Below are 144,179 nucleotides of genomic sequence, written 5' to 3'. Positions count from 1 at the left end.
TCACTGGCGAATGAGCTTTGACTGGCATCTTTACTCCAGGGGAAAAAAGGACTTTGTTATGCAGAGTACATGGTTTGTAATCTCCTGTTTCTCCCGTGACGCTTCTCTTCAGCATCTCTCCTATGAAAAAGAAATCCAATTGCCACTGCTTGATTTTTCTCCTGCTTCTCAGATGTTATTTTTCTAAGAATTCCTAGCTATGAGTCTGTCAACAAAGTCTGTAGCTGATGGCATTTTGCCCCATCTGTCACAACTCTGTATGCTTTGATAAATTAGCTGTATTGGATTGCAGACTTAAATTGGAAAGTAGTATAGAATCATAAGTTATTTTATTGGTTTCTTCCTTTTGATCCTGGATTGCTGGTCTATAATCTAGTCTGCACCTAGTGATCTGAGTGTTTGTTTTTGCTAAAGGTAGCTGTCTATTTCAAAGTTTTGGGTTTCATCCAATGTCGAATATCAGACCACACGGTGGGCAGGAGAGGAAACAAATTAATTCCCTGTTTTATTTTGAGGCAATATTCTATAAATCTTCTCCAGTTTGAGAAGTGAAGTCACTTCTGCACACTCTACAAACAGAACAGATGAATACATGCATTACTCGATCCTCTAGATGTGGTGATGGTTCATCAGTTGTCCCTTGGCATCCCTTTGGGTAGTCATGCACAGCACACAGGACAATTAGAAACATGATGTGCAAGACTAAAGACTAATTCAATTAAATTCTTATGCAAGACCCTCCTACCTCTTGCAGTAAGTTCTTATACATATATAAAATATTATGTTGGGGCTTTTCTTCATTCTGAGGAAAAAGGAAAAGGTTGGTCCCCCATGAAATAGGAGGTTAGTAAAACATCTAAAAGCACTAGATATTTTGAAAAGCATCTGTAGACATATGTCTATAAACAGGCTCTGAGAACTGTTGAGAACAAATCGTCCTGCTGTGCTTCTGTGCCTGGTGCCTACAGGAGGAGTTCAATAGAAGTAATCCATGTTAATCTTTTGTGCTAGGAAATCTGAACTCTGATGTTCAGCTCCTCAAAACATACGTGAAACAAGGCGTATTAGTGATTCTACTGAGCAGACAAAAATCAAAGCCTGAACAACAGAGAAAAATGTTCTCTCTTTTAAACCACTCTTCAGCTTTTCTGGAGAACATCACTACAGGACTGGCCTAGAAAGAAAAAAGCAATTGGGGATTTTAGAGTGTTCAATGTCCTTGCAGGGTGTATGAACATACATTACTGCCATTAAAGGCATGCTGAAAATAAACTCCTTTGAAAAAGAAACATTGTTAGCAATCAATAGGATTTCATGAGTACTATATTTTATAGATCAGAAATTGAGATAAGAACAGGTAAAGGTTATAGTTCTCATGTGCTCATCAGGCTTGATAGAGTTCAGTTTTCTTCCAGGTTGAATAAACTTAATTTGAGAATGTTTTATTTTAATCAAAATTAAAAGACTTGGTGAGCAAGCCAGAAGAAAAAGTCTGCTGTAATTTATGCTTCAAAATAATTTCTAAGAAATTTATTCAGACCTAGAACTAGCTCTCACTCCATTTATGAGATAAAGAATGCACTGGAGGATATAAGATGTGAAACTTAAAATATAACTCTAAAATAGGAGACATCGAGTGCAGTACATGTCCCTGTATATTGACCCCATTCTATTTGTTTTTCTTGTGTATGTTTTTATCATTGTATCTATAGCTGTTAATTTGTGAGGTGTTTCCTGTGCAAATGTGAAGGGAAAAACACAAGAATGAGAACACCTCATTCAGTGTGAGATGATTTTAATCTATTTCTCTTCATCTCATTGTTCATTAGTGAGACAAATTGAACCCAATCTCCAGCTATGAAGTAAATTTGCATATTTAAGTTGGCCAGAATTTCATCCCAGAGAGCCTTGAATTATATAGCTGATTCCAGCAGACCAATCTAACCTCACAAATATGGCCAGCTTTGTGCAGGAGTGTGTGTGTGATTCTGTACATAATTTTAAATCTTTGGATTATAAATAACTTAGTGGAGCATTGTAATAGTTTGTCTTATGTAATTCTAATACTGCAGGTCTTTTATGTTGTGGTGCTTGGCCTCCATCCTACTGGGTGGACAACACAAATAAGCAAGCACCTTTGGATACTTCAGTTACTCTGAAGGGAGGGATTTCTTCCCCAGCTCTTAGGTTCCCTGTCATTTAAAAAAATCTTACAGGGTTATAACTGAGACCTATATTGCTTTGAAATGAGCCCTCACTTTTAAATGAGATGCCTATTCTTTTGATATTTCAGTTTTAAAGTCTTTTCTCCTGACCACCCTGATTCTAGACAGACATCCTCTTTCACCTTTGCTCAGGGAATAAACAAACATTATCTTTTCATTTCTTCTGAGGACGAGGGACACAATGGTAGAAACAGTGCTGTGGCTTCTCACAGGTAAAAGAGAATGGCTGTGTGATGTTAGGGTAGAGAACCAGGGCATGGCAGGCAGAGAGGAATTAAGCCCCAAAGGCCTTTAAAAAGTGTTTAAATAGAACAATCCTCGTTTCAATGGGTTTGCAGTGTGAATTAGTATGTGAAAAGTGAGCTACTAGTGGTGACAGAGGAATTCTGGTTGAACTTTGCCTTTTTGTGTGGCAGAACAAAAAGGGATTATAAAAACCAGCTTTGTGGGGTGGAATATAAAAGTAATAATTCATGCAGGTGAATGGACACATCCTATTAATTTTGAGGCATTATTTTAATTTTCTTGTCTTCTATATGTGACTGTTATTTTAAGTGGTGCAGAGAGAAAACATCAGATGAGATGGGTAGATGGTGACAGCGAAGGGATATTTGCAATGGGATTAGGAAGAGCAAATGGTGCCCTTTGGCATGATAGAAGGGATTTAACATTCTGGGCATGAAGAAGTGTAGAGAGCCATTAGGACAAATGGCCCAGAGATTGTAGGTTCACAGAGAAGGACAAACATGAAAAAATATCCTGAAGTACAGGATTTTTTCTGAGTGCACAGAAGTGCATTAAATGGAAAGAAATTTTAAAGGATGGTATAGGGAAATCCATGATACAGGCAGGCAAAGCAACCTTAAACTGGCAGAAAATTATAAAATTTGAACTAGTTGTAGAATGGGACTCTCCAAGGAGCTTGCAAGGGGTGGTAAGCACAACTGGAGAGCAAAGCAGAGAATTTAATTCCAAGAAAAAGCTTGGTAAATGCCAAAGGAGTTTGTAGAAAGCATAGCTATGTTGAAGATGTGAAATATTCAATGATTGTGATCAGTTCATTTTTTCTACCAAGCATGTAACACCAAATCTTCTGACTTAAACCTATTTCAATTTGTATATAGCTATGACAGATCTAATGAAAAGTGTACAAATTGGTGTCTTTTAGGTTTACCATCATTAATCCTTTGGGGTCAGGCAATTCTTTTCTTCTGTTGGATATTGGGTTACCACTTGTACCAAAATCTGGTTTGCCCATACATTATTGCTCTACTTTCTTGAATAAACACAAATTTATAAAATGCCAGAGTTCTATGTCCTAAAAAAGGCCTGTGATGAGCTGGATAAGTAACAGCTGAAGCAACTTTTCTGATGGCAAATTGTGATTTTATATGTCAGCTATTTCCAGTGAGAGGGCCGTTCAGATGAAACAAACAGCATTAGCTTACATGTTGCAGCTTTCCATTAAGGATGCTTTCATTGGTAGGCATACTCAGTGCATCATCTACCATTGATGTAATTAACAAAGTATCTTTGCATGTTAATGACTCTCAAAGCTCATTTCATGGCACAACTGATTTGACAGCTGTCTAAATTACAACAATGTGTGTTAATATTATATTTTCTTATAGCTGGAATTAAAGTTTGTCTTTGAGACCAAAATTACTTTCTCAATCTGTACTTCACAACACTAACTTTGACATCGATAGTCTGATAAATTGCTCAAAACAATTTTCAACCAGTCAGAACAGATATGATTTTCTTCACTTTGGATGAATATCAAAAGTGTTTAGATCCCATCCAACTGTTTCATCTTGCCAGATATTACTTGATAACACAATGTCATTTTGTAGTGACAGACCATAATTTTGTTCATATTCCAAACATTTCCCTTTATAGGATATAGAAGCAATGCTTGAACGCTGAAGTTCATTTCACCACTTACAATCTAAAATAGTATCATAAACACTCATCACATAGAATATCCTAGTGGAGGGTTATTTTAGGAATAGTTTCAGAAAATATGGTGTAATATCACACTTTTTAGATCCAATTTGTAGGTCATATAAATTCTGACAAAAGAGTCAAATACAAACAAAGGTTGAAAATCCACTGAAGCAATGGAACAAAACTCTTGGGATACAGGTTTCAGTATAAGCTAGTGATAATTCCCAAGGAAAAAGATTTTCTGCAAGTGCAGTTTTCTAGGATTCTGAAATGAATCAGCAGAACAACAGACCGTTAAAATATAAATACAAAAGGTCAATTGTTGATAATATATCCTGTACTTGACAAACATAAAACCCCTGACATCGTGTCAGGTGTATTTTAATTTCAGCCTTTTGTGTTAACCAAAACACTTTTTTTTTTTTTTTTTTTTTGTGAATCAAAGTAAAAATGCTCATGAGAGTCGTGCAAAATTTTGATAAGATTAAATCATACAATATTTTACATAGTTCTAAAAAGATATGTTTTTTTTTTTTTTACTTCACCTTTCTTTTTTCTCTTTAATTTTTTTTCTGACATTGCAGCTACATCCCAGAGCAGATGTTTGTTCTGATAACAACAGAAGTCTATACAGGAAATTTTTGGAGTACTCTAAATATAGATGACAGAATTTTAAACTACTTGACCACCTGACTTTTCAGAGATTTGAAGGGGATTGGCCTTACACAGGGGGGAAAAAAAGTAAAGGCAGTTGAGTCAGAATCATGCTGATGTATTTTAAGAATCCTTTTTCCTTTACTTCCCATATTTTGTCTAAGACACTTGGTCACATTTATCTCATTTTCTAGATAGAGAAGACAGCAATAGGTCAGTTTCTTGAACAATTTTCACTGCTCTTTTGTGTTGACTGTCAAGAGTATATTTTGTAGTAGTTATCCTTCAGAATAACATTTTCTTAAACTTTGTTTAGGATCTAAAAAAATACCCCAGAAAGCATTTTTTGACTATACTTTGGAAAAAGGAAATACTATAGGGCAAGAACAATAATTTAAACAGTGGGTAAATTTTAGGACCTGCTTTCTATTTTTAATGCATAAAAATAATTTAAAAGCCACCATGTAACTGTGGTATCTTCACACATCCAGCCTTCGTACTGCAATCACCAGTCTAAGAGAGTCTTTCTCTACAGCTGCTACATCTTGTATCTAAGCCACTACAGTTCTTATTCTGGGTAATTTTCAGGATAACTTAATTAAATAGGTGGTATTTGATAGCAAAAGTTGACTGTTAATCAAGGCTAATGTGGTGCTTAAATGAACTGGAATATCTTGCCAAGATGTGCTTCAGTCATATACACTGTGAATGTTACTCAATACTCATATTACCTCAGTAAATCTTCCTTTGTGCACAGTTCTACCCTGCCTCTACTGGTGACTACATAGTGATCCTGCAGATCCAGCAGTTTGCTTTCAAAGAACAGGGGAATACCTGGAGGAAATAATATGTACAATTACTCCTATTACAGGAGCACAAACGATCGGAGTTTTGCAATAGGTGCTTTATATATATGAGGGTGGAAAGGGTCTCTTCCTGAAATGGCTTGCTAAATAAACACAAGTAGGAAAAATTAGTTATTATTGTCTTCACTGACAAGAACTGAATAAAAGAGTAATTTACTGACTGGCCCTAGGTCATGCAAGAAGCTGATGGCAGTGCTGCTGATTAAATGTAAGCATTCTCAGTTCCAGTGTGGGGCTTCATCCAAAAATAAATCCTCATTTGTTAGACGTCTGAGTAAGAACATCCTGATAGATATCCTGACTATTCTTTCCCTAGAAAACATTCTCATAGTGCTAGGTTTAATTTTAACTTTTTAAACATTTCTTTTAAGATCCACAAATCTTTAAACTTATATTAAATTACTGGAAGAAGGACTGAAAAGTGGTTAAAGGTGGTATATACACAATAACTAAAATACTCTTGGGATTCAGTTCACTTTTATTGCATTTAGTCTGCTCAGCCAAGTAATATATATCTAGTTCCAGGTATTTGCTTCTTGTCTCAGTTTGTATAGTGTTGGTAGGAAATTGGTACCATAGATATTATTTACAAGAAGGAATGATGTATGTCCCTCCATAAAACAATTTTGAACAGCTCACAAAAACTGAGAAATGCTGGTTAATTTTCCCTTTGATTTTCTCCAGTGTTGAGGAGTATCTAGGGTACTCAGGGATACCCTGAGTTCCCAGGGTATTTGTTGGCTGACCTTGCTACCTGGAACATCACAGTCTGGTGTTCCATCTTGCAGACCAATTGACAACCTCAGTTTGGAGTGTTATAAATGTGTGAACACCATCTGTATGTGTATTTTAGTGCAGCTCTTTTGTCTTTTCCCTCCAGCACAAAGCCTTAAGGCCTTTGATTACTCCTTCTGTGGCTTGCTGAGGGCTTGATAACTAAAGGATGGTGTTAAAGTTTCAATCTGAAGAGATCTGTCAACACACAACTCAGTAGTTTGCTGTGAGGAAGGGATGCAGGGAAGAGAAGCTGCATTATGATTCAGTGTGTTACCTCACACATCTTTTGCTTATGAAATGAAATACTCCATTCAACCTAATAACACTTTTACAACATTCAAAGTGGAAGATGTAGTCTGCTGCTGCCAGGCTTGATAGAGCAGATATAACAACTTCCATCAGGTTGTCATGAGGAATGTCACAGCCAGAGCACCTCAGCGTGGAGCATTACCTGCTCTGCCATTTGCCAGGAGCTGCTGCAGAGCCCAGGCTAGAACAGTCCTGTAACATTTGTTTCTGTTATGCAAATGCAAATACCTGAAAGAACTAAAATGAGAAATAAAACTTTTTTTTTTTTTTTTTTTTTTTTTAAAAAAAAAAAAAAAAAAAAAAAAATTTTTTTTTTTTTTTTTTCTTTTTTTTTTTTCCACCTGTTGGGTGCAGAGCTTTGCAAGGGAAATTTACTCATGGACCTTATAGTCTTTGATCAGTTTGACTGACTTTGCTTGACAGGAGAAGCAGTTGTTCCATGCCAGTCCCACATTGGACCTCAGCACCGGCTGGGTGAAGAACAAGTTGAGTTATTACTGTCTTCTGCCTGATTTTATGGTTCTTCTAATGTGCTGATCATTGTTTTATCTCATCACTTAATAATTTGAAAAAATTAGTAGCAACTACAATATGGATCTTAGCAGAAGGACTGGGATTCTTGCCTTATGAAAAAACCAGGAAGTTATGCAGGTCAGTCTCTGTTAGGTATTGGATTGGAGTGATTTGTTGTTTCTCTTGGATATATATGAAAATAAGATTGCCCTAAGGACAGCAAGGATATTTAAGAATATTGTCTAAATCTATTTACAGATACTGAATTCTAAGTTCTGATGCTTTATCTCTATATTTTGATATGATGAAAGCAGGCTGTCTTCACAATTTTAAGGAAATGCTATTATACCACTGTATAAATCCGCATTAGGCTTGGATCTTGAATGCTTTAAACAATTCTGGTTCCCCCGTCTCAAATAAAATGTAAAATAGCTTAAAAAGTTAGTGAGATGAATAACAAAGATAATCTTGGGTATTGAAAAATTTCCATAATATAAAGTTAGGTATGCTAACACTGTTTAGTCTGGAGAAAAGCTGGCTAGGGGACAACAAGCTAAAAGTCCCTGAAGCTTGACATAAAGAAGGTGAGTAGAGTTCATTATCCTTTCCAGTGCAAAACACAGAGACCTGAAATGAAATTAGAAGGTGTTCATTTCACAGCAAAAAGAAGCATTTCTGAATATAATGGATAATTCAGCCAAGAAAGCTATCAACACAAGATGCTGAAAAATGTTAAGGTTTTATAGAGTAGTTGACAGATGCATGAAAGAAAATTTAAGCAAGGCTGCCTAAAGAAAATTCTTACATCTGCTTCAATAAACTGCAGGAAGATGGGGCAGTATTGTGGGTAAGTGTTTATTTTCTTACACTCAGCTCTAGGGAGAGTGGTACTGACCAGTGGCAGAGCTGATGATGTGGCAGAGATCCAGCATGGTGCAGCTGTTCTTTCCTTTCCTGAGTCCTGGAATTAATATATTAATATCGCTGCTAGAAATGAGAAATTTACTCTGTTTCTGAGATGAAAATTTCTATTGAAATAAAAAAAATCCATATTCTAAAAAAAAAAATAAATTCATGAGCACAGATGCATTTTTTATCGCAAATTGGATAGCTGTTGAATGATTGTAGAAGAAATAAAGGCCAAACTTTAAAGGGCTATTTATTTTTTTTCAAATATTTTGTTGCAATGTACAACTGAAACATCAAATTGAGGGTTGCCTCGGTCTGGGTCTGCCAAGGCACCTGGATGAGTTAGGCATCCCCTTCTTGCTGAGGTCCTGCAGAAGCTGGCATCTTTTTGTTTGACCTTCTAGAAATCCTTGACTGAATGCCTGTGCACAGTGCTGCATCCACAAATTAGAGTCGTATTATTTGGGTCACATGTAAGAAAACCTGGCCAGGTATCTTAACAAGGCAGATTAACATTCATCTGAAACACACATCCTGGAATAGTGAGTGCCTCTTCCTCACAGAGATGCAGATCTGAATAGCAAACACTTCCTCCTTTTGTTTGGATTTGCTGTTCACCTGTGCTTTGATTTTATGTTCTGTAAAAATATTCCAGAAGCATTTTTCTTTCTAATGACTAGCTAAATATAAAGAAGGACTAAATCTTTAATCATTCCTCTAAACCCCAAGCTCTATCTCTCATTATATTTCTGGATTAAATAGCTTTTTTTTTCCCCCTTAGAATTTATTTTTGTTTCCCAGTCTTACTAAGTCTTTTGTAGTAATTCTAAAAGTAAAACAGCATGATACTCCTACCCATTACTAATCTTCTACATGGCCAAGAAATGTTGAGGATTTAATGCTGGCAGTATCTTTGGATTTCAGATATAAAATAAAAAGAATACTGGTTTACAATTGATTTTACTCAAGTAACTATTTCCTAAGCACCATTGTTGTATACAGTAGGAAATAGGTATAGCTATTTCCTTAGAATAAAGCAATTTGTGAGGTCTGTCATAAAAGGCTAAGAGAATGCTGCCTTTGCTTCACATCCTTTTTAACTGCCTCTATAAAATTTAAGGAATTGCAATAAAACGTGGGAAAGTGCTTTGACTGGTGAGCATTATTTGACAGCACTTATGAGATTACTATGTGTACAAGGCCACTTGGAATGTTTGCACATAAGAAATTATTTAAAATTATATTTATTTTCCAATTTTTTTTTCTTACTTTTACCTTTAAATATCTCTCAATCCGCCTTTCTTTTTCTTTCCTTGAACAGAAAGATCTTTAAACAGTTCGCTGCCTCCTTGGCATTTCTTCATTCCGCTTTTCATTTCATGTGAAGTCTCCTGGGCTCTGACCAGTTCAAAACGCAACTTTGTAGTTTTCTGTGGTAAATGACTGACAGTGTTGGAAATTATGCTCCTTTTCTGACAGACAGTTGTATTCACACTGCTAAGCAGTGTTTGCACTGAACTTTTAATTTAACCCTGCTGGCTTCTTTTTCTCTTCTTTCAGCATTGTCTGTATTGTGATTCCTACCATGGCAATGTATCTTCTGCTTCTGAAGCAGCTGCAGTTTTTTCTGTGATTCCAAATGCATCTTTGGTGAACAGGTCTAATGAAAAAAAAGTGCTTTGTGTATTTGCTGTTGCACAGAATAGCCTGACATGTTCGTATTAAAGCCAGTGAAAGGGTGGCTCCTGCCAGTCTCTAGGAATAGAGACTGTAATGTTTTGGTGTCTGGTAGTGACTGATATGGTGTCAGTCAAATTACTAACAAAAATGAAATGCTAATAAGACTATGAGTTTTGAGAAAACTATAAACAAAGCAACTGAAAGTTGAATATAGCTGGAATTTTAATAACTCTCTTATGTTAGTGTCTCTATGCCAAAGTTTCAGCATGTTCATGAGAATATTTGGGAATTTTTGATACACTCTAAGTATCTCTCTAATATTTCACCCAGAAGAGAATTATACATGTTCACATGCTTAAAATTCCTCATGTATTTTGATGCTTCCAGTCCAAAACCTGCAGTACAGTGCTGCTGAGTTTGTGGGGTGTTGGATTTGTGGAGGTTGTGAGATATTTCCATGAGGCTAGCCAATTCTTCCTTGGAAGAGGTGTGCAATAGCTGTTGGGGCAGCGTGTTTTACTCTGCTGGTCAAACATCTGGACCAGCTCAGGGCTAGAATCTATACTGCACCAACTACCTTCATAGGAAAAGAGAGGACAAAGTATTTGTGGCCCCCATCTCTACTTCAGACTCAGACTTATTGCCAGGATGCACCACAGAGACATCCCAGCTTGTGAAGAAGTTCTCTAACTCAGATCTGGCCCCAGTCGTTGCTATTTTTAGGCCATCCAGGCCCCCATAAAAATGGCTGATGCTTAAGAAAATAAAGAACACAGTCCTAGGTCCTGTGTGAACAGACTTGGCAATGGATAACAATTCATAAGTAATTGATTTACTTTAATAACTGGGAAACTTGAAAAGGTAGAAACCTTTTAAATTAGCAAAGTTATGAAATATTTGTGTATATAAAAAATAGAATTAATTTAGTATCTATCATAGATAGCATGCCATGTTTTCATTCCAATATAAGAATTTATGTCATTTGAAAGAAATTATGCTCTTACCCATATGTCTCCTTTCTACAGAACACAATTTTGAGATGTGTGTATTAGAATCTTAAAAATGGTATTATATTTATATCAGTTTTATCTGTGCATGTTGCAAGTGGGTGTATAAATGTCTTCTGAATGTTATTTGTTATGGGTCATCCCTTGCTTTGAGATGAGAAGTGCACTAATAAAGCCTTGGAAGTTCAAGTTCAAATACACAGTTCACAGAATGGAGTTCCAAGATGCCACAAACACCATTAAAATCCCAACTTTTCTTCTCTATCTACTCACCTAAATGCAGTCTGATCTCATTTACTCACGTTATATCAACGCTTTGCTAGTGCAAGCTACTGAATAACTACACAGTGTCCTGCAGGATGTGTTTCTCCGGTGTGTCAAAAAATGCCTTACTTTGTTTCCATCCATCTAAAAAAGAACTAGAGACTTGACCATCCTCCATTATATAATTTTTTTTCTGTAGTTAAGAGATGACAATGTATTCCACTATACTTGTCTGTACTTGCATGGTGTGCAGAATTATTCCATACTGCACTATAATTAAGCAGAAAGTCCAGTTTATCTTGAGGTGCCTTTTAACTGTAAGTGGTAAATCTTAGAGTATGGAATCCTGTGGTCTGCTTGAGATTCAAGGGTCTCTGAGGAGTCCAAAGAGCAAGAGGCAAAAACTTGAGACTGTAGTTTAAAGCAGCCTCAGGAACATCTTTTCCAAGCAAACATGAGCAGCTCAAAAGCAAACACTGATGTCTGGAACTGGGTGATATTCTATTTATAAGCATAGTTGCAATATAATATATGCTTATCATACAATTATATAAATAATGTAATTTTATAGTAGCATTAAATCAAATAAGTTTAGCATGTATTAATAATCATACTAGCTATATTCTGCTATATTAGCATGATATAACTGTCTTTTTATGTATAATCCTGATAAGGACTTGCACAAACAGAACAGTTTTTTGCCTATGTGGATAATTATAGTAATAACCAGTAACTGCATTTATTAATCACACAGAGCAGGTGAAGGCTAGCTCCTTTTGTGTGCAGCTGCTCTCATGAGCCTTCTGGACACAGAACAAGAGTGGAGGCTGTTAAAGAGCTCGTGGACCGCTTAAAAGGATATTATTACCCTTTTTCTGTGTATTGGCTATTGTAGAGTTCACACACCTCAGAATGTGCTATTACTAAATAACTTATTGACTCTGAATAAGGCACATTGATGCACACGTGAGTCTAAGTCTGATTTTTTTTTTATGGGGTGGTTCTGAAAGAGCAGTGTGATTTATGTATCTATGTATCCAAGTCAGCAGAGAAAATCTACAGTCCCACATCCCTTCCTGTAATGATTTAAATGAAAAGTCAGTGTTTAAAATTTTTTTTTTTTTGCATTTCTGCATGTACATTTCTTAGCTTCAGCTAACTAAGTATTAATGTGAAGAATGTCCTTATTCACCCTATCTTTCAGACCTCCCAAGCAACACGATGTAGCACATTTGTTTTCTAAGTGGCGTCCTACAAATAATGCAGAAGCTACTGTAGATTTAAGAGGGTTCATGGGAGTGATGACAATATTTTTTAGAGTAATCTTTTAGTTTATCATGTGGACAGAGCAGACATAAAAGGCAATCTGAATTAAAGAGGATGTTGGAAAAGTGCATGAATTTTTAAGAGTGGGATAAGCTCACCCACCTTTTGCTTTCCTGGCCAGAATTTTTCCCATTATTTAAATTATTCCATCTCTGGTTTCTCACTTGTTCTTTCATCTTTAAGATGCATATATTTAATTTCTTAGGTTAGAGCTGCGGACTTTAAAGGATTGAAGCATTTTTAAGAGAATGATGAAGGACAATGACTGGAGGGAGAGGGTATTTCAAATAAGCAAAACTGTGAGGGAAGTAGAGATGATGGAGATGATAGAGAAAAGAAGAGAAATTTTATAAATCTCTTTCCCTGCTGCCCATGTTCACACTTTTTCATTACAAAATTTTGCCACTTCTTTCCAGCTTAGTCTTCCTGTTCTGGTTGATATTCAGTCCTCTTGAATAGGCCTTCAGGCCTCTTGGATAGTCATTGACATGTTTCCAGCAGCAGAAGAAATGTCTCACCAGCCTTCAGTTCTCTCCATTCAGCTTGTGGCTGCAGTTGGGCCTCACACAGGTGTGAGCCCATAGTTTGTCTGACTTTAAGATAATTGCACCGACTCTTTGTCTTTGCTAATAAACTGGCTTATACAACCTCACTGTTTTCCCCAAATCCCACAGCTGCCTGCAGTTCCAAGGACTGTTTTGAATGGCAGGTTGCAGCATCCCCTTGCTGCATAGGATGCAGAGCATGAAGCTTCTGCTCTGTGTTAACTGGTGAGCACCTCCTTGTACAAATAGCACGAGCATTTCTGAGTCATGTTCAGCTTGCTCCTTGCTGTGTTAGTGGCAGAGTTTATAGGTGGAAATAGAATCTAGAGCCACATTTATTTCTCTCAGTTGGCTTCAACAGTTGTTGGTTGTGGATTTCTTTTTGTGAGATAACAAAGCTTTTGATTGACATTATTATGCTAGAAAGACTAGGACTGTGTTTACAGTGAAAATGCAAAGCAATAGACAAAGTGTAGAGCATTTGGACTGTTTTTCATGATCTTTACACTCCCCCATCCTTGAAGAAAAGTAAGTAAAAAACAATAGACTGCCTTTGGAAGTTGTAAGGTGCTCAAATTCTACAGTGCTAAGGACTTACAGCTACGCAGGAAACATAAAAATGTATACCTACAATCATGTCAAGAACGTTTTCTAAAGTAATATTAATGACACTTTTTAATATTAATGAACTGCTGAAGATAATTCTTTTGTCATATAAACTTATATATTACTACCATTATGCTGATCTTAATTGATTCTCTCATAAGAATTACAGTTGCTAATTCTGTATTCATAGGAAGTGAATTTCTTCATTAACAATTATTTTATGGCTCATTTTAGCTGTGAAAGGAAAGTGTCACTACACTTTCTTTACCTTCCTATTTCTATCTTTTCAGTACCACCAATATGGAAATTCAGCATGTCAAACTTCTGGAGAGCTCTGATTTTTGTCTCCCTCTTAGCCCTCAGTCTGTTAGCCAACCAAATGGGACTCAGAGGTCATATTTTTAATCTGCTATTGCAAAGCTAGACTGAAAGGTGCTGCTAAGCTACACATGTCTAAGCAGGGAGGTCTGCAATGTATTGAAATGATGTCAGAATTTTTGTTAGCACTCATTTCTGCATTTTCCACAGGAGAAGTTAGTGACAGAAGGAGCAACTGAGAGGCAGTCCATGAAAAGCATTTAATTATACTGAAGTGTCTCTTATGGTAAAAATGAGGTCCTTCTCAAGTAAACAGGGAGATGTACAGCATCTAAAACACCTAAAAGCAAGCACACTGACTTGCTCACTGAGAGCTTAGTGCATGCCTCTATTGAGGGTCATTTTTTCACCACTCTGTGGTGGTGGCAATAGAGGAACAGTAATTTTGTGCAGCTGATATAAACAAGTTTGTTTTGAGGGGATGGTGTCTGCGGGACATAATCCAGAGGACAAGCATTCATCTTTTTTTCAGGATGGCAGGTGAAAGCATGCTTTCCCTTGCTCGATCTAAGTGGATTTCTTGCCCTTGCCGTGTGTGCAGTACTAAATGAAAACAGTGTTCCCTGAATAATAATGATGCTTTAAGCTAGTAAATTTTGGCTATTTAAAAATTTTTTTCCCTACCTAAACCTGTCTCTTTTGTCTCCTGAAAGGAAGAGCAAAATTCTGAAACATTTAGCTGATAGTGATTTTTAAAAATGCTATCTAGAAAACAGGTTCACTGACACATATGTGCAATATATACTTCTGGTAAACAGAACCAGATCATCCACATTTCAGCTCATTTTTACCAGCAAGGAGATATTTGAAGGCTTAGTGAGTTGAAAAGAGCAGAGCAGGCAAAGCAAGGGATTGTATTATCCATCCCTTTCACACTCAGCTTGTGATGTTTTTCTGAGAAGCAAGAAATTTGTTTTCCAAAGACATTGTCAAGTTCACTGAGATTCACTGACTCCTGGTACCAGTGGAAGCTTGAGACAGCAGTGACAGGCTTTATTTCAGGACACTGCATGTCGTACAAAATAAGCTTCCTTCAACTGGAATGATGTCTGAGTTACAGCACCACCACCATGAAAATTAACAGACACATAGATCAGCCAAGCAGTAAGTGTGCAGGATTTCTGATCATGCACAGACAGCTCCTCTCAGCTTTGCTGGTGATACTTTCCATGTTTGAGGGGTTACCCTGTGGCTGAGCACCCCGTGTTCCCTCTCCAACCTGTCCTTCTAGGAACTGCAGAGAGAGCAGAATGCTGCGGCAATATTCGGGCACTAATTATTTTTGCCAGCAGGAGCTCGTTTTGGCCTTTGATTTTGAGCTGACAGTTAATAGATAGGGCAGTTTCAGAAGTGGGTGTGTTTTACAGCGCTTGGCAAATGACTGCCTAAATCACAGGTACAGCTTGCAATTGCAGTGATATAAAACATCTCTCTGTTTGCTCTCTTTATTGAAGATATGTATTCACAAAGAAGATATATTTTTTCAATACAATGAATGGTATATTGGCATTGATAAGGTGAACTTTATGGAGAGAAATTGAGTAAATGTTATTATCATTGCATTACAGGCAGAAACTGAGCTTGCATTTGGCTGCACAAGACGTATGCCTACAGGGAGGGGCAGCCTGAGGCAGCCCTGGACAGGGTAGAGCCTACAGAATAGAACAGGGCAGCTGGAGTGTGTAGGGATCCAGGGATGTGTCTCTACTGCAGGAGAGACTGGGGACAGGGAATGAACCCTTGGGGCTGCTAATGCTTGTTTTGCAGTCTGGCACTGTTTTGTGTTGTCAGGACCAGTTTTGTTTTCCCCTCTCCCTAATGATATCCTAAGATGTTTTGCACCTTCAAGGCTTCTGTTAAACCACAGATAATGCAACCTATAGCCTGCATTTTGTACTGATAAAGTGTTGTTTTGATGAGTTGTGACACTGCCATAGCATTATTTAAAATGCTCTGAACTGATAATAATACACAATTAAATAGTGTTTATGAAATCAGACTATGGGGCAACCACAGGGGACCAAAGGGGAACTCTTGGCCAAACATTATGCAGAGCGATGAGGCAATGCCACACAGCTTGAACTTTATTTAGCAGTGCTGGTAAGGTCCCAAACCTTAGCTTGGTCTTGCTGAGCTGATGGAACGTGCTGTCTGCTACTAAGTGTGATATTTGTGGTTCTTTTCTAGCAGTCATCTGATGATACTGTGTGGGAGCAAGAACTGAAATCAAAGACCTCTGGATTTTTAATTTCTGTGCTCCTCCTCTGCAGAAAATGCTGCACTGAAATACAGTGAAGGAGTAAAAAAACACCTAAAGAATGTAAAATGACGGTGCCTGGTGACATACAGTTTTTGTTGCCTCATCAGTTCAATGGAGAATTGCAGTAGAGCAGGAGTAATTCTTCTCTCTGCAACCCCTGGGAGCTCTGACTTTATTTGCAGTAGAAGTTGGACTGAATTCTGAAATAATAAGAACTTTAAGTCAAATGCATTACTAAAATTATGTGCTATGGATGCATGAGGGATTAAAGAGTTTAAAAATAATGATTTACTCAAGTCAGCCTTGAGGATCAAAGCTTTGGCTTCAATGCTGTCTCAAGGTGGACTTTAGTATCTCATGGGATAGTTTCATGGCTCAGTGCGACACAGATAATTTGGCATTCCAAGCTGTCAACACCATGGATTAATAAAGCGTTTAGAGTATATTTTAAGTTATTATTGCAAGCCAAGTCTCTTCCTGACTGCTGCTGTGTTTATTTCTGAAATGCATGATTTTTGTTTGTTTGGTTTTGTTGTTTCTTTTTTTAGGAAAATATCCTTGAAATTGAGAGTAGGCGATTAAAACCAGCAGGAAATGTATAAGAGAATTCTTGGTGGTCTAATAAGGGATTTAGAGACTCCAGCAGAGGAGAAGTATTTTATAAATTTAATATGAGGGTAAATAGTACTATCTCTGTTTTGCAAATGCAAGAACTTATTCAAGATCATTATTCATAGTCCTTAGGCTTTTGTGTTTCTTTTCTTAGCTAACTACATCATGCCCCTGACTGTAGCAGAAGGGCAAGGAAGATGCATAGAAACTGAACTTTTTAGCTGGGTTTATCTCATAAGGCAACCTTAAATTTTGGCAGCAAGTCAAAGGTTTACAGCACATCAAGAAATGAAGCATGAGCACAGTTCGTGGTGCTGCTATCAACTCTTTATCAATGTCCAACAAGCAGAGGTCAGAGTAATTATCTCCTAGTCACTTTTGGGGTCTTTGTAGCAAACGAGGCACTCAGATTGTGCTATGGAAGAGCACTGTAATGCTTGGGTAGTTTTGGCACAAGGCAGTTGCTCTGCAAGGCTCCAGGTCTCTCTCACAGCAAGCTCCTGGCCTGCTCTCAGTTTAGGAGGAAAGGATCTGGTGCTTAGTGTGCTTGATTCCTCCCACTGAGCCTTTTCCAAAGTGGGAAATGTCTTATTTGCTTCCTTGGCATGTGCTTGTTGGAGCAGAGTTCCAGTCCTCTCAAATGGACCTCTTAGGAAATTGATGCAGCGAATGTTGAATGCTTGTACTTTGTACAGGTTTGGTGCCTTAAGCTGAAGGTTCTATTGACAGACCAATGGAGTAATTGGGAAGGGTTGTATAGATAAAATTAACTGCTAACTTCTAATGTAAATATGAACATTTAGACAAATTGAGAAAAAGGGCAAAGTGACTACCTAATTATTATGAAAAATGGTATTCATGTTTTGTACAATTATGGCTATATTAAGCCTATTTCAAGCAACTAATATGCTGATCGGATTCAGAAGAGATTAATTGGTGATATGAACACTTAAGCTGTATAATTTACTCTGATTGAAGAGGCAATACTAAAATGTGGCATTAGCAGATGTTGGATGAATTTTTGCTCTGAATCCATTCACTGAAAATGCTAGGTAAATCTCCCTTTATTCTAAACAATACTCTAATTTCTGTATTTGACTTACATCTCTGTTTTGTTTCTTTGAATTATCAGTCAAGAGTCGTTGCTGTGGCAATAGCCAGTTCTGTGATGAAATGAAGCACATTCCAGATTCAGCTGTTAAGGTCTGTATGGGGGCCCTTTGGCAGGATCCAGCAGGGTGCTTATTAGAAAACACCTGCCCTTTTCTGTTTAATATTCAACACCATATTTTTGTTCTCCACAACCTCACTGGTTATCACAGGGCAAGTCTCTGGGCACTCCACTAGTTGCTGTGAATAATTCACTGCCACTCTTCTCACCCTAGAACAGAGAAACTGTGTTTTGTGTATCATGCTGGCACCAGAAATTCCCTAAATCCATATTTTTCTGAAACGAAAGGGAAGCTGCAAGTCATCTCCTAAATTCCATTGACAATGAAATAGTTAAATACATCTAATTCACTCGAGCTCATCGGTTCTGATCCAGAACCAGAATTTCATCTGCGCTGTGTGGATTCCCCTGAAAATTGAAGTAAAAGAAGAGGTGGACAAATTACAAAGCTGCACTATCTCAAATACAGGTCATAAAGATTATGATTAGAGTTCAATTGGAGGCCAGCTATATATATAGTAGGGTATAGCTCAGTTTCATTTGCCATAAGCACAGAAGTCGCACCTGGATGCCAGTACACATGCTATGCAAATTTGCCTAAATGCTGTAAAGTCCTGAAGTATTAGCAGAGCAGGATCCTATAACAACTGTGTCCAAAAAGCCTAACTATGTGCAGCTAACACAGATATTAAATTGAATGCTTCCCTTACTATTATAAATGGCTGCTTTGCTGTCTTTGTCAGCAGAGTTGTGGCATTCATCTCATTGCTAAGAATAAGAATAAGATGACCATCTGCATTTCTGCAGAGTGATGGCTACCCAGAGCGAGTTCAATAAAAGAAAATTATGGCTTTGTGCTTTGCTACAGCCGATAAATCACGAGCAGGTCTTACACTGAGGCAAAAAATGAAAAATAGCATTATGTGGCAAGACTCTTTATAGGGTACCAGCTGAGCAGCCACTTGAATTGTAATACCCCCAAAATGAATGTCATGCAAGTGGTAAGTAATGACCTGTTCATGAGGAGCTGACCATGCTGGGTTATTAGGGACACTGGTGGATACATGTCAGGGGCCCCAGTGATTGTGGGAAACAGTGACAGCACATACATGCCAGCTATGAGGGTATTTTCCACTTTCTTCCTTCAGAATAAATCTCTTCAGTGCTGGTTCAGCATATCATTCCTCTCCCTTTCTGTGACCTGGGATCTTCTGCAACAGCCTGTTCCTTTAGCCTAAAAGACTGTGTCCTGGAAATCAAAGCTGGTTAAAAGACAGCCTCAGGGACCCCTTGGAGGTGGTATAGACCTTCTTTTTAGGGTGTGAATATGATTGGGGTTCTCTCACCACATCCATCACTGTAAAACCTCCAGCTGTCTTATTTCTCAAGTAATAAAAGCCTTTCTCATTGGTGGGGACTCTAAAATCAACTGAAACCTAAGCAGGAGTTTTTGGTATCCCAAATCAGCTCTTCCTAAAGGCAGTTGATTTTCTGGTCATGTTTCTTCTTTCAGTTTACTTTGAAATCAGCAGTTAAGGTTCTAGTAGTTTCTCCTTAGTTTAGTTATCCTGAGTGAGGAGTGCATTGCATGCATGGTTTTGCAAATGAACAGAAATATGTGCTAAATAAAGATGGAGTAAATACTATGGAAACTGGGTTTCTAAGTAGAGTTTTGACTGTTATCTCATAAATATTCATTGATGTCTACAATACAGTAAGGTGTTTTCAAGATAGTAGTAAACTAAATGATAATTTAAAGGCTATTTGTAACCATTTACTTACAATAATGGTAAACAACTGCTTAAAGACAAATTTTGATCTGAATTTAGTAGGAATAGCTTAAGGAGCCTCTGATCAAATCAGGTGGAATACAGATCCTACTGTGGCTCCAGACATGCAGAACTGCACTCCCATCTATTTCTTTTTCAATTTTAAAGTCTCTGCTAAACACACGGTGATTGTCAGTCAAGAAATGCCTTCAGGTGGATTTTCCCAAAGGACACAGCATGGTGTCAATGGAAACAGTGCTTTAGAAAACATCAGCTTGAACAAATATCAAAAAACATAATAATCACTAAAATTCAGTTATCTAGAACACTATTCCATGCGCTGTGGAGGGGGGGGGGGAGGAAGAAAAATGAGAAAATACATTTTTGAATCTGAGATTATTATTCATTATTGCTAATTAATAAGTGTTTGGGCTGTATTTATTCTGTAAAGGCCCACTAGATGTCAGCACATATCTAGGCTACCACAACTGGAGCAACAACCATCTGGTAGTAAAAAACCCCTCTGCCTTGGAATGATGTAATTTAGACAGCATATACTCTCCGGCTCAAAGTGTTTTGTTTGACTTCATGAAGATTTCAGGTACCCCCACTGTAACAGTGACTGTTTTGGCCATCAGAACAAGGGGGTTTTAAGCACGTTACTTTTTGTTCTTGTTTTGCAAAACACTTTCATTGCCATCTCCATTTGGTCCATTGGCTTTCAGGAAGCACTTCTCATATGCAAGTCTACCAGGTGCAGCTTTATAGTGAGGATAGCTAATGTTTTGCTTTTATTTGAAGATTTAACTGCCAAACTTATTTTAAACATGAATATGACAATTCTGTTTAAAGTGGCAAAAACTCTGAATAAAACTTCAGCCATATTATTCATAGCATAATATGACATGAAGCAAAACCCCCCACACCATACGTATTACATGTGTGTTCCATGTAAGAAATAATGGAAGAAAATTCACTCTTTTATGCATTCAGACTATTTAAAATGCATAGACACAGTTCACTGCTTGCACTTTTTTAAAGCTAGATCAAAATCTCCTTGATGAATTTTGCCACACAGCAGCAAAAATTACTATTCAACCATATATATGTTCATATGCTGTGTATTAATTACTTAATATTTGTCTAGTTCCACTGTCAAAATAAAGAAGTATTTGGGTGATTTTGGCAGGTAATCCATTTTTCTTAACCATCCATATCTTCAGGATAAATGTGTTTTGGAAAATATGACATATAAACTGGAAACTGTTTAGGTTTTTTTTTTTTTTTTTTTCCTAATACAGTGCAGGACATGGTTCTTAGCTGTCCAACAATTCAGACCTACAACTGTTGCTAGTCGAGTCAGGGGACATCATGTCACCACTGAATGAGGCTGTAGTGAGTTGTTACTGCAACCCTTGCAGCTGATCAGTTATCATGAAAGGGATCCATGCTCCTTGTTCACCCCATTTCATCAGAGACTCTCAGCTGAAGCATGTGGGCTGAAACACCTAACTTGCCTGCAGACACCATCTGAGCTGCTCCCTGAAGGCAGGTACAGAGGAAACTTAGGGATGGGATGCCTCAGTGGAGGACCTGAAGTTAGCTGTGGTGAATCTGGGCCCATAACATGAAGTCCTTTGACCCTTACCCTTTGCGCCTCTAGCACTGAAGCCTTAATTTCTCTGTTGCCAATGTGTCTCTGCCGTGGCAGTGGCACTGCACGTATTCCTTGCACTGAGTTATGGATTCCTGCAGACTCGGAGGTTGTGGGGAGCTGGAGGAAAAGCAGAGAGGCTTTTTGTTGGCTTGGAGTGGCTCCAGCCTGTGCTCAGATGTGACCTGGCGTGAGAGGTGTAATCTCATAGCAGTTGCAGCCATTCTATTTGCACGTAGCATATTTTACTAATTCCCTGTCCCAGCATCTACCCAGGGTCTGCAAGGTGTGTTTTCAGCATGGCACAACGTTCAGCAGTTTTCCAGGCTAAAGTGCATTGCAAGAACCGGCCTCCCCCAAGATGCCTGTGTTAGTCAGAGCACCAGTCTGTGTGAGGAGGTGCCTCATCCTTGCTGTATTTCAAAGCTGATAAAGAGCTGACAAAATACAAGACAGGGAGGGATGCAGAGTAAGGGATAACTTGGATTCAAGAGTGAGATCAAGTCTGCCACCAAATTCTGCTCACAGAAAATACATCCTGCTGACCTAGAAACTTGACTGACCTTATTCACACTGTGCTTAAGGCAGGTTGCCTAGCAGCAGAGATCTTAGCAGAATTTAGCCACAAACAATGTCTTGCTGTCTCATGTGTTAATAAAATTTAGGATGCATTGGAATTTCCATGCCAAAGGTGGAAGACAGCCCCTCTGGATCTCACACAAGTAAAACAATGCAAACCTAGGTAGCTTGACTTTATTCTTCCTGGAAAATGAAGACTATTTTGATTGTGCTTGACAACTTGTTTTTTTCTAATGTGAAATAAAGGAATTAATCTTGTTTTAAAAACAGATTGCTCTGAATTCTGAGTATCTTAGCAGGTTAAAAATGCTGATAAGTGGGAAGGAGCTGAGGAGGAATAATACTTGGTTTAAAAGTAGATTTCATTGTGACTACTTGCTGATTTCCTATCACGTGAATCTTTGAGAAGTCCATGAGGAAACTGGATGAATAAATGTGAGTGTTGGAGTTTATTAATACTATGTCTGCCTGGGATAAAATCAGTGATTTTTATGAATTTCTTGATTTGGAAACCTGATCTAAATGGCTTTTTCCCCCTTAGCACAACCCTGTGCCTTTTTCGTCCAAAGCAGAGGCTGATTGTCAGCAGTGTTAATGAAGGAATGACAATATCCCTTTAGTTGGCCATTGAGTGAGAAGATGTTCAGCAAAGGGGAAGTGAACCTTGCAGTTTTCCAACACATTCAATATTCCCTATTACTATAGTATCAGCCAAGGATGAACAGGGAAATTTTTGGCTCCCCATTGAGCATTCTCTTTCCCAGATTTGATCCTTCTCCATGGATGGCTTTTACTTCTAAGGAAAGTTCTTTTGTTTTTTTTCAGGTTTTAAAACCAGAAACACAAATAATGATCAAGAATTTTAAGACTGGTGAAAGGTAGGATGGTAATTTTCAGTGTTAATGCAGTACCTGAAAACATTTTCATTTCTGTTTGTTTCTAGAAGATAGGCTATGGCATCAATTGGTGGAAGCTTGCATATCTTTGCTGCAGTCTAAACTGGGGATTAAAATTGGCAGATAATTTGGTTGAATAGCTCTGCAAACTGTTGCAATGTGATGTAATATACACATGTACATTGTTTCTTAGTGTTGTGTTTTGGCTGATAAGAGCATTCCTCGAAAGCAGCATACTCAAAATCCACTCCCATCTGTCCCCATCACTTGAATCAGGCCTTCTCCTTGTGATGGATCTGGACATTTTTACTTGTTAGCCCTTCCTTGGTACTCAAGTGTTGTGCTCAGCTTTGTCCCTTTTTGTGAGTAATTGCTGGTAAAAAATAAAATCAGACCTGAGTTTTTCAGTCACTATGTTTTGCTCCTTAGAGCAGAAAAATACTTTCCTTCCTGAAAGAAAAAGATCGTAGCAGCTGATTTCCTATCTCCAGTTTAGACATTAGGTATAAGTTAGGCAAGTTATCAGCTGTGTGGAGATCTCTTTGTCCATACCAGATATCAATTGTTTTTCTAGCTTTATTTTTGGTCCTGGAATGATCCAAAAAAAGATAATTTTGTAGTACTTATTCATGATTGTGGATACTGGGATTCAGAGAAATAAGGTATGCCTTTCTAATGAGGAGGATAATTAATCACTGGAAATCATTTACGTAGAATAGTGTTGGGTTCTTGAAAATTTCTGATGTAGAAAATCAGAATTCAACATTTTCTTTTGAAAGATTTGTTCAATTTTGACTGCACACAATTGTTGGTCTTGCTGCAATAACTAGTAAATGGAAATCTTATGGCTTTTAATATTTTTAAGTTCATTAATCATCAATCCAAAATAATTGGTTTATTGCTAAGAGGAAATAGTCTAATATGTGTCAGAATATGGTCAACAGTGTCAGAGTACGGTCCTTGCCTCTCAATATCAAAACCTTACTATAAGTGGATAACAGGATCAGAGATATATTAATTAATTCTATACTGTTTTTTTTTAATGAGGACCTTTCTCTATGTAGATTATGTTCTCTTTCTATTTATAGCATTCCACTGCTCTATGACTATGACTCTTTGACAAAGAGTCTTATTTTCTCGAAGTAAGACTACCTTTGTCAGTTATCCATCATGACCACATCTTTCTGGACAGGACTTTTGGGGATGCAGTGCTGCCCTGTGGAAGTATAAACCCTGAATCTTGGTGTGTCATGGCAGTCACGGGTTTAGAGTACTTTCACGTCCTGAACCAGCAGAGGAACTCTGCAAGCTGAGTGACTGCACTAGTAAACCCCTAGTTATGCATTCTGCAGGGGTACATGTAGCTTTACATGATGAGTCAGAGAGAATGAAGCTGGCCATTAGAGTGCACTTGATGTTAATTGAAGCCGTGACTCATTCATTTGCATTTTTCCTTCCCACAAAGAATATTTAAGTAAGACTCTTTGCTCCTTATAAGGTCTTTAAATCTGTGTCTAGCTACATATCTGAGAAGCTACTGATCCTCATGGTTGATCAGAAGGTCTGCTATCATGGGCATGTACAGCATTGAAATTGAAAGAGCACTTTGAAATCCAGCTTGAAAGCTGACCAGGATTTTTGGACAGCCTGCCTTTCTGTAGCACACTTGTGGATTCTATGGCCACTGGTTACTCTGCATCTCTTTGCCCATCTCTTTTCCCCTACTTTGTCAATTTACTCATCATGAACCCACACTGCCGAAGTAAAAGTCAAAGAAAGATGGTTTTTCACATCTCTTTTTTTTTTTTTATCTCTGCTGAAAATTAACTAAAGAACAAGTTGCAATGAACACACCACTTGCCTTGTTACTGTAAATGCATGCAGTAAGTGACAGTCCTGGGCTCATTTTCAATTTGAATTGACCAGGTATCTGAAGGATAGAAAGGAAAACACTGCAGACAGTGACAGAATTAGTTGTATGTTACCATCAGGCAAGGTCCAAATAAAGATCCTATCTCCACAAGCCAGGAATGGGTTGGCTAGAAATCCCTAGATATGAAAGCCTTGCAACAACAGAATGGCATTATAAAGTGTATCCCTTTTTTATACCCTAAGAATAAAAATTCCTGTGGTGTTGTGTAGCAAGGTTATAATTTTCAACCAAGTTCTGTAGCTTGCTTAAAGAAAGGTTCTTCATAAGATTTTTTCCACTTTTCTATTAGATTCTAATGGACTATAAAAACTGAGGATTAATTTTGCGCATTAATTGCTAAAAGATTAACACTTTTGTAATTTTTCTAACAATTTAGAGGTGAATTATATAGTTGCACTGCAATCATTCCGCTTAATTTTACTTCTCATGTCATTTTTCTCCCAGCATTAATTTTGTCCCTGTTGCAGCATTCAGCTCAGGACATACCTCACTGCAGTCCATTATCTGACCAGTCAAGCCTGGAGAAACAGGGAATCTTACTTAATTAGGAAAATGCACTGATGCAGAAAAAGTATGTGTAACTTCTTGCACCAGCTATACCTTTTAAAAATGCATCATTGCAAAGATGACAAACTGCCATTGGTTCTTTGATCTGAAAGATTTTCAGGAGCTGCTGGAGTCAGAAAGTAGAAGGACTGAAGTTGGAAATTCCTTTCATGTCATATTATGGAATAGATGTAAAGAGAATTACTGTATTGGGAAGCACCAGGAGAGAATTTTTAGAACCTCTTCAAAGCCATCAGTGAAATCTGATTTAAGAGTCCCACTTCATTCTCTACTTAGTAGTGTTCCCCAGGTAAACTGTATTCCAATGTGCTTCACAGAATTAAATTATATAGCTACCTGGATAAATAACAGTAGAAGGAGTAGTCAGCCACAGCAAATTGTAGACTTGGGGAACAGCTGGTTTTCAGCTGAGATTTAAAATGAAATGGCAAAATTACATTTTTGTGCATTATCCTACTCCACAGTGGCCAGAGGATTTCAGCAAACTTCACCACACCTGAAAGCTATCAAATAATAAGCAAAATTAATCAGACAACAGGAGTGGCTGGAAGAGTTCAATAACCTGAGCCCTCCTGACACAACCTCTATTGAAAATGAACCTTGCTGACACCTGATCAAATGTAATGAGACATTAACTTCCTTTTTTCTGACCTTGCTTGACTGAACGTGCTGGAGAACTTTATGCTCACATCAGAGGGAGCTAATGGGAGAGTCAGTCCAGTGGTAGCCAAGCCTTCAGTGGCCTGTCCAGTAGAGCAATGTGTGAGCTTGGGCAGTTCATTCCTGGAGTAGGGTCCAAAGTTTGACAGTCCTTGGTGTTTGGCAATTGTGAACTGTTTTCCTTGATCCTGATACCAGGGCAGGCTTCCAAGTCACCAGCTGCAAAGTCAGCGTTCTTGTGGAGGTGAAAAGAGCAAACCTCAACCTGAGAAATACAGTGGAAACATCTCAGTTTGCACCTACTGAGAAGTATGATAAAGCAGCTGTAGCTGATCAGGGTCTGTATTCTTAGCTCAGACACAAATCATAATCAGAGACAGTTTTAACATTTTGAATAGTATGGTGAGAAAAAGATGGAGATACATGCCATAATAAATCATCTGAAAAGGTCTTGTAGGCATAGTCATCAACTGTTTAAAGATTTCACCATTCATATATCTTTTTAAACAGTCTGTTTCTTTCAGAACCTGTACACTTAAGATTTGACACACTTCAGCCAGAGAGGTGATACCACTTTAATACCATATCCCAAGCCTAAAAAACACAAATAAAGCTATAAAAGTTGCACACATTCTACCACTGGCTCATTTTTTTTTACTGCAGAAATGTTGATTTAGTTAGATCCTTAACTGTCTTTTCCCAGTGGTACCCTCAGCATCCCAGTAACAAAAAGCCATCTGCTTTTTCCAGCCTCCATTTAACACTTGAGCAGGGGGAGTCATGCTGTGCCCAGCATTATTTGCACTCATGAGAAAGAAATGGGAATATGTTCAATGCACTTTTTAGGGTTTGTCTAACAGCTTTGGAAATCAGTGGCAAGATTCACCCTGATGCTAGGAGCTTGTGCACATATATATTGCTCATCTAAAATACAATATTTAAGGTGCTCCCCATTGATTTCTCCATCTACCACAATAAAACCCACAAGATGCACTCCACAGAAATTTGGAGGGGTAAATGTCTCACTCTAGGTATGTTCTGTGCTCATTTTAGAGCCTGATAAATGCTGAACAATGCAAACTAATCTGTAATTATTTTGAGGGAATAGTTATTGTGTTAATACTAAAGACTCGTATGGGTGAAGGATATAAATGTTGCATTTGATGAGAATTTTACAACAACATCTATCTTTGTTAAACTTAGTGAGTTGATGTTGTTAATGACATTCTGGGAATCAGAATGTGTGGAAAAGATCTGTATCTGTACCCTCTGCATCTGTAAATGTTCACTTGTAAGAAACATATTCAACATTTGAGATGCTCTGCTTTGTCATTCCTGCAGTACAGCTTTACTTACTTAGGCCTAATTAATTTTTGGTTTAATCTTTCTGTGCTTGAAGATACATGGACTGAATTTTGCTCATCATCACACCCACTTATGCCATTTGTGTCAGGTTTGAATATGAAAAAGAAATCAGTGTTGTACAAAAGGGATACAGCATAATGACAAAAATACTGTGCAGCAGAGGATTTTTTTAATATTAGGGCTAAAAGAACAACTGTTTTGCAGAAACACATTTAAAATTATTACAAGAAAAATGCTCTGCTCAGGAAAATGATAGAAAGCAATTGGAATCAAGCAGATAATTTCAAGGGAATAAAAATCACAGCAATGATTAATGGAAATGCCTGATGAATTTACAAGGAGACTAATTAGGCATTTACTGTCTGACATTGCTTCTCACTGCCCAGTATCTCAGAGTCTAACACCAGAAAGGTATAAAGAAATGGAAAATATTTGTAACCCATACATGGTGAGGATCCAGTGGGTCTGTCACAGGAGAAAGAACAAACTGATGTATTGTAAGTAAGTGTTTCACAGAACTGGTAGCTGAAAATAAGTTTTTAATCACCATCTGCCAGCAAGCACAATGTTGAAATACATATTATGGTAAACATTTTGGAATCCATAAGTCTTTCTGGGCTGCCTTCCTAAAAAATAAGGAAAACAATTTTGATATGTGTTTAGCTGGTGAGCATTTGGTCACCCACAAAGTCATCTGCTTGAAATGTTGTCTTTGCCATTGCTAAGTGCCTATGTGAAGTGAATCTAGCATGGAAGCGTGTAGAGGAAAAGAGGTATAGATGCAGGGCCAAACTTGAACAACATTTATGAGTAAAGCATGCATAAAGCCTAAATTCTCCCTGACATTGCCCTGCACTTTCAAATTCTTTGAGGTGAGTAATGAAATATGGGTGAGATTGGCCTTTTCCAACTGTGAAGCTTTCAGGAGAGTGACTGTGAGGAGAATAAGACCCCTTTTTTGTGTCAGTGTTGGTGGTAACAGTGGGAGGATGTAACTGCAGAGTGCTGTGATACTGTAGGTAATGGAGCTGAACACAGTGCTCACTGAAGCTTATCCAAAAGCCCTGTTTTGTCAAAAACAGCCTGTATGTAAATATTAAATGCATATTGAAAGTATGGTTGTGAAAATCTTTATTTTTAGCAAAAGGAAAGCAGAATAGAGAACTGTGTCACCAAGACATGATATATGTACTACATACTTCTGGAACGGATTATTATTTTCTGAAACTACTGCAGAAATCCTATGTTCCCATGACTGAAAAGAGAGCACTTTTTAGAATGTTTACACTGAGAGGTAAAAGTTCTAGACCCAGCTTTTGCATGAAATTAAGATAATTGTAGTTCCAGTCGTTCTTAGCCTCCCCATCAACACTGATTTGGCTTTTAGACTGCTTTTCCCTCTTTTAAATTTGATAGTCTAAAAAGATTAAAGTGTTCTGCATGAGTTCAGGAAATAGACACACACCTTTATTTTTACTTCTATGAAAACTGAGTGAGATGAGTATGATAGTCTGATTTTCTAAGGACTCCACTCCATAAGACGGATGTCAGCACATGATGAAAACAAAAACCAAAAGTAGTTTATAACACCAATAAGCTTAGTTTCTGGGTTTGCAGTAGAATATCAAAATTGCTTTCACCTAATATTTTATTCTCCTCTGTATATTCCCCTCAGCAAGAAGATGGCTTGTATCCTGTGGCATATACAGAAACAACTAAACCAATGATGTACTGTGAATTGTTAAAAAGTTCCCAGCTCTGATTTCATAATTACCAGGTGTGGGTAATTTTGTGGCCCTTTGAAGGCTGAGTATGGAATGTGCAGTCTGGATATATGTGTGCCGAGGTAACACACACATTAATTGGTGAATGTGTTGGCAATGCAAGCTTGAGTTTTCATAAGGGTGCTAAAACCCAGGCTCAGAGAGGGGCAACACTCAAACTGACAGTGTGTAAGAAACCCCACACCATCAAGAAAAGCCGCTGTAGCAGAGCAAGCAGGCCAACACGACTCCAGCTACTGGAGATGCTCACTGCTGTCCGCTGGAATGTGTCAAACAACTGAATATGAATGGGCTCCAGTGGGAGGGATGGCCTTTTCCTTGCAAATATTTCTTCAGCTCTTAAGTTGCCCCGCAGCAATAATGCTTGGCTTTTTATAGAACACTGTCTGATTCATCGTCAACCTTTAGCTATTTTATTGATTTAGCATTTCTTCAGAGATGCAGTGAAATATATGACCTGTGGACAATGTGATTTTTTTGAAAGCCTATGCTGATGTCAGGGATATGTTTTCTGGTTCAAGCTCTGCTGCCTCTGGAGTTCATTAGAAGTTGTTTTAAATATGCTTTCTACTCTGTTTATGAACTATATTTCTTTTTTCACACTTGGTAAGGGTGCTGTTTTACACTGCCTTTAGTGTGTATTTCAAATCTTCTTGGCTGAATTGAGTCATTTCACGGTGAAGTAAGTGGAATGTAAGAGAAATATGCCACGGCTGAGACACTGTGGCTTAGGAATATCAAAACCAATAAAGAATGAGGAAGAGGCTGGGAGGACTTTTAGATTCCATTTTATTTATTCGTTAGAAGTAATGAAGCAAAATGTTTATTGTTTGTGTCCTCTGAATGTTAATCTGCTCAGCAGTTGAAATCACAGTGAGAGGAGATAGGCTCTGATAGAATTGTGAACACAAGGCTAGTTGGCAGGTTACTGAATCAAGCTAATGAGCAGGCAGGTCTGGGATTTGGGGTATGGTGAAAGTGGATTCACCACACAAGGATTTTAGGAATAGAAACACCGACCTGAGCAGCTAAGTTTATGTTGAGACATGGGTGGGTTAACTGTGAAAAGTTCTGAGCCTGCAAGAGCTGCGACTCACCATTTGATGCCAGTGTCTAAATGTAGCTCTAACTTTGGGTTTCTATTTCTGAAAACTGGCCTAAGTCTTTGGGAGTTTATAATTGACCTGCTAAGGTCAAAACCTAGCACAGCAGAGGTAATGGTATTCACTGTCCTTTGGCAGATACCTTGTAATACCAACATGTCAGGCTGAGCATCATTCAGCTCCTGTGCATCTGTGTGTATCAAAAGATGATTCCATTGAAGGAGCTCCTACTTTCTCCCTCCCCTTATATTTGTTTTATCTCTCCAGGCATCCTCACAGATATTATGATTGCAGCTGCTACTTCTCAGCTGCTATTGCTGCACTGTTCCTATTCTTCTTTTCCAGTGTAGAGATGGAGCAAGCTTAAAATTGCTTCTGAAAGCTTGTGCCAAGAAGCTCAGAGAAAACATAGTATGACAGCACCACTCCACACCATGCAGGGCATAGCTCAGTGACAATGCTGAACAAGCAGGAGAGAAGCCTGGAGTTGGTGCATCTGGATTTGGTGGCAGAGGCAGTAGCTGTTGCTGCTACACATGATTAGCAAGATGTGAAAATAGCCTCATCTAGAAACAGAGGGATTTCCAAAACTGGTGGTCAGGTTTACGCTAGAGCCAGCGATAGTGTAATACAGAGTGAAAGCAGCTGGCCTTTCCAAATTCTGTCATGAGCTGTAAATCACAATGTCCCTCTTCTCATGTAAACAGACCTACTGTAACAGCTCATCTCTGTGAAACTTTAAATAGCCAGGTCTGGAATAACTCCTGTGTCACTCCAGGTTTGTGCTGATGCATAAAATTACAGTGGGATGGAAATACCATGGTGAGCCAGACAGGAACACAAATGGTTGTGACTTTTTCATGTTTGCCTAAAGCCAGGTGATTGCTGGTGAACCAGAAAAGCAGAGTGTAAGTGCCATGTTCTTCACCTGGCTTCCTTCAGTGGCCAGCTTTTATGGCTGTGAGGACTGCTACATTGAATGGTTGATGTTGGTGGGTGGATTAGATTTCCCAAAAGAAGGTCCGAGGAAACCAAAACTGCGGTCCCTCCCTGTCCCTCCCACAAGCACAGGCCACAGAACTCAGGGTTTTGTGATTGTGATAGGCAGCTGGTGTTACAGGCCCTCAGGAGTGGCTCAGAATTTGTCTGAGGACCTCTGCTGACACAGTCATCTTCTTTCCCTTCCCCAAAAAATGGTATCTTAATATTGATTCTGATGTTTTAATCTTTAAAGCAGGAAGCAGTGAGAGCAATAAAATTTAATCAACAGAGCACTTGTTTTATCAAGTAAATGGATAATTGTGACATTTGACATTCTTATGAGGAACTGTATCTTGAACATTTGCCTAATTATCTCCCCCCTTTAAAGATTCTCTTCAGATTCCTGTTTAGCAGTTCACTGCATAATCAGATTCAGCTTTTCTGAAACACTTTATTGTTGTTTTTGTTATTGTTATGTAGTGCATTCTCTTGGAAAGGTCAAGTATGTTGTCAAATATTGTACTAATTTCAGTTTTCATTGTGTGAGAGCCAAGGACTTTATTAAGAAAACACATACTGTGAGTAGGTCATTCAAGTAACTAGCTCCATCCTAAAGAGCAATGACATCACTCAGTTGAGATGTTGAGAGAGTTTTTGAATGGTTAAAGGGACCCGTTCAAGATTCCTTTAAACTCCATTTTCTGAGTTCCTTAGATCACCCATTTAGAGCAAAGGTGTCTTTGCATTCCAGAAGCATGCTTTGGGCAATGCATCTGTGTCACCTAACTATAGCTGTCAGAAGTGAGGCTTTCATCAGGCTCCCTTCTAAGTTAATGGAGGAAAAAACATCTCCATGCAGTAGCTGATCCCCAGCATCTGCAATAACTAATCTAATGATGAGTGGAATTTCCCTCTGAAAACCCTGCTTCTCCCAACTGATAGAGAAACTGTAGAAAATGGCCCCAGACCAGACATTCAATATCTATACAACAAAAGTTAGGTAAAAATTAGGTCTGCCCAGGCAAAGTGTCATTCTGTACCTGACAAGTCTGCAGGTTTCAGAAGTGACAGGACAAATGCATGGACTAAAAAATAAAAATATGTGATCAATAGTTCAGGAAGCTGTATAATGCTCCTGGTTTCCATCCACTTTTGGATGGTTTCTCTACATGTTATCTTTGTTCTTTTCTTCCTTAAACATCCAGTTCTGGCCCCTGTCAGAGAGAGGATTCCAGCAGGAAGGACAGTGGAACACACCTGCCATCAGCTGCTACTGCATTCCTGAGCTCCACCTGCATGGAACATTTCTTAGTGTTCTCTAAAGTGTAGTTACAAGGGATTGATGTTGTTTGTGTTTGGAGAAATATTACAAGGACTCTGTATGATTCTGAGCTCCCTTCCTTCTTCAAATAGTCCACAGACCGTGTGCCAGCCCTCGGCGTGAAGTTGGCATTGAGTCCACAAAGTGAGCTGGTTTCCTGAATAGATGAGAAGGCAGGTGGCAAGCCAAAAAAAGCTAGTTTAAAGCCTGTGAATGGAGAATGAAAGGCGCAGATGTGTAAAGGAATACTCATATTATAGCTCTAGACAGACATTAATGAATGTGTGTCCTGACTATCATGCCAAGGTTATAAGCCCCTGCTTACGTGCAAGACAGATCTAGTTTGTCTGGCTCAAACACTGGCAGTTCAAACTCTGTCTTAATTATAAGATTTATGCCTTTGCTTTTATCCAAAGAAATGAAAGAGTAGTTCATTCTCTCAAGTTCCATTGCTTTTGTTCTCATTACCATAAAGGTAAAGGTGTCAGTTAGATTTGGTAAGACATTTTTATAATTAAAGCTTTAAAATTTAATAGCAAGGTGAATGTTTTACACTTTGGCACTTCTGGTTGTTCCATCAAATATTTTGTGTGATCTTCATTAGAGTATGAATTAGAGTGGGGTGCTGAAATACTTCAAATAATTTGTCCTCGGGGTCTCCTTCTTTTGATCTCTGTTTTTGTTTTAAAAAATTGTTGTCCTGAGGTGGAATGGTTTATGAAGTTTCAGCAGTGTCACCCAGTAGTGCAGAGATTAGTCCCGAGTCCCCCACAGGGTAAGGAGTCACTGGTGTATGTTTTGTGTGGCTGGCACTCCTCTGAATCTGCCAGCATGTCTGTCATTTGTCCCAGGGCCAGTGGAGAATAAGGATGGCTCATTTAGCATATTGATGGCAGGGCAACTGCAGCTTTTCACTCATTCAGAACATGATTTTCCTTCTTGTACAGCTCACTAGTCCATCAGAGCAATTTCATGTTGAGGTTTCTCACACAGCTTCCAATTTGTTACACCAGGAAACATTTTGGTCCTGCTCGTTTTGGTGGAGAGAATCACAAAAGTATTCCAAGTGAAGCTACTACAAACACCTCTCCTTTTGCACCTCTGACCTGATAGATGATCTTGTCCTTTCTCCTCTTCCTCCTTCTTCCTCCTTTTCATATGCACTCATGTTCTCTTGCCGGTGTTTCCTCTGCCCAGCAGTCCCAGGGATGCCTCCCATGCAGTACGTGCCCACCTGGTGGTGTTTGCGTCGGAGGCGTTTGCTCTCTGCCTGGTGTGTCCTGGCAGGTGGAGCTCCTTCATCGAGGAGGAGGCACTGCTGCCCCTGCACACAGAGATCAGTAATTTCCTTACCACAGGAACAGTGGCTTTAGTGCTCCTTCACTGCCTGCCTGCTGAGACCAAGAGTTCAGATTATTGTGTTCTTTCAGGGAGACATGGGAAGAGCATTCCCTGTGCTTTGGAAGTTACTCCTTTTGCAGCTCTGATTCTTCCAGATAGGCCTGACAGTTTCTATGAAGAGGATAAATAAATATGTGTTTGTTTTGAGAAACATGTTTGTTTTGAGAATACAGTATCATAGAATAGATTTAATTTCACTGCAACATTATCAACATTGATAGCAAATATCTTTAAGACAGAACAGAAGGGTAATGTATTTCTTCTTCTCTTCTTATCATCTTTGTATTGCTTTTCCTTCAATTTGATCCTTCTGCTGCAGTCTGAGAACCTTTATGCAAAGCATGGAGACAACTTAGGCTCTCATCAAATTACTCATTGCCTTGCAAAACTGGATTTTAATGGGCACTCGATGTCATGTTGGGAAAATATTCTTTTGGGCTGCTCCATGACACCATTATTTTGATATTCAAATCCTTGGAAAAAATGTACTTGCATGCTGATTGGATCAAAAACTGGATCTCGCTTTTAGAGGATCTATGAATCTTTTTAGAAAGCCTCACTGAAAGCATTGATTATGTTTATATGTCCAGCAAAATTAGCATAACTTTTTAACCAAATCAGGAATCTCTCTTTAACTGCCCTTTTTTTGAAATAACACCAGTACTTTTGGTGAGTGTGTTTCCATTCTGTGCCACCTAAGCAGTGAAATGGAATAGAAAGGAAAATCCTCATGAGTAAACACTAAAAAATCCACATGGCTTTTATGGCTGTGCCTACCAAGCAGTGAAGTGGCACAGCATGAGCACACTTACCAGGAAGCATCATGTACACTAAGGGCACTTCTGGAAGAGTGCAGGAATTCACAACACCTCTCTGTTTCACTAAAAGCCTTCATGAAAACAAACTTTTTGTGCTTACCTGTGGCATTTCTGCAGTTTTTCAGAAGAGTATTCATATTTATCCTAAACTCTTGGGAGGAAATTCAGCTCCATTCATGAGCCAGGAAAAGGTATATACGACCATTATCTTTCACTTATAGCCTTGTTTTGATGGCTTAAGTGCAATTTTCTACACAGAGATGAATTTCATTCTCCAGTAGTTCTAAGGATGCTGTTAAAATTTGCTATATGTCACACTAAAAGGACAGCTCATCTTATGGTCCCCGTCCTTAACCTTTTTTTACACATACACAACCTATAAAATATCTTTACCCAGAGCAAAATTGCACACTGCCTGCTTCCTACTTTCCTTTCTTCAATGATAAATAGGTCGTATTTTGTTGGTCAGAACAATATTTTAATTTGAGATTAATTCAGCAAATTCTGTTGGCTGCAACAACAACAACGAAAAAGCCTAAAAAGATGAGATGGAAATGTTGACAAGAATAGTTCTAATATTTTCTAAACATGAGTATTTTCAGGATTATAATCTCAGAATCAGAGAATCATTAAGATTGGGGAAAAGCCTCCAAGATCACCAAGCCCTACCATTAATAAGAGATTTCATTCAGAAGGGAGCTTACAACAATAAAGAAAGGGAAGGTATCATCCCATTCTCCATTAATAGCCCAAAATCCAGTGAGTCTTGCTTGGACTTTGTATGAGGAAGTGTTAAATCTAGGTTCAACCCAAATTACAACTGGTTCTCACATCTTGAAACAGCACTTGTTAGCCACCTCTAAGATGGTGCTGACCCTTTCTGACATAATATTTTTAGTGTGCATAATACAGAAACATTTATTGCAGCAGATGATACAAGCCAGATAGCTTCCTTTACAAAAGGGCCTGAAGCCATACAGACCAATTTTCACTGTCCCTCTCTGGTTAAGCAAATATTTGGATATGGTCTATGCTAAAGATGATATTCAAACTGAAAACAAATACATTAGTGTTAAAATATTTTTCCCATTCCTTGGTTTGGAATATGAACCAGAAAAATTGGATTTTCTTTCTGTTTTATTCATAATTGAGCAAAGCTTCAGAAGAATATGCTTTTAGTAATGTACATATTAATTATTATGTGCACTGTTAAGCATTAGAGCAGGAAGTTCTAAGCAGGTGAAACAGTATAGACTGTATTATGCAAACATGGCTGTTGCAGTTGCAAACTCCCACCAAAGGAGTGGGAGTAAAATCTTGATGTTTTTATTACCAAGATATAACTGGATCACCTTAATGAATTGCAGGGGTAACCTGGCCTGTAAAAATTTTCTGTGAATCCTTTCCCAGTTTCCAGGGACCTGAATGCTGGAAACAAACCAATAAGTAGGGCTGTTAAAATGCTTAAGCTGGCTAAGTATGAACAGCCCTCAGCTCAAGAGTCAGTGAAAATTGTGTTGCTGAAACAACAGGCTGGAAGAATGACCATTAATGTATAAATAACTGGTCATTCTCTGTTGAGCTGTAGCCCCTTTTCTGGTTTGTCAAGGATAAGATTTCATTCAGTGGCCAAGTAATGGAACTGGTGATGATAATTATTGAAAAACAGCTCTTTCCTTTGTAACAATCCTGCTATGTGGTAATGTTTTTCAGGTTCCCAAGAAGTATTCGTTTTCATGTACAATTTATTTTTGGTGCAGAATCAATATTTTTCATCTTGTGGCTATGGAGGTCTGCTGAAGTAGGACAAGTTACATGGCTTTTGCATTTTTTTTTTGCCAGAGGAATGTATCCTGAAAGATCCTTGAAAGTGTGTTCCTTAATATAGGCTAAATTTCCCTCTACCTCTGGCACTTAGAACACTATATCCATCCAATTTATTATATTTAAAATTAAACTTATTCTATCATTTTGGTAGCATGACTCAGTTGTCTTTTAAGATTTCCCCACACACAAAGTTTCCTCTTATTAACAGACGTATCAACTATCTTATACCAGCTCCTCCTTCCCTGTCTGTCACCCTCAGGAAGCAACACTAAGGGCTTCTGCTTGAATTGTTCCCATTTCCATTGGGTTGCTAAGCACATTTTAATGTAGGCTGTCATTTTTTCCTTTGCTTGCTTTTTCCCTCCTCTCTTTCCCCCCTCTTTGTCTCCAAGTCCATTTGTAATATATTTGTGGAGTTGCCCTTCAACTTCATTAATGCATTGATTTTTTGTTTTTTGGTTAATTTATCTAATTCCCAGTCAAATGAGGACATGGTACTTGTAAATCATTTAGTTCCTCATTAATCTCTTCCAGTGCTGGTTCCATTTTTCAGCTGTCTTCCAATTTACTATCTCTAGCGAAAAATATCCACTGTTCCCATCACTTGTCATAAGTAATGTCACGGTTGCTGTGGATCCATTGGCCCGAATAATCAACATGATTTTTTTTTATTAGAAATCAAAATATTTGCTGCTGCTGTAGAAAGCCAAATCTTTAATCCCATGCAAGGAAGTTCACTAAATGAAATGCAATAAACAGAAGATCTAAAGCTTGCTCTGTTACTTTGTGCCAAGTCCTATTCGTTAGTTTTTCTCTAACAATAGCCGTAGAATATTAAGATGCAGCTGAGAACAGCAGAAACCCCGAGAACTGCATCCCTATGCCTTGATACCTCACTGGCAGAAATCCTATTGAGATGAGAGGAATAAGGACTTCAGCATTCACTTCAGAGAAGCAAGTATCAGCTTAGTCAGAACCCACAGATAAAGAATTCTCTGCTCCTATCCTCGACTATAAACATTGGTGTCACACCAGGCTTACAAGCTGCTTATAGGTAGATTGGCAGGACAGGCAGGGTGCCTGCTCATACAGCAAGCTGGGAAGAAAATAATTTTCCTCTGAAATGGAACAGTGCTTTTAAGGGCAGTAGGTGATACTCCTGCTTCCTGGTCAGCACCAAACACTGCCCTAGCAGAGTGAGAAAGAGAATTAGACTGAATTCCCTACTGAAGGGAAGGGAAGGGCTGTCGTTGCCTGTAACTGTTAGATACCTCACTGGCAGAAATCCTATTGAGATGAGAGGAATAAGGACTTCAGCATTCACTTCAGAGAAGCAAGTATCAGCTTAGTCAGAACCCACAGATAAAGAATTCTCTGCTCCTATCCTCGACTATAAACATTGGTATCACACCAGGCTTACAAGCTGCTTATAGGTAGATTGGCAGGACAGGCAGGGTGCCTGCTCATACAGCAAGCTGGGAAGAAAATAATTTTCCTCTGAAATGGAACAGTGCTTTTAAGGGCAGTAGGTGATACTCCTGCTTCCTGGTCAGCACCAAACACTGCCCTAGCAGAGTGAGAAAGAGAATTAGACTGAATTCCCTACTGAAGGGAAGGGATGTCGTTGCCTGTAACTGTTGCATCATTTTTAATGTTGAGGCAGAATAGGCCTCACCTTTAATGCTCCCTGGCCAAATCTATCCTTCAGCTGTATAAGACTTGACTCATGTCCCCTAACACTGCTCTGGACTCTCTGACAGCTTTGCAAAGTGGCTTTCCTTGTATTTCAGATATTTGCAGTGTACTTCAGTGTGAGCATATATATACTTTGTGATCTTTAAGACATTAATCTCAACCACTTTTATCTCATTTTGAAAAGAGGCAGATTTTACCAGTAGACTCTTGATGTCACTCATCCTGACTTTTTCCATACCCTTTGTGCAACAGACACTGAAAACAACTTGAATGCCATGGTTATTTTAGTTGCCATCCAGTGACTCATCTTCCTCTGGCTGTAATGGGATTTAAGGAGCATTTAATGTTCTCTGCTGTGTATGGGTAATTGCTTGGACAATAGAATGATAGGCGTCTTCAACTTAATATAGATAGAGATGCTAGACTGTTGGGAAGAATTAAAATACGTGGGCCTTTTTTTATTTGAGACATCAAATAAAAAGCACTGCCTTTTCAAGAACAGAAGTCCTGCATGGGGAAAATCAGGCCACAGTGTTTCTCCATGTGGCAAAAAAATATCAGAGGAGGTGGAAGAAATTGGTGCAGCTTTGTTTGTAAAGTATGTACTGGTTAAATTGCTGCCCCTTGCTGATGTGTCTAATCCTCTTAATGAGGCTAGGTAAGCAAAAAGGAGGCAGTAATGATGCTGATGACTCAGAGATTTCTCCGTGTGGAAGAAAACAAGCAGAAGATGATTGTCTAAACAGAACAACACAGTGACTCTCCAGGTGTCCTTTACACCTGTAAAATGGTTACTGGGTGGCAAACTAACCAAGCTCAGAGGCTCCCAGTGTCCCTGGATACAAGTGCTAGAATACAAATTTGTACATTGTGAGAGTGTGAGATTTGCTGTGTTTCAGCCACCCTTCAGCTTGCAGGATGCATTTTTTCTTAAGCCTAGATTTGTGTTGATCCTTTATGTTTGAAGAATGAGACAGCAGCAAAACAGCTCAGAGGCAATAACCAGCACACAGAGACACTGGGGCACTTTGTTCTGCTCTGATGAGTGGAATGTAACCCATCTTTCTCACTGAAACTGCCCTTATCTGAGGAAAAGGGATGGTACTTGTTTGACACTCCCTATTTTGTTTTGTTTTGGGGTTTTTTTTTTTGTTGTGTTTTTGAGGGGTTTTGTTTTGTTTTGTTTTTTAATAATGAAAGATGTTAGGGGTATGCTTTGTATTTAATGATTCCCCCATGTGAAGTTCTGGGACATCATCCCTTCACCAGTGTTGTCTGTTTATTGTAACTTTTGATTGCAAAATTTGTAATTTCTCCTGTTGACCTGGGGCTGCAAACTCCATGGAGAGAATCCTGACCACTAGGTGACAGAGTTAACTTAATTTCCTTCACTCAACGACCTTTTAATTTTTCATGCAAATTGAAGATAACGCAGCCAGAGATTGTAAGGACTTCTACCCCATAAAACAGCCAAGCACTTGTGGTAAGAGAAGTTTTTCGAGGGGCCAGTTGAATCCCATCCGGCAGAGGATGGCTGTAAATGTGTATTTTCACTTGCTGAATCTATAACTCGGTTGATGTAGAGAAGGGGGAGCAGTGGTTTGTCTGCTAGCTGTGCCTCCAAAGGCAGCAATAACCCTTCTCCTTTAGACATGCTGATAGTCCACCAGCTGGATCGCCCCTCAGATGGAACAACAACTGGTGGAGCCCAGCAGGGCTTGGCACTCGACTGCCAAGTGATGTTAAGTGTCTGTGTGCATGGCCAGAAGTTTTCCAGAGACTCAGGGAACACTCACATTTACGCTTGAGTCCCCTGAGGGAATTCAGGGTTTATATGCCAAGAGGGGAAGGAGACAGGCAGCAGTTTTACATATCCAGGCTTCAGGGTCGGGAGGTAAATACAGAGAGAAGTGAAATGTATATGCCCCAGCCCTCCTGTGCATCTGGTACTTAGTATCTGTTTCACTTGAACAACATGGCCTTCTGCCATTGCAGCCTCGTGCCAAGAAAACCACAGTAATATATGTTTGGTGCCAGCTCTACAAGTTACACAAAGAAAAGTAGTTAGAAGAAAGTTTAGAAGATCTGAATGATTTCTGCAGGGGATTATTTTTTTCACCTGCAAGGCTTAATTAGTAGGATTCCAGATTGTAACAGTGCAGTGCTTGAAAACATGTTGGATTGCATTGAGACAGGTGTTTTTTTTAATGGGATGCAAGTTTTGGTGTTCTAGTGAAGTTGTTGAAATATCCAGCAGCACTTCCTCAGACAGCTCCAGCTCATGCTCGGTGCTTTGGATATTGGAACCCACTTTGTTGCAGGCCAGAAAGTTTCACATTTGACTTCTTTCTCTTCACATGGTTCTTACATCAGATTTATTTTTGAATTTGTCACTATAAAAGTCTACACGACCTTTACCGTAATCTTGAATAGCTGTAGCAGGGTCAGTACAACGCACACTCAAACGTACAAGGTGGGTGAGAATGTCAGAGGCAGCACTGAACATCCCCCGTGCTCTGCCTGGGGAGCTGTTACCCTGCTATGCACAAGAAAACAGAACAGACCACAGTGAATTTCACAGTGCAGAAGGCTAACTGAGCACTGCCTAGCATTTTTCACTTTCCATCCATACAATGTAAAGCAAAACATATTTCTAGCAACTGTGAGTTTTTGCACATTGGTAAATACCATAATTCTCTTCTGCTTGTCAAGATGTGCTATTTTCTAGTATGGGGCTTCAAAGGAGGCCATTTAGAAACATGATTTTCCAATCTAGATTGGCACTTATGTGCCCCCCTAAAAGCAAGCCACTGAGACTGCAATTTTGAAATCCTGCTAAAAAAAAGAATTATCTCTCTCTTGACATGTCTGTGCACTAACTGCTGGAAAACAGTTAAATCAAGTGAATATTTATAGCACCAGTGGGAGAATAAAGTTGGTCCCTTAACTGTGACAGAGCCCATTTCAGCCCTGTCAGCTGTCTCTGTTCTTAGCTGAACATCAGAAAGCAAGTTCCATTCAGTGGTGGCTTCGTGCGGCTCTCTGCTGCGACCTGAAGCTTCAGTCAATGTTAGTGTGAGTCTCTTATTAGACCCTTCTGTCTGTACTGGCTGCAGCTTCCTGCTTTTGATCCCTGGTCTCTTGAATCTGACATCCACTTGTCCTCTTGATTGTGTAATGCTTCATGGAAGTTTTCCAGTCCATCTGTGTGTAGGAGATTTTAAGTATATGCTAATTTAATTGTAAATTATTGACAAGATGAATACGGAAAGATCTGTTTGTATGCTTTTGATACTGGAGAAATCTGATCAGATATTTTCCATCAAGGAAGCCTCTTGTCCTGGTTTCTCCTCTTTGTATGCTTCATTGAGACTATCTCCTGCTTGGCAAGTGGTCTGAGAAACTGAGAACCAGCCCCCACAATATCCATAGCTGCACATACACGAGGGATACAGTCAAGTTTAGGCAGCTCAGGCAGACTCATTATGTTGGTGTTTGCATCTTTAGCTCTTCAGTGACAATCATAAGTTCCTCTCCTGCAGTCTAGGATAGGAAGGCTCAATGAATGTGTTGTGAGACATGCTGAAAAGAGCCCAAAGAACAGTTTTTAAGCCAGTTGCATATGATTAATTAAAACGACAAGTGAATTTCCTTAGCTAAACCTAGCAGCAATCCTTCTTTGACCTTTCAGTTATTGTGGGTTGTTATTAGGATTATTTTTAGGATGTTATTAGGATGATTGTCACTGTGATTAAGGGCCCCAAGCTTTTTTCCTCCTAAAAGGATAACATGCTCTTTTTATTTTACATTAAGAAAATCACAGACCTGTCACATCTCAGAACTGCTCAAAGGCTCCTGCCTGCTCCTGCCATGGCACTGCATCTCATTTTTCTCACCTGACTGTCCTTTGCCTTAGCCATCCACTAGAAACTGTCCTTTTTCCTGCCTTGTGGAGGCTGCTGATGGAGGATGTGCATGACCAGTGTGACCTGCAGTGTGCCTGTTGTGGCACCTGAGGGTTGGTAGAGAGGCAAGGCCACACCACAACGTGGAACACAGCTACGCCCTCTCATGAGATCCAGTATTCAGGAGCCTTTTGCCAGGGTCTTTCCTTAATCTCCTTTGTACAGATCCCTGCTAATTATCTCTGTTGTAGAGAATATAGTTTATATTTCCATCCTGAAAACTGTTCATGTACAGACTTCTCTGATGTATGAGAGTTCAAAAAATATTTTTTTTTCAGGTCCAGATTGTAGCACAGAGGCCCTGAGTTCCTCCAGTTATCTGCTGGAAATTAAATCCAGGCTCTTTGATTCATGATCATGTCTCTTTCCTATTATACCTGAGCACTGATACCCTAAACACTGAATTCTGGAAATTTGATTCTGAACTTCATGATCTTGGCCTCTCCATCTGTGTGTACATACCCAGTCCTTATATGCTCTAAACTGGTATCTCTGTTTAGGGATTGCTGTATAATATTTCTGGGACTTGGAATTTGCTCTTTTAGATTCTTGGCAGAGACATTCGAAACTGTCCCTCTGCTTTATTATTTTGGCCTTTAGCCTTTGTAGGGTATGTTCTTCTTTCCTTAGACTTGCTTTAGCTCAGCAACCTGTGAGAACTCTGTGATTTTTCTCATCTTTTGTCCTCTAGTTTTGCAGAGACTCTGACCTAGTTGTGATCTGCACAGATCACTGATACTGCAGAGAATGAGATCTCTGAGAAATTTTGGTCTCAATGTTCTTTTTCCATTTCCTTTTCAAAGTACTCAGCATCCTCCTTTTTTCTTGTTCTTAATTTAATATCTCATGTAACTTTACACTTTGCCAACTTCAACAGCATTTTATCTACTTGATGATGCTGAAACAATTCAAAATGTCTTGCAGGCCCTTGATTCAGCTGTAGCATTATGAAAACATCCATATGGAGAACATTTCCTGAAGATGAATCGAAACAAGACAGTGAGATACTGTTGTCTTATTATATGTTATGTTATATGTTATTATATAATGTCTTATTATTATTTTTAAAACCACTATATATTCACATCCACTGCACTTGTGCATAGACTGCTGAAGCTGAAATTGTCCTTGTTGGAGTAAACATTGTGGAAAAAATTTCCATGAGATCATTAATGATTCCAAAATACAACATCTATTTTTATTTCTCTTCCTCCTAAAAAAAAAAATAAAAAAAAAATAATAAAAAAAAAAAATCGGTGACTAAACTTTGATGATCTGAACACTTTCAGTGAAAGTTTTACAGATTCTGTGAGCAGTGTCAAATGATTTCTATTGTTGGAAAAATGTTCTAGTTTTATCACACCTAAATATATACCTATTCTATTTCAGAGAACTTTTTTTTTTTTAAATAGCCCCTCTTGGCCATATGTCAATGATTAAAATTGCTTCAGTCTCACTGAGGAGACTCAGTGAGCTCAGAGTGAGATCAGAGCCCTTCGTCTGGTAGATAAGGGCTGTAAGAGTAGTGCAAAGCCTAAGATGCATCTGAGGTCAGCTCCCCTCTCTGACTGTCATTGGATTCAACACCAACAAATGCAGAGGGCTTTCCAGGTGGCAATTAGTTCAGCAATTTGGCCTTAAGATGGGCCTCTGCTGCACAGTACTGTAAATATTGTGTTGGGGCAGTGCCTCTAAAGCACAAGGGGGCCAGGTAGTGTAGCTTAGATCATTTTCACATGGCTAGAAACCACTACACTGAGTTGGAAAGGACCTCAGGGATCATCTTGTTCCAACCCCTTGCCATTGTCAGGGACACTGCCCACTAGATCAGTTCGGTCAATGTCCCATCCGACCTGGCCTGGAACATTTCCAGGCGTGGGGCACCCACACCGTCTCTGGGCAATGTGTCCAGCACCAGGCCAGCTTCAACAGTAAAGTATTTATTCTGTCTATATATTACAGTATTTAGTTATTATGATTGAACTTCTTGAATGTTTTATGTTCCACTGCAACACATTGAAATGATAATCACTGTGATGGTAGTGCCATAATGAGGCCAATTAGCATCAAGGCTGACCAACAAGGAAAATAACCTTTGCTATCAAAGCCTAACGATTTCCAGCAATAGTAAGGAAACTTTGTGAAAGTGTGAATACTTAGTCCACTTACAAAGTCCATTGTCTTTGAAATGGTTACATATTCTGTGACTATGCATGTGGAAGTGGAGTAAGGTTGGAAAACATTTGTTCCTTCAAGGGAGAAAAAACTGTGGTGCTTTTGCCTTAGAAGGGTTGCCCCACTTTGAATTCCAAGTAGCTTCTTTTTGGGCCAAAATAGTTTATTCCCATAGAAACTCTGCATTTGCACATTGCTGCTCTGAGCCAAGTCCTTTCAGGCTTTTGTCTCGAGGTACTCTGTCCTGTACAATCCTGATCATGTGGTCATAATCCTGTACTTTGGTACATGCTTTCCCTTTCATCCCTAAAAATGCATGGATCTCATCTCAGTTATAAGGTGACCCAACAAATACATCTCCGGTCACCTCATTTATTTGTTTAATGGTCAGCACAGCCCAGCAACAAATGTTTCCACTCTTCCATCCTCCACTCTTTGAATTTCAGTAGCAGAGGGAAGAAGCAGAAGTTCAACATGTAGCATGTCAGGGATGCACAGAGAAGCATAGGTCTAATTAGAATTCTGTAGGTGATTTTCATCCAGTTCATTTTTTTAAAATCTTGACAGTACAGTACTGTTTTCATAGGTCTCTGATCTGCAAGTCATAAGTGTCAAAATATATCAGTGTTTTCTTCCTCTGTGCTGTGACTGTTAATTTATTTTTCTGCTTTTAGAAGAATAATGGTCATCCATTCAGTTGGATTAAAATATAAAGTCATCTGGGAATCCCAGGTCATATTTTTTTTTTCTGGAAAACTCCAGTTAAAAGGCTTTCTGATAAAGAATGAAATTGATAATATATTTGAAATATACAGGATTTTTGTTTGTTTTATGTAAAAATTTTTAAAAATATTTTATCATTTGGAGGTTAAGTTTTATTTATCCAGGAAGAGATATGAGAAAAGAGCTTTTTATGGCATTGTGTAGTATGCGATTGTCTCTGGCCCCTGCAACTTGATCTTGGCAGAGGGATTTATCTGAGTACTGTACAGAGGCACTTGAGGTCATGGGGGATGTTTGTGTATTAAGTAATGAAACTCAACACTTGGACCTCTGGGGTATGACTGGTCGGCTCTCACATGCAGATGATGCAGAGATGCTCACCCAGTGTTCTACAGAGCCCTCTACCAAGACACTACGCCAAAGAGCTCCTGGCTGTGACTGGTGGCAAAAGGGGTCACTAGAGTGAGGCTTGGACTACAAAGGTTGGTGGTCAGTAGTCTGCAATGTGTCACACTGAAGAGTTTTGTAACACAGTATTCCCAGCTGAGTTGCTCACAGGAATAGCTGGTGTTGTCATATGCATGGGGATAGTCCTGCACAGAGGTTTGGCAGGACTCATTTAGTAATAAATAGCAATAATTCCTTCTGACAGTGGGGAGGCTCCTGACAGGCTTGTTCAGAGACTGATGAATTGGCTTATTCAGCCTGTCCTCAGGAGAGAAGAGGACAGGAAGGTGTCCCACTGGGAAACCACACAGCACAGTCCTGGTGGTGAGGCTGAGCTGGATGCAGCCTTTTGTCACAGATACCTCTACTGAGACCATGGCCAAGCAAGGAAATGTGACGGGGATAACAGTTTATCACCCATTTGTTGAGGCTGATAGAACTGTGTGCTTACAGTTAAGGCTAAGTTGGCTACTAAGAAAACAGCTGCAGAGGTTTAAGATCTTATAATTTCCTTACTGACTGCTACTCTGCCAGCAGTTAGTACTGCAGTGGCAAACCTGGCAAAAAGAAACGTGTACCCATGCCTCTGCCATTTCCATCCACAGTCTTTCATCTTAGTGGAAACACGTGTCCTGTGGTATTGCCAACTATCAGGTGTGTTGGGACGTGATGGGATTTTGTTTTAAACTTTTTGAGCAGGGTTGAAACTAACACACCTCATGCTGAAATTAATTTTAAATTAGTTGAAAATCATGTAAAATAATGCTCTTTCATTGTCAAATTAAATCCTTAGATTCATATCTAAATACTAAGAATTGTGAGCAGTTAAGGAGACTTTTTTTTCTTTATCATAGAATTATGAATTTGTTGCAGACTGAAATAATGGACTTCGGTACTTCGCCATCATAGATGCATGCTACTTGAATCTTTATTTCAGCAGATAAAATTCTCCTATGCAAATGGCAAAAATGAAATCCAAGAAAACTGCCTTCATTAAGGTATAAATGAAACTATTTGCCATACTTTCAAAGACATTCCCAACCTGCTTTTGGCATAAAATGTGTCTTTTACAGCTTATCTTGGCACACACATCTTCTGCTCCTAATTATGAATGCCTTGGGGTGACACCAAATAAGCAATAATTCCAGCTGCTCCTGACAAAAGAAGACACTGCTGCACTGCATTATTTCTCTGATGAATGTATCTTCCCAATAAGCTGAAGCAGGCTTTGCATCAGCAACATCTGCAACAACAGGGAGTTAGAAAGTGGGTCAGGTATATTGATGGTTTGGAGAAGGAGAACGGATGCAGGAGGGTGTGTATGAATGTGCATCCACTTTTGCCTTTGTATTTTCCTACAAATACCTTGCTAATTGATTCAGGTCCTCTGGTGGTAGCCACAGGGGAAGCTTTCAGGATAAAGTGCTTTACTTGGAGCCTCAGTAACCAAGGCTGAAAAATCAGACTCCGTTAGAGTTAGTAGTAATTCATTTTTTGACTCATATGGGGACAGCATTTCTCCTTGTAATTCCTGAACAGGTTGAGGGCAGGATCTAGGTTGCACATTGATTATGCTGTTTGCCCTCAGCACTGGCTCTGGAATAGTGCATGTGACAATGACAGCTTGAGGTGAAAAAATGTCTAAAATAAGATAGCAAATTTCAGGAGGGAAGGGATTAAAATCTGCAGCCAAAGGGTTACAATCACCCAAAGAAAAAGGTAGATGGAGACCAAGTGTTGTTTTGAGCCTGGTATTAACATACCAGGCAGCTGGGCAGGAGGACATTTTGTAGAAATATCTGCAGTGCGAAGTTTGATTCCCTGGGGTAAGAAAGGAGATGGTGGAAGCAGCAGCAGCTGCAATCAGACCGAGAAATCTTTGCTTTTGCTGTTTATTTTAACAGCAGTATTGAGTTTATGTTGTGCTGATGGCTCTGGAGACTGTCTAGCTTTCTTTTTGCTGGCTGGGCAGGGTGGGTTTGGAGTATGCTCCCTTTGAGCTGCACAGTAAGTTGCCTAATGCATAATCTGTAAAGACCACCTTGAAGGAAGAAGAATCTTGAAGGAATCACCTCAGCCATCAAATATAATCCTTTGCAGTAGCAGGCAGCCCTGTGATAAATGTTTAATACAAGTAAGTAAACAGAAATGCTACTCTGTGTACATCCTGGGAGCCACAGAACTTCCCCCCAAACTCGTTATAACAAAAGGCCATAATATAAAAGGCAGAAACACAAAAGCACACCACATGACAGGAAAAAAGCAGAAGAGACTGGGGCAATACCAGTGTGTTCAGACTCTAAAGTACCAGGAGAATTTGTCCTTTAAAGATGTCTAGAAGGTCCTACAAAGTAAACAATCCATCATGTTATTGATAGAGACCAAAACCTTCCAAGCCTTTCTTTCCAATCTAATTTGGAAGGATTTTTTGGCTTCATTCCCGGGGACCAGCTTAACCCTTGGTGCCTGAGCAAGATGCATCTTGATTTGGACAATTGTTCATCCTCCATGTCCATTCTGGTTTTTACTGGCCTCTATCTTCTGAGGCCAGTAAAATTAGATTCTGTGTTAGTATTGATGATCCTGCATACAGTGATAGTGAGACACACAAGAAACTGGACACAGACTTTCAGATGCATCTTATGTTGATCGTTAACCCACTGTTAGAGAGATTGTGTCAAACCTTGTAAAAATTATATTCTGAAAATAAGCTTACTTTTTTTTTTTTTTTTAAATGTTTGCTTGTTTTTCTGTTAGATCTTTCTGCAGGGTGAGGGAGAAGGAGCTCATTAGAGACTAGCACAGGAGTCTTGTAGGCTTGTTTCCCCATGTTGTCACTCTATGCATCTGTCTTATTTTTCTCTCTTGTTGTCTACAGTAGCATGGATCAGATGAAAAATCTGTCCTTTCCTATAAATTTTTTATAAATTAAACTCCTTCAGGTGGGGCTGCTGTCAAACTAGGTTAACTTTTAGAGTCTCTATCATAGACAATGTCTGTTAAAATTACCCTTTGGGGTTTCAGGGCCACTAAGGGCCATATGCTTCTAGCCTTTAAACAAAAGAGAAGAAAGCAGAAGTGTTGACATTGTAAACAAGAAATCAAGTGAAAAGCTTCAGCACATTCTTTACACCAAGTGGTTCTATATTGCACTCTGGAGTAGGACTCAGCAAAGAGGAGACTGTGAAAGAGGCATTAATAATTATGCTGTCCTTAGACGGAAAATGGCACTGCAGTATACAAATCACCAGGTAGTTCCCAAACAGACAAACTCAACTCTGAGTTGCAAACCTATGAAAAGTCTCATGCATAGTTCCCAACAGGTGGGAAAGATTTGGTTTATAATGCCTCAATATACCAAAAGTTCCCTATTCCTTTTAGTGCTGACTAGAATCTGGAAATTCCCTGAATGGAGTTCTGTTATTTATCACTTTGCTGCAACATTTTTATTAGAATTTTTTCTTGGACTGGTAAGGGAGAAATACTAATTAACTCTCTCAATTTTTGATAGCTTGCCTAATTATGAAACAAATTAGTGTCTAATTTTTATTGTTGTGAGAATTGGAATACTGAAAAAAGCCTCAGAGTAACAAAATTATAAACACGGGTTTTCCCCAATGATTCTGGACTGGGTCAGACATTTAGGTATTTCTTCCAACAAACTTATATATGCTTTGGAAAGGAAAAGAGAGTACTCTTTGGGATATTTTTTTTCATTAAACCCATTCTTAAAATTAGCCTCTGAGAAAATGAGAATGATAAAGTGTGCAAGATTCTCAGGGCTGGGATTATCAAGCAAAAAGTCCTCTTTGCTGTCAACAGAGGTTTTCCTTGAAAACTCTAATGGCACAGTTGCTACATCCATTCCAGTACTAAGAATACTCAGGAATTTGTTTGACATCTGTAAAGAAACCAAGACATCCAGAACACAACAAAAGCTCTCATTGTCACTCTGCCCCTGTAAATGAACTGAGTTACAAGAGGCTAGGATTAAAGAGTATATTCATGCATTTACAGAGAAGGGTCAAAAATATTAACAGTGTTATCTCATGATGCCCGAACACTGTAATAAAAAGCAAATGGCCTTAAAGAGTCATCTTGAAAAATGGGAGTAATCTGAGATACCTAATTTTGCTACAGTAAGCCAATTTATATTAGGGAGCTATACTATTTATTGAGAAGTTTTAAACCATAGGGATTGACCTTTGAAGTGAAATCAAATATCTACATGATTAAGAAGAATTATCTGTGTCAATATATGTAGCTCCATTTTAAAAGAAATTATTTTAAAATGTGCTAGTCTAATCCAGTGATTTTAAATACCAGTGGTAAGAGTATCTTTTTCAGTGGTTGTGCTGCTTTTTTCTGTGTCTGAACTGCTGCACTGATACCAGAAGTCTATCTAGACAAACCTTCCAGAATGGGTTGCTTATGTGCAGGATACAACACAAAGGATGTAAAATCACATATTTTGATTTTAAGTTGCTCTGGGCATTAAATGTTTGAGGATGGTTGTTATGCAGAAGGGAATGCAATGGGTTTAATGTGCTATAGTTGGTTGTGAAGTATAGAATTTAATGGTGTCTTTCTCTCTAAATGTGTTATATATTTCTCTGTACTGCTTTATGTAAGTAGGTACTGAAAGAATATGTTAAAATTATGTATTTTCTATTTATTTAATTCTTAATACCATTTGGCTTATATATATTAATTTATATATTTGCCATCTTGGTTTATATATTTGTCAGATATTCCCTACAGTTCACTTTAGTTGTAAAATATTACCAGGGACTTTTCTAAAAAGATTCTAAATACTCTTTTTGCTTTCTTTCCATTTCACTGATGACAAGCCTTGTATTTTGTGACTAATTTGTCTCTATTCCTTCTGATGTGCTTGTAGAGTAAGTCTTTGTATTCTTCCATTTTGTCAAGTACAGAAGACTGTGCAGTGTTGTCATCTCTACTATTTTTAGTACAACTGGTTGAGTGAGCAGTCACTGGCATTTCTTTACCTGTGCAATCCAGAGAAACCCCACGAGAAAAGATGTCTTGGCAAAGAATGCAACTAAAGTTTGAATGGATGATGTCTCTGGAGAAAATCAGTTCTAAAAGATTAAATTAAAGAAAATAGTATTGGGAATAATGATTGCTCTTTCCTGCCTGAGCAGCCTAATACCAGCACATCTCATGAAGGATTCTACGTGATTTAAAGATCCAGGATTTTAAAACACTTCCCTCAAGTTGCAGTTGCTGCTTTTCAGCTAAGTTTTTTCTATTTTTCTCCCTAAAATTTCTCAAAACCACTGTATGAATTTCTGTTTTCAGGAGACCAATTCACAAAATCCTAATATCTAAGAGTGCTTTAAAAGCATTTGATGGTGAAAGAAATGCCAGCACACAGGCTCCAGTTCAGCCCTTCAGCTGTGTCTTTGCCAAATTGAAAATGGAGCTGAAAACAGTGAAAACAACCTTTTATTCAATATTTTTCTATTTTGTCATGTTTAAGCTGCCATTTCTGCCTAAAAATTCCAGTTTGTTTTTTATTTATATAATGGTCATATAACAAAAGGTTTCCAAAGGTATCCATGTCAGAAGGATACAGTACAGGAATAAAGTTGTGCTATACTCATTAAGTGCCACATCTTGTATTCGCACCTTCCTCACGTAAACCTGTCCCAGGTTTGCCTCAGCTCCATCAGCAGAAGCATATGACACTCTCATGGTATTTTCTTTGGAAGAAGTGGTCTTCTGAGTCCTTGAGAAGCAGAAAGAGGGATTATAGTGTTTTGGCAACAAGAATTCGGCTTTTCTCCTAGTAATGGGCTGGAATTTCCACTTCCTTTTTGCCCCATTTTGTCATAATGTAAATTCACTGGCTCATTCCCAAGCTCAAAGTGTGAAATGTGCTCCATGTGCAGGGATGCAGGAGATGGGAGATCCTTGACTGCTCAGGAGTATAGTAGTTAACTTTCAGCAACACATTGGTGTTGCTTTGACTCTTCTGTCCCCTGTATTGGCTGCATGAAAGGCTGTTTTCTTTACTCTAACAAAGGGGACTTTTAAAGTTATATAAGAGCTTAGAATGCTAAGAGGAGTGAGCTGCTTAGCATAATTCTTGGCCTGAGAGGTGCTTTTATTTCTTGTTTATCTTCTTTGATCTCAGAAAAGATGCTTTGTCACCAACTAACCTTTTCCTTTGCTAGTAAAAATCTGCTGTAAAAATAACAACCAAAAAAAAAAAAAAGATTTGCAAATATTACTGATATGCACTGTACAGTGTCCAGCTTCCAGTCATCTCTTTCCTTGTCTTAAGCTTTATTTTGCAAGGTCAGCTTGTTGTATATGCTACCTATTTGCACCAGGGATACAGCTCAGTGTTGTGAAAGCTGTGTGAAAACCAGATGCAACAGGACAGACTTGAATCACAGCTGAACATGTGTCCACTGGAAATAAGTGGTCACTTCTCTTTCTGCATGGGGGACTTAGAAATCAGAACCACTTTTAGTTGTCACAATCACAGTGTTTGGTGCAGCTGTGCTTTTTAACAAAGTGTGTACTAGACAAAAAGGAGCCATTGAAATACTTCTGCCTGTGCTAGCATGAGAGAGCCAAAAGTGTCTTCTGGTTGCAAATAGCTAATACTATGCTGAAGTTATGCCTTTCCCTATTGCTGCTCCATTTCTCCTGGAAGACTGAAAAGCAGTAAGCCACTTAACTGAAACCGTCTCTCTAATCTACATGCAGTATTTACATTATCTAAATCATGCCACCATTAAAAAACCTCTTTGTTCTGGGTGTGGGATGGTGACAGCTGTTTGCTTCTTGTCTGTTCCTAGTCTTTGCATCCCAGCCATGACATCAACTGTTATAATCCCTGCATGCAGCAATTTCATTTTACCTCAGACTTCTTTATCCATAACAGGTGTTCACATGAAGAGAAGAAATTGTACTCATTGCAGTGAAATTGTCAAAGGTCAAATCAGGTTTGAAGATGGATCAAAGAAGCTTTTTTTTTTGTCCTCAAATGCAGTTTCATGCTGCTTGGTGTACATTGTTTGTACACAGAATTCTACATTTTCCATGGAAGTGGGAGTTGGGAGTAATTTCATTTGCAGAACCCACAGGCTAGTTTTTTGCTAAATAACATTGCTCAGTGTGGTTCTGAAATCGCCTGCTGCTTTGCATCCTTTTTAAATGTTATGTGGTCTGTGACTGTTGTTTTGCAACAGGAGAGAATTCATGTAAAATCTGTCTTGAATTGATAGAAACGTCACATTCTTTCCTGGAGATTACAGAGATGGGAGCTGAAGCATTAACCCTCCTTAGCATGGTTACATGCTCTGGAGAAAATGGATGGAAAATAGTCTGGTGTGCCTATCTGCTTCCAAATGGTTCCACACAATGAGCTGCACTGGATGGAGAGCTAGACCTGTTTGAGTGCATTTCTTGGACTCCTGTCACGTTCTGGGGGCTGCATGTTACAAAGGACATAAATCTTGATTCTAGAAACAGCACTCATGCCTTTTATTTTATGGCTTGCTAATGTGAAAAGTACAGCCTTTGCTGCAAAGGTATTTCAGGGTGGCATGTACTCAGCCTTCTCAAAATTTCCCAGCTTCATTTTTTTTTTTTTTGGAAAACCACAAAGGATTAATTTTTTTTAGGTGTGGAATAAACATGTAAGTTACTTTATGTGAAAAAAACTAGGTATATAGGGTTTTCTTAAGATTCTTGACCCTTCAAAACATCAAAATGGAGAGTTGCCTATTCTCCATGATGCTTCATCATCTCTACTCCCATGCCCTTCAGAGTTTATTGTCTCAGGAATATCTAGTGAGGCCTGATTCAACAGTATCTATAAAAAAATTAGGAAAAGAGACATTGTGGGAGAATCTAATTATGATGTAGCTGACTGAGGAGAGAAACCCTGTCTATTTACTAATTTAATCTTCAACTTTTCTAATATTCATATATGGCTTTTGTCTCCTAACTTCCAAGATGACCCAAGGACTGATCTTAGATCTCTTCAGCCAGCCTATAGGATCCTTTGCTACCTTCCAGTGCAAGGCAACACTGCAGCTGCAGCAGTGTGTGGCCCCAAGGGGGCCACGAGCCAAATACCCAGCCTTGAGCAAGAGTCCGCAGCTTGCCCTGAGAATTGTTACTTTTGGTATACTTTAGCAATAAACCCTGCTAATTTAGACATAGCTCATACACACCCACACTAGCTGCAGTGACCACAGGAGAGTGATATCTACTGTTTCTCTAATTTTTTCTATCCCTCTCTGTGATCCCCTTGGCTTAAAATAGCTTAAGATTCTTGCATTAAAAATAGAATGACAAAAGCTATGTGCATGTCTGTATATTTTTGTTTATTAAAATAAATCAAATACAGACACATAATGAGGGTGAAACTACCTTGCTTTTTTAAGCTATTTTCCCCTACGCTTTGCTGTCTAGTGAAACACAGTGAAATAGGCAAAAATGGGTTATATAGCTATGAAAAGATTTTGATAATATTTTAAATCATAGGAATGAAGCTTGTCTAGACATTTTCTTTGTAATTGATAAGATCTTTGGATAAAATTAGTGTCTTATTTTTATAACCTCACTTTTTTGCAATTTTTGACTGTGATTTCCTTATTGTGCTGGTTCCCTCTTTGTCTGATTCAATGGCAAACAGAAGCCTTGCTCTAGTTGGTTGCTTATCCTATTTTTAATTTGCAGGAGCGATTTAATTCTTCTGTATTACAGAAGGGGCAAGCAACTTCATAAACCTGAGTAATGAGATTTGTTAAGCATTATTTCACCATGAAGATGTGAAACTGTATGCTGATTCCCAAATCTTGAGAGGTTCCTCCTCCTAAGAGATTTTAAATTCTTTTACCTCCTACCAAAATCAACATTAGAGAAGGGATATGACACGACCTGGTTTGCCAAGATTGATTAAAGGACAATGTACAAGACATACCAGTTATTCAAAAACAGTATTTCTATTTTGAGATCAGGCACTGTAGGCAGTCTGCTGTTTAATAATATATGTTGCATGGCTGCTTTTATTAAACATGGGAATAATAACAGATCTGTAATTCTCATTATTGACTTGAATGAACAGCAGTCAGCCTTGAAAGGTTGTAAACAGACCTATTTGGATTACCCTACTCTTTTTTTCAAGAAAATACAGATGTGATTTAACAGATTTAAATGCACAACATGGGTATCTAAGCTGGGTCTACGAAACTACGAAAGACTTGCCAAGAGGTGGAGTTTTACTTATTCAGTAAGTAAAGTTTTTTAGGAGTTTTACTCAAATGGAGTAAGTTTCCATTTGTGCAGCAAATTGGATAAAACTAGCAGCCTGAGGTTGCCACAGGCCCGAGTTGGATGTCCAGCCTAGGCCTTCAGTGGAATGCTGAGAAGTCCTTCCAGTGCCTCTGACTCTTTTAGGCTGCTGTTTCCTGTTCATCCTGCCCCTGGCACCACCAGCAGGGACACCACTGAGTCCTGGCATTTGTCATGTCCTTACCCTGCCTCATAATGATCCAGGAGGTTTTGCTGTTTGTGAACTGCTCCCTGTGGTTCCTCCACCCAGTCTTTATTATATAGGTGACCTCTGGGCAGCTGCAGATGTGCTGTCCAAAAGAACATGTGGCCTATTTTTGTGTCAAGGGAATGACATATGTTCATCTCTGATTTGCAAAATATCGTCTCCAGAAAGAGTCCTGTACTGCAGCTTAAATTCAGTACTCTCAAATTCCTGCTGGCTTTCTTCGTCTTTGCTGTTGCCTTGAGGGTCCAAACCTTGGCAGCTGCTGTTTTGTTGCTGCGATGTTCTGAACTATGTCTTTTGCCAGCCATCTAATGCCATATTATTCCTTTGAAGGCATCAGATGCTGCAACTCAAGAACCTACTACTTCACTTTACTGCGTAGAATGATCAGCCTTCACCTTTGGTTGGCCTCCACTAGCACAGCAACATTATTCCTCTAGGCATCAAAAAGGTAATGAATGCCCTTCAGCTCCTTAATGCTTTTTCTTCCCTGTCTCAGTTACCTGCACCAGGCTACTAATGTTTGAGTTCCACAGGTGATGTTGATACCAATGGAGGTACCCATGACATGTCAATTATTAATGCCCTCGGATCTCGATCTGATTTTCACAAGCTCAGGGATACTGCAGCTTTTTTTTTTTTCTCCATTGGTAGTTGTGAATTCTTTTTCATTCTAAAAATGAAGCCCACATCTTCTTCTGGGGAAAAGACAGAGGAAGATCTGAGAACCTAATTTATGCACCTTTCAGGTTAGATTTGTGGAGTATATGGTAATTTTAAAAGCTTCCATCTTTAAGACCATCTAAGGGCCCTGGTATTTTTCTAAGGAATTTCTAAAAGTCAGGACCAATCACATGGTATGAGAATTTGCATACCAGTACTAGATATTACAAAATCATTGAGCCTCTTTTGGATAAAATTAAGGTTTTTGCTTGGAAAGCACCCTTGTTCTGAATTTTGGAGTAGTGGATTTGAAAAAACAAAATTACATCTGATCTCCAAAATTATCTTTCCCTCTTTCTTTCTTCTGTAAAGAATGAATTGTTATTCTATCTTCTGTGTAAACTATTTGTTTACAGAATTTGGGTTCTGCATAGTTTAGAGGAGGTTCCTGACTTGTTAGAAAGGTTTTGTGCTCAGAGAATAAACTTCAGGCAGGGGGATGGGTAACAAGATCAGAAAGGCCGCTGAGAGCTTTCAGCTTTGTAACATCATCAAGTGTATGCGGTAACTTTGCCATATCAGCTTGGTAAGCAGCAGAGAGAAGACGCAAGTTCACATCCTGGCAAATACAACAATTTAAGAAGAACATTAGTTCATTAATATTTTAATGCAGTTCTCAATAGTTTATGTGCAACACAATTCAGTTGTGTGGTCCTGGCTGCTTTCAGAGAGGTAGGCATTACTTGTCGTGTCAAACCTTTTAGTCTTCACTGCATACCACAGCTCATTATGGGGGATCATATCTTCAGGTGAGGTAACTTGATTCATTTATGCACAAACTGGGCAAGAAATCCATAAATATTTAAAACTGAAAATGTATATTTACCAGTGCAATGTTGCATATTGAATTAGTTGTCTGGTTTGCCTGCCAGCATTTCAAAGTTTGTGTTTAATTACCACGTTACCTAAGTCTGATGGCCAGTGTTTTTAATGGATTCATACTGCTGCCCTTTCCTTCAGCTTCTCCTTAAGCTCTTCTGAGCTCGTTTTTGACACAAATGAATTGAAATCTTATCAGCTTAGTGCACCGACAAATGAAAATAGGTGACTAATGTTGATTGTCTTTTGGTATTTCATATGCTGATTGCCAAGAATGTCTTATGTGCTGTGATCATTTAGAATCCTACACACCACGGGTAGTAATTTTTTTCAGACTGATTGCAGTCAGTTGACAAAGAATATCATCTTGAGCAGATGCTCACCAGTAGCCAACCCTTCTTATAATTACTTAGCATAAGAAGAAAAAATTAAATAAGACACAGAGGACTATTTAGTCATATGGTCTGATCTCCTCTGTATCCTGTGTCATTAAATTTCACATATGTACAAGCAGTGAGAGCAGTAGCAGTAGCCTGCATTTGGCTAAAACCTGTCTTCCAGAAAGGCATCTTGTCCTGCTTGAGGGACATAAAGCAATTAAAAATTTCTTGGTGCCTTTATAAGCTGCTCCAGTGATGTGTTGTCACCTTAAAAAGAAAAATTTTGTGCTACATTTGAATTTGCCTGACTTCAGTTTGTACCACAGCTTCTTGTTATGCCATTCTCCAGTAGATTAAAGAGCTCTTCAGAATCCAGTATTTTTTTTTCTGCATCGAGGTACTTATATGCTGTAATCAAGTCAATCTTTTTGATACGATAAACAGATTGTGCTCTTTACGTCTCACTTAGCAGCATTTTTCTTCAACTCTCAAATCACATTTTCAGCTCTTAGTCTGCCCCCTCTACTATTTTTCAATGTTTTTTTTCAAAACATGGGCAGGAACACAGTATGCAAGATTGCTATAATCAGTGATACATCCAGAGAGAAAGCTATGTTCCCTATTTCCTACTCCCTTGATGCAGGTCAATCCTTCCTTTTAGCAACATCACAGTCAGTGTTTAGGATGAGCTGGTGACTACAGCCCCTAAATCGCTTCAAGGGAGTGCCATCACCCACTCAGTGCACAACACCTGAATAAGCTTCCAGGCTTATTACAGGGATTTAGCTATAGTAGATGTATTTTGTTTGACAAGATCCACTTTGCCACTTAATTCAGACTACTTCATTTGGTTGCTTGGTACTTTTGCCATTTTTCTTCTTTTGGGGTAATTTTCAGAGAAAAATACCCATTCAAAGAAGGTTCCTGTACATTTTGTTGCTTTTTGTCATCAGTTAAATTGACTAGGCAAGGCCTAGTCAATTTAACATCTGCTTTAATGGTATCATGGGGTATCATGTTTTCTTTCAGACTTAAAATCTGGACCATCAGTATGCATGTAACCAACAAGCAATCTCACTGAAGAATGAATTTAGAGAACTTTGATTAGACCTGGTCCTCATAAAAAAGACTGGAATTCTTTCTATTAATTACTTTGAAATATTTTGAAATGAAATTATTCTCCCTTTATTATTTAGGGTGCCAGTGTTGGCCTGCATTTTCTTCTCATTGCACTTGCTTGTTTTTTGACTACTGGTATAAGATTAACACCCCTTTGGAATGTCACAAATCATGATTTTGATCTTTCTTAATTAGTAGCAGGTTAGAGCAGTTCTTCAATAATAATCCCCTTGAGATAGATCTACTTGTTTCTTTTGTAGCACAGAAGTAGTTACAGAACATGTTTACATTTACACATCAGCACAAAACCACTTATGAACTACATTCACTACATGGGCCAGTATCATCACTAGGTTTTCTTTTGTTCCTAACATTAAATTCCCTATTTGTCTTTAGCTATCACAACCATGGATATTTTTTCTTCCCTATTAAATTATTCATTCCTGATATTGTAACTTGCAATTTACAGCAACTGTAATTTATATGATTTCTCTTTGTTTTCCATTTGCTTTCTTACTGCCACCTTTGAGGTTTTATGGTAAAGTTACTGCTCTCTGTGATTGCAAAGTCAGTCTTTTGGCCATTTAACAGATGCTTTATGAGAGCTCCTCTTTTGACGTTCACACAAAATATGTTTTTCCTTGTCAGCTGTCCCTACTGTTATTCTCAGTTTGGGGAAATTAGCTCTTTGAAGCTGCAGAAATGCATAGTTTTGATTGGGGCTGTCTTTCTTTTACCCATGATGAATACAATCAGACCACAATTGCTTGTTCCCAGGCAACTACAAACTCTTAATTTAGTGTTACCAATCCCTTTTATCTATCAAAATGAGTTCAAATACTTACCTCTTGCAGTGTAGGATATCTATTGGGCTACAAAATTATCTTCTCCAATTGTACAAGTTATTAATGGCTTGGTTGAAACTGCTGTAGAGCTACAAAAGGGATACACTTGTTTCCCAGCAAATAAGAAAAATTAGGATACTACTGTGAATAGGTGTTCAATTCACATGTGAAAATTTCACTACTTCCAAGTATCTCTGTCAAATATTAATCATGATCCAATTTTAAGGGGAGGCATAATATTTTGGGGACATTGGTCATTAATTTTTGGACACTTTCAGACCTTCCTGCTACAACAGTGCTCAGAACCAAAGCTTGTTTACCTTTTTCTTTGAAAAGGTAGTAATTAGGAGGAAAATTATTTTGAGAGGCAGTAATTAGGAGGAAATAAAGGGATGAGGATTAAGAAGGCCTGTGTTGTGCTGTACGGTGCACGTGTCCTGGAATGAACTAGAACAGCACATTGAACACAGCTCATCCAGAGCCCTTAAAACTTGGTCTGTTGCGTTTGGAGAAGTAGAATGAGAGGGGACCTCACTACAGCCCACAGCTTACTCGTGGGGGGAAGCAGAGGAGAAGGCACTGATCTCTTCTCTGTGGTGACCAGCGACAGAACCCGAGGGAATGGCCTGAAGTTGTCGGGAGGGGGGGGGCTTCGGTGGGATATTAGAGAAAGGTTCCTCACCCAGAGGGTGGTCAGGCACTGAATAGGCCCCCCAGGGAAGTGGTCACAGCACAAACCTGACAGAGTTCAAGAAGCATTTTGACAGCACTCCTGGGCACATGGCGTGACTCTTGGGAATGTCCTGTGCAGCGCTAAGAGTTGGACTTGACGATCCTTGTGGATCCCTTCCAACTCAGAGTCTTCTGTGTGAAACTTCCCCTCGGCGGGCGGCGGTGCCCGGCCGGGCTGCCGGCAGCGGGCTGTGCGCGGCCTGCTCGGGGCTGCCTGCCGGCAGGGGAGCCACGCAGCCCCGGCTCGGGCTTTAGAGGCGGCCAAACAAGCCCGTAATTATCACAAGCATCGACTGCCACAACACCTCGACTTGGCAAGGAAGGCAGCCCCGGGGCCGTGCCCGCCCGCCCTGCCCCGCGGGAGGGGCGGCCCGGCGGTGCCGAGGGTATTTATAGCGGCCCCGGCAGCCCGGAGGCTGCGGCAGCGGCCAGGGTACAGCGGGAGCGGCACCTGCTCCGCGCCAGCGCCACGCCGGGATGGAGGGTAAACACTGGGGACACGGCCCTTGTCCCTCCTGTCGCCGCGCTTGGCCGGGCTGTGGGCGGAGGGGCTCCGGACAGGCTGGGAGGAGGGAAGCGGAGCGCTCTGTGCACCGCCCGGGGCGTTTGACACTTTGCCCGTCCTGCGGGGGCTCCTGCAGCCTCCCCATCGCGGGTAACCCATCGGGCTTGGCGAGGAGACGGGCCTGGGGCAGGAGGAAAGGGCAGGCTCGGTTCGCAGCGCAGGTGTTGGGCTGCCTGCCGGGGATCCGCCTGTAAGCTCCTTTTGTTACAGCGCAGCAGGGTGCAGCCAGGATGGCTTAATAAGGTCCAGACTTTGCAACAGTTGTCATAAAAACCTTGCAGAACAGTGCTTCTTGTTGAAATAAGTTATCTTTAAAGAGGGGTGCCTTTAATTTTTTCTTTTTCATCAGACACCAGAATACCATAATGATATATAGCAACATAGGGATTTTTTGGAACAAAAGGTCTCAGTGAGGGAGAAGTTAATCCTGTTTTATAAAGGTGTTATCAAGCTCTTTGCCTGCATGAAGAGGAAGGCCTTGCATCATTAAAGAAAAGTGAACATTGGCCCTATGTTTATAAAAGTTGGGGCTGTGGATGAACTATGGCTAATACAATAATGACACTGCTGGAGGAGCTTAGAAAATGCAGAGATTAAATTTGCAAGGTTAAGAAAGGAGGAAGTCCTTGGTGTTGTGAATGGAAGCTGATTGCTAAGTCAGAAAATAGTAAAAGTGTTTGCAGATGGCTCTCCCCCTCTCCCACAAGATCAATATTCTTGATAAGAATTTCTTAACTTGTCTCAACTTGTGACTCTCTTATGAAAATCATCAAAATAGACTTGAGACCTAATAAGTTTATTTTATATTTTACCCTAAACATGAATGAAACAGTGAAAAAGCTTTTATTCCCAGGCTGAGAAGTCTCTTGCATTCTTGGGTCATCCAAATTATTATCACTATATTAATTAAAAAAATCTCTGAACAAAATCATATTTTTGAAAGAAAACTGCATAAACTTAATATTTTAAAAACAATGGATCCCTTTTTTCTTTTTTTGATGTAAATTGAAGGAACATTGTAGAGTTACATGACAGTTCTGGTGTGTAGTAAATATGTTCTGGTGCCTGTAGTAGTTTCGGGCTGTACTGTAAGGACAGCTGTACTACGTGAGTAGCAGGGGCTGTACTGTGTGAGTGACAGCAGCTCCCAAAGTCATTTGCTTCAGATGCAGCTTATATTTATATCCTGTGCCAAAACAACCCCTAAGATATGCTGCCAGCAGTCACTGAGATCCTGGTGGTTTAGCTGGGTAGTAGTGTTCTTGTTCAAATTTTGCCTGTTGCATCCTACCAAAAGTCCTAATTTCCTTCCTAATTTCCTTCCAAAACCATTACCTTGTGCTGGTAAAACAGAATGTGTCTAATAGTAATGTGATCTCCACCCTTGTTGCTGCAGGTTTTCCAGTCTCTCTACCTTATTAATGAGTAGCATCTGTTATTTCTTTGCACTTTCCCTCTCATGAGGAATCCTTTACTCTCACAGACCTCTCTTTCCTTGGTCTTTGGTGATTTGCTGTGTTTTCTGCCGGGTTCTGCCTGGTGCATGAGCTTCTCCTAAGTGGGATGGTGAATGAGGTTAGGCTACATTGTAGCTTTCTCTAGAAGCTCAAATTATTGTAGAAATTTGCTTCTGTGGTTCTTGAGGTTGTAAAACTTTGCTGCCTGCTGAAAGTTTTTTTTTTTTTTCATAAGCAAATGTAAGTCCTTTGTTAAAACTAGACCTTCTGGGCTGATCAGTGCAGTTCTCCTTTCAGTACCGATATTATGGGCTCTTATCTTTTAATGTCCTATTGGAAAGCATCTGGGAGAGAGGCTGAAGTGCTGCCTGTTGTGTTTGCTTTGCACAGCTGGAGCAGCTGGCAAAGTGGAGTGGAAACTTGAATGTGCAGAGAGTAACACTTGCAGAAGCTGCTGTGGTGGACAGAAGCACAGTGGGAGCAGTCTGAGGGGCTAGTTGAGCCTATTTTCTCTCAGACATCACCACTGTCCACAAGGGAAGCCTTAATGACTGTGGATGGGTGAGTAAGAGGATTTTTTTTTTTTTGGCTATGCTTTCATTCACACAAAAGACAGCAAGATCCCATTAATGAGAGGGGACCAAGTTGTAAATTCCTACTCCTAGCTGCAGAAAGGGATCTTCACTCTATATACACTTCAGTCATTTGACATCAGGGGTAGTTTTCCAAGGTTGATTTGGCATGGAGAAAGCCTGGCACATTCTGTATTTGGAGAAAAAAAAATAGGTGAGCTGTTTTCTTGTGGGGCATGAGTCTGAGTGTGCTAAGCAGAGTTGCAAGCAGGCTGCTTGCTCATCAACAGAGTCAGAGCTGGAAATCACAAGAGGAAGGCAGCAGCCAGCATTTGTGCAATATGCTGCTTTTAAACTTCTGAATTGTTGATGGCTCAGTGTGTATTTGGTATGAATGGACAGTTACGTGGTTTTATGCCACCAGCAGACTGGGGAGATGAGCTGGCAAACATTTTGTGTAAGGTGTTGCCATGTTGCCATCTCAAGCAGCTGTAATGTGAGGCGTGATAAAACACCCTGGGAGTTAGGGAGACTTTAAGGCACTGGTAATGTGACACTCAGGTTAGTATTTTGGTCAGAGCAGGGGGTTGGGATCTCTCCTGTGTCTTAAAATCTGATCTGATAAAAGAGGTACTTGGATCTTTTCTAATAGCACTTCATCAAAGGAAGGGAGACATCATTTTGCAAGAAATGAAGCTTGCATCAAATAAAGCCATTCTGTGTGAGTGCATTCATGGTGCTTTAAAATTTATAAGAATTTTCTTGGCAGTTAATGAACATTTAGTGAAGAAGCTTAATTTGACATTTGAGAAGTTCAATAAATAACTTTTCTTTCTTGATTAAGGCATCTTTTAAACTGTCACTTATACAACCAAGAATTGTCACTTTTTAATACATTATGAAATCTTGTTGCATACTGATTCAGCTATTATTGCCCATTAAACAGTTTAGATTTCGTTTGCCTTAATTTCCCTGCTCTTGACTATTTTAAGCTGCCTGCTTCTTTAAAGATCATTTATATTTGCATAAGCATTTATTACATTTTCAAGACAGAAAAAAATGGACACAGTGAAGTACATGTCTGTATTTGTGACTTCCTCCCACTCTGTGGTCCAATTTGAGACAGTTTTTTATGCTCATCCCAGATGTTTACAGAAACTACCTCTTCAAGCTTTGCACAAATCAGAAGTTAGATTTCTCATGGCCTTTTTTGCTTTGTCTTGTGTCACAAACTGCAGAGGTTGTAGGAGGTAATTGTTGGTAAAGCATTGATAAGTCCAGGATACTCATCAGGACGTGGCTAATTTTGGGCCACTTCCCCCCTTTTGTTCTCCCATCTGTGCACACAAGTATTCTTATTTTAGCATTACTGGGCTTTATACATATACAGTGAGGGAATAATAAATTGAAAAGGCAAATTGTTGTTGCATCACTAATGGTTATTTCTGTTGATAATTATTGTCAGGCCTCATCTAAGGGTAATAAAAGGTGTTTTTGACCTGATTCAAATGTATGAATGTCCATCTCTGTTACCATTTCTTGAGTATATGTAATCTTTATTTTTTTAATGAAAAGCTTGTCAAGTGTCAGCAAATAGAATTGTCTTTCAAAGTAAAAGCCACTGGACCAGAAGCTATTCACTCCCATGAATGTCACGAGAAAGGTGGTTCTCAGTGACCACGGTCTTTTGCCAGCAAAGTAGCAATGACTCTACGAAGTAGTTGGTTAAATCTAGGTAATTTGGAAATTCTTGTGTCTCTAAAGCTTAGCTATCTCTGCCCTTTGTCACATCTCATCTTATGTATGCTGAAAAGCCTTATAAATATGGTCTTGTCCATTGGCAAATGTCTGGGTTTCAGCAAGGAAAGCTTGTCTTTAAGTGGCTTGGCATCCTTCTGCTGGTTACACTGCAAGGCAGCTTGCAGGGTCTCATTGAGCTGCTTAAACTAATTTTTTGCAAGCAGCCCTACTCCATTGTTCAGGGATTATTGAGCCCTCTTTGGGGCCAATAGATCATGTTAAAAAGATCTGGCACCAGCCTGGAGGGGAAAGAGTAAGTGACAAATGCTGGATGTACCTGGTATTTGGTTGCAGTGCTAATGCTGAGGTCAAATGACTGATTTAAGTTTTGGCATGGTCCAAACAAACCCCAAACAAAATAGGGTATCTGTTTTCTGCCTCTGATAGAGGAGAAATGGGAGACCTGAGTGCAGTCAGACTGCAGGCAGTGTGGTGGCTCTGTTTGGCTCTTGCCATTGCTGAGCCCTAGCGTGCACAGTAGGATCAGATCTGGGCTTCCACCAGGCACCATCCAGACTAGTGCTTTAGAAAAGGACTGCTAGGGTCTTGTGCTGGCACCTGCCAGTGCCATGCAGCAGCCTGGCCTCTTGCAGCTCAGGAGTCTTTTCCCAAAATCAGGCAGTAAACCTACAGCAGGCACAACTTGAAATGATGTGTCCAGAGCCCTGCTGGGTTCCTCATCTGTGTGACCCATCTCTGCTGATGTGACCAGCAGCATTATAACAGCCTGGGTGAGACAGCTTGCTCCATTTTGAGAGTGCTTTGAGCTACTTTTGCATTGAACTGATAGGCTAATAAATTATGAATATCTATGCAGCAACTAGTTCAGAGAACCTAGTGGTCTGGAAAGTTACATCCTGATTAGCTATGCACTAACTTCCCCATGTTAGTAAATAAGGGCATATCTCAGAGTTATGTTGTGGGCATGAGTTATTGAACAGCAATTGAAAATCCTTTGTAGGAAACAGAAAATATGGAAGTGTTTATGATATAAAAAAGTGTGAGGAAAAGACTTGTTTTGACTGGAACTTGAATGTGCAGGTAAAACTTCCTAAAATGAAATTAGGACTTTTCATCTATTTCTACATTTTAGCTTGCACTGGATCCCATAAAACTGAGTTTTAGTAAATTACTGCCTTCTTAGTTGATTTTTTAAAGACTGGAGCTAAAAATTGATTTTATATTATGATTAAAAATATAGTTCTTGCATGAAATTACTGGCTGTCAGGAACCCTTTTAAAACAAGTTGTAAAACTTCCATTTGGATAAAAAAACTATTTGTGTTTTCATTTAATCTTTTTTTTTCTTCCACTGGACCATAAAAATCTCAGGGATTCTGTATGTTCTATGTGGGTCACACCTGTATTCATAATTTCTGTTTGAACTCAGCCTCCTGCTGTTAACTTTTCTATACATACACAGTGGTTTGATCGAATGTTGCAGATTCAATCACTTTTCCACTGAAAAAGGAATGTCCATTAGATGTTCATCATCAATACCCAACTTTTAATTAAAATGAACTTGTAATTAAATTGAAATAATTTTAATTAAAATGAAAAGAGTTTTGTTTCTCAGATATTTCCTACACTGTTAGCAGGTGTTAAGTGTTAGAACGTGTGAGAAAGAATCTCACTGGGGTCGGGGAGTTGGGATTTCTATTTCATAGTTGGCATTTGCCATTTCTCAGTTTTGCAGGAAGGTGGATTCCGATTCTCCTCAGCCTTTCTTCCTAGTTGGAAATGTTACAGCATGAATCATTCCTGCACTTATTGGTTAGGACACTGCAGAGTTGTTATGAAAAATTGACATCAGTTCCCAAGGATTGGCTGCATAAAAATGTCTGAATCTTATATTTAAACTTTTATTCGCCTTTTTTTAATTTTATTTTTTTTAAGCAGATCTTGCCTAGGACCACACAACATGACATGTTGTGAGCATTCAACTAGAAAGGGTCCCTCCTCAGAGCTCAGGAAACACCTCTGAAAGCAGGACCTCTGTCCTAGTGTGGTCCTCGCATTCCCTGTCAGATATTCATCTCTAGGTCTCCTCTCCTCATTTCATTCTCCCAACCCTTCCCTTAGGAAAGGGAAATTCAGGTGTGGGATGGAGAATAGGACCCATTTGTAGCGCTGTTACTGTTCAGTGCTGGCAGTGAGCTCAATGAGTCTATTCAGGGGTTTTGGAGCCCAGACACAAGCACTTTTGTTTTCCTTGGGTCCTTTTCTCTATAAAGGTCACATTTGCCTTTTCACAGTCAGAAGATTCCTGTGTGGGGGTGTCTGTTGCTGACCTTCTGAGGGGAAGCACCCAACTTGTTCTCTATCCGCAGGCCTGGTCCATAAATCTGCAAAACAAGAATATGTAATATAGGGGGAATTGCATAAGCCCTACCATACACATGCCTACTCCTTTTTTTCATATGGATAGTTTTTCCAGGGCAAGAAGTAATTTTATATACTGGATTTTAGGAGAACTGCGTCTCCTTTACTTGGCAACAGGCCTGGGAAATCAGTTCATGAAGAAACAATATATTTTTGCCCTAAGACTGTAGTGGCTTTGCTTTATTAATGTGTACAGAAAGCAGTGATTAAAGAAACAGAAGTGGCTTTAAAGATTGTTTATACTGAGGGACTCAAATAGCTGCATAGTGTGGGACAAGTATGTTTTAATGCTTTGATACATGATCTGGCACCACAGTAATTCATTAAACATGGTGGAGTGGAGTGTTGACACTGAAGGTACTTATTTTCCTTTGCTGGACACACTAAAAGAAGACCCACGACTAGATGATACAAAATGAGAAATTAATTATTTTTTTTCTGATTAATGCTGGCAATTACTACTGCATTTGTTGCAAAGTAGAAGTAGGCCTTTAGTCAAAGCCAGCTTTTTACATTCCCTCAAATAGTCAGTGGGGCTAATACAATATGAACTGAACAGGATTTGGCTCTGGCATTCAAGCACAAGCTACTCTTTCACAAGAACCCCTTCTGTTTCCTCGTTCACCTTGTGAGCAGTAAATCTTTTTGATCATTTCATGCTACTCTCCCAAATATTGTCAGAATGGGCCAAGTATGATGCTTCAGTTTCTTTTTGTAGTACAAGGATTTAGCAGTCAAATATGGAAACAGATGAAGCTTTTGAAATATATTTAGTACTTACATAAAGATATAGAAACATCTGAAAAAATGTGAAAAAAATGTTTATGTACATTATTCCAACTCCAATTAATTTATGTTTGCTGCTGGGAAAATAATATTGATCATAAAAATGAAATGCTGGTTGGAAATACTTAGGCTTCTATAATAGAATATTTCTTTCAGGATGAAATATGAGAATTATGTGCTTGATTTTGCTGCTGCTGAAGCTAGTGGCTAAATGCCCAATTGCCTTCAACTGGAGCAGAATTGAGTCTTCTCTTTTGCAGAAAAATATCTTAAACAGTCAGTAATTCTTAATCTCTGTGTTAAAGCACTTCTATTTGCTAAATTTTTAGTTCTGTTTCAAGCCTGGAGCCATTTGGCTGGAATTGTATTTGATGTATTTTCTGAAAGTCTGCTTTCTGAGTCTGCTTCAGAGAATGTTTCTGTATTCTCAAATAGGAAAGAACATATTTATTACAGTCACATCTCTAGATGCTTTCCCTATCATATTTGAAAACAAAAGAGGTGTATGTGACAAGATGCTTTTTCTATGAAGCGGGCTTTCCCACATCAAAGGAAGTGATGTTCCTTTAGTGCAATCAGGTGTGTCTGAGACAGATATATAAAAGGCCCAAAATTTTTGGAAAATAATGTGAGCATTTGATGAATGATTTTTTTTTATTTTTAAGACACAATATGTATCATCAGCATAGTATGTGTTTCTTAGTTTGGATGTTGAGGTCTGAGAATGATATGTTAAAGGCACCTATTTAATTGTGACATAGAAAGTGAACCTGGAATCTTTCTGGAGGTTCACCTATCTAAAGCATAATAAATTGATCATTGGCCTCTTTTAAAAATGTGATAAAAAAGAAAAAAAATATTATGGAATTTCAGATTTTTGTCATCTACTTAGTTTTCCTCTTCAGGGTTTTACTGCAACCAAGAGGACACACATTAATTTTTTGATAGGGAAGAATTGGTCATCTAATAAGAACTTCAGAAGTCAGATAACTAGAAGATCAGGTATCATCAATTGCAGAAAGATCATGAGGGATAAGAAGAGTGTATGTATCCAGTAGTGGTTTCTGATATCTGAATATTACCTCAGAAAAATGTGTTGGGGCTTGATTTAACACCTGATTGTGAAGTAATTGTTTCTGCTAATTTCAGGTAATGGTCTTATTGTATATTCCAGGGCAGTATTTGCAACAAATTCAGATTGAAATTATTAGTGATAACCAGAAAAATTATTGAGGAAGTGGTAAATAATTGCACAGAGTATTATTCCATGAAATAAAATATGGGAAGAGTTACAAACTTTGCTGGAGGTTTACACAGGTGAAATTCTGTTGAAATTAAGTCTGTCTTCCATCTCTTCCTTCTAACCTCTCTGCTTTGCCTTTCTTCTGTAGGCTGTGCTCAAGTTCTGAAACAAATGTGGGGATTAAGGGTAGACTGTCACCCATTTTCCAGATAATATCTTCTTCCTCAGGATCCACAAAGCATCCTATGGAGACTGTAAACCTGTGTGTAGAGGTGAACAGACCTGCTTCAAACAGGATGCTGTTAGACCTATGACTCAGTTCCCTAAAGACCTGGTAGAAAAAGTAATGCAAAGTTCTGCTGTTGCAGAATTCCTGTAAAAAAGATCATTATAAAGTAATGGAAATACTAGTATCTTATGTCTGTGCAAGAGTGACAGGAATAGGACTGAGTTACCAATAGAAATCTTTTTCACAACTCTGCTTCCATCATTGAGTTTGAAGGAGAATGAAAGAACCCCAAACCAGTCCACGAAACAGCAACAAAAGTATCCCAAACAAACAAAAAAGGAGTTAAAGAGTTAGTGAGTTCTCTTGCTCCGCCATCTATTCTGCTTGTAACCAAAGGAAGTATCAGTATCTGTGCTCTGCAAGAGATATTAGTCTCCCACATTATAGGTTTTTTTTAGAGCCTGTTGGGGACTCTCCGTGTGTTGAGACACGAGGCTTGACTCCATTTCAGAAGGCTGATTTATTATGTTAAATATTATATTAAAATACTACATTAAAGCTATACTAAAAACCAGAGAGATCAGAAGACTACAACAAGAATAGAACAGAATAGAATAACAAAATCCTGTGACTGCTCACAGCCTTGGCACAGGTGGCTGTGATTGGTCATCAATGGAAAACAATCCACATGGACCAATCACAGATGCACCTGTTGCATTCCACAGCAGCAGATAGCAATTGTTTACATTTCTCTCCTGAGGCTCCTCAGCTTCTCAGGAGGGGAATAATCCCAGCAAAGGATTTTTCATAATATCATGGCTACAAGAGCCTGTCCTCTTTTTCATAGAAACAAAACACCTTTGGCATACATAGAGATCGTAGACTCTCCAGGTGATGTTAGGGTTGAAATTCTTTTTTGTATTTATGTTAAACTCTGAATAGTACTTACGGCAGCTATTTATACATCAAATAACTAAGTCTCAACACAAAATTAGTCTCTGTTCTCTCTGCCCAAAGCCCTGATGCCTTCCATTTCCTAGTAATACCCAGGGTTTTAAATCTTATAAAGCTGACCTACTAGCTTGTGTTTCCAGAGATAAACATCTAAGACTTTTTCAAGCTGCAGTTTCTTTACAGTGCCTCTGCTGTGGTGTGCTGGAAAGCATGATGAGAATTGACGTTTTTTATGTCTGTGGTTTTCCCTCTTTGCCTGTTGAAGATTTAATACTGTTTGTCTGCTTGTTCTCCATCTGTCCAGTAGGAACATTTATGTCTTTCCTATAACAATGGGCTGAAGGCCACTCTGTTCAGAAAAATTTAGTATGCTGCCCATTTGGATTAAAAATAGAAGTAATTTCAGAAAGCTGTAGGGGGAGGGGGGGTTGTGTTATTTTTGTTGGCGGCATTATGAGAAGTGTGAGGTCCCATCTCATGTTAGAATTTTGTCTTGTTTGTCATATCTCTCCTGATAAATCGAAGTGGACTGAATAGCTTCTCTGAGTCACCAGAAAAGAAAAGCTCATGGGATTAGCAGGGTTTCTTTCAATCAATGGACCTTGAAGTGATGCACATTTCTAAGCAGCATTGTTGTTCTTCTAAGTCCTCCTGTGCATGAGGAGCTGTAATTATGATAAGCATGATGAATGTGTCAGACTGCAGTGCCTGGCAGTCCTCTGGAAATTCAGTTGTTTAGATCTGTGAAAGAGCCACCTGTCTTCTCCACTTGGTAAGTGGAGCCAAAAGTAAAGCAATAAGATAAAGCTGTTTTGGGCATACAACACACACCCATTTCTCCAGACACCTCAGCCTTGCCCCATCCTCACGGTAAATGAAGACAGCCCGTGGTGGCAGTGCTGCCTGGCTGTACAGACCTCAGCTATTCCACAGCAGGATCCGTGAACAGATACTGCCTGTCACCCAGATAATTTGGTTACAGTAGTTACCGCTTCTCCTTTCAGCGCGATACTGTTTCAAATATCTATTCCCTCCATATCTCCAAATGTCTCAATTTCATCTTCATCCTCATGCTGGTGAAAACTGGAGTCCTGATCTTGCCGTATGAAATCAATACATGAAAGAGATACGTAGTTGCCACTGTTGGCCAGTGTCTTACAAGCATCTTGGATGAGCACTCAGGGGTAATGCAAAGGTGAAAGTAAAAATGTGTTCATGGAGGAGAGTACATCTCCTGGGTATAGGTGAGGCATATTGTACACTAATATTGTACACTAATACTGTAATTAGTGACTGAGGGCACTTAATGGGGTAAGGGCACAAAGAAGTACAGGTATGTGACATCGAAAGGTTTTTTTTTTCAGGGAGTGTGGGTCAGTGAAGCACTCTGCAAAGAATGCAGAAGACTGAGCAAGAGAACTGGCTGGTGGGAAGGAGCAGCATAAAGATACAGGAAACAAAGCTAAAAGTAATTTTATTAAAAAGTGGGAGCAGAGGGATTGCTTGTGGAGGGAAACATTTTCAGTTAAGAAAAATGTCCATTATCTTTCTGTGTATTTCTATTTGTACAGCTGTAGCATGTTCTAAGCCAGAACTGTATTTTCCTCTGTGTTTGGAAAGTCCCTTGCATGCTTTTGTATGTTAGAGAAAGCAGTAGATACAATACAAGTAGGCTATTATTGCCTGCAGAATAATAGTCTATATTTGAAGTAATGTGGGGGTTTTTTGTCTGTAAAGATTCTTCCACCAAAATCTAGGATTTTTGTGTGGGTAAAAAGTCCATGTGAGGTTTTTCTTAAGTTGACTAAATCTCCAGCAGTGAAAGAATATTTTTAAAATTTATTATTTATTTATCCTTGCTTTAATGATGAGTTATTTCTCTTACAGTTGGTGTTTGCAAGCAGGAGATGCTCCAGAAGAAGAATGCTGTTTTGGTGGATGGGGTCATCCTAAATGGTCCAATAATGGACTCAAAAGCAGGAGAGAAATTTGTGGAAGAGGCCTGTAAGATTATAATGGAAGAAGTTGTCCAGAAAGCGGATGATGTAACAGAAAAGGTAAAGCTAGAGTGTGTTGTTGAGACTTTGTAGTGAAGGTAATGACCAATAAATCAATTTTTTATAAGCTCTATTTTATTGCACTCTAAGTAGCCTCAACATTGTTTACAGTCTGTACTTGGCTCCAAAATAAAATACAGCCATACAAATTAATACATAATGTATTATAAAACCTTTCAATAACATAATTAGCATACATATCTGCCAGAAAATGTTAATTTTTTAAAAATCTCAGAATACAAAGGTCATTTTCTTTGAGATCACAAATGGCTGTAGTGTTTTTCATGTTTGGAGTGGGGTTGAGTTATTTGTTTTCTCATCAGAGACACTGGTGTTGGAGAAGGAGGAAAGTGGGAGTGGTACCACTGTGACAGGACAGCATTATAAGATTGCTGTGGGTTCTGCAGAACCTGCTTAAGAGGCTGTATGGGAAGAGGTCCTGAAAATAAACCATGCTTGCCTTTGGGCATGCACTGCTTGCTCCCACCCCTTGGCAGAACAGCATCTGAAATGCTGTGATTGCAAATCCTTAGCTAACGACAGAATTTGAGCTGCAGGCTTCTTTCTTTTCTGCCTTTCAGCATTTCCCACTCTAATGTTTATGCCTGAGTGTTGCCTGAGACATGACAAAACCAACATCCCATGAGGCCAGCTTACTGCATATATTTTCTGGTGGCACTGGTTTCCCTGCCATGGGAAGTTTTGTGAAAGCAGAGCTGAACGGGGTGATTACTTTGTGCTCTGTAACCTCTTGCTCCTGGCTAAGCTGTTCACTGATGGTGTCTGCCCTGCTCCCCATCACTAGGTCTGTGAATGGCAAGCCCCTGAAAAGCTTAAGCAGATTCTTGACCTGGAAATGAGGGACACCGGAGAATGTCATCAGAAGATCCTGCAGCTCTGCCGTGATGTTATAAAATACAGCGTCAAAACCAGTAGGAATGGGCTTTTAAGCACTGTTGCTCTGCATGCTAACTTAGATAGGATGTTTACAAACCTCTATCACCTTTCAGGGAACTGGGAGTGTGAATGTTTGTTTCTCTCCTGCCTATATAAGGGTGCAAACACTTGTTTGAATTCTAGTCACCATCGGCTTGACTAATACATGTCATAATGGCAAACTAATCAAAAGTAATTAACATAATGCCACTTGCATTAGTAGTAGATTCTGTCATTTTGAAGTCTAGCAAAACAGGCAAGAGAAGAACCTTTTTGTGTGATTTCCTGCTGTCTGAGTGATGAGATTTGGAGTCACCATCATTGCCCTCATATGTTCTTAGTGATGATTACCCTCCATTTATTGTTGTTCTATTTGAGAAATAGTCTTGTAGGTTGTTAATTTACTGATAGGCAGTAATTCCTGTTCCAGACACCATGAAAAGAGAGCCTGCAGTGTTTCAGAGACAGTACACCACAGCTCTGCAGGATTAGTTCTCTATAGCTAACCTTTCTGCAGCGTGTGCAGGGTAATTCAGTCTTGGTGAAAGGGGATGAGCAGCATCTGTTCAGGAAATAGCACTGTGAATCAGTAGCTCAGGATTTCAGATGTTGAACGGCTTAGGCTGTATTATGTTAAGTAAGAAAGACATTTTATATAGTTTGTTGTGCATTTCTGGGCTGCATTCCCTGCTACAATCACTGTTGCTACAGAGGAAAACTGTAAAATAATTTTGAGAGGGAACTTATGCTTTTGAAAACCACAGAAAAGGTGTGATACTGATCTGCAGGGGTAGTGTACTAATAATATGCAGATATAATTACTGAGTTAGTGAAAGATGTGTTTATCTTACTTTTGCAAATTGCCTTTAGATTATAATGTGTCACCTTAGAAAGGACGTTGTATATAAAAATATGCTGTGCAAATAGTCTTTAATTTGTGAATAGACATTTATTGAAGCCCTAGTTATAATATAAATGGAGCCATACTGTTTACCTGGTTTTGCATGTAAAAATGGCTGTGCTATGCATTAAAATTTCGGTGGTGACCCCACTGTTGAACAGAGTTGTTTTTATAGTCAGCAGTAGTATAGAATTTTGTCAAAATTAGTTATATCTCAGTGTTTAAAGGAGGGTAAATAAATTCTCTTAACTTCTCATTCATTTTAAGTGTGCAGCAAAATTTTCCATGCTGTTAGACTGCCTCTCTCTCTCTCTCTCTCTCTCTCTGTGTTGAAACTCTGGTGGGAGAAAAGGCACAGCTGCTTGGGATCCTGTATTCTATGGCTTAGCAAAATCTGGCTGAGCAAAATTTTGACTGTGGCCTCTAAAAACCACTGTTTAAAGGCACTATGTATATTCAGTTGTCAATCCCTTTTATTTTTTGCTTTATAAAACTTGTTAACAACTCACAATTATTCTGTGCAGCACTTGCGTTTCTCAAGACATGTATTGAAGTTTGAAAGTGCCTATTAAATTTACTTTCAAAGGAATGTCTAACTTTAGGAAAGGACAGCAAATCCAGAGAATACTGAGAGAATGGAGTCAATTGTGCTTTGCAATGATCAGCATTCAACTGAGAGGGAGTGTGATGTATTCCCTGTCGTGGTATATCCTGTCACTTGTTTTTCATCTGTATTTCCAGATCATCCAAGATTTTTCAATCAGCTGTATGCTGGAATAGATTATTACTCATTAGTGGCTCGTTTCATTACAGAAGCACTGAACCCCAGTGTGTAAGTGTGGTTCTTTGTCCTCTTGATGATGAATTAGTATGCTTTTTGGAATAACAGCTTTTTTGCTTCCTTGCTTCTGATTTCTGTTTTGAGTGTTACAGAAGAGGCAGGAATTGTGCAAAACTTTGGGAGAGGAAACCCTCTGAATTAGATTGGCTGAAGTTGGGATTTGTGAGGAGAGATTTTTTTTCAATGCTTATATATCTAGACTTTTATCTTAATACATAAAAATAAATTAATTAGACTTAATTTAGTTGTTCATTCCTTTGAGACATTCTGCACACAGCTGAATGCAAATGGTTATCTGTGTACTCTTTACTTGCAAATGGAAAGCTGAAATTTAAGCATGTGACCTACATTGATAAAAACTCTGGGGTATTACTTTGAGAGTGGAAGTGACAATGAGATGCTACCAGAAACTGAGAAATTGCTCTACTGTATCAGATCCATCATGTTTTTAGTTTACAGTCCTACTGCTGGTGGTGATCAGCTGCTGATAGATTAGAGAAAGGTGCAAGAAGTCTTTATATAGTTTTAGCAATGCCCTGTGCCATGAGTTATGTAGTTTTAATACCAATTACCATGCTGTTATTTCTGTGTAGATACACATATGAAGTGTCTCCTGTGTTTCTGCTGGTGGAAGAAGCAGTGATCAAGAAAATGATTGAATTCATAGGCTGGGAAGAAGGGGATGGTATATTTAATCCAGGTAGGAACAGTTCAGACTTCAAGCTGAGTCATTATAAACAGCCTACTACCATTAATTCTATGAACACTGGAGTAAATGTAAATGGCATATTTAAAAATGCATGCAAAAGTGTAGTGATACACAAAACTATTTTATTTTATTTTTGTTTCTAGGCTTATCCTATGTGTTTCGAGTAATAATTTGGTGATTCTGACCAGTGAATGAATGAAAACACTTCTACATTAAATATAATTATATGGAATTATTTGTAATTAATTGTTTGTAGCTGATGCCCTTCCTGATCTTATTCACAATACCAACAGCCTCATTGGAAGGAGTCAACTTAGCTGACAGACAGGGAGCTGATTTATGTGCTAGATGCCAATCCATGGTGCCTGGGGCCATAGGTCTGTGTGCCCTGCCTATGAACTGTGGGAGCAAGAATTTACATGTTCTTAACTCCTTTGAATTTTTATAATTTTATTAAACATTATGATAAGGCAGGCCAAACAGATATTTCTTAAGCTGCTTGATAAAGCATGTTTTTCAAATGTTTGTAAGGCAGTGTTTCAGCCCACAACACTGAAATAATGAAGCATAATGGTGATATTTCACAGATTATTCAGGTAACCAATAACTGGGATAGATGTGAAGCCTTTATGTCTATTTTGGGGGTGAGAAGAGAGTTTACATGAGTACATGAGTTTAAACTCCCCCTCCCAAACTGAAACTTAAGTCAGTAATTCTAGCCTGCACATTAGTAGTTGAAAAATAAATAAACTAAAAATCCCTATTTTTAATATGTTACTGGTATGGATTTTTTTTCACATCAAATTTGATGTGTATTTTTGGTAGCAGCCTTACTTTTACAGAAGAATTTCTGGCTTAATACTTAGTGGTCTACTGAGAGAAGATAAATTAATTGTCCTTGTTTTGGGTCTAATTGTATGTAAGAGTTTTTCTTACTGCTTTGGTTTTGTTCTTCTAGGTCAATAGAACCAGTCCCAAGTGAACAAAACTTGTACAGCTCTTACCTTGCAGATCTTTCAGTTCCCAATCACTGTGGGTTTTTTTTTGTTGTTTGTTTGTTTGTTTTTTTTCCCAAAGATGTTTTTTTCCCTTGGTCCTCTGAGGCCTGGTTGCCCAAGGGATCTCCAAGGCTCTGAGCTTGGTGCAGGCAGCTGAGCTTGCTCTGCTTCACTGTAGAGGGGAAGGTGCTGGGGCAGGGCTTCCTCTGTTGGGGAGGACTGCTTGGGCACAGCTCTTATTCCTCAAAGAGGAAAATATCCCCAAAGAGTATCCAAACAGGCTCTGCTTCCATGCCTGCTGCATGCCCAAGGTTCATTTTATGGACGTAGCCTTCGGGGGAGGAAATAAACTGTGATGGATTCATCACTAGGATGCCTGTGGGATTTATTTCTCCCTTACTAGGTCAAGCACTCAGATGCAGGAGAGGTACTCATACTGTGGCTAATCCAATATTTGTATGTCTCTTTTTGCAGGTGGCTCTGTTTCTAACATGTATGCTATGAACTTGGCAAGATACAGATTTTGCCCTGAGATAAAGGAGAAGGGGCTCTCAGGTCTGCCAAGACTAGTTCTGTTCGCTTCAGAAGAGGTAAAACGAAAACAAAGAAAAGCTTTTTGAACTTTATTTTTCCAGTAGCTGCAAAATTATATAATTTGCATGCCTGATGGGGCACTGGTAGAATAATTCTGACATCAGTGTATGATGTGGAATATTGAAGTGGAGAAGTCTGATGGTAAATTTCCCTGCAGAAGCTTTCTTGCTTTCAGAAAACAAACACAGATGTTGCTGCTTTGAAAACTGCTGACACAAGAATAGGTTGTACATGGGGCAAACCTGAAGCAGAATGCATGTGCTGTATTGTGGAGGTCTGCAGCATTTGATTTCCCACAGCACAAAGTCTAGCAGGAACTGTAGGTAGGTTTTGGATGTCAAAGGTTTTTTTCTGCATGTTTAATTTGTACTAAACTGAGTACTTGTGGGCCTGTGAGATGGCTCTCAGCATCTCCCGTTTTGCCCTGTGTCTGAATATACAGATTGGTTGTGGTACAGAGTCAAACCCACCATATGCCTCTCAGAAAAAAAGAAAAAATTCTGGACCTTTAGACATTTTTTCTTTAAATAATTGAAAATACCTGCCACTTTTTAAAATTTTTGAATAGTATCAATCCAAAATGCCTGTGGGAAATTGAGTTACATTCATACATTTATTCTGAAGGTAGTTTTTGGAGGCTTTTTTCTCTTCCCTGTCTCTTCAGTTTTGAGAGTTTATCATTTGATTAGTGTAGAGTTGTTATTAATTCTGACTACAGAATTCTGCCTGCACAGAACCTTGTTGTATTAGAAAATATGGACTTACTAGGATAATTTTAGCTCAGACATTTATGCTCCAAACAGTTTGCAGTGTAAATAGATGAGAGGCTTATTTTGAAGAAGCCTGAGGGATGAAGGCATTGTGTAAGTTTTCCAAGATAACATGTATTTTGGAACTGAGCCCACATGTTCTGAATAAAGGTGGTTTGGTTGTTTTTTCCCCCCAAAAATACATTTTCTTGTTTGCTTTCTTTTTTTTTCTGAAAAATGTGTGTATGAAAATACATGCCAGTTCATATTTAATCCCTCATGTTGAGTCTTCAAAATAGTTGAGGAAAAAATGAGTTTGAAGCAAGTTCCATAAATGCTTTTGAAGTGAAGCCCATGAAACTTTCATCATGAAGTAACGTTTTATTTCATTGCATGGTTTAGCTACAATGTATTTTCTTACTCTGAAATAAGCAAACATTTAATTTCATGTCAAAGGAAATTTTAATTGTCTGCCAGAATAAATTTATTTTTATGTCCTTGCTTCACCAGGAAGACTAAAGCCATAAAACATAAAGCTGACCAGGAAAAATAGTTTGGTAAATTATTTGTAAGGCCATGCTTTTGATCTCTAATACTTTGTTTGCTTCAAAGAACTATGTAGTCTTTAGTACTCAATAATCATTTACTGTGAAACTGATGCTTTTAATAGCTAGATAGTGTGACTCTTTTCTAAGATCACTAGTGTTTATTCAATGTTATGAGGGAGGAAATGGACATATTAATTTATAATTATTTTAGATCCACCTGTACTGGGTCCAAGCTAGATGATCTTTTGGAAACTTTTGTTTGGATATGCCATATTAAGAATATTTGTAATTAGTAGTCCACACTTGAGATAAGTACGGAAGCGCTGGTGTAGTACAATTCTAGTTCTTTTATTATTGTTTTTATTTTGAGTCTTTGAATCACAAAACCAAGGAATCATTTAGATTGGGCAAGACCTCTAAGATCAGCAGGTTCAACATCTGACTGACCACCACCTTCTCAACAAGACCATGGCATTAAATGCCACGTCTGGTTGTTTCTTGAACACCTCCAGGGATGGTGACTCCAGCACCTCCCTGGGCAAACTTCCAGTGCTTAACCTTTTCTGTGACAAAATTCTTATTGTCAAACTTGAACCTCCCCTGGCACAGCTTGAGGCTGTGTCCTCTCATCCTGTCAGTGGTTTCCTGGGAGAAGAGCCTGACTCCTCCCTGGCTACACCCTCCTTTCAGGCAGTTGTAGAAAGCAATAAGGTTGGTCCCCTCTGCTCAGCCTTTTCCCAGGCTAAACACCCCTAACTCCCTCACCTACTCCTCATAGGACTCACTGTCTAGATCCTTCCCCAGCTCTGTTGCCCTTCTCTGGACATGCTCCAACCCCTCAGTGTCTTTCTTGTAGGGAAGGGCCCAAAACTGAGCACATGATTTGAGGTGTGGCCTCACCAGTGGTGAGCACAGGGGGACAATCACTGCCCTGGTCCTGCTGGCCACACTACTGCTGATATAGTCCAGGATGCCATTGGCCTTCTTGGCCACTTTAGCACACACTGGCTTGTGTTCAGCTGGCTGTCAACCAGTACCCCCAGGTCCTTGTCCACTGGGCCGCTTTCCAGCAGTTCTTCCCCATGCCTGTAGTGCTGCCTGGGGTTGTTGTGACCCAAGTGCAGGACTGGGCACTTTGTTTTGTTGGTGTCACACCCTTGGCCTTGCCCATCAACTCAGCCTGTTCAGATTCCTCTGCAAATCCTTCCTACCCTCCAGTAGATCAATTTCCCACCCAGCTTGGTGTCATCGGTGAGCTTCCTGAGGGTACACTCAATCCCCTCATCCAAACATCCTTTGTTTTTGTTGGATTTTCGTTGTTGGTTTTGTTTTAACTGAAGAGGTACCTGGAGAAGCAAATTGTCAACCCTCCCAACAAAACAAACAAATGAAAAGTAAAACAAAACTTGGAGAAATTAACAACCTGGGTTTATCTTCATCATGAATCAGGCAAGACCATTGGCATGAGAAGAAGCCATGAGGCTATAATGAATGGAGTATTGATAAGGAGTTGAAAGACATGACTGTTCATTCAAGGCCCTTGTACCATTTTAGGGCTTGGTTGAAATAAAATTATTTTTGACCTTAATTTGCTAAGTCTAAGTTTCAGTTTGGCACTTGTCAAGTTGAAAGAGTTGCCTTGCTGCAAAGCAGGGGTATGCACAGACTTTCAATGAATTATGTGATCTGGGGCTATGTATTTTTTGTGTGATCTTGGATAATATAAAGATATATATTTAATGCAAGGTCCTCACATATTCTGCTTGGCCTTCAGGAATAAAAAGGCGCATTTTTCCTGTAAGCAAATGCTTAGATATTCAAAGCTGTGGTGATAGGCAGTGAACACTGTTTATGCTGCTATTCTGTAATACTTTTCCTGGACCATAGCAATGTGATTCCCCTTGAGACAGTAGCAGCAGAAGAGTAATTGTTATATCCCACTTTCTGGAGGCATGATTTGTGGCTCTGTAGGAGATAAATGCTGTTCTAGTTATAGATATCAGCCCACCTTCTTATTCCCTTTTGCTATCTGAGTCCCATCTAGACTTTATTCTGGCACAAGTATGTTCTACATTGAGCTGAAAGGTAGAAATCTGATAAGTTTGAGGTATGTAAGGGTAGAAAGAGGATGTGTAAACAGTTGAAATGTACATGCTGATGTGAGCAGTTTTTTTAGATGAAATGAAACTAAATTCCTCCCCAGTGCAACTTGATCATGAAAGTAATAAAGCGAGAGAACATGACATTAACTTATCATGTTGTCCCCCGTTGAAATTACAACAGACGAAAATGGGTAATAAAACAATCTCATAATAAGGTAATTGCTTTATGCAATCATGTTTCTAGGAAACTTTTTAAAATCAAGAAAACATAAATTTATCTTCTGTTTTAATGAGCACAGGTAGAAAGTACCTTGTCTTTGCAAGGTACTTTAGGAAATGAGAACTATGTCTAGATACAGGTAAAATAGTGCAGCAGCACATCTTAAATGCACCAATGTTCCAGTTTGATCTTGTCCTCTAAGATGGTAATTTCTTACTACAAATGGCTACTGATTCAATAATTTGTCCAAACAAACTAAACTGTGAAAGACACGGCAAGAGTAACCTGAACTCACAGTATTTAAAATAATACTTTTAATCTGGATATTTCTTTGTCTTTTTTATTNGGAAAGAATTTTTTTTTTTTTTTTTTTTTTTTTTTTTTTTTTTTTTTTTTTTTTTTTTTTTTTTTTTTTTTTTTTTTTTATTTATTTTATTTTTTTTTTTTATTTTTTTTGTTTTGTTTTGGTTTCGGAAAGGGAACTATGAAAAGTGAATTATGTGGTGTTCTTGTGACTGTAGCTGCTAAATGCTCTTAGGTATATTTTTCTTAAAATGATGCAATGCAGTTTAGCATAATGGCTTCTAGTAATGAAGAGAGGGGGAAGAAATTCTTACATGTTTTCAATCAATATAACTAAAAGACCTCTTTTTTCATCAAAGAAAGCATATTCCAAGTCTATGTAGTGTTAGAGTCTTGTTCTTTTTCTGTCCTAGTGAAAGACAGAATTTTCCAAGAAGCATAGAGGTTCTTCTGGAGGAAAAAAAAAATTCTCTTGCAGCCTATTTGTTTTTGTATTCCCTCTATTATTCTCTTTTCCCCTGCTTTTTGGTATAATCTCTCATGTACTCAAGCCTCTTTTATCTTTCTTCCAGTCTCTCATACCATTGTTTATAATAAAATATACAATTTACTGAATGTCTGCTTACTAGTTTACTGAATCTACATGTGTTACTCAGTTTGGAAGGATCTGATTATTCCTGGTGATTCATACCTTTCATTTGAAAGTAATGGCTAGAAATCAGTGATGGAGACAACTTGTATTTTAAGTGAATCACTCATCAGTCAAAAACATCTCCAAACTTCTGCTGAACAGCACACAGCCACTTACAGTCATTATTACCTTTGTTGATGTAATGTAAGACTAATTATCCACCTATGTATGTTATTATTCTTGTAGCAGTATAAATGACTGAGCCCTAAAGGCCTTGCGGATGTGCCATGTTACAAATTAAGCTTTCTTAAAACTACTCAGTAGCATCATGTCATTGTATGCCTTTGTTTAAAAAGTGGGTGATGGTGGGGGAAACCTCTTTGTCAAAAAGAAAAAGAGCCCTCTGAGATCATCCATCTCATCAAAATAAGCGTGACAGGCTTTAATACCCTTAATATATTCATGCCCACACATTAAAATGTTGTACATTTTTCATAATTATGTTCTGCAGTAACTGCATTTGTGTGAACTCTCAGGAAGAAAATGGAATTAATTAACCACCTGGCTTCACCTCCTGTATGAAAAGTAGCAATTCTAGACATCTTTGTGTTTCCTGGAGTGTGCGTTATTTTAACCCTTCAGTAATAATGTGTAAAAAAGACAATTTTATTTTTCTGAGAAGGGCAGTGATAATCCAAGGGTTGGATGGTCTTGGTTCTGAGAAGAACTGTCTAGTCCTGTGGCATGTTTTGTACTCTCAAAAGTGACTCCACTGCTATAAGTGGGTATTTTTGATGTCTGAATACCTTTGGGTTAAGAAGGTTGCTGTATCTTGAATTCCCAGGCTAATCTTGGGGACAAATTAAGCAGAGATCAGTGTGCTCTTGTTCTGGAATAAGACAAAGTGTTCTTTGTTCTATTGTGCTGGAATAACAGTACCACACTAGAGCAGGTCCTTATAAAGGTGAGCGTTGGAGATATGGTTAGATAAACCATTACTATTTGTTGAAAAGAAAAAAGTTTATAAAAAGTATAGAGTGGTCTGTGGACTTCAATAGCATTCTCACCTTAGTAATTTTACCACATTTTGATTAAATAAACACCCATTTCTAAAATACTCTTTTACACTCCACAGGCTTCATAGACTGATGCCCTTTATTCAGAGCAAAGTGAGAAGTGGGCTGCATGTGTCTGTGTACTCATTCAGATATGTCCCTGTCATGAGACCTAGCTAAAATTCTTTGCTAAAATAGTAACTTAATTTTCTGGAAAAATGCAGACTGGTCCACACTGGAACCTTTTGCAAAATCCACAGTAAAATATGAAGTCCTGTCTAAGGTCTGCTAGCTTTCACAGTAGTTTCTAAGGTTCACTTTCACGTGCACTATCTTCACACCACCATGATTTCCAGACCCTTCTGCAGAGATAGGGCATTGAAAGCCTTGCAAATCCCCATTTACCACATCTGAAGCTTTGGTAGATCTTGGGACTTGAGCTCCTTGATTCTGTGAATATGGGTTGCTGTATTAGGCCATGGGTCAGTTTAGCAGAGTATCCTGTCTCTGGCAGTGGCCATCAGCTGAGGATTAGAGAAAGCATACAGAATTGTTACAAGCATAAAGTAATAGAAGCTTCAAATATACATCCTAACAAAGGGTCCAGTTTCCAAGGAGTGGTGCTTTTGGACTTTCAGACCTAATTAATTTTTTCCAAGCTGTTGAGTTAAACAGCCTTTAGACCCTTTTCCTCATGCATTTCCTAACTCTTACACTCATTGATAGTTTTGACTCAGTTCTATTTAAATGTTTTGAAACAATTAATAATTCTTCTCTGATGACACTTCAAAGCTTCTACTTTTCATTCTAATGCAGAATGAGCTCTAAGAAAAATTGTATGAAATCGAGCTTCTAATTTTTTTCTTAAGCCTGCATTTTAAACATGGTGCACAACTTTTTTTGTCTTATTTTCCCCAGTTTTCTGTGTGTTAAGTAGAAGATGGGCTTTGTGATATGTACCTTATCAGTTTGCTTTTTGCTGTTGTCATGGCTGTTGAGTGCTGCTGTACTTGCCACTGTTCCCTATGTTAAGGAATTTGTTTCTCTTGTTTAATTGTGTGTGTACTTTTTTGGTGCCTCTCTCACTTACAGTGCCATTACTCCATGAAGAAGGCAGCCTCCTTCCTGGGAATTGGTACAGAGAACGTGTACTTCATCAAAACAGATGAAAGGTAGGAAAGCAAAAGCCATGACTCTGCTCTCTCAGCCTTTTTAAAATGCAGTAGTGCTGTACATAACTAACCTATTTGAATGTAACTGAAAAAGTTTTAAATCTGTGTCCCTTAGAGGTAAGATGATACCTGAGGAACTGGAGAAACAAGTCCAGCGGGCCAGGAAAGAGGTGAGAGGGGGAGAGAGAGTGTGAAGGAGAGAGGAATGTATGCAGACTGTGTGCTTGTATCTGAGTGAAAGGAAGGAAAACTAAGAGTGACCAAAATCTTAAAAGTAGGGCTGTTAATGTAACAATGTCTTTCTTCCAGGTGCAAGCTCTTTGCCACAAGCTTGTGAAACAAGCCGAGGCTTATGGGTTCTACACTCTTAGAAGGGAGGAAAATTCCACAGGGTGTTTACTGCTAGTGAAAGTCCTGAGTACAATGCTGCTCTGATGTATTTAGCACATTTCTTATAGGATTTCCTTTGCCCATGATCCTTTTTCAAATGGATGCAGTATGTTTTCCTAAAACGGTTTTTCAGTTAATTACAGCAGCTATTGCTCTATTGCCTCTGCAGTGAGCAAGAACTCTAATATGTGGCTTAGTCCCTAAAACTGTCTTACAAGCTTCAAATGCTAAATTTGAGTGAGAGTGCAGAGATATGCCTCTTTTACCCTAGGGACTTTGCCAAGTAGAAAGTCAAAGGCAAGAATATGGAAAGACACTGATGTGTATTTAGACAACATTAACGTACATTCCTCCAATCTGAAAGACAGTCCTTACCTATAGTCAACATAATTTATTTTAGAGAGCTTGAAGGACTGAATGTGACTTCCAAGAGGGTCCTCTTTTGGCTTGGTTAGCTCACCCTATCTCTCATTTCCAGTTTGTGCATCAGAGCTGTAGAATTCAGTGCTCAGCCCTTAGTCCATGATGGGTGAATACAAAGCAGCTAGTGCAATGTTCATGGCATGGATGATACCTTCCATGGAATTCTATCTTGGGAAATCTGCCTTTGTGGCTGATAGAAAAGCCAAGGCAGTCCTGTCCTGTCCTGCACTAGCACTTACTACAGTAAGTTCTGATTTGGATACATTTTTTGCCAAACAACCATCTCTTATTTGAGTTTCATGGTGGCTAGCATACCTATTGATACATGGAGGCCCTAATGACCTAGCAAACTCTCTTTTTTGCCTCTTTACTTTGCATTTTCTGAGAAGGACAACCTATACTTTACTCATTTGAGCAAGCTGTGAAGGGGAAAAGGGACTCAAACTAAAGCAATGGGAAGTAGGCTTGCAGGAGAATCGTTTCTCTGCTTTTGCAAAAACAGTATTCTTGTTTGCTCTTGTAACAATACATGTAATGGTCATTTGAAAGAAATCATCTGGCATTTGTGATTTTTTTAAAAAGGTCAACCTCAGTATGGTACCATGCAATTTAAAAACAAGTGTTCTATATTAAAATGCTCTGCTTGCAGGAAAACACGAAAGGAAAAGGAAGTTACAGGTGTACTGGAAGGTTTTCATTTAATCAGAGCTTCAGTGTGTCTGTCCAACTGTGTCTGTTACAAATTTTACAGAAGGATGCTTCAGTAAATTACAGTAAATATTCTGATGACTCTAGACAACAGAGGATGTATTTGCTAGTGATTGAAGCACAAAATGATCACTGAATATGAAAGGCAAGAGTTCTCTTTTTAGAGAACTTAGGCAGGAAGATTAGTTTAACTATATTGTCAAGAGTAATAAAAATGTAATTCCCTTCTTTGTGGGAAAAGTATAATGGTAGCAATTACTGGAATTTGTAGATATCTGAGACTTGTCCCTGTATTCAGTTGTGGTAGCAATTGGCTGCTTGAGAACCTTTGACTTTGATGTAGCTATGGGGCAAAATTGCTGGGAATACTAAGAGAAAATAGATGCATTGGATACATCTTTGCCTCACTTGCAAGTGTTCTGTACTCAAGATTCAGGCTGATTTGTAAGTTTGATTAACTATTGTGGTAGCTTGTACTCAGAGTAAATGACCAAGAAGTGAATTAAAGGCTGGTAAGTCTTTGTGAACGTATGGGATTAATTTAAGTTCATTCCAGTGTTACTTTTCACTGCTTTAGCCATTTGTAAAGAAAATCTAAAACACAAATAAATCATAATTATGCACCATTCTAACAGTCCTCTACACTGTAAAGAAGGATAAAACTGTCAGAGTGTAAATGTGATATAAGCCTGACTGTCTCTGTAGATGCTTAAAGTAGCAACACCTTAAAAAAAGTCAGATTTCAGCTGAGTGAAGATACATGGAAGACTTGTGTGGAGTTTGATTTTTCAGCTGATGTCTGATTTCACTAAAGCTCCATTGAGTTACACACTTACATCATCTGAGAGATCTAATTCACTGCAAATGAACTTCAGTGATCCCAGCTTGCACAATTTAGTAACACCTTTAGTGCCTCTGCAGTAGGTGTGTTATTCTGTAGGCCATGTGCTGATCTGTGCAGAGCAGCTCTTTCAGCAGGCACTTAGCAGCAATGAGACTGCGCAGTCATTGCTTGGGCAGATACCCTCAATTGTATGGAGTTGCTACAGACTCCACCCTTTTTTTTTTTGGTTGCAGTTTCTGCTCCTAAGCAGACCCAACACAGATCTCCAAGGGTGTGTGAGCTGGAATGCTGCTAGCTGAAGGGAAGCAAAGATGGATGGCTGTCAGTGGCTGTCTGAGACCCAACCTGACAAAAGCTTTCTTTATCCCACCTGACTGCCCTTAACTCTATCTGAGATTTCCAGCAGTCTCTCTCCTAACATTCAGTTACCCTCTACAGCCCTTCTTCTTTCCCAGACAGGAGTGGGAGCAAGGGAATAGCACTGAGCTACAGGTCAGGCGTGGGATCAGACAGCGGTGACTGTCCCTGTCATGGTGTGCACCAACGTGGCTGAAGGCAAATCACGTTCCCTAGGTGAAGTTTCCTCTTCACCAGGCAAAGAACAGGGCTGTTGTAGAGACAGTGCAGGTGGAAACCCTAAAGGGATGAACCCTTTCCTTGCATGGGTAGTCTGCTGGCTGAGCTAATTGCTCATTTTATCAGTCAGAATGACAGCATATATGGTAGTGAGATGTGAAAGACTGAGAATTGAAAATCAGTGTATAAAGAGAGATGTCATATATCTGGTATGTTTTGATTTTGACAAAACTAGCATCTGTCAAAACAGTCTGATGCTGCAGAAGTCTGCCCTGGGATGGTGTTAAGTAGAAATGGAAAATGCCTTTTTTTTTTTTTTTTTAAATGAAAAAAAAAGGAAAGAAATCCAGCACTATTAAATGCAGTACCTTCTGCTGGGAAACTAAAATATGGATTGTCACTTTTTGTCCTACACTCCTAGATATTTTTTATACTTTAGTATACAAGGAAGAGATGAGCAGTGCAAATGATAACTTTTTTTATTATTTTGAATCCTATTGCAGGGGTCAGCACCATTTCTTGTCTGTGCTACAGCAGGCACAACTGTGCTGGGAGCATTTGATCCTCTGGATAAAATTGCTGATATCTGTGAAAAGCATGGCCTCTGGCTTCATGTTGATGTGAGTTTGTATACTGCATGGTTTTATTTAGCACTGCTTTTTTAATAATTGCTATTTAACTGTTGATATTTCTTTTTTAGAAGCTGAGCTCTAATAACATTTCTTTTTCCTTACATAAGGACCAGAAATATGTTCTGATTTGACTCTGTTAAATATGCTGCAAAACAGCAAATAACTTGGCTCTGACAAGCAGCCAAATCCATTTTGTTATTGTCAGGTTATATTTTAAAATTATTTTAGAATCAATTTCTTCTTCTTGCTACCTCCTAAAAATGCTTCAAGGGTGATATACAAACATAAGTTTTGTTTTTCCCCACATTCTGTTGGGGAGTAGACACATTAGAATTGTGGTGTGAGGTTCCTACAGGTTAAAATAAAGGTATGCTTTCTGACTCAACCAGTCATAAATTATTCTGTTTCATATTTACAGATTTGAATTTCCTGTATATGTCCTTACATTTTCCTAAACTGTTCAGAAATTTATCTCTTTGTTTTTTTTTTTAATTCTTTGTAATTTTAGGTTTGGATATTAAAATCCTGTAGTGAATCTTTTTTGAATAATCACTGTGCCTTTTTATGACTTGAAAGACTTAGCTGTAAATGTATTTTTTTAAAGATAGGCCACTTTCTATTTTCTAAAATTGCATTCTCTTTATAATTGCAATGCTACAAATCCACAATGGATAGATTAAAAATCATGGAGCAATAAGAGAATCTGGAGCAATATTTGTGGAGATTTCCAGACCTGCTCTAAATTTCTGAAATGTTTGTATAATGTTGAGTATCTAAAGAAAGATCACGTAGGCAGTGATGCATGTTTCAAATAAATGTCTCACAGACATTAATAAATAAAGTGACTGTATGTGTGAGTCAAAAGAGTTTTCTTATATTCTTGGAGACAAAAATGCAGAATTTAGGCCTAATATTTAAAATGTCTGCCACGCCTCCTCACAGCTGTGTGCTGCTGAGAAGAACTCATCAGATTTTCAGCAAGAGTGCAACACTCCTGTTACACAGCTCTCTTGTGTGTCTGTGTATAGCTGTTGGAAAGAGGGATGTGGTTGGAATCTGTGTTGGCCCTTAGGTGAGTCAAACAGATGTGGCTGAAGCCATCTCCAGTGGCTGTAGGAGAACAGTGAGCAGTCTCCCTGTAGCTGAACTAAAATATGGTGGGATAAGCCTGGGTCCTGTTCTGAACCTTAGTGACTTGTTAGTGTTTTGAAAAGAACTAACTTTATTCTTCTGATTTTCCCTCATGTTAAACTAAGGTAAAAATGCCCAGGATTATCTTTAAGTTATTTTCTGTTTTGAAATGACTGTAGGTGTCAGATGTTAATTGTTTCCCACTGGAAGGACAAATGTCCAGTAATAAATTAGGTTTACAGTCTGGAATATCAATTGTTCTTTTAATATGTGATTTATGTTATGAGCCTCTCAGTGGTTCTCAGAAGTTCTGTCAGCACTTTCTCTGTCTTTCACAATATATAAAGGGTTGGGTGGATGGCTACTTCTCTATTTTTTGTTAAAAGGTTCTAGCTGTACTTATAAGAGGACAGGATATAGGGAAAGACTGAAAGCTTTCCACAGAGGTGATATCAGGCACACATGTGCATACAAGTGTGCTATGGTAAAATGAGCAGACTGTGATATGGTTGAACTGATGGGGGCTCCCGGGACAAGTGAAGACATGAGAATCTTGACTCCATGTTTCAGAAGGCTGATTTATTATATTATGATATATATTATATTAAAATGATATACTAAAACTATACTGAAAGAATAGAGAGAAAAGGCCTATCAGAAGGCTAGAAAGGACAGGAGAGGAATGATAACAAAAACTCCTGACTCTCAGAGTCCAAGCCAGCTGACTGTGATTGGCCATTAATTAGAAACAACCAACCTGCACCAATCACAGATGCACCCACAGCCATCAGATAATATCATAACTACACTAGTTTACATTTCTTTTCTGAAGCTTCTCAGCTAGAATAGGAGAAAAATATCATAACTACACTGTGATTCTTAGTGTTACATTTTTTCCCTCACAGCACCACTAGAAAGAGATTTACTGAAATTGTATCTGAGCAGATACAGTGAGACTGAGTCTCTACCATTCAGAAAGACTATAAGAAACAGTGAGAAGAGTTGGATTTTTTCCTTTTACCTTTTTTTTTTTTTTTTTTTTTTTTTTTTTTTTTTTTTTTTTGGGGGACACCTTCTCATTCGCTTCCTGTTTGGAATTTCCACATTTGGAAGGGTTGAAAAAAATTTTTCCCTCCCTTAGCCTTGAAATTTGATGATTTCCAGCTTCTTAATGCCCACCAAAAATCCCAAGAAAAAGGTTTTTCCCAGCTATTTTCAGCACTATCCAGAGGAAAGGATGTGCTGGAAGCAACTTCCAACTTTTTTGGCCTGCTTTTTAGCCACTAAGAAATGGGAATATCCTTAAAATCTGCAAATTTTTATCCTAGTGGGAGCACAAATTCATTGAATGTATTTTATAAATACATATAAAATGAAAAATTGAGCCAGAGGGATATTCTCTGGTCAGTCAGTGTCAGGAAAAAAAGGGATTTTCTCCTTCTGGAAGCTCAGCCAGAACAGGAAAGGAGAAAGGGGTTTTTTTTTTTTTTTTTTTTTTTTTTTTTTTTTTTTTTTTTTTTTTTTTTTTTTTTTTTTTAGCAGGCATACCTCTTACCACTATAGGATATAATGTAATATTTTTGAAATCTTTGAGAATCTAGTCTGCTGAAAGTCCTGGCTTCTTGTTGAATGATTTACACATCATGTAGTTTAACAAGTGTGTACTGCTGTTTAGGCCTGCTGTAACTTTGAAGAAAAAAAAAGTACAGTACAATTAAAACAAAGAGTAAAACCCAGGTTAAGTGCTGTCTAATGCTGTCTAATGTAGGACTTTTCATGTATCATTAATAGGCATCAGGATTATCTACTGTAAGTGCTCTCACAAGCTGTTACTGAGCATATCTTTTATGAATGTCAGTGGTGTTTTTTCCAGATTTACACTGATTTATCTTATTTCAGAATCTTTTCTGATCCCCAAAATTGATGTGTTTGCCTTAGGGAGATTCTTTTCATTAAATATGAAATGATAAAGCTTGTGATTCTTAGGAAGGGCAAAAGGGAGAATGTCAATGGAAATTCACTAAGCTTCAGGAAGATAAATTTCAATAAAGTCAGAAATAGTAGATAAGCTCTGACATGAAGACAAACCAGAGTGGAAAAGTGAGTTAAGGAAAGTGTTTTAAGAAGATAATACCAGTAGGTCCAAACTGCCCTAGCAGTCAAGCTGTTCAGTCAAGCCTAAGAGCAGAGGCTATACCAAGCTTATTTTGTTCACATTGCAGCATTCCAGTTGCTTATTGTATTTTAACCTCCATCTCTGATGCCTTCTTAATAACTTGTTTTGTATCATCAATATGCCCTCCAGTATTTGTGTGTGTCATGTATTGTCTTCACCTACCTTTAAATGCTATGTGTGAGTATTTTTTCCCTGGTGGTTCTGACTTTGACGATTTTTTCCCCTCCTATTATTAGGCCTGTAGAGAAAATTAGGTTTGACCTATTAGCCCATGCTTAGGTAATTAGCTTAATCAGGCAGTGCACACTGTGATTCCCATCATTCAGCTGTAAATGATTTGTTGCATATGAAACAGCAATTTTCTTGTACCTTGTTGCCAATTACATTGTGTGGGACACAGGTTGATAAGAGTCCTGTTTTGACCTACCCTGTCTTGCTCTCAGCTGGATTAGTCTTAAACAAAATGCGTCATTCTAGTTTGATCAATCTTCCCTCCTTCTGTAGTCCTGTGGATGGAGGAGAAGGAGTCAACTTCGTTGTGTCTTTGCAATATCTCATCAAAAAGCCAGAGAAACCTGCCAAGCTGCTGTTCTGGTAGTGAGTGAAAACCTGGCTGGAAAACCATTCCCACAGAGCAGTTACCAGTGGTTCTTTGAAGGGGGAAAAACATTTGAGCAGGATTCCTCAAAGGTCTATGTTAGGGTAGAAATTATCTGGTATTTTTGTTAAACCACTTGGATGAAAAAAAAATGTGCTGACAAATTTGAAAATGACATAAGACTTCTGACAAAGGCAGTGGGAAGACAGGATTAGAAATCAAAGGGATTTTGACAATTTGGAGAAAGAGTGGAAAAACTAGGCTACAGTTCAATAAAGATAGAATTCTAAGCTGCAGTAATCAAGTGCACAAAGAGAAGCTGGGGAGTGTTGACTAGGTAGCAGATCTTTACTGTAAAGCCCAGATATTTTTCTAGTTCACAAATCAGTGATATTTTCAAATAGAGTTAAATACCTTTCAGAATTGAATAAAGGAGGTACATAAAAGGATTCTTTCTTTCTGCTTCACACGCTATCTGCTTTATCTAAATTTTGTCCAAATAAAAAGATGCAGTTCAAGAAGGCCCTACAGGAGAAAGATTAGAAAATGGGAAACAATGTAGATAAACAGAATCATATTTAGAAATTATGACCAATGAGTAAAGATGTAAAGCACTGATATTATTTGAACTAGAAAAGACAAATAAACAGAACATAATAGTCTACAGAAGCTTCAAAAGGTGCTTTGAAAAAAAGGACTAATCTGTTCCCCTGACCATTGGGGGTGTGATAAATGGTAACATTGTTTAGGACTGACACTTTAAATTAAAAAGGTGTTATTCCTGTTCCACACAAATTAAGTGGGTGAATTGTGCAGCCTTCATCATTAGAGAGGCCTTTAAAACCAGACAAAGCCAGTGATTCTCAGTCTCCTTGAATGCCTTCTCACTCATGGTGTTTTGTGGGTTTTTTGTGGGGTTTTTGATTGATTTTGGGATTTTTAGGTATTTTTGTTTGTTGTTATTGTTGCTGTTGGTTGTTGGTTTTTTTTGTTTGTTTGGGTTTTTTTCCAGCCCTGGATCCTTAAGCACTTCCTCTTTGGGTAAAGAAACATGGATCATAAATTCATCTTGTATTACTGTGGCTCAAGGAGAGTAATATAATTTCTCTCATCTAGATCTCCAGTAGTATTTTTTTTAAAAAAGGCAAAAAGTGGGGCAAATAATGCTGTGGAGGCAGCAGTAATATAATTTCTCTCATCTAGATCTCCAGTAGTATTTTTTTTAAAAAGACAAAAAGTAGGGCAAATAATGCTGTGGAGGCAGCAATTGCTGGTCTCTCTCTGCATTTTATTTTTCACTTCAATTCTAATTACAGGTGTAATTGATTCATTGATTAAAAAAGATGTGGTCGAGAGAAATAAGAGAAGTGGGGCTGATCTTGCCTTTGGGGGTGGCACACCGCTGAGATGACCTCTCAAGTGCCTTGCTAGTCCTGTGTTTCACAAACAGTGTGAGAATGTCAACACACACAAACACAGAAATTTTGGATGCAAATATTGTAAAAATTTATTGTATTTTAATGGGTTCTCTATAATTTCTGAAAATCAGGGAATAACTTAGGGCCTGTTTTGACTTTATAGAATCATAGAATGAGAGGAGTAGGATTTGTCTCTGAGTAGGAAGTTCAGTTTGATTGTCATCCTGTAGCATGGCAAATTTGGACTAGCTGGAGAAAAAATGTTGCAAGTCATAATGCTGCAGGATTACATGAAGTTTGAGACAAAATAATTTCCTACCTTGGGTCCCACCTGTAGTCTGTGAAGCAGCCCTTGTCTCAGGAAGGATGTTGTGAGCATGACAATGTGAAATATGATGTGATCTGTTAATGTGTGGCATTAATGAGGATGACTTTTTAAGACAAGTTAATAACTTTCATCTCCCTTTTGAACCTTTGCCATCCTGTCTTCCAGAGATGGCTGATCTCGTTCCTAATGTACGGCCTGTGAAGCAAATACCCATGATAAATTAATGTATCAGCTATCACATATTTTTATCTCAAGGAAAGAAAAAAAGAACAAAAACCAAACAAGCATGTATTTTCTATGCTTAGGTCAGGAATCTTTACATCAGCAATTTTCTTTTTCTTTGCAATTTTTTTTTTTTTTAATAAACTGAGTCCAAATGTTTTGTGGACTGATGTCTTTTGTGTGTCTCTGAAGAGCTTTTCTTGCTTCACAGGTAGTTTGCTTAAGTGCATTCTGCCTTCATGAATATTAAAAATCGTTTCATATATTTATTTATGTAGCAGTAACTTCTCAAATTCTCTGTGTGACATGTTTAGTGTTTGCATGATCTCCTCACCGTTCCATTGTGGATAAATGCTATTGTTTGGGAGCTGAAGGGTCACAGCAGCCTATGATCCTTGCAGAATTAATGAAAAAGTATCACATTCCCTAATTCAAATTGTCCAGAAATTAAACATATGTAATAAAAAACCTGTTGTCTGGGTTTCTTCTATAGTCCCTGGAGAGACACATCTGCCAAAGGTATCACCCAAAGATGGGTGTCTTGATTAGATGTAAGTAAGAAAGGAGTATCAGTGGAGAGCTCCTCACTACAGAGAAGTTCTAAGTGACTCTTAGAGCACACACTTAGTTCTTAGATGAGCTGAGGGAGTCTTAAGTAATTTTAAGCTCGTTTGGGTTGCTGGTGACATAAATGCTGCTATTGCCCATTGACAGTCTTTGCTTTTCATATCTCTGCAAAATCTGAGCCTGGCTTTTGCAATTGCCTGAGATTATCACTGCCCACTGTTTCCCCTGTGAGATTCTCAGGAAGGAATTGGCTAGCAGGAGGAAGATGTGCAAAGTGGGGCTTTCTGCTGTCACTGATATTTTAAGGCTGGGGGAAAGGAAACAACACTTTTTCTTACCAGGAGTGAGTCTGGCTATGCAAGGACATTTCAGTTCATTGCCTTTGCTTACACAGAAGGGCCGCTCTGGTTTGTGGCTCATATTCTGGCACAGACCATGACCTCCTTTATTTCAGGCATAACCCCAGGCTGTCATCTTTATTTCAGGAGATGTAACTAAAGGCAAAATTTAGCCCACTGACCGTGTAGTAAACAAAGTTTTAAATGAGATAAGAACACCTCTAGAAATTATTAGTTGAAATATTATCAAAATAACTTTATACCAGTAATATTTTCTTGGCTCTATAAATGTTCCAACAGGCTTCTTGGGGTGGCTCAGCTTTGATATCAAGGAAGCATCGCAGACTTCTTCATGGTATCCACAGGTAAATCAATTTAATCCACTTACTAGGGATTGAGGTGGAACTTATGTGGCCTGTTGGCTTCCGTAAGTGCTGCATTTTTAAAAATAGTTGGAGAGATTTCTGAACCTGTGGTGGGTGTGGGTGTATGGGAAATCTTATTTGTCGCTTGGATTGTGTTTGGTCTTTTTTGATTCTTAAGTACCCATGATTATAGATGCAATTTTCACCTCCTTTTTTCTATTTATGATTTTTGCAGGGCTGATTCTGTTGCCTGGAATCCCCATAAAATGCTGTTGGCAGGAATCCAGTGCTGTGCTCTTCTGGTGAAAGACAATTCTGTAAGCCCTCCTGACCTTTTTTAATTTTGTTTTTCTTTTTTCCATTTTTTTTTGGTGTGTTCTAATAAGTTTTTTTTTTTTTTTTTTTTTTTTTTTTTTTTTTTTTTTTTTGTATTCTAATAAGCTGTCATTGCTGTAATATGAAAGTGAAAATAGTTAGGAAACAGCTGAAAGTCAGTTTTACTATACTGCATTACAAAGGCTGAATTATATTATTTTGACTTTCACCACTTAATTAATAAAGGGTGAATAAAAGAGAAGGGTGAAAACGATCCAAGTCACTGTACTCACAAGTGGTCAAATTTTGCAGCTGGTGCCCTTGCTAGTTAGCTTCTGCACATAATTTGCATTCAGAATGGAGTATTTTGTCACCTGGGCCTGGCACACTGAGACACTGAGCTCATCAAAGCCCTCAGAATAGCTGCCTCCATCGGGACTGCAGCAGTGCTGCGTCTGGTTAAGGCAGGCAGAGCTCATCTGCACGTCCCCTTGTACAGGAGGGAGCACCAGAGTGGGAGAGGGGTGGCAATCAAAGCACATGCAGGTAAAGGTGCTGAGCCTTCTGTCCACACTCTTATCAGTTCTTCCTCACCAGCAGGGTGATTTAGACTTCCCAAAAGCCATGACTAATTTAAAGGTCTAGCAAGAAAACAACAGAGCTCTGATCTCAAGATGACTCTGCAATGTAGCAAAAATCCCTTGCATCTTTGTGGCATTCTTTTATCTTAAAAAACCCCAAACAAACAGTAAGAGGTTCATTATCTCAACATTCATTTAAAAATTAGACCTGCTAAAAATGATGCCAACTGGCCACCATTATGGGTGAGTTTTACGTTATATTCTGTAGGTTGTAACAGACTGAACCTCACAATGATATTGAGCCCCTAAGGTTTGCATCACTATTTTGTGGCCGTGGTTCGTAAATTGCTTTTATAAATCTCTGTCAAAACAACTGATATTTTCTATTCAGCTGATGGGGTTACCTATCCATGTAATTTGTTACGAACTTCTGCTGGTAAGAACTGATGAGGACCAAAGAGCATAGCTGCTAATCAGCACTCTCTTGGAGCTGATTGCTCTAGGTCGAGGGTGAGACCTGGCAGGACAGCAAGAAGTGTGCCACCTCATTTCCTTGGATTAGAGCCTGTGGGATTGAAGAGGGTTAGATTTCAGGGTTACCATGCTTCACTTTATCTTCATTCTGAGCTGAAAAACAAACAGAATAAAGATATTGACTAAGATTAATGCAGTGTCGTAATTGCAGGCTTGGGAAGATTTCAGTGCTGTATTTTTAACTAATTAGGCCCAGTACATAGATATCGCCCCAGGTAATGATTAGGCTACTTGGACTGAATAGTGGAAATTTCTCAGGAAGACGAAGGAAAGAAATGTAGGGGGTTGAACTGTTCTAGCTGCTCTAGCCTTTCAAGTTGCTTTATGGACACTGTTCCAACTTCAGGGCTCTGGCAGCCTTTTGTGGTTCCCTTCTGTGCAGTGTAAGGTCTGGTGGAGTGATCCCATTCCCCTGTTAAACCACAGCTAAGCAATATTGTGTTAGAAATACATGTAAAGCTGAATCTTAGGTCTTTGAGGGGTGAAAACAGAAGTTTTCAGATCTGATCACAGCATCAGATCCTGTTGTACAGTGAGACATGTTCTGGAATGCAGAAAATTTGTCTGCATTGGGAAGAAAGGTTGTTTTACTTTGTGTTTAATTCCTGGAAAATCGTCTCTTACTCATTCTGTGTATGTGCCAGTGAAGTCTTTATATGCAAACAGACACACATACAGATTTGAGTACTTTCTTATTAACTAGCTGGAATATAAATCCTTAAGAAAAAAAGATCAAATGCATATTTGAGACACTTTGACAGAGAAGTGTTGCTTCACTTTGATCCTCTCCATACCAGAAGAGGCAGCTGAATCCAGTTTCCCATGAAAAATGCTATTTTTGCACCGGTAAGAGAAGGGGAAAGTACATGTATCAATTTCTCACTTGGAAGCTTGTTCCACTTCTTCTAAAGCACATAAATACCTGTGGCTAGGATGAAGCACACGTTTGTATGTGAACATAACTCCTTCACACTGTGGTTAGGATGCATCAGTGGGAACTGGATGCTGAGATGTGTGCTGGAAGAGTCTGCCACACACTGCTCTGAGAGTGAATGTTCAAGGAACCTCGTGTAGATTCTGAAGTTCTGAATTCTCCAAGAAATCAAAACAGCAAAATGTTAATTATGAATGTTAAGTCCCATTTATGGATTACCCTGTCTCCCTTTGAAAGACTGATTAAGGAAGTTTTGTTAGCCCATCTTCCCATTTGCTTTGAGGTCCATTTGGAAATTTAGAATACTTCAGAATTAGTCTTAGTTGATTATAAGTGAGCAAATTAATCCCCTTCAGTTTTTCTTGTTTTCTTTCATACTTTCTGTATGAAAGATAATCTTTAGAAGATGTCACCACATTTCAGTTGTTCTGGTAACACTATAATTTCCCATTAACATAGGTAATTGTGTTGGTTTTTTTTTTTTTCCTTTGGGTTTTTCTTTTGCCATATTTCTTCAATAGGGTTTAGCAGTATTAGTATATTTAAGACACTGGAACTGGCTTGTTAGAATGAAACATTGTAATTAAATATTTTCTTGTACAGATTTTTTAAAAAAACCCTGAAAAATAAAAAAGATTAACTGCAGTGAAATGCTGATAAAAGAGTATCTTCCAGCCTTAGTGAAGCAAAATTGGAATATTTCCAAGGAAGGTAGACACAGAAAAGAGATATAAGTGTTTGACTTGATTAGAAGAGAGAAGCAATTTTACCAAAGGGAAAGAAAGATTGGCTAATCCTTTGTAAAAGCTCAGATCAATGGCTGTAGTTCTTCAGTTCTTAAAGTACTCAAGAAGTGCTCAGCAATTCCTTTTTCACTGCCATGCCCTGAGTAACTTACATCACTTCTCCAAGATAGTCTTAGTCAGAAAACACTGCTATTGCTGAATCATGAATTGCAGTGACTGTTTAAATGCAAAGCTAGATGGACCAATAACCTCAAAACATTGGTGAAGCCAGTTTTGGTCTTATGTGTTCTCAAAATGCTAGGAATTGGTGTTGGGTTGTACATACTCCCTTAAAAACCACGGAGCTACTTCAGTTTGTCCTTGCTGTCATCCATATCTGTGTGAATATTATATACACACATAATCAGAGGACTACTGTTTATCACCAGTGCCGAAGTTCTCTGACTCATGAGAGTGAAGCACTAGTTTAGGTAATTTAGAATCAGTTCTAGGTAATAAGCAGAATTTTTACTTATTAGTTAAGAAGGAAGTCTCAATGTAGCTAATGAAATCTCATTTTAGTGCAGAATATATTTTAGTGCAGGTGATGATGGCAGCCATCCACATGTAATCTCTTCCTCATCATTAGCAATATCATAGAGATATCTACTTCCCTGGTTCCCCTCCAGAGCAGCTGCAGGAAATGCTCTATTCTCAATGCTTTTGCTTGGGTTTAATACAACTGAGAGCTCCTTTTCACCCCGTGAAACACATTGCTATAATGTCCTTTAATACTAAACTGCTTTTGACAATTTTCAACTATGCTAGTCAAAAGATTGTCCTTATTGCCTCAGAAAAGGCAAATCAGGGAGAGGCTTGTCTTGGGGAAAAAGATATTTTATTAATGAAATTGAAATTCACTCTTAACTAGCAATGGAAATGGAAAGAGATCAGAAGACTTGCTGTAGGTACGTCTCTTCAATGAGAAAAATATATTGAATTATGAAACAGGAGCTCTTGCATTCAGTATCAATATTTTTTCATCAATTTTCTATTAATTAGAACACAAAAATTCTACATAGACTTCATCAAAATCAAAAAATCAAAATCAAAAGCTCTTTGAAACTTCATAGTGGACTGGGGCCTCTATGAAAATAGTATTTCCATTTCCTAAACTTTAACAGACTGACGATAAGGCTGAGAACTTGCATTAAAAAGGGCAGAAAGGTAAAAGATGCTGAAGAAAAGAACTCAAAGTTGTCCAATGGGGCAGTTCTAATGAAACTTTTGCAATTCTTCTGAGCAGATGTAGCAGCTCAGTTACTGTGTGGAAAAATGTTGGGATCTTGTTGGGACTGAGAATGCTGAGTTAGAAAGCACATTTAAGGCATATTTCTTTCCTTTCTTTTTCCTTCTACTTTTCCTTCATTTTACCAGAAAAATTGAGATGACTTTTTTGTCTTCTATTCCCTTTCTTTTCCCTTCTCTTTCTCCTCCACCTTTCTTCTTGGATATTTCTCTCTTTCTCACAAAGGATGATTTTTGTTTCTTTTCCTCTCTGCTCTAGTGATATGCAGGAGGATGTCACTGTACTTGCCTCTGGAGATTGATAGTATAGATCTTCAGCAGGATTTCCTGAGCATGTTGCATTCTTAGTAAGATAAGCAGGTGGAAAAGGATCATAAAGCCACATGTATTGTCAGCTTCAGATGCACCAGGAGATGAAGACAGTACCTGCCTTTTTTTTTTTTTTAATAATGAACTACATTACCAACAATACAAGCTGACTCAGGGCCATCAAAATATTTGTTGATTTTCCTTCTAGAGCATTTTTTTTTTTAAACTATGTAACTCTGCAAATGTCCTGTCATCTTAAGTGAACTTCTCAGTCTTTTGTAATATTGCCAACTGCGTTTAGGTTTCTTGTGATAAGCAGTGGTTACTATTTATCAGATGACAGGCATGAGGGGATCTACTATTCTGTGACATCCTCTATTGTGCAGCCTGCATTGCATTCTGATAAGGCAGAAGGTAGTGCCTCATTGATCAACCCTGCTGTACACACACTGCAGATACATCATTCAACATTTTAAGTCAGTAAGAGACAAAGCAATTAGTTTAAATTTGTGCATGTTGCTGCCTTTTTGCTTGTTTTTTCTTTTTTTTAAACACTATCTCTAGTAAACTTGTTATTCTCCTGAAAGTGAAGGTATGAAGGTCTAAATGAATGGAGCACAATGTCTTGACAGAATGACTCCTGTTTCTTGTTCAGCTCTAGCCAGAGTTAAAAAAAGCTGTAGAAAAATCGCAAAAGTATGGATGACTCAGTGCTTGACTATTCTGTCGTTTCTAATGTTATCTTCTTGCCTTTCTTTATTTGAGAAAATTGGAAAGTAGGTGTTAGAATCTTATATGCTGCAAAACACTGCATCCATCATTGGCTTTCCAGCTGTGGCTACCCTGTGCTGCAGCTGCACATTATCACTCTGCAAAGGGAGAGCAGACACCCGACACTTTTTTCCCCCAAGCTGTCATAAAAACTGTCTTTTCACCAGGCCAAATGTGCTGCTCCTGTGACTAAAGAGTTCAGACCAAATTTGCTATACTTTTATTAAATATTACAATGGGATTTTTAAACCCGTACAGAAGTTATGGAGAAACCTTGGTGGTGTTGTCCTTTAGTGCTCTATTATTACGTGTGTAGGTGGGGTTTTTTATTTGATTTGCTTTTTTGGAGGGAATTGAAAAGTCTAGGAGAGAGGCAGAGTTATTCTGTGTATGCCAGTTCATTAATTTTTTTTTGTCTTGACCTTTTTACTCCATTTTATTGCCAGTCCCAAAGTCATAAGTAGGATATTGGAATGTAGATCAAGAATTGTACCTCTGTTGTGGGAATAGGACACTTTGATTAAGAGTGATATCAGACACTGTGCCATTTTAAAATCAAACTTGCAGCAGCTGCAGAGAAAAGGGCAAAATGAGAAATGCTTTTTTTGTTTGCTGAAATTGAAGAGTGAGATTGAGTTGGAAAATGAGTTGTGCTCTTCTTAGCACTGACAGATCCATGTTTTCTGTCTCCTGGGCCTCTCATAGGGCCACCCTCATCGCTGTTCTTGTGACCTGCTTTCTACCAGCCCTTCTCTCTACTTCATAGTTTTACTGAGGATATTTTGATATTTCTTTCTTCCACCAAAGGCCAGTGCTATGTCTCTTCTCTTCCTCTGCACCTTTAAATCTGTAACAGCCTCTGTGCTTTCTGTTTCCCAGCCTTGTTCTCTGCTGGAACCTGCCGCATCACTCATTAATCTTTGTCTGTTTTGTGCTGCTCATCTCTGCCCAGGTTGTCCCTCAGAAGCTGTAGGCTGGAGATTGCTGAATAAAAATAGTTTTATTTAGAAATCATGATTAGCATATATGAAAGTATATTTTCTTAGGTTTATTTTCAAATGTTACATTTGTCTGAAATGTGAAAGAGAAAAAAAATGGGTTGTACTAATCTCCTTGTGGTTTTTCTGCTCAAACAGCCAGGCTATGCTAAATCCACAGTGACTGTTTGGTGGTAAGGGCTAAACATTTATTTCTTTGTGCTAAAATCTTCCCTATCTCCAACTAACCAAAGCAGGAATGGATTGAGCCATTTGTGGACATGAAGGAAGTTCCATTTGTGAACATGTGAAGTTCCTCAGGGGTTGTTCTTGATCATGGTGCTTATAATGCCAAGACTGTGGGTTCAGTCCCTGTATGAGCCATTCACTTGGATTGGACTCAGTGATCCTTGTAGGTCCCTTCCAACCTAAAATACTCTGTGATTCTGTAATCTAAAGACTGGAGTAGTGGACATAGGTGTCTCCTCCTCTCTTTTTCACATCCATATATGTTTTAGGGCAACTGTTTCTGTGGTACCCACTCCCATGATTTCTTGAGATCTGAGTCAAAATTCTACTTCCACCTGCTGATTTTCCATGACATTATGAAGAAAATAATCATAAATAAATGTTGGTTGTCAGTGTGAATTCACTGACTTTAGGCTAATCCAGGATTCTTATCCACCATAAACTTTGCATAGTATCCTGCATATCCAGATCTATTTTAACAAGCATTTGATACAGACAAAGACTTTGGCTTGTAGGAGGTTTGAAAATGATTATCACCAATCAAAGCCTCTATCGTGTTTCCTTGCAGGGCCTCCTGAAGAAGTGCTACTCTGCCGAGGCTGCCTACCTGTTCCAGCAGGACAAGTTCTATGATGTCAGCTACGACACTGGTGACAAGTCCATTCAGTGCAGCAGGCGTCCAGATGCATTCAAATTCTGGCTGATGTGGAAAGCGTTGGGAACTACGGGCCTGGAGGAGAGAGTGAACAGGGCGCTGGCTTTGACGAGGTACCACCTTACAGTTTTAAGTATGTCTAGACTGAAATATTGGCACTGCTCATACTCCATATCCTGGAACAGACCCCATCGTTACATTTTGCCTCTGTCCTTTTGTTTGTGTATAATAGGTGGAACTAATAACAATAATTAATGTTATTACATTTGCTACAATATTTAATAGTAGTTATTGCTTTTAACAATAAGCATAAATGTTGGCAAACATGGAAGTCAAAATTAGGCTGTCTGTATTGTGGAGCATTTATGTTACCTGAACTACACACATAGGAGAGAGTTACTAAAACACTTTCTTTTTAGTTCAACTGTGTATTCTGGTGTTGGTGTAAAAGAAGTTCTATGTGCCAGAATCCAAGCTGTGTCTGGCAGGAACCAAAGTTTGCTGCTCATGTCATTCCTTGTGAAAGAGGAAATGCAAAAAACCGATCATGGAAAACTCATATGAGGACACTGTGTTAATATTAGGAACTAGTGTGTAAGCAATATTGTTCTGACATACTGAGTGGTTTTTCTCAAGTTTGCTGAAGTTTTTAAGGCTTACAGTATGTTCTGTTAGGGACTGAAACAGCTTTTTCTTGTGATCTTCCCCACACCTGTCCTCTTCAATTTCATTAAGTTTTTGGTCTTGCAGAACTGAGTTTCACAAGTGAATTCAGCAAAATTTTTGGTAGCAGATGTTTATAAAGTGATTGTGATGTCTTCATTTCTGGGAAGAGACTTCCATACACAGATGGTTTTCTCTTCTCTTAGAAAAAATAATTTTGAAATAAGATAATGACCCATTTAAAAAAGTTCACTTTAAGTAAAATGTTTGTTCAGAATTTATACAAGACAAAGCACAATGAAAACTACACCAAGCTAGCTACACACTGCTTTAAGTCAAATAATTGGTATTGACATTTTACTTTTTACAGGAAATAACAAGAAGAAAAGAATTGAATGTTTACTTCAATAACATTAAAGGAATAGTCTGACACTAATGAAGTTACTTAAAGAGAAAATAAAAATATAAAAATACCCCTGGTCTAAACCTAGAGTGGATTTGAAAGGAATAAAAAGAAAGAACCAAAACCAGTGGAACCAAAAAAAGTTATGACTTTTTCTCTGTTTGGTTTCTTTAAAGCCACTCGGTTTTCTGGCTGGTTATGTCTTTTTTAATATGTTCTGGTGAAATTGCACCTTGTTTTTGTTGCAAAGCATTGTACTGTTCTTTGTCTGCTCAGAGTAAGTAATTCTTTCCACTATCAGTTGGAGAATTCAGCCTTATCAAGGTCACTGGCCAAGGTCATTTGACTGACTGTGTAGTGATTAATGACCTTGCTGGGATCGATATTTCTGTTCTACGTTGGGATTCAGATGGTAACACTTCTAAGGAGTGACTGGCTTGTCTCTCCTGGTTTTGGTTTGTTTTTCCATTAGGAAGAAATTTAATTTTTAGACATTATCTGATGAAATAGGTTCTTCACAATGGTGGCATTGCCAGCTTGAGTTTGCATGGACATGAGCTCTGTACCAGGTTTACCAACTACTCAGACATGCAGCCTTTCCCCTCTTTTGTTGCATTAGATGTTACTTCAATTGCAAGGGTAGTATTCAGTGTTCCTGAACAAAGACTTGGATTAATTCTGGAATTAGTCCACTGACTATAGAATTTAAAGGCAAGGGCAAGATTGTTTTTTTTTTTTTTTTTGCTCGTAGTCAAGCAGAGCTGCAAAGGTTTTAGGGTAATTGTAGGCATGTATTTCTGATGCAGCAAACTTTGCCCATTGGCTGTTCCAGTAGTATCTTCTTGTTCTAAAGATGAATCATGCTTTCAGAGTATTAAATATCCCGGGAACATTGTGATGCTGTCTATTTGGAAAGGCCTGCTTTTTAAATATGTAGAGTAAAGCATCCTGCTGATTGCTTCAGAATTTTTTTGCATATTTTCTTCCCCCCAGTTATCTTTGATGTAGGGACGTTGCTTTCTAAAGTACACTAAAAAGAAAAGAGAAGTAAACTACGTTTACAATGCAGCTATAGTTACTGCATAAGCACCTCTGCATTTTATGCTTCATCTTCTTTGGAATTTTTCTGCCTGTTTCCTCTTTTGACACCCACTGTTAGCTGACATGTCTATTTCCACGGCAGATCTCCACCCCTCATTTTCTGCAAGGCTTAATCACAGCAAATGACATTTCTCTGTGTACTTTGGTCTTCACTAAGACTCAAGCCCCTCTAACATACTACAATTGTGACATGATAATAAAACTTCACTGTCAGCTGTGGAGAGATGCACAAAGTAAATTGCTCCACTGCCATCAAATGATCCTGGCAAGATAAATCATGGGCAATGGATTTTCTAACAGCTGCCTTCTTAGGTTATTGGCAGTGTAGTTAAGAACATGATTAACAGTGTTGTGAACCTGACTGATACCAGGTAGCCTATGTCAGATTTTATACCTAGGGAATATAAAATAAAGGCACTTGAGGTAAGGGGGAAAGATATTAAGTATTGCAAAATTGCTCTAACAATTCAAGACCTTAAAAAGGAAAGTGATTATGCATAGGTTTTGCTTTCATAATTTATTAAAAGAAAAAAATTAATTGAAGGCCACTGTGATATGAATAGCCTGCTGATGTTGCTGAATATTGGTTTTATGGCACAGACAAATATCTTGTAATAAACAGTACCGAAGCAGCAAGCTTGTTTGACATAAGATAATTACCTTACAGATAATCACGTCTCTCAGCCTAAGCAGTGGTGTGGATATTAACAGCCAGATAACAAACAAGTGCACACAGGAGGATCTGAATGTTGATGGCCGAAACGACCAGAACCATGACTTGTTCCAGGGAGAGGAAACCCCTGCCCAGCGCACAGCACAACCCCTGGGCTGTGTGCCGTGGGCACTGGCCCTCCACCGCAGCGCTGCCTGTGCTGGGCTGTGTGCTGGGAGGCAATGAGTCACAGGCACAGCACTTGGCAATCATAAACAGCGTGACAACTCCCCAGGCACTGTTTGCAAAAATGCGTGCCATCTAGGGTATTGCTTATTGCTTGCCCAGCCAGCCTTTCTGCAGCGTGTCTGCTGAGGAGAAGGCAGCGCAGGGACAGCTGTGCTAGGGGTGTCACTGCTGGGGGCAAGTGTCAGGTGTGTGAGTAGGACCAAGGGAGGTTATTCTCACAATATTTCTCACCAAAAAGAATTACTAGTGTGACGATCAGTAATGCAGCTTCAGAGAGGAAAATGCCAAATAGTGAATGCAAGAGAAGAACAGATTTGTGCACATTCCGTAGTTTAACTGTGTCAGGTTTATTAATGTTAGACAGCAATATTTTCATGTGAAAGACTAAAATTTTGTTGGAATGGAAAAGCAGTATGAATTTGAAGTGAATTTGTTGAAATTTTCCTTTGTAAGGCTTTGAGCGAGGGGAGAAGAGAGAATTCCCATCTATGTCCTCTTTGCTTCAGAATTCCTGTGTGATATGTGCCATGGCAAAGTTGTGGTCATGTTTTAAAAAATTTCTGTAAATTGGAGCTGTTTGTATCCAAAATTTTTATTCAAATCCACCTCTTCATTGAAGGCTTCTGTGTTGTTCACATGTGGCAGGTGAGAAAGAAAAGAAATTCCCGTTTTGATATCCTGTAAGCATAGGAGGTCCAGGGATTGCTGGCCCACTGAATGGAAAGTTGTTCTGTTGTACCATGTAGAATGTGGGCAGTACTGGGAAAATTGCTGAGTTTGAGGTATGTGCAAATTTTTAAATTCTGGGCTAAGCTAGGATATCCTGGTGGTAGTACAATGCCAGATGTGTCAGAGTGACCATGAAATAACATGGCAGCCCAGCATTGGCACTTGAGAACAAGGGATGGAGGTATTAATTTGCAGTGGGAAAGTTCACAACCTGATGCAAATAGGATCAATTTGTGACATGTGGCTCTGCTGAAAATCTGTGCCCGAGGACACAGGCATCTCCTTAGTGTTCCTTAGCTAGCTGTAGCCTTCTTTTGTTTCCAGAAACTGATAGCTATTGCATTTTCACAGCAGGCAGAAATGAGGTTTAACTCTGTTGTTTGCTAAGTATGAAAAAAACCAAAAAAAAAACCAACCTGAAAAAGGACTACGTGTTTAAGACCCTGCTGTTTTGCTGTTGTCTGCGTGTATTGTTCTATGCTTTAAACCACTAATTTTTAAATTACAGATATCTAGTGGAGGAAATTAAAAAAAGAGAGGGGTTCCAGCTTCTTTTAGAGGTAAGTGAAATGAGAACTGAACTGTTGTTGCTATTGTTAGGAAGCCTCAGTTTGATTTTGGTTTTTTCAGTCAATTACCAACTTGTATTTAAATTATCTAATCTAGTAAGTGTGTGTATTGGAGGTTCACAGATATGATTGGACACACATAACATGGGTTATGTTCTCTACCATCATTCTACCTAATTTCTAAGCTTCTGGTCCTGTATTGCCTCAGGGGTGTAGATGGGGCACTTTTCTGTGAGAGTGAAGAGGCTGGCTGTAAAAAAGCAGTGCTTGCCAGACCTACAAATAAGATTGTGTGCTGAATGAAAAAATAGTTTGATCCTAGAAATGGACTTTTCATTGTTAAAGTCCATATTTTTTCCCCTAGTTCTACTTCAACTCCCGTCTTCCTAAAAACTACCCAAAAAGTTGTGTGTTTCACTTGTTTTGCTAAACCTGTCAGCTTATTTCCTCTTTGGAGATCTTGCTTGGGGGAGAGTGGCTGAAGGAAAAAGAGCTTGAGTACTGTTTTTCCAGCTGTCCTCAGCTCTTTGGTTAATGAGGCTGATATTGGAGAATGTTGCAAAGACCAGTCATTTTTAGAAAAACCTTTTGCATTGTTGGAAGTGTGCTTGTATGAAAGACAGGCAGCTGTGTGTGATCAGGAGGAAGAGAGTACATGGAGAAGGATGGGAAATAGAGTAAATGCCACCATGAGCATTCCAGGTTAGGCTAGACAAAGTACAAAATATGAAAAATATTTTATACTATTCATACAATGTAAATTTTTCTCTTCAACTTTGAAGACTGCTGATCAGTTGAAGAATTTTAGGCCAGCAGCACAGGATGGGGTCAGTAAAGTGGCAAGTCTGTTAAAAGATGTCCATTACTTGTTATTGTCGACCTTAGCAGCAAGTCCAGATCTGTTAGAGATGTGAAAACTCATGGTAAGAGCAGATGCTGCTGTGTAGTTCCTGCAGGAATGGGACACCTGGATTTAAAGTGGTTTTGAAAGGAGTGTTGTAGTATGGACTGTGGGAAAGAAGTTGAGCTTCTTGAGTCCTATGAGTATTTATGTGAGTTGAGAAGTTGAAAGGGTTAAGAAAGTTTTCAGAAGTTCAGGGGATAAGCAATGAGAATTCAAAGAAGAGATGCTATGAGGCAGAGAGGCCCAGCTGTGCAAGGCCTCTCTGAAGGGAAGATGGGCTTCAGACAAGGATCTCAGGAAAATGATCCTCTGATTCATGCAGTGAGGAAAAGCCTGTAATGAGAATTGCTCTATGGCCTGGAAATGCCACTTGTGCTTGAGTCATCTTGAACCCTTCTGTGGTAAAATTGCTTGCCTGCTTAAGTAAGACCTGTGACAAGACACCCAGAAATAGAGAGTGAAGCACAGCTGGGGGTAGTTCTCCAGGATGAATGGTATTTTCAGAGGGCATTGATGTATTTGATGTGTGAAAGGAAACTGAGATAATCAAGAAGGCAATATAGGCAATGGCAATATGGTAATGTATGCCATCTGTCTGCTCCTGACAGATTTTAAATAGTTTTAAATAGTTAAATAGTTTTGCAATAAACCCTGTAACACTGAGCTAGTCCTTGTTCTTAAGGGGAAGGCACTGCCTTTTCAGAGTCTGTGTTTACATGTGTACTCAAAGCAAGCTCTTTGGGGGAAGAAATGGGACTTTAAGAACTGATCTTTATTCCATTCAGCAGCAGCACACGGCAGGTTTGCAGCTCAGTTCCTGCTGACAATGATATTCCTCTTGATGATTTCACTGTCTTTAATGCATGCTTTGAATGAAGCATAAAATGATATGAGCAGCTCTCAGTGGCCTTTCATGGAAGAACGTCTCAGCTGGTGGGATCTCCTCGTTCAGGAGACTGCCTGGGATTATAATAGCAGCCACATCCACAGTGGGGCAAAGAGATGGTGTGATTCAGCTACCAAGCTCTCTTTTAACAGTGCTTTTTTCTTTCCTCGGTACTGATGGCATGTGGGAGAGGAGTGGGGCGTGTGAGTTCACAATCCAAATGATCAGAATCCATATTATAATCTAGTTGCCATCTGAATGCTGTGCTGCAAATAGTGGAGATCAGGATTGACTTAGTGATTTATGGGTTGTGTGGGATGGCATCACAGGGTATATCTCTTCCTCATATTATTGTTCTCTATACAGGTAAACAAAAAAAGAAAAAGTTCCAAATTAGCAGGAAATGTAGAGACATTGGACTGGCCTGCTGGGAACATTTTCTCAGTCATATATGATACAGAAACCTCATAAGCACAAAATGCCTTATTTTATAATGCATGGAGAACAGCCACTTTTGCTGGGAGCCCTGCAGCTAACTCTGCTGAGTTTAAAGGCAAAATTTCCCTGGAGAGAAACAGACATGTGAAGTCTCAGTCTTTGCTCAAAAGGCCTGCTTAGATATTAGACAGGATACATTCAGGATATGGTGCACACCCTGCAAGAGGTCTTGAGATTCTTATAAAATGTGGAAATTGAGAAATTCAGCATTAACTCCAGCACTACATAGTGTGCTCTATGATATGAGAGGAGATTGGCATTGTTCAGTAGAAAAATTATGAGATGTGAAAGTGTTAAATGGCCACTAAAATTGAGTTTTTGTGTTTTGTATAAAAGGCATAATTGGAAATTTCCATTTAAAACCCCCCAAATACTAAAAAGAAAATATATTCTTTCAAGTTGCTTCAAATATGAATTCTGTAACTTACCTTCTGCGCCTCTCTTATACTTTTTCTAGCCAAAGTTTTTTTTACTGAGTAAAACAGAGTTAAAGGTGGCTATAGGAAGAAGAAATTAAAAAAGAGCCCCTGGCAGCAGGAAGAGGAATGGATGATATGAAAAATTATTTTCAAAAATAGTTTCAAAAAAAAGGAAACAAAAGGTGACTTTGAGAAGGAAGCTGTAAAGGAAAGGGTATAAACTCAAAGGTTTCACCCTCACAAAAAATAAAGCAGAACTCTTTGAAAAGCTGTGATATGTGTCCCTATTGCATCTTATAAACAATCACTTGTTCTCTTGTTTAGCCAGAGTATGCAAACGTCTGCTTTTGGTACATTCCACCGAGCTTAAGAAAAATGGAGGATGGACCTGAATTTTGGCAAAAGCTGCACCAGGTGAGTGTCACGTGTTACCTGGGGCTTACTGATTAATCTGTGTGCCAGATAAGAATGAGAAATAGCCCTTGGCTTTGCTCACCATTAGAACCAGTCAGTAGACTGGGGATTTTATCCTTAAATAGATGTTGGTAAGTTTTAAGTTTTTATTGGTTTTGACAAATCTAATTAATTTTTTTTCCTACTATAAGAGATGTAAGCATTAAGAAGTATTCAGCTTGCTATCCAAGCTGTTAGTAGCTGGCAGAACAGAGAGAAGAGGAACAGTGTTGGCGCATCTCTTGTCTAGACAGATTATTCATTACCTGTTTCATATACTTAGTGCTTTTCTTGGAACTTGGCCTGCATTATCTGTGATAATCTATGATAATGCAAGCAAGGAACTGCTTAAGAATATATTTCTGGTGTTAAACATAAGTGGTAACAGGAATACAATGGGAAAATGCTGTGGGAAAAGCTTCACAGATGAGTGTTTCAGTAACTCTTTGCCATGCTGATAGAAAATTGTGAACATCTTGGAAAAAAAAGCAGCAGTCAAATTTTGAATTTACAAGTGGAGAATCATTAGTTAAGACTTAATTAAGAAACCGCTAGACATTGTGGTATTATTTTTTACTGAGTAAATTATTCTGTGAGAAGTTGAATTTAATTCATTGTTCGCTCATCTCTGGAAGAGCTGTGGTGTTCTGTGTTTATTTTTTCATAGAATTTGCTACTAGAAGTTTAAACTAGAAGAATGATGTGTATATCATCTGCATACTATGTAAATAGGCATACATACTTTATATACATGCTTCCTGTAATATCTGCCCTCATTTCAGCAGCTTTTGCAGGAATTGCTTTCAGTTTTTGCTGGAGTGTCTTTAGGAGAAATACCTTCCTTAATCCCATGTGTATTGCTTTGGAAAGTATACTTTTGTAGTCCAGATCCATGCATAGCCACAGTATGAATGCAAGGGCTTGGCATTTACCATCCTTTCACAAAGTTCTGTTCCTTTTGTTTGGGTCTTCCTGTCCTCTCCTCAGAGTAGAAGGCTTATATGTGAATATATAAATATATATATATATGTGCATGTATGTATGTATACAGAGCTTTATAATAGCTTATCTAATCATGGAGGAGTGAAGATTTGGGAATGAGCAACTGGAAGGCATAGAAGAAAAAATGCTGCAACTGTCACTGCTTGATTTATGTGGCTACAGATGGGACCACAGGAGGGAAGGATGAAGCACAACAAATGGCTTTCAGCATGTATATTTGAGTGGCTTATGGAGTGTAACTTACTGGCTCTTTGCTCTGATACTCTATGGTGCTTCTAGTCAGGGTAGGGAATAGATACCTGCCTTTATTTTATGTACCAGTATGGATAGATTGATTCTGGAAATACAGATTTCCTAGCCAGTGTTTTTGGAAAAGAACTTGGAGGGAAAGAAGTTTGCATGCAATTTCTTCCAAGAACTGACCACTGCTGCAGATCTCAACCACTCTTTTCATGGGCAAGGTGACATTTTCTTGATTCTTCCATCTCCTCTGAGAAAAAGCTAAGAAATCCCAAATTCTAAGACATAAAGTATTTTATTCTTCCCCATAAAAGCCTGAAAAAAAAAATCTAGTGCAAAACAGACAAAAGCTCTCTAGGAAATGGCACAAATTTCTCTACTGGAGGAAACAACAAATGATTATTGTTAGTTGCGTTATTTTTGCCACTGCTGGAAGTAGTTTGACACTATGGAAGTGAGCCTGTTTCACAGTGAAAACATGTTATTTCACCTTCCTTATTCTCTACAGGGATAGGTCTGGAGTTACTCTGCTTTTTGGATGCTGAGGGCCAGTTTGGGGCACAATATGTATCAATGAGCAGATGAGTTGACAGCACTAGGTCAGAAAACATAAGACTGACTTGACTTTTTCAGCTAAGATCAATTTGTTTTAGCATTGCTGATGCAACCAGCATGGGCATTATATTACATTAATCAATACAAATATATTGCTGGACAAGAAGGAATCCATCCTGATCAGCCAGGTGTAAATGATAAGAGCATTAAGGCTAGAGAGGTTGTTACATGGTGCTGTTGATTGACAGGATGGGGTGTGACAGTTTCTTGATTGCAAGCAGTTCTTGAATATTCCCATTATATCACTAAAATGAGCGTCAAAATGCTTTCATTCACAATTTCTCTTTTCACACCACATTTTAATATCACAGTTATTCTGTTTATCCAGAAATCAATCTTCCTTTTTGTTGACCTGCATAACTGACAATAATTAAGAAAACATATGTTTTAAAAATCCCTAGGGTGAGTAATTGATTTTATTCAACTACTTGTTCAGCAATATTGTTCAGAATAACATGCTGTCTTCTAAAGCTAGTTATATGAGTTTTAGTGCTGGTGGAAGTTTATAAGCAAATTGTTCAGATCTAAAGTCCTCAGCTTTGTGAAGAATTTACATAGTCCTGTGCAAAATAACCTTGGAAGTTTTCTGCTGTCCTGGCTCTTCTCCAGTTTCCATGGCTCATTTTATACGGAAATGTGTCAGGACTGACTGGATTGTAGCGTGATACCTGATTCTGATGTCAGCCTTCTTGTTGTCCTACATAGAATATGTCTCTCAGAAGCTTAATTTTTTTTTTTGGGTCAGCTGTTTGTTTTAAATTCTGGAGCCTTCAGCTGTGAATTTTGCGCTCTTTGGAGTCTCCTACATTCAAAACAGAAAGGTGATAGAAGCCTGAAGGATTTGGAGCAGCCAGAAACTGGTCATTTGATTCATCACCTGAACAATTTAGGGAGTGAGAAAACAACACAGCGATGGGGGAAGTAAGGAACAGCATGAATGGTACATTCCTCTGTTGTGCATGAAATTGGGAATTCTGTGCACATCCACAGTCTGACACCGCTTTGATCTTTTGGGATTACAGCAGCAGTTGGCTGTGTAGTGAAACTAGCTCTATAAACAGTACAGCAAGGCTTTGGATGCAGTCAGATGGTCCAAGACAGCCCATGCCCTGAACGCTGAGCAGCGTGCTGAGGGAATGCAGACGGTGTAGCCCATAAATGATCCCGCGTAAAGCATTTTCCAGCACCATTCTTCACAAGTGAGGAGAGATTTCTTCTTGTAGAAACCCTGCAAACGGGCCCTCTGTGGCAATTGAGGAGTTGCTGGTAGAGTCAACTGAAGTATCTGTCAGCGGTGTTATTTTGTCATTGCAGTCTAGGGGCTGCTCTCGCTGACCTGGAGCTGACATAATTGTCGGGATGAAGGAGCGATGGCTTTGCCAGTACTGTATGCGCCCCCCAGTGGGAATTTCGCTCCTTTTCCTTTGGTGACACACCGTAGGATTTATTTTGTTTACTGCTGAGAATGGTCGGTGTATCACGGGGTCACGGTGAGAAAAGCTGAACTGGAAATTACAAGGCAGAAATGGGAGTGAGGGAAGAAGTAAAAGCACATAAGCAGATATCATTTAAATTTTCGTGCTTTCTCCATACCTACAAATATCTATGCATATTCTTGTAACAATCTTCTCTTTAGAAAAGTCAGTTTTCTCACCTTATACTGAAATGCATGCAGATGATGTAGAATTAGCTGATTGTTAGTGACAGCATCTCTGGAAAGCCTCCTGGCAGCACAGAGAATGCTAGGGCACAAGGAAGAGTTTGGAGGGATACATTTGGAACTGTCCTGTTGCCATCCTGCTGCTAACCCAGTCAGCTAGCCATGTCTTACTCATTCTGGACCAGTTTGTAGTCTGGTGAAACTCAGACTTTAGTCTTGCAGGCTAAAAGACAACGCAGAAGAAATTGTTTTAACAGACCCCTCCTCCTGCAGGACCCTGGCCTTGCCAAATGATCCTGCAGTATGACTGTAGGTAGAGTACTATGTAATGAATATTGCTCAGTAAAGAAGGCTAGTGGCTTATTGCTAAGTACCACTTTAGACCTCAAAATCTAGGTTCAAAACCTGCAGTAGTTTCCTAGTAAGCCTTTTGTGATTTATTAAACTTTGCCTGCTTTGTAGTTCTAAAAAGCATATGCTGGAGTATTAGATTTCCAGTGGTTCAGTAAAGCTTTTATACACAGTTGTTAGATTCAGTAACTCGGAATTCTAGAATCTCAGTCTCAGAATCCACTTCTGTAATGCAGTTGGTGTTTTTTGGTTTTGTTTCCTTCTTTTTGTTTTGAGGATTTTTGGCCAAGTAATACAAAATTTATTGGGTGGTTCAGTAAAGCTTTTATACACAGTTGTTAGATTCAGTAACTTGGAATTCTAGAATCTCAGTCTTCTGTAATAGAAGGCTCGGGATGCAAAGTCGTATTAAAGTAGTAATGTCCTACTAAAGCCTGTATAGCTTGGAATGCCATTTTGCCCCTCCTCTCTTCACCTTAGTGAAGGGTAACCTTATTCCAGTCTTTCTCTCCTACTTAGTAGAAGAATATATCTGTTATCTGAAGGCATATTTGTAAAACAGCCTGTCATCCTGAATGATGGTGTGATACATTTGTGTAATGAGAGATTTAATATCGAAGCATAAATGTAAGAAGGTTGAAGAGGTGTTGCCTTGGCAACCCCTGAATCTTGTGGTCTTTGTAGCATAAATAAAAAAACCAAAACCTAATCAAGGACCAGATTCTGCTGTATTTATGTATTTAAAATACCTATTGATAATGGTATAAGATTTGAATGGGAAGGGAAAACAATATCTCCAGTTGGTTATATTGACAAAGTTTGTCCTCTGCATTTTGGAAGAACAAGACAAAAACCACATAAGTTATAACCACAGTATTAAATGCAGTGAAATCAGATTTATGCATAAGAAAGGTCCTATATACAGAAATACATGGCAAGTGTATTTCTGATTGGGATTTGTGTGCAAAATGTTATTTTATTTGCTGACATCCCTGTGCACCACACTTTGAGATTTTTTTTTTACACTTGAACAAGGAAACAATTAAACAATACTTTAATGTGTGTGTTTGAAGGGTAATGGCAGAGACAGGGTTCTGTGAACTTTCCTTACCTAAGTAACTTTTGTTCTAGTGAGTAGCCTACTGCCTCTAGCATCTAGCTCAGTTTGACACCAGTTTTGGTAGAGGGCCACAACAAACGACAGGAAAACAAATGGTAAGATTTACACACAGAAAGATACAGGAGTTAGATTGGCCAAATCATTGGCTTCCATGACAAGGTGACCAGCTTAGTGAGGAAGGAAAGGGTGTGGGTCTTGTCCATCTAGACTTCACTAGTACTGTCCCTCAAGGTCTTTGATTCTCTTAAAGTACCCTTCAAATCTATTGTGAACTTCAAGAAACAAAAATCTGCAGGTGGAAAAGACTGCTTTGGCAATCTTTATTTTAGACAGGGGATTGGTGGATTGTCATTTCAGTATATCAAATGGGACCTCTGAAGGGGCTCTTTGAAGAAATTTTATTTGACAGGGAAATCAAGGTCAACAAAAGCTTCAGATTCACTCTGTAAAACTTAAGGCACTTACCCAGGCAAGCTGCTTGAGGAACTGGCTGGTTTCCCACCATTTTTAACACGGAAAACAAGAAAGGAGCTCCCAGATCATGACTTAGGCAACCTGCAGGCAGAAGCACCCTTGGGAAAGACTTCATTATTCAGAAGGGGAACCTAAGAGGTGCCACAACCCCTGATTGGCTGCATTCTTTCTAATACAGTTAAAAAGAACCTAACACTAAATCCTCAGCAAGCTGTGTGCTGTTTTAGTTTCTGTTTCATAGGCTTCTGGAGAGAGGAGCTGCAAAATCTCCTCCTGATTGAATGGACCTAGCCACATTCTCAGCATTGTGTTCAAGAGGGGCAGAAATGCAGCGTTCCAGGAGAGGTGAGATCAGGAGGCCTGTGGAGGCAGGCAAGGACCTTAGGGGAAAGAGGCTCAACAAGCACTAAAGCCACAGAATGAGTAACAAGATAATAATCAGGATTTAGGTTGTAGTGTGACCATTCCTCAGTAGAAGGTGATCCTTAGAAGTTTAATAATAAAATAGGCATTGATTTTTTAAAGTAGCAACGTCTCTTATTTTGCAACTAAAACTGCATAATATAGCAGATGAAAAAAATTTTTGCAGTTTGGCTGCATATAAATGACTGTTATTGATAAGAAGAAAGGTCTAAGCTTTGATAAATGAGATGAAACAGTACAGTATAATATAATAGCAGAGAAAAATTATAGCAATGTTTCAGTACCTCGTTAATGAGGGATTTGCACACTTTCCCTTTTAATATGTGTCTTCTTCTGCAGTTTTATATAACTCATCAGTACAAAAGTGACTGTAGCTGTTAATTAAACAGGGTATTTAACATTATTTTATTTTAAATGTATTCTCCATAGAATTAGGTTATAAGAATACAAAAATAACATGCCTTTTAAAAAATTGTTAATTCAAAGTAAAATGTTTTGGTTTCTGAGTGTGTATCTGCTTATAACTGGTATTTATGGGTTTTTTTCTCTGTTGTATTTATTCTTGCATGATTACTGAAGTAATAGTGTTAGTCTAAGGGTCTGAATTGGCTGGTGACGTCTTCATCAGGAGAAGTAGGAGTCAATGTACTTGACAGTGCCCATTTCACCTTAGGACTCCACCCAGGTGTTAGGGGCACTTCAGTTTATATTTTACATTGGTGAGGTTGTACACTTGCCTAATTTTCAGCCACCTATAGTGTGTGAGAGTGACGTGATCCCACACTTGCTCTCACATGGGATGTCAAGTGTGTGTATGGGGCTAGAACTGAGGTATATTTCTATAACTGTATTGTAACTACAGTAGATGTAATTAGATAAGACAACTGCTTCCAGCCCGTGCTTTCTATAATAGTCCTACGTGATACTGTAGTAATTCATGACATGACAGTGATATTTCTGACATATTTCAGACATATTTCTGTTCTAGCTTTCTGCTTCGTCCCTTATTGCAGACTGACTTTTCAGGGATGTGTAGTATCAGTTGGGCTCCAGTGAAAGACAGTCCCATTCATGCAGAAATATTTACTTATGTTAGGCCAGTGGTACTTGTCTGTTGATGCAAATAGGCAACAATCAATGTCACTAAATAATACATCTGGCAGCAAAACAAGTCTATTTTAAAAGCATTGCTGCACAGATGCTAAAACTACACCTCAATTCTTGGGGAAAATAAAACAAAAAAGAGAAGAAACCCCAATGATTTTGATGCTGAATGGTTTTCTAGATGAGAGTGAAGGGCAACTTTTGTCAGGGACTTAACATTGAGCTGTGCGTGTTCAAGGCACACTGGGGACTGAGGTCTGTTGGTCCCTGGTGCTCAGCCTATTGAAATGATCAAAGCTGGTGGGTGGGAGTCTGCCGCAGCTCCATATGTTGCATTCAAGTCGAACAAGGATTTCATCTTCCCCTAGCCACCTGCAGAGCAAGATTGCTCAGATCTCCAGAGATGAAGTAAGTTTCACACTAGTTGTTTCTTGCTTGAAATCCTTTTAAAGATAATGGAGGGTCCGATAATTTCTCCATGTGGTAATAGACATAATGGCATGAAATGAAGCTGGGTGCAGTAGACAAAGTGGAGGGAAATATGGTTAGGAAATGAAATCACAAGAGACCCACAGATACAAAGTAAGGGACCAAACCTTCCAAGGAGATACAGCAAGGTGTGTTTCCATCACGGTGTGTAATGCTCTGTGATGATACCTTAGCTGGCTCAAGTACTAGGAGCCATATGGCCACAGGCTAAACATGGTACTTAATTCAGGTTAAAAAAGGAACAGTTGACATGACTGTTCTTTCAGCAAATCACCTGTGGTGGTGGTGGTATATGTTTTGTGTAGGTGTAATCCTTTCTTACAGGGAAAACATGGGTTCCACTTGTCCAATATCCTATAATTTTTGCAGGCTGCCTCCTTATACCTGAGTGTCATTCTAGCTTTTAGTTCAGATATTGAAAAGAACCTGTTTTCAAATCTTTGCATTGTTAAAAGCTTCACATATAATGAATCTTTGTTTGTGTACAGGAAGCTTCTAAAAAGTCTTGTTTTGTGACTGATAGGTCAACAGAGGTGGTGGGGATTCAGTGGAACTGCATTCTCTGCCTTATTGCACAGACTCAATTTACTAAAGGGCACTTAAGCACTGCATAAGAGCTTCTGTGTGAACAAAGACAGTACTTTTTAATTTGTATGGCTTTCAAATAGATACAACCTGTTACCAAGAGCAGCAGATGATTGGCACCCATTGTTAAGAGTCTCTTAAACTGTGGAAAGACCAAGAGGGTAAAACAACCCCATTTCTTTTCCAGAAAGGTGAATGTTTGGGGGGACTATGTGAAAATGGTGCAATTCATAGAAATTAAGCAGCTAGTTGGCAACAAAAAATTGTTTTGTCCGTGTTTGGGCACAATTGGAAAAGCTAATCTGAAAATTATGTCAACTATGACATTTTAAAAAAGCAAATATTAAACTATTTTCTGAGTATAGAAAACAAAAGGGAATTTGTAATGAATGTAAGGGTTTATCATGTCTCTTTGTTTGTTTGTTTGCATTAAGAGCACTTCAATGTCATCCTTGTTTGTACCTTTCATCATTTCCCAATAGCATAACAAAAATATGTACTTCTTACTTGGAGTCATGTTGCTCCACAGAACAGTATTGCATTTTTGTTCGTTACTGCTATAGAAATGAAAGCAAATTCATATTTTGTAATGCAACACTGTGAAACTCTTTAGAACTGTCCATATGCAGTGTTTAAATATAAATGCATGTGTGTTCCTATGCATACATGTATATGGGTGTGTATTTACCCCCTGGGATGATATAAAGGAAAAATATTATTGAAAGGGAGAGGATGGAATAACATACAGTGTTACTCAAGTAACTTCATTGTAAAAAAAAACAAACTTGTAAAAGGAATCACGGAACAGTTGATATTTGAAGGGAGCATTGAAGGTCTTTGAGCTCCTGACACCTAGAGTTGGTTGTCCAGGACAATGTCCAGGTGACTTTTTAATATCTCCAAGGATTAGGCACTCCATAACTTCCCTGGGCAGGTGTTTCATCACCCTGACAATGAAAAACTGCATTCAGATTCCTGACTACATAGTACTTGTTTGCCCAATCAGCATGTATTTTCCTCTGCTTAAATGGGACTAATTACATTTCCTTTGCTTCATTTTGGAGTTAGAACATATTGGCTAATATTTTAAATGGCCTTTTGTGCCTCTCTGTGAAGAGAACTGCTTTTAGCAAGAAGGCAGAGTTTGAAGACACTCAACACATTTTGTTCTGCCTGACTTTATGGACTTTGCTCTCCTAAAGCAGCACTGTGCTCCTAAATATCTGTGCACCCCTTCATTCTGCTCTCTCAGTGCCATATGCACATTAATAACCAATGATAGAAGAAAAAAAAGTTCAAGTTACAGGTTGAACTCCAAACTACTGCTTTTCTGAAACTATCATAGATCATGTTTAATAGCCTGTGGATCAAGATGAAACCCAGTATATATCACAGGGGAACTCAGTAATTGAAGCATTCTGGGAATGTCTAAGTACTGGAGTGCTGAGGTCCCTAGAAGCTTCATTCTGTGCTGTTTTTACCTGAAAAAAGCCCTATCATATTTTTTTAATAATAAATTTTAATAATATTTTAATGCACTGACTTAAATTATTTTATCTGACGTTCAGGGGAACAATAAACCCCTTTTTGAGCCCCTTCCAACTCCTAATTTTCTGCAAATGAGAAAAACAGTCCTTGAGAGACATTAGCATTTCAGAGTATCTCCAGTACACTTGACTCATGGCTATCTCATCTTTGTCCTTGGTGTCTGCAGAATGGTCCCTCAGGAGCACTGAACATGTTCTCTGGGTCTGTGAAGCTGATCTATCTGTCTGCCAGCTCTGAATTTACTCCTTTCATATGAGAAGCCTCAGGGGCTCTCTGAAGGATCCTAACTGGTCTCCTGGTGATGGGAAAGCAATAATTTGCAAGCCTGAAGCTGCACAGGTGGTACTGTGTGGGTATGGTGAGGATGTATAGTTTTGTCTCAGAAAACACAGCAGTAACAGAAGGGTTTTGTGGACTTGCTGCTCTGCGGTTTGCGCAAGGGGTAAATTCTTTTCCTATTTAAATGTGGTAGAAGGAAGGTTGACTTTTCTAGCACCCTGGCAAAGAAAAAACTTGGGATGAAACTGTATGAATCTTGCCAAGATTGAGACCCTTGAACCTTTCTTGACTGAGTATTACAGGGCACGCCCTGGCTGGTGTGCTGGGGCTGCAATGTGTGCCTGTGCCAGAACTGGGCTGCTGCAGGCTGTGCTGGCTGATCTGGAGCCCTCAGGGCTGGGGCAGCAAGGCAGCCATGCAGCCCAGGTCAGTCCCCTCTCACGGTGCTTAATGGTGCTCCTCAAAGACCATCAGATTTTCACTGTATTTTTTCACCTTGTGCCTGTAAACTGCTCCTAGAGCTGCCTTGCTGCAGCTGCCCAAGAGCTGCTCCTAGAGCTGCCTTGCTGCAGCTGCCCAAGAGCTGCTCCTAGAGCTGCCTTGCTGCAGCTGCCCAAGCTGTGGCTCCCTGGCCCTGGGAGGATTTTAGTACATGGTTCAGAGGATCTGTTTTACAGTGGGAGTTTGAACTGAATGGGGTTGATGGCTGAAGTGGTTTTTAGGTGAGCATTTTAGGGTGCACCAGGGACTGGTGAGGGAACTGCCCAGCAGAGCCACTGGCTTGATACATGATGGTTATATATATTCCTTTATGATGGTTATATATACTCATAAACCTTGCTAATAATTGGTATTTCAACTCTGAAGGGTACATGTAGGATAACAGTAATATCTACCCCTCCCCTTACTCCTGTGCATAGGAGGAATCTTACTGAGAATGAAAGTAAAGAGCATGGCCAAGCAAAAATTATTCTTAGCAGTTGTTTAATTGTTAATGCATGATTTATATTGCTTTTGCACTAGTTGAACTGCAAGTTGGAATGGAAGGCACCATTTCTTGGTGCCTTTCTCTCTGCAAGGGTGTGGTAACAGGACCTTCTCTGAGTGCTTTAGATGTAAAGGTACTTGAATATCAGAAGTTGCATGTGGATGGATGAACAGTGAGTAGTAGTGTGGTCTGTTGGTGATGATTTTTTAAATGAACCATTTCTACACTACTGATTAAAGTTCCTTCTGGTTACAAATCTTTCTGGTGGGTGCGAGCCCTGCCAGCTGGTACCTGCTGTGGTTTCTGAATGAAACAAGTGTCTTCTAGCATTCTTTTGGGTTTGACATGTTTAATAAATAACAGCAGTGAATTGACCATAGTGCAATAATACTGATCATAAGATAAATAGCATAGTGATTTTTTTTTGGTCATTTTCTCATGAGTTAGACAGAAGGAAAATAAAATCTTTGAGTTTCACCCTTAATTAATGGACTGCTACAACATGAGTTACTATGTGTCTGATAGAAAATAATTTTTTCTGCTTTATCAGCCAGAAAAGAGCAGCTGCTGAACAGAATAAGTCTTTATTTTGCCTCACAGTAAAGGTAAACTTCCACTGTAGTCTGAAACGTGGATGACATTTTCACCATTGGCTTAGCCTATCTGGGAAAATATTTAAATCTATTTGTTATATGAGGCATAAGTGGGGAACTCCCATGTCAGTGGAGTTTCAAAGGATGTGGGCAATTGGGCAAATGCAACATCTCTAAAAAAGAATTGCAGTCATAATTTATAGGTCACAAATATTCAATAAAAGAATGGTTTAGATGTTGTTTTAGGGTACTGTCATTGTCTGCTTGGCCAGCTCTGTATTTTGGAGACTCTGGGTAGACCAGTGACTTTTGTACAAGCACATCTTCTAGAAAAGCATCTGTTCTTGACTGCAAAACATCAAGGAATGATGAAACAAACACTTTCTTTGGTACCTCCTTTCAATAGCTAATTAGCCTTCCTGTGCAAAATGGTGGTGAAAAAATGCTTATCCACACTAAAATAGCCTTCTCTAATGTGTTTTACCCTTTTGCTCATAAGTTATCATCAAGTCACCTCTCATTCTTCTGTTTATAAACTACATAAATTCATATCTTTATGTCTTCATTAGACATTGAGTTATTTCTGTGGCTTTTATTATCATCCTTCCCATTTTTCATTCTTGTAAAAAACCCCAACAAACATCTGAACTATGTATTGCTTGCCAGCACCTGTGTTTCCACTACTGTAAGTGGAGATAAAATTGTCTCCCTGATGCCTGTGCACTTGTTTATAAATTTGTGGATCATATTACATTCTTTCTTCTACTGTATTTCTTTGGGAGGCTTTGTAATACATATATACATACATATATATATATATATATATATATATATATATATATGGATATATGTGTAGATGATGAATGATGAAAAGTTTTCTTGTGTGTATAAATTAATAATTTGAGCACCAAATAAATTGTCAAGACATCTTGGGTGGTTTGGGTTATTTTTCCCATTGGCATATGGAAAACAAGCTGACATCCCAGATAAACCAGTGGTTCTATCATCTGTGAATCTTTGTTTAAGAGCAGTCTTGACTGTTTTAAAGCACTCACATAAATGACCTAATTATGAAACTTTGTAGTCTGCCTCTTGACAGAACTTTTAAAAGCTGATTTTGGCTTGGGTGTAGAGTGAAAGCAATTGCAGAGAAGTCAGTTTTTTACCAGGAAGGATTTTTGGCTTCTGATGTGTGACCTGGAAGCTCATATGAATTTTGTTTTATTGTTGACTGCTGCAGTCTTTGCAGAGTCACTGTTTTTAGGGTAGTCATCCATTTTGAGCTGTTTCTGGTTTTTTCTTTGCATGCATAGCTTACCTTTTGAGTGAGTTTGAGCAGTCCAGGGCTGTGCAATGGCTTGTCTTCCTTGTTTTTCTCCCTTTGTGAGTCTCTCACTTGCAAATGGTATCAGCTGTCATTTGTTGACTTTCAGAAAACCAACAGTGAGGATCAGCATCAAGGTTAATCCTGATTTCTGTGGAACCTCACTGGCAGTAATGTTTGATTGACATTTTGTTTTTCCTGTGTGGGGAGATATGTAGTTATTCAAATTTTTCTTGGTTCTACTGCATTCCTGTTGTGTGGTCCTGATTTCTTTGTGCTGTTCCTGTGTGAATTGTTCCTGCTATTTTTCATTTAAATGGCTTGTGTAAGGCTTTCCTATTAATGCTCTAAGTGCAAATAAATCATCAAGAAAACTTGGAATATCAGCAAAATAATGAAGGTGGGCTGGCCCAAAAAAAATTGTGCTTGGCAAAGATATAAATATAACTGAACACAAAAGACTACATTTTGAATCTATTTCTATAAATTTTAGAATTTCTATGTATTCTTACCTTTAACTCATTATAAATTAAATCCAGCATGAGCTTTTAATTTTAACTTCAGGTTCACATTGACTTAAGCAACCTTATTTCACTAGGTCTATTTCCTTACCACTTCTAATACTAGTGCTTGTTTTCTGGTTTCCACAGTGTCTTCAAAAATTATCCACAGTTTCAGTGAGCTGTTTTTAATCTTAGCCATCCAGGCCTATAAACCTAAAAATTTCTCTTCAGTAGATCTTTAACTTTCTGATGGCTGCTGATGGCTTGGAAAGTTCATCAGATTTGTGGTAGGAATCCCTCCCAGCAGAAAGTTTATTGAATGTTTCTGCCTTGCCTGTATTTTTAATTATTTAAGCATGCATAGGGCTTCAGCCATCCCTAATGTACGTACTAAACTTCTTCTTCTTTCCTTAGTCCTGTCAGTCAAGGTTTTCTTTTCCTTCTGATAAATTTTCTTCATGTCACATTTGTATTGATTGCTATCTGATCTGCTTCCCTCTTTCAGCTTGTTAAATATTGCTTTGCTATCTTCCCTTTGCCAATAAATCGGGATGGGCTTTTAGATAAAGCTGTCTTCTTTCTTGATTGAAGGATTGCAGCTTTTGGCCATCTAATCTCTTCTTAAAGAGCTTTAAGCCTTCATCTATCTTTTCCACCTGAAGTTTTTTGGAAATTAAGTCTTTTAAAGCAGTCTTTGTGATTGTGACCATCCTTTTCTTTAGGCTTCACTGAGTATGGTTAGGTTGTGACAAGTTCACAGGGGGAAGTGCTGATTTATAGACCAGTCAGTAATTTCTTTGGGCCACAGTACGGTTGGAAATAAAGATATATCATACTGGGTCTGCTGATGAGTTGGGACAGGGTGTGCAAAACTGATTGTTGTATGAATTAGTATGGTATTTGCAGGGTGCCCCGATGAAGGTAGGAATGATGAATCTGACTCTATGTTCTCAGAAGGTTAATTTATTATTTTATAATACTATATTATACTAAAGAATACTGTACTAAACCATGCTAAAGAATACAAAAAAGATACTTAAAGAATGTTAAAAAGATAATAATGAAAACTTGTCTCTCTCTCTAGAATCCCGACACAGCTTGACCCTGATTGGCCAATAAGTAAAAATAATTCACACCAGAAACTAATGAAACAGTAACCTGTTGGATAAACAATCTCCAACCACATTCCAAAGGAGCAAAATACAGAAAAGCAAATGAGATAAAATTATTTTCTTTTTTCTCTGAGGCTTCTCAGTTTCCCAGGAGAAAAATCCTGGGCAAAGGGATTTTTCAGAAAATAAAAATGTGACAAATTAGAGTCTGCGGATGTGATGGGTCCATGTGTTGTAAGAGGATGTGGTGACTGGTGGGGAAGGAAGGTGAGACAAGGCCAGTTCTGGATATCCATGTGTCTTGGCTGCTTGAATGATGCCTCAGTTTGATTAATATAATGTAGATTTCTACAGCTATCCCATCCCTGGGAAGATTCAGGGTCAGGCCGGATGGGGCTTTGAACAACCTTGGTGTAGTTGAAGGTTTCCCTGCTTGCTGCAGGGTTGTCAGACCAGATGACCTTGAAAGGTCAACTCAAACTATTCTGTGTAGCATTTGTGCTTGTGAATCAGGTTGTTTTTCACAATCAACAGTAGCTATGAGGTGGTTGTGTTGAGTGCAGGACTCACTGCTGAAGCTGCCAAGGTGCTCTGCTAGAAGTGCTTAGGGATGGTGGTGAGGACCTGCCCTGGATGCCCCGCTCTGGATCGCAAGGATGGGAATTCTGCTGTGTCCGTAGCTGTGTCAGGGCTCGGCTGCAGGGCTGCACGTGCAGTTGGGGGTCACCTCTGGAGCGCGGCTGTTCCGAGAGGATTTCCAGCCGCAAGCAGCAGTGGAGCCCGTGGCCATCGGGGGGCACCAGAACGACGGCAATGCGCCGGAGCTGCTCGGGAGCGCCCAGGCTGCTGATAATGTCTCTTTGGCTCAGCCGTGCAAAAAACCCTCTCTTTGAGGGGGGCAAGAAATTTCTTCCACTTCTTAAATCAACATCATTTCCTCAGTAATACTGCAAGCTCTATTTTGAAGGCATGAGCTGTTAAAGAATAAACTAGCAAGCATGATTTATCTCCTACTTTCCCAGCAGCACTAGCTTTTCCTTTCTTCTCTTTTATATTTTTTTCCTCCCTTTCAAACTGTTGATTAAAGTTATATCTTGATTTGCAAGGTTTGGACCAAAAAGATACTTTGAATAAGATGTATTGAATAATTGTCATTGAGAGATCAGTGTCTAATAAAATATGAAACTTGTGAGGATTTTACAGTTCTTCCTAGGCATTTGAGTGCGTTATATGGAGTCTGAACACAGTAATATTTGAGGAGTTAGTATACATTTTTAACAGTAGTTGAGTGCTATTTTTTTTTCTTGTTTTGTGGGGTTTTTTGCGTTTCTTTTTTGCTTTTTCCCTGAGAGTTCAGCTGATGGTCTGAATCTCAGATATAAAGGGATACCTATAGACATTATTTCTGGCTTGTTGCTGTATGAGGTTATTAGCATGGGTAGATATTGTATAACAGTGTCTGTGGGCTACTGGTAAGTCATGGTCTTGAAGCATCTTTGACTGCTCCTTCACCTGGCCTCATAAGAAAATGGGGGAAAGGAAGCATTTTTCCCTTAAAAATGTTCTGCTGTCTACAGGCAGTCTGCTTCCCTGTGTCTCCTGAAACTCCTGCTAATCTTTGAAAGGAAGCATTTTTCCCTTAAAAATGTTCTGCTGTCTACAGGCAGCCTGCTTCCCTGAAAGTCTCCTGAAACTCCTGCTAATCTTTGGTGGAAATTCACAGTATTAACATTTAATATTGAAGGTATAAGCCTGTTTTAGTAAAGATATATTTTTGTTTTGTTTCAGTCTTTTTAAGTAAGCTCCTGAGGGTGAAGATATTGAGTTTCAGTGGGTGGAGCCACAGTATGACTTCTGAAAAGCGAGTTTTTTAATCCAAGAATATTTTGCAAATAATGTTTCTGACTTGACAAAAAATCAGAAAACAGTGAAATGAATGTAGCATTTAAACATATGGAAGAGGCTTGGTGGTGAAAGGATTCCTTGCTTGAAACCACATTGCTCCTTCTCACTAAGTAAGTTGGACTGAAAAAGACACTATTTCACCATGGAGGTCTTACTTTCTTTATATCCCTAGACCATCATAGTCAAGACTACTAGAAAACAGTATTTTCATGAAACAACTGACTTTCATCAGGCAGTTAGGGGCATCTGGAAATTCCTGCTTTTTCAAGTTCACTAAGCCTATTTGAGGTCTTCTAGAAATGATGAAAGGAATTGTTAATCCTGCTGCTGCTTAACTTTAAATCAGTAAGTCAGTCCTTAAAACTGTGCAGTTCTTTAATTCATGCACTAGATGGTGATCAAAAGCAGCCCAAGTTGTGTTCTCTCTTCCCAAAATCACAGCTGACATTGGAAAATGAAAGCACAAGACTGACAGTTTTTCCTGCCAAGCTTTTGAACTTTTCTTGCGGTTCAGTAATGATAAATTAATTTAGTAGAATCATCTTAGAGATTAAGATAGAGGTGCTGCTAAATTCATATGTCCTGTTCTGTGATTTTTTTTTAAATCAGTTGTTGGATAAAAGTGTAGGAAGTGCTCCTTTGTGCCAGATCGTAAAACATTCATCAAATATTCCATAACTTCAAGCTGGGATTAGTGTTGTTTCCATAATAAAGGAATTCAAATATACTAGTCTTGAAATAATTGCTATGGACTGAAACTTAAGTCTCTGAATGTACAGATTGAGTACCATTGGCTAAGACAAGGTAGTAATGAAAAAGCAGGAGGGCATTACTCTGAAAACATGATTACAGTATTTTATAAGATTAAAAACAAACCAAGCAAAAACCATTTCTGTACTGCCCACCCTGAAATTATAAAACCTGCTCTAGTCCTGTACTTTCAGATTACTGCTGGCTTCAAGGGAAGATTGCAAGGCATGTTTTGGACTCTGTAGCTGGAAAAAAATGCATTCCACTGAAGAGAATCCATCAAAAATATTCTTTTAATGGAAAAGGCAAGGTATAATATTCAGGAATGGAGGCTGATAGGTGGACCTAGACAGATCTGGGACAAGAGGAAATCTAGTACAGTACAGTGCAGAGTGACTGTAGGTAGAAAATACCAGTGGTGCAGTGTTTAGATAATAAGGGGGAAATGTACAAAACACAGAACTGTAAGATGATGATGTACAACACACACTGGACTGTACTATAGTTATTATGGGCCAAAAAAATGTAGTTCAAATAAACAACTAAAAGAGGGAGGTTGTCACATGAACAGTAAATGTTAATAGCACGGAAAAGTTCTTTTTTGTTCTCTGTGTAAATCTGTAAGGAAGCAGAAGCCTGTCTTGTGACTAGAGCTCAGAGCCACTCACATGCATACATCCTTCCTCTGGCAAGGTTAAAAGCTTGGGTGGAAAGAACCCTAATTCTGCTCCAGTGTGGGAGGAGGTGCCATGGATGATGGCTATGGCAAAAGATGCAGTGCTCTGGAGCCGCCTCCATGTATGGAAAGATGGATGAGATCTGATGGTGCGCAGAGCAATGGCATGGCTTAAATTAGGCTTACACTGAACATCTGGTTAGTCCTTTTCTTTTTTTTTTCTTTTTTTTTCTTTTTTTTTTTTTTTTATCTCCTGAGCAGAACACAGGCACTCAGTGCAGAGTCTTTAGCCCAGAAGCTGATAAAGAGATCCCCCTTGGATTTAACCTTAGTGTAAATATTTGTAACTCTTTGTGACTTCTGTGAGGCAGGCAGTGAAGGCACAGATCATCAGTGGTTAGGAAGCTGGATAGCAGCAAATGCATATCTGCTCACAGGCAATTATAGGGTTAAAGAGCAAAAGGAAATTTGATGCAGCTACAACATGTTTTACACTGGTGATCTGTGTAGCAATGAGGAAATGCATGGAAAAGCAAAATTCCAGACATCTGAATTGATGAAATGATTCATACACTGACTTTTTCACTCAGCACTCATCCCAGTTATAATGAGAATCATCTGAGTGGAGTAAACCACAGTTTGAAGCTCGTAGGAGGCCAGTAGCCTATAGCCGTGCTAGATGTGAGAGTCATTTGCTCTGTAGCCTGTTGGAGAGCTGTTCCATGTACAAGATGGAGCTTTTCCTTTGGCTGTTTTTTTGTGTTTGTGTTTTTTGGAGGTGTCCACTGCAACGCTGACTTTCATTCTAAATTGGTTCTACACAGCTGCATGTATACATATATGTAACATATGCACGCAAATAATCTGCTTTCAGGAAAAATTGATCTTTGCATGTACACATGGCCAGCTTGGCAGCAGTGCACCAAAGGAATTTGTATGTGCTAAATTTATAAAAACTGGCTCCAAACATAGAAGGGAAATAGCGTCAAGAGAGTTGAGGCACACCCTTAGGATGGTGTTTGCACGTATTCTCACAACTGTTCTTGGTTAAAGATGACTCTTGCTCAAACAGCATCAGAAATGCAAACCTCACATTGCCTCATTCTGTGCAGTTCAAGGTTTTGATCTTAGAGAATTTAACATATGCTAAAATAATGAGATAGAAACATATGTGGATTTAATCCTAGTCTGAAGCTCCATTGCAAGTTCATGCCAAATGAAGCTCCACCCCAGAGTTTTCTAATGATCAGTTTGCATTTGTGGTACCAATGGGATGCCCCTGGGATAAAATGCAAATTTTTTCTTATATACAGAAAATTATTCAAAGCACAGATCCCTACAATTTCAGTGAAAACCACAGAATCATAGAATGGTTTGGGTTGGGTTATCAGCCACAGAAAAGACTTCAGAGCAGAGACAATTCAGTACAATATCAGAAGGTGGCTGGCCTTGAGGCCCGGCAACATTCCTCCTTTTTCAGCCCAGTAGGTGTGAGACCACTGTGGTTCCCTGTCCTCAAGTCCAGTAAGTACACAAATTCCAAGTGGTGCCCATGTGCACCTGCACACACACTCACAAAAAAACCCCCAAATGTGATATACACGAAGCTGGCTGCAGAGATCAGCACAGAGGGCAGTGTCTTTACTGGCATCCCCATGAACACATATAAAATCATGTCATACAGACATGGGCACTGCAAACAGTCATATTCTCTTCAGCTGATAAGGACTGAAGTCTCAAAATATACGTATATTCCCGTCTCTCTAGTAGCTGGTTTTGGAAATTGAGTAGAGTTGCTGACACCTTGGTTGCAGGTATTCAGACCTCCTGGCTTGTCCGTCTTGGAGTTTATTAATGCTCTAAACTGTCCTTTCTTCACATAAAACTGTCCTTCCTTGCTCAGCCACAGAAAAGACTTCAGAGCAGAGACAATTCAGTACAATATCAGATGGTGGCTGGCCTTGGGACCCAGCAACATTCCTCCTTTTTCAGCCCAATAGGTGTGAGACCACTGTGGTTCCCTGTCCTCAAGTCCAGTAAGTACACAAATTCCAAGTGGTGCCCATGTGCACTTGCACACACACTCACAAAAAAATGCCAAATGTGATATACACGCAGTTGGCTGTTGCTTCATAAGAAATTTCAGAAATGTTCAGAAAAAATCAATTACTATTAATGCCACAGAAAAGGTGTACAGCTTGCATCATCTGCGTGGTTAAGCAGTCTTTGTACTTGTGTGATGTGAGTGCTGTCAAAAATATTTTTGGGGTTGAGTGGGAGGAAATCCTGCTCCTTCATACAAATCCTGGTCCTTTTGAGATACAAAGTTGTTTCTAGGACTTTGGATTTCATTTTGTCCTTCAGATATTAAAGCACAGATTCCTTTGTAGCTGTAAGAGTTTCAAGAGGAAAGAGATGGAATATATTTCTTTTTTATGCCTACAAGGGAGGGATTTCTTGTTACTCTCCAAAGGGGTCAGTATGGTTAGAAATATCTACAAGTCTAAAAAAATTATAACTGAGAATCATTCCTCTAAACCAGTTAAAAATCCTTGAGACTGATATCCATTCAGCAGATATTTAGACCTTGCTTTCAAATTTAATAGATCGTTTAATAGTTGATATTAATAAGGAAACATAGGTTAGTCTATCACAGGTGAGTTTAGCTATAAAACTCCCTGTGAATTCAATGGCAGAATTCTGTAAGTGAATGTGGATTAATATAGAGAAACTTTTCCAGACACAATGACCAATCAGAAAATTCATAAATTTTTGTAGGAACACTATTTGTATTTATTGAGTTCTGCAGAACTTCTTCAATAAAGGAAGTGGAATCTATCAGACTTTAATGGATAAGCTTTGTGTAGCAGATCATAATTGCTTTCAAAGCTCAAAACATTGTTCTTGCTCTCTCTCCTTCTCTGTAAGATTATCTATGCTGGTGCAGAACCCTGACAAAAAACATGCAAGTACTTTACCCTGCTTTTATTTTCTTTCTGATTGTGTGTGATTTATAGGTAGATGTGGCACCAAGGGAAATTGTGTCATTTACCATGGCAAGTAGGGAATACCTGGTCAGACTGGTGAAAAAATAAGGTCCTCAGAGCAATTTAGTGTACAGGACTAGGAAATTTCATCTGTGCCTCTGAATACTGAGCTATATCTATATCTCTAAGGGTTTAGGTTCGAGGTTAGCAGATCTTTTATTTTGTGTATTCCTTTGAGGTAACAAATCCTTGGAAAACGGATTCTAAATTTTGTGCCCAGTCTGCTGTTCCCCCTTCAACTGACCTTAAATTATCTGGGGATTGACTGCAGTCTAGTTCTACTTGTCTACTACAGACTGTTATTAATCATCATTACCTATACTCTGAGTCTTTAGTTTGCAAATACTCATAGGTGCAAATCATTATTTTCCTTTAATTTTTCACCCTTTCAGACTGCAATAGAATTGCACATTTTGACACCCTAGAGATCCTGCTTTGTTCTTTCAGTTTCCTGGTTGTCCATGCATTAATCACAGAAGTTTGTAGCATATGTTGGGTTTCAGTTGGGGATTTAAAAAAAAAAGAAGATAAAACAGCTCACTGGGAACGAGGAGAGGAGCAAGGCTGAGCTGGAGTGAACTTTGTCTGGGGGGAAGATGTACATGGGAAAAATGTTGTGTTGACTTTGATAGGGCTCAGTGGCTTTTATTTCACAGCCATATCAGGCTTCACAAAATGGAGTCTCAGGTAGAAAAACAATTTTGATAACTGACAATTACTGGTCTTGTATTTCACTGTGTGGAGGGGCAAATGGGATCATTTGCTATGTTAAATGACTACCTAATTGTTGATTTAGACAACTACCTTGCTTTGATGTTAGCATTTTGGGTCATGGTAGACACCATCCCCTCATGCTCCCCAAGGAATTGTATGCAGCCTGTGAGAGTCAGTATGATGACTTTTGGGAGAAAAAAAGAAGGTATGAAAGTTACCTAATTTTAGGTCTTTAGATCTAGTTAAAGAATATTGCTGCTCTGTAGTTCTTACTGTACTGCAAATACAGAAGGTGCTGATATCTTATACCAGAAGCTGAGTTGTGCAAATAGTAAATAAAATCTTAACAGTGGGGAATAATTCCAAGTTTCTGAAGTGGCATTCCTTTTTCTACACTAAAAGCATGTTCAGTTTCTGAAATTGTGTCACCACGTAATGCAACCATCTCCTGTTGTAAACTGTTTCTCCCAGCCCCACACATTCACATTGCACTATGATTTCTTTATTCTCTCAATGGAGTGGAAGGGAATCTCAGCCCTGTGCATGTAAAACAAAAGGATAGGTTTTTTTGTTACTCTTGCTTTCAAGACGACATGCTACCCTTTCATCCTGGATGGAGAAGGGGAGCTTTGGCAGAGTTGAAAGACTGGAAATCCTAGTCACTAAAATGGGAACTTAATAAAATGGTGCACAAAGAGCCTTGTGTAAGCTTCAAAAGCTCTTAAAATAATTGCTTTCATAAAACCAGTAGTGCTCAACTCTTTTGAACAGATCAGAACACTGGGATCATAGTGTTGTGTGCTAGCTTCTGGTGTTTTCTTAATGCCTGCACTTTCTATATGGCTTGTTAATAAGATCATAGTAAAGCAACACAGAAATTACAGAAAAATAATAAGAATTCCATGTGAATTGTCTTGAAAAACCACATGTGCTCAAACAGAAGCAGACATGGGACTGTGCACCTGGAAAACCATGTTGCTCACCAATGTACTTTTTAGCTGCAAGTAAAAACACACACAAACTTCTTCAAGTGCTGATTCTGTTCTGGGGGCTGTTTGTCCTGGCTCCTCCTTTTCAGAGGCCAATACTTTGTCTGAAGGCTATTTTCTCTTGGCTCTTTATGTATAAATCTCTTTATAAATTACCGACCAGCCTAAAGAAGTCATTGAAGACAATCAAAATCTGAAGCCAGCCCACCATCTCCTATTATTCAGGTAGTTTTCAGGGACTTGTGGGATTTATAACAAGTCCTCTGGCAAAAAGCAGTGGATGGGAAGATGATGTGCAATATATGGTAGTGTGGACATACTGTGCAGACATACTGTGCAGCGCTGAGTGTGAGTCAAAGGTGCACAGAGAATGTTGGTTCTGGGACAAAAATGCAGCAGCATCTGTTCTTCTTCTTTGGTATGTTAGTTGCCCAAAGAACGTGGAAGTGGTTAGTGCTATTTTGACAAATGCACTTATTTCTGCTTTTGTTGCGTGGTGTGGCACAAGGGAACACTGGCGCAATAGTGCAAGGCAATAATTTATTAGTGGTTTAGGGATGTGGGCCCAGAACAAATTCTAGACAAAAGAAAAACATGTTTGGGTTTTACAGAGAGCCTTGGCTACAGGAACAAAGCTGTGATTGGGTGTGCAAATATTTGGTATTTCGATTGTCCTGGTTGCTGTGACAGCTGAAAAATGGTCTGAGTTTGTTTTTAATTATCACCAGGAGGGGAAAAGCCTGTTTTAAAGCCAGCAACTGATGTTGAAGCAAAAGGCAAGAAAAGATATTTAACAGTGGGGAATATACTTTCTCGGTGTTAAAATATGATGAAAGCACTATTATTTCCAAATATTTATAGTATTCAGCTAGTTTTGTGATTACAGCCAACCAAGAAAAGTGTTTTGTTCACTTGTATTGCATCCAGTGATCGACATTAAAATGTCAGCTACTGTTCTTACATGATACTGACTGGTAATTGATATCAAGCTTATATATGCAGCCACGCTGGGAAATGCAGCAGGCATGTCGTGGCAGGTCTTTGTGAGACCTGCTTAACACAGAAATTATAAAATACATATACCATACCTTGTGAATGCTCTGCCCACTTGTATCAGGGTGTAGTGGGTTGGCCAATTGCAATAGATAGAATCACAGAATCATGGAATCATTTAGGTTGGAAAAGACCTTTTAGGTCACTGAGTCCAGCCATTAACCCAGCACTGCCAAGTCCATCACTAAACCATCTACATGGCTTTTAAATACACCCAGGGACAGTGATTCAATCACTTCCCTGGGCAGACTCCTCCAGTGCCTGACAACCCTTTCAGTGAAGAAATTTCCAATACATCCCATCTAAACATCCTCTGGTAAAGCTTGAAGCAATTTTCTCTTGTCTTATTGCTTGTTACTTGAGAGAAGAGACCAACCCTCACCAATGTATGACCACATAAAGGCTTCACTGGAATGAAGAATGGTTATATAGGAAAAAAGAAGTGTGTTACCCAAAAGAGATGTAGTAATTTGTCCAAACAGCCTCTGGCGGGGTCTGGGACCAGTCCTATTTGTGGAATCTGTATCCAATACTTCAAACTGTTGTTCTATCATTTAAGCAAGATAAGAAACTGTATTGTGAAAAACCCCTGAAACTGATAGATCATTATGTAAAAAATTAAGATTGTGTCAAAATACTTCATAAATTGGGGTTTTATTGACTTTTTATTTTTTGGTGACATTTGCTGTACAATAGTTTTTTGTTCTTAATATGCATGAATTCAAACTGGTCATTTCTAGCAGAAAGAATAACTTGTCAGACTTTGAACAGCCAATAGTTGCCTTTAAAGTAAAAATCATGAACTTCCAAATGAAAATTTGCCCCTTCTGGGGGAGACAAAATAGATTTTTGTGGTCAGATGAGAGGGACTGTTCTGTATAAACTTGTCTTCCATTGCAAGGAACAATTTAGACAAGGACACAAAATGTGTTTCCCATATCTGTGAAATCGTGAGAATGTGATCTTTCCATTTTGTCAAAAGGGCAGCTTTTTTGTCTTTTAGCTATGAATCTTCAGCCAGTTCCTCATGTGGTATTCTGTACCTTGGAAAATTTAATCAAGGCTGTATTTGAGGAAGAGAAATAGTTTGAGCTGCTGATATGCTCCTGTTCTTCCAAAGCTGTCTAGCCTGCTTTTATGGATCCCTAGAAAGGTTATTGATTTACTGCAAATGTGGCTTTCTGTAGAAAAAAAGCTGAAAGCTGTTTGCGAACTGCCACCTGAAGCAGAGGCTTAAGCAGGAAATTTATATAATTGCATTCTGCTTCCATTGAAGTCCATGGCATTCTGGAAATTAATATCAGGGGAAGCAGAATGGGGTCCCGTGACCAGGAGTTACTGCTGGCAGCAACTGGAATAGCCCTTCAGCTTCATGTTGCAGAGATGCTCAACCACCTGGGAACTGTTCAAAAGATTTGGAAAAATGTTTCTGATAGCAGTTGCCAATATCAACACTAGTTTTTGTAGGCGTTCTGTCTTTGTAGCCCTTGCTGGGTTAGCACATTTAGACTCATCCACACTACTCAAAACTATTCACAGGGGATGTCCAGACAGGTCTGGCCAACAGAATAAGCAGTCCCATGAGTTTTCTCATACTTTCTTCTCTTTTCTGAGGGACAATTCTGCAGATGTTTCATTTAAGCAGTGTCAGCACTTTTTGATCCCACGTATTTATGGTTGTACAAATAATGAATTTCTTTTTTGCTTGGCCATTGGATTGAGAAACTGCAAGAAATTCTTGGTTTTAGTTGATCAGAAAGTTGTTTTCAGGCAAGCTAAATGAAGCAATTCACATAGTTTAAATTTTCTCTGTCCTTTTCTACGGGCTTTAATAAAAATGGGTCAATTTTCAATTGAATTTAAGTTTTAATTGAAAACAGTATTTTGAAACAAATACTCAAAATATGTTTGTTTCCAAAGTTTAGAAAAAGTTTAGTCTTTTCTGGTTTCTTTATTTTTCTGGCTGATTATATCTTAGGTTATTTTTCAAACTCACATTTTTTTTTTCCTCCCCTGAAGCAATATATTTTCATAAAATCATTGCTTAGCAGAATACTTTTACCCAGCATTGTTAGGAATTTTGCAACTCAGTCCTTTTGCCTTAGTGTTTAAATTAAAAAAAAAAAAAAGACACAATACAATGTTGTTTTTAAAGCTTATAGCCTCTAGCCTGCAGTTTGGAAAAGCTGTTGTGATATGTAACATCAGGCATGACTAGAGAAATCCAGCTGGAGTCTGTGAGAATGAGGGCAGTACCTGGTGGCATCCAGGTAACAGATGTGTCAGGGGCAGGGAATATAATTTGTGATGGGACAGTTTGAAATTACTCAATTAGGTCTAAAATGAGGTCACTTACAGAGTAAAGGAGGGTACTAGAGAAAGAAATTTATAATCAAGGTTGTCATGGTCTTCCATTATCATCAAGCCAGTCTGCAGTTGTCCAGCCTGAGCTTTCTTGCACTTTCAGCATATCTGTTAATTGCAATTGCCAGGGGAAACATTAGCGCAGAAAAGTAGGGGGTTAATTAAAACCAGTAGGTGCTGATTTCTTTGCTAAAAAAAAAAACCCAACCCCCCCCCCCAAAAAAAAAAAAAACCCACCCAAAAACAAACCCCACAAAAGAACCAAAACAAAACAAAACAAAAACAAAAACAAAAAAACAAAAAAAAAAAAAACCCAAAACCCCAACAAATACAACAACAAAAAACAAACAAAAAAAAAAAAAACCAAAAAAAAAAAACAAAAAAAAACCAAAACCCCAACAAAGATAGCATATTCTGGGGCATTCTGCTTCTCTTTAGGCCAACTTATTTAGCTATCCATACCCAGCAGCACCAGTGCAGCTGGGGCTGGGGGCTCAGTGTATTTACCTCGTATGAACAAAGGAGCCAGATCACTCTGTTCTGTTCTTTCCCATCAGAAGATATCTGCTATTTTGGACCAAGTGTGCAACTTGAACTACAAACTGGTGATAGTGGGGTATGTATTTTAGAAGTCAAAGAGATTATGTGCTTTGAACAAATTAAGCACTTTTTTACCTTACTGTGATTTTTCTTTTTTGTTTTGTTTATTTTTTGTTTTTCTTATTTTAGAATAAAATCTACAAACCAGTTCTTACAAATGTCCATAATGTTCACCAAAAGGCAGGTAATGGTCAATGAATTCCAAAGCATAATACTGTGCCATGACTAATAGAGTGAGAACATTACCTGTTTAACAGAGCTGCTCTGCCTGTTTCCCTTTGCACAACAAACCCATGTGCTAGAAGGCTGTTCTTGGCCTAAGAACAAGGTTTGCATAGCTTGACCAAGGTGAGAATGGTTTTGGAGGCCTTGCTATTTGGAAGAAGAAATTTTCTCAAATAGGACTTTCATCAAGTCCTCTGAATAAATTTTTATTGTCCAAATTTGGGAACTAACTCTTGGAGACACTGGGTATGGGATTCTCCTGCTGAGAATGTGCTCAATCCTTTTGTTGAGTCAGACTGTAATGGTGGTTGCTGAAGTTGGCTATGTTGTTATAACCTAAGACTGATGGAGATTCTTAAAGCGTTGGAGAAATTTGGATTAAATTTCGTTGATGGATCAATTAGTAGGACACAGTGGTTTAAAGGTAAAGAAAATGTTGCGCTGTGGTGTGACTGTGCAGAATCACTTCTCTCAAGGATACTCGAGATATGGAGAAGGACATCTGTTGCCCTTCTGGTCCCTGTGGTGCACTAGATACTTCAGCTGTAGTGTCTAAGCTGATCCCAGCTACTTATCATACTGCTCTGTGTATGTATGTGCTGGGAAGAAACATTGGCATCTTCCATGTAAATATGTATGAGGATCAGCGGTGGTCTGCACTCTTGATAGAAACAGCTTAAAGTTTAGGGCTAAAACTTTTTATTGTTGGTAGTGTGGCTGAGTGCTGGCTGAGAGTGGGAAAAGTGATTACCCTGTCACTGAAGTAGGTAGAGAAGGAGCTAAACTACTCTGCAATCTTTGTCCTGTTTTAAAAGCTCTGCTATCAGGAGTGAGGGAAGTATGAGCTGTTACAGCAGTTGTGTAGCTCTGCACATGCAGACTGTGATGCACCCATCAATCCTTAGGAAAAGCTCCCTGGGCTCTGGACACTGTGGGAAACTGGTGTAGAATGGCCTTGCATACACGGCACCTCCTCCCCACATTCTGAGGTGGAAGAAGAACCTGTCTGATAGCTTTTATTCTGCTGTAGTGAGTGTTTGAAACAATAATCCCCAGGGTAGATTAGCAGGGGAGACAAGCAGTGAGAAGGGAAAGGTGAAGGGAGCAAAGGAGAAAAGAAACCTTCAGGTTTAGTGTATATTACACTTAAAATTCTGAGACTGCTCCACGGATGAGCCACATAAAGAATTAGATTTACAATTTGAACAAAGTTCCGTAGGAAAATAATTGGACTGGTGAAGCAATCTCACTTTCACTAAATTGCTTTCCAAGGAGCCTATCCTGAATGGGGCTGTGCAGCTCTTACTGATATTTGGGCATCCTCATTTCTCATTGACTTCAGTGAGAATTAAACTCGTTGAACTCCTCACTAGGCAATTAGTTTCTTACAGGTCTATTTTTTCTGCTGCAAAGTGGTAGCTGCCCTTCCCTTCTGTTAGCAGTCATACCCTGTGCCACTCAAGTCCCAGCCTCAGCATGCAGGTATCATTTAATGGTTCTTTTGTGAGACATGTGCTTAAACATTTGAACATAGATTCTCTTCCTTATTGTTTTCTGTGGATAGGATCCTTGACAGTTTTGTTACACTGACTGCACCACTTTAGCAAAAAGTACATGCAAAATAGGTGATGGAAAGTCTTTCCAAAACCAATCCCATCAAAAACTTAGAAATCAGGGTGGTTTTTTTTTTTTTGTTTTATTGATGTAGGAAGAGTTTGTTTTGCTTTCAAAAAGGGATGAACAAATTTCAAATTAAGAGGACAGATTCATTAGCATGAAGGATGAATGAGATAATAAATGAGATAAAGTAAATGAGGTTTTCTACCTTTCCCTACCATGAGAGAAGACCTACAGAAATGCAGTATATTTACAGTCCTCAAATTATTGAAGCTGTAAATGTTTTTGCTTTCATAGCCTCTGTTTGTACTACTGCACATTTTGGGATGATGGATTATGGAGCACCAGGTGTTGGGATGAAAAGAATCAATAGTGTGATACAAAAGATGAAATAACTGTGATGGAACATCAATAAAGGCTAAAAGCTGCCATAGGGATTTGAATCTTAAAGAAGAGCTTGAGAAAGTGTATTAAGAAGAATTCACTTCTCCCCTTGCACTTGTAGTGTCTTTATTCCATGAGCAGAAATCACCTGGGGGCTCTGTCAAGGACAGAGGTGGAGGAAATTTTTCTTTTCTGTGTGTACATGGTGCCCAGCACACCACCTCAGGGGCACGATGTCACAGAGTCCAGGTAACGTCAGGACACAACTGGTGTAGGAGCATTTTGGAATGTGTTTGGTCTGAAGTGGAGAGGATTTTACTTTGTTTTTTTAAGAAATAAATTAAATTAAATTTGTTATTAATTTGCATGCTACTCCCACAAGCAAACTAGATGAACACATTTAGAAGTAATGTCTCTGCTGTTGGGACATTGTTCTATGGAAATGGCAGCTGCTCCTCTGCTGCTGTGACCCATTGTCAGGGGACTTGGCCACTAAAGAAACACAGTAAAGCTAGGCTGTTAGTGTTGAGAGCTTTATCTGTTTCTATCTAAGCAAAAAAGACTACTGAAATATGTAATGTAAAAATAAAGCTATTAGATAAGTTTGGCATCATCGCAAATCAGACACAAAGTTTTAGAGCTGAAATAAACCGTTGCAGAAAGCAAGGTTAGGTCACACACCTATTTTGTTAGTTCAAAGTCAAATCATCACAAAGAGAAGGAGAGGAACTCACTCTTCTGAAATACCTTGGTGTTATTACTAATATGTTAAAATGCAAGCTCTTTTAAAAAATACTCCTGTCAAAATACTTAGTTCTGCCTTCCAAGGAATAGTCCAGCAATGCATTTAAGCTTATGGCCTATTTCAAGCGTGACAATGCAAAATTACTCACATGCTTTAAGCTATGCACAAGATTGATTGGCCAAAGTCATGAGCCCTGCTGGGATGAGATCAAATGCTTTGCCATAAGGACCTGACTCTGCCAGTCTCACTCATGGGGTTTTTTCTGCAGTAAGATTTCATCCCATGCAACACAAGAGTGGTGTAGCCAAAAGCTACTCACATCGTAAATCTACGAGATGAAATCTTACGTGCCGGGATCAGGCCTTGTCCTTTAATATTGCATCACACTGAGTTTTTTGGCAACTTGAGTTTCACAGGACTTCAATGCAGAATGTCCTCTAGGGACAGCTGCTTTGCAGATGTGGTGGAGAAGGGTCATCAAGGGCAAGAAGTCATGCTTAGCCTGGTTAGCACAAGAAGAAAAACCCTGCCTTTAACCAGCTGCAGCTGATGTTCTTCCTGAGTTCAAACCTTTGATCTAAAACAGGAAGACTAGGGACCTTAACCCAGCCTTTCCCAGGTCACTTATGAATGCCTCAAGCACCAGGGTTTAGATCTTGCTCCAATTCTTTCAGGAACTACAGAACACAAGGGTCTCAGTGCTTTAAACCTGCAGGTCTGGGCTTGGCTTTCCTTGGGGCAGGCTGCAGGGAAGTCAGGCAAGGAGTGCAAAACTCAGTTCAGAAAACTCTGTAAGTCACAAAATACACTTCCTGCCCAAACATGCTGTATTTCTGAGTGTGACATCAACTTTTTTTTTTTTTTTTTTTGTCTCTACTTTCAGGTTGCTCCTATAATTAAGGAGAGAATGATGAAGAAGGGTAGCATGATGCTTGGCTACCAGCCTCACTGGGGCAAAGTCAACTTCTTCCGCCAGGTGGTTATCAGCCCACAAGTTAGCCGAGAGGACATGGACTTCCTGCTGGATGAAATCGAGCTTCTTGCTAAGGACTTGTAGCTGTAGCTCCACAGCATCAGGTGCTGCTCACATGTGATATTTATGGAGAGAGTGGCAGCAGCACCCTGGTGCTATTTTCTGAAAGGTAGTAAAAAGCTTGACTTATAATTTGGAAACTGTCATTTTGCAGATTGGTGTTGAGAATTCTGCAGGTAGAACACCCCTTCACAGAAAAGCATTTGCTGACAGGGGCTGGGGGGCAGGCTGGTGCTTCCAGCACAATTGCTGCCATTCCGGGAAGTGTTTCCTCAAGAAGGGAGGGCTTCTGAGAATGGTGTCTATGCCCCAGGAAAGGCAGCTATTTACTGGATGCCTGTGCACAGTGTAGCTCAAACTGGTCACTTATGCATGCAGGCAAAATTCCTCTGAAGTTGCTATTACGAGTGGATTTGTCAGTGAGCCTTAATATGCTAGTTAATTCTCTTATCTACTCTGTCAATATTTTAGTTTGGTAATTAACATGATAAGACTGGAAATTGTGAACTTACATGAAATTATTTCCTCAGGGCCACACAACTAGGTGCCTTGCCCAGGTTTTCCACGGTGAGCACAGGCAGTCAGTAAAATGAGACTCAGTGCAGTCATCACACCAGGAGGAAGCTCCTGCACAAAGCCCTGAGTAACCAATATTGACCCTGCTAGGAGCAGGTTGAACCAGATGACCTTTTAAGGTCCCTTGCAACCCATAGGATTTTGTGATTCTAAGAAACACAGTCATTTGGTCCAGTAAGTGTTTGCCAGTGTTGCCCATCCAAAATATCACCACTTTAGGAGAGCTGAAAATATTAGAACAACATTTAGAACTTCTTACTTCTTTGTCAACAGGAGTTACCTATAATTTCTGAACTGCTGTTCACCTTAATCTATTTTTAAAGTGTAAAGATTTATTTAGAAGCTTTTAGATGCACTTTAAAATTTTAACAGAGAAAAATGATATATTTACCTGAAAGATACATATTTTTATGCATGATTACTTTATATTAATAATGTAGAAAAATTGCTTATTTGTCGTTGTTTGTATTTTCCTACAGATTTGAGGTTATGCGATTTTATGTTATCAGTGTATAATCTGTAATTTTACTCTGCTGCTACAGTAGTGGTGATCAGAGAAGGTCTTCCTGTGATTTTAGGATATGAACAGTTTGAACATTTTTGGTCAATCTTAAATTACACAATTAAGTTGTGCGCTTTGTCTTTGTGTTAAGAATTAGAATATACTTTTAATCTGTTTTTTATTCTGTAAAAATAATACACTTTATAAGGATAGAAATGTATTTCTTGTGATGTTGTTGTAGCAAACCAGTGGAAATAGCCATGCCTTTCACCTTGTAATCAACATCTGCTCAACGTTAATGTTTTGCTGTTTGTTCCTTATTCTGTATTTGAAGTAGCACTGACCACTATGAACCTTTCTGCTATAATGTTTTCTGTCCTCCTGAAAGCTGTTTATAAACACAAAGCTTCCCTGTTTTCATTTCCTACATTGTACTAGGATCCAACATTGCATGAAATTCCTACTTCCAGTCTCCAGGATGATGGTGTGCAGAGCTTAACAAGGTCGTGATAACCAAGGGGGTCACACAGTTAGAGCAGCAGTTAAAAGCAAGGGTCACCTGCAGCCCTTGACAGGTGCCCTTAGCAGTGTCCTGGAAGTGGATATACTTGTGCTATCAGAGTGATCCACTGGACTTTTAGGCAAAACTCAAGTTGATAATAAAATGAATATCACAACGTGGCCCCTGGGTTTTGGTCTTCATTACCCACAAATCACTCCATCATTTGTTGACGGAGTGTGCTTCTGGCTATACCAGTTATCCTGATCTTGGAAAGCCTAAATTCAGGGCCCATAAGACTTTTTTTTTGGCTCCCAGTCACTCTGGGTGGAGTGCAGAGTGCACAAGGAATGCTGCATGAAGGAGACAACTTTGCTCTTTCATCTTGAATTAGACAGGACCATTACCCCTCTCCTTCTCTTTCTTTGACCTTGAAGGGAAAGACAGAATACAGTGCCAGGATGTTTTTTTTATGGTCCAGATTCTTGGTGAGTACCTGATTTTTTGATTCGTGGAGAAGATATAACACCTTTCATCAGCTAAGAATTTGATCTGTGGTGTTTTGTTACACCACCACTATCAGAAAGTGTTACTGTCTTGTTTCTCTTCATGTTCTCCAGGCACGGTGACATTTATGGCACACGTCAGGCAGAAGTAACACAGTTCTTTTCTGTAGCAGTAGTGGCTGTAGTATTTTTAAATGAAAGTTAACTGGAACTTTTTTCATAGTTGCAGAAAATAAGTCTCTGATCAACATGTGCACTGATTTCTTTGAAGCTATAGGTTAACTATCTAGTGTGATGTCAGTACCTTATCCAATCTCCATATATTTTCCATATATTTGTTTCTGACCTCTTATCATGGCCCAGGTGCACAATATGATGGTTTCATTTCAGGACTAATGTAATTTTCTCATAATTGCTTATGTTGGAGTAGTATGTACAAAATGTCTATTTTGTAGCTGGTGATTTTAATAAAAAGTGAAGTAAATGACACCCTTATAAATACAGGCTGTCTTCATCATTTGTCAGTCTAAAACTGCACATACAAACACAGAAGGTACCTCTAAGCACTCCGGATAAATAGCACTTCAGCTTTAAAATGTGAAACCTAGTTTAACCCTGCTTCAGGATGTGGTTTATCTGTGTGCTGTGCCCACATCATCTTTAATAAAGATTTTGGGTGAAAACAATGTCACAATTTATCTTATTCCTGCTTTCAAATGCAGAAACTAAATTGTCTATGCAAAAAGGCATTTAATTTTTATTAGTTTTTTGCTATTCTAGCTAGTTGGGATTGGCCCATGAGCTCCCTCTTATAGTTACTGGCAAGCTCCGTCACTCAGGATGCTAAACAAAGTTCTGGAAGTAGTGAGGTACGTGCATAAATCAGTATAGAAGCTGATCCATTTGTTGCCTGTAATTTCTTGTGTCTACCTCTAATAATTTTTTCAATAGAAAAGGAAACAAGTATTTAGAAGGGAAACAGAGGTAGATTTTACTCTTGGTTGTGTGGCTGCATCTTGTGAAAACTTTGGGCATTTTGTTATGGGTCCACATGCAAAATCACCCACATAAATCTTTGTGCCTAGAGCCAGTAGTCCCAGGATTTCTGTTATGATTTTCTGTGATAAATGAGTGCCAATCATCACAGTCTGGTTGCGTATGATTTTAGTTCTTCTAAATCCCACTGATTTAACTGGAAACCCTTGCTGGATTGGACCTTAAGTCTTACTACTGGGATCTCTCATTTCAACACCAGTTTGGCACTCTGAACAGCTCAGTTTATCTGCTCTATGTTCATGCTTAGAAATTCAGGTTTATCTTTATTTTTGTGAGACTGAATTGAAGCATACTTTCATTTGTATCCTTCAGTGATGCGTTAAGATGCTTTTCAAATATCATTTGGCCTGTCCATGAAGAACAAGACATATTCTTTAAGAAAAGCCTAATAGAACTGGTAGAGTTGCATTCCCAGAATGCCAAGTAAGAGTTTGTAAAAACCTGTTGTGTGTATGTGGCTTCCTCATACACATAGCCCACAGCACTGATTCATGCTCAAGTGATTTTTATTTTAAATCTCCAAGTGTTGTGATAGGGCTTACAAAACTGACATGAAATATTGGAGGCAGAGGAGAACAATTCAGAATTACTAAATGTTGAGTTTGATCTCTTCTGTTAGGTCACACAGGAGTTCTGTGACAAGCCAAAAATGAGCTAAAAGTGACATTTGAGTCCCACATTTTCTGCAGTGCCAAATCTGCCCAGCCTCTCTTCCCCACTGGCTACTTTCAGGGCTTTTCAGTGACTGAGTAACATGTGGAAAATCAATTGCTGGAAATCAGATGTTACAGGTGCAGCCCACTCATTCCTATCCTCCTTTCTGTGGTTTAACTGGTAAATGCTAGTAATTATTTGAGCTTATGAGCACTGCATCTAGTGCAGTAACTGCTAAATATTGCTACTGTTAAATCCTGAAATAATACAATTGCACAGGTTAATTTTGTCTTAATTGCTCACGCTAATTGCTGGTTAGATGCAATCAAAGCCGCCCTGCCTGGCAAATGCACTGTGTACACCACAAGAAACTCTGGTGGAGGGGTTTTCTTTCTTTAAATTGAATCTAGTCTCCCACAATTACATGTTTTTTCTTCAGATATGCAATTAGATGTTATTACTCTAATTCTATAACTGCACAATAATCAACAAAAAAATTACTTTGAGTAATAAAACAAAACAAGGAAATTAGTTCTGCAAGAGGAACAAAAAAGAGAATGTCAAAGGTTTCAAGGCAAGCTCAGAGAATGG

The 144,179-nt window shown here is 38.8% G+C and overlaps 1 protein-coding gene across 4 annotated transcripts; it reads left to right on the top strand.

The window, feature by feature from the left end:
* The first annotated feature begins 60,236 nt into the window (after positions 1–60,236).
* On the top strand, positions 60,237–142,429 carry GADL1 (glutamate decarboxylase like 1). 4 transcript variants are annotated; one of them, XM_041407906.1, is made up of 16 exons: positions 60,251–60,364; positions 62,293–62,463; positions 71,755–71,924; positions 72,730–72,856; positions 74,503–74,593; positions 75,196–75,302; positions 76,784–76,899; positions 83,604–83,683; positions 83,799–83,853; positions 87,128–87,244; positions 94,335–94,399; positions 94,635–94,716; positions 101,671–101,870; positions 106,063–106,114; positions 109,155–109,244; positions 139,646–142,429. In XM_041407906.1, the coding sequence occupies exons 2-16, from the start codon at positions 62,460–62,462 to the stop codon at positions 139,817–139,819; spliced, it is 1,530 nt and encodes a 509-aa protein (XP_041263840.1). In that variant the 5' UTR covers positions 60,251–60,364; positions 62,293–62,459; the 3' UTR covers positions 139,820–142,429. The 4 variants fall into 4 exon arrangements, with proteins under 4 accessions (XP_041263839.1, XP_041263842.1, XP_041263840.1 ...); XM_041407905.1 differs by lacking the exon at positions 62,293–62,463 and having other exon boundaries at positions 60,237–60,364; XM_041407907.1 differs by lacking the exons at positions 60,251–60,364; positions 62,293–62,463 and adding an exon at positions 71,256–71,335.
* Positions 142,430–144,179: the final 1,750 nt, after the last annotated feature.

The sequence above is a fragment of the Onychostruthus taczanowskii genome, unplaced genomic scaffold (assembly GCF_017590055.1).
Source record: "Onychostruthus taczanowskii isolate IOZ18803 unplaced genomic scaffold, ASM1759005v1 scaffold28, whole genome shotgun sequence".
NCBI classification, from domain to species: domain Eukaryota; kingdom Metazoa; phylum Chordata; class Aves; order Passeriformes; family Passeridae; genus Onychostruthus; species Onychostruthus taczanowskii.
This window is presented reverse-complemented; position numbering and strand designations above follow the sequence as displayed.

What these genes read in the sequence shown, in the direction of transcription:
- GADL1 (XM_041407905.1), top strand. An exon ending in AAAATACAGCGTCAAAACCA is followed by an intron (nt 72,857 to 74,502) that starts GTAGGAATGGGC and finishes CTGTATTTCCAG; the next exon opens with ATCATCCAAGATTTTTCAAT. An exon ending in TCCAGCGGGCCAGGAAAGAG is followed by an intron (nt 83,854 to 87,127) that starts GTGAGAGGGGGA and finishes ATCCTATTGCAG; the next exon opens with GGGTCAGCACCATTTCTTGT.